Below are 121,896 nucleotides of genomic sequence, written 5' to 3'. Positions count from 1 at the left end.
TGTGTCCGTCATTCAGTTTTGTCACATATTGGATCTGTCTAGGATACCTCCCTGTTTTTTCGTTTCTGCCAGCGCCAGTTACCTAGCAGTTATAATGTTGAAATTGCATGGTGAAACTAAATGTTGCGGTTCCTGTTGGTAGCGCAAAGAGCTGATTACGTAGTTATTTCCCCTCGCAAGTCTACGCCCGCCACAAAGACCAATCTTGCCATGTGAAGAAATAGCACACGAGTTGCACTAAAAGTTGTTTTTAACCACGACTAGTGTGCTATTTCTTCACGTCAGAAATCCTGTTATTCCATTCACACCGTCCACCCCCAATAGTGCAATCAGACTACTACTCCTGTGCCACATATACTTGCTCCCCACAGTCAAAGACTGAACATGATGAAAATTCAAAAGGCAGTAAGGTTCCTTCACACACTGAAAGTAAAATTATGCTCTACTATACTTTCAATAGAACAACTTTAAGTATTTATCAAAAATTGTGAAAAAAAATATGATATAAAATAAAAATATTGGCACTGGATATTGTCATTTTGGCATTCAAATTTTATTAAACATACTCTGTCATTTTCCTTTGAGACCAGATTTCCCTGCATTTATTTAGATGAATCAGCTGTAAACACAGCACTGGAACAAGAAATCCATATGGACCCACCAATGATGATACTAGACTCCATTACACTTATGAAGGCGGTTCAAAAAGACACACAATATTGTCAATCTCCAATTCCTGAGCATTATAAATGCTAACTTGCTTGCAAGCATCCATACACTATATGGTAACCTAGTTTGTCAGGCGCAGTCCAGAGCATTGTTGCTGCTAATTGTTTTAGAAACTATGTAGAGATCACTCAAAGCAAAGCACCCACTTTTCCCCATTGACACACGCATATAATTCAGGAGACGATCAGCCTGAACTGGAGGACAGACAATCCTCTCCTTATCAAAAACAATTTAACAACCTTTCTGAAAGTCATAGCATGACTACCTCATTCTGTGTTTATATCTAAAAACAAAGATGATGAGACTTACCAAACAAAAGCGCTGGCAGGTCGATAGACACACAAACAAACACAAACATACACACAAAATTCAAGCTTTCGCAACAAACGGTTGCTTCATCTGGAAGGAGGGAAGGAGAGGGAAAGACGAAAGGATGTGGGTTTTAAGGGAGAGTGTAAGGAGTCATTCCAATCCCGGGAGCGGAAAGACTTACCTTAGGGGGAAAAAACGACGGGTATACACTTGCACACACACACACACACACACACACACACACACACACGCACACACACATATATATCCATCCGCACATACACAGACACAAGCAGACATTTGTAGAGGCCTTTACAAATGTCTGCTTGTGTCTGTGTATGTGCAGATGGATATGTGTGTGTGTGTGTGTGTGTGTGTGTGTGTGTGTGTGTGTGTGTGTGTGTGCGTGCGCGCGCGAGTGTATACCTGTCCTTTCTTCCCCCTAAGGTAAGTCTTTCCGCTCCCGGGATTGGAATGACTCCTTACACTCTCCCTTAAAACCCACATCCTTTCGTCTTTCCCTCTCCTTCCCTCTTTCCAGATGAAGCAACCGTTTGTTGCGAAAGCTTGAATTTTGTGCGTATGTTTGTGTGTCTATCGACCTGCCAGCGCTTTTGTTTGGTAAGTCTCATCATCTTTTTTTTAGATATGTTTTTCCCGCGTGGAATGTTTCCCTCTATTGTATTCATTCTGTGTTTATTTATAGTTGCAACAATAACAGTCTGCTTGAGATCCATGTAGCAAGTATAAATAATATCACCAAATGGCAAGAGGAAAATACACTGAGGTGAGAAAATCTGTAAGATACTTTCTAATATTCTGTCAGACCTCCCCCTGCCTAGTGTAGTGCAGCAACTTGACATGACTTAGAGTCAACAAGTCGTTGCAAGTCCCCTGTAGAAATAATCAGCCATGCTGCCTCTACAGCCATTCACAGCTGCAAAAATGTTGCTGGTGCAGAATTTCGTGCACAAACTGATCTCTCAATTATGTCCCGTAAAATGTTCGCTGGAAATCATATGGGGTGATCTGGGTGACCAAATTAATCATTTGAATTGTCAACAGGCTCTTCAAACCAATTGCGAACAATTGTGGCCTGATGACAGTGCATTGTCATCCATAAAAATTCCATCTTTTTTGGGAACATGATGTCCATGAACGGCTGTAAATAGTCTCCAAGTAGCTGAACATAAACATTCCCAGTCAATGTTTGGTCCAGTTGGACCAGAGGACCCAGTCCATTTCATGTAAACACAGCCCATTCCATTATGGAGCCACCACCAGCTTGCACAGTGCCTTATTGACAAATTGGCTCCATGGCTTCATGGGGTCTTCACTACACTCAACCCATACCATCAGCTCTTATCACCTATCAGGACTCATCTGATCAGGCCACAGTTTTCCAGTCATCTAGGGTCCGACCGATGTAGTCATGAGACCAGGAGAGGCGGTGCAGGCAATGTTGTGCTGTTAGCAAAGGCACTCATGTCACTGTTGTCATAGCATTTTAATATCAAATTTCACTGCACTGTCCTGATGGATATGTTTGTCATATGCCCCACATTGATTTCTGCAGTTATTTCAAGCAGTGTTGCTTGTCTGTTAGCACCGACAGCTCTACATAAACACCACTGCTCTCAGTTGTTAAGTGAAGCCTGTCAGCCACTGCATTGTCTGTAGGGAGAGGTAATGCCTGGAATTTGGTATCCTCGGCACACTCTTGTTACTGTGGATCTCAGCATATTAAATTCCACAACAATTTCTGAAATGGAATTACCCCATGCATATAGCTCAAACAAGCATTCCACATTCTAAGTCTGTTTATTCCAGTCATGTGGCCATAATCACATCAGAAACATTTTCACATGAATCACCTGAATACAAACGACACCTCCACCAATGCACTGGCCTTTTGTATCTTCTGCATGTGATACCACCACCATCTGCATATGTGCATGGCGCTATCTCATGTCTTTTGTCACCTCAGTGTGCCCTGACCAGTTATCAAAACAGTGTGCACAGAAAACTGTCAGTATGGCTGGAAACCTGAAAATGTGCAGTCTAACAAGATTGTTGACAGGCTGGAATTTTCATGCTCTATGGGTAAAAAGCTACAAAACATGCACAACCTGACTCACCAAAGCATTTTCACCTTTGTTCTTGGAATGAGTCTCACATGAAATGTATTTCAGTTGGGTTACTATCATGAAGGAACACTTTCGTGCAACACTGAAAAGCTCACAACTATGGAAGGACTGACAGAATGCATTTATCTTAGCATTTAGTCTTATATTATCAAATTAGAAGTCACTTGGAGCTGTTTTAGTTTGGAAGGCTACCTATGTAGCTACACAAAATAACAAACAATGATGATCTGATAGCTAATAATAATATAAGTACAACCACACTTTTATGCTAACAGCCTAAATGAGACTGTAAGTCCAGAATAACAGTGAGGTTTGTATTAAATGGAGTTAAAACTTAATGTAAACTGCATCATTTGTGTAATACTAAGGTTGTGTGACAAATGGGAGCAACAGTAACACTAAAACAGAAAGAAACAGCATGAAGTGGTACCTGCGAAGAAATATTATCAACAATTAGAATAGGATTTCTATGTAAATATAAGGAAAACAAAGAGTGATGGAAATAGCATCTTTATTATTTTCCCCAACAACTATCATGTTTCATGTCAACAATTCCTCTTGTTTCTGAGTTACTGATACAAAGAGATTTTCTTGCCACGTCTTTGCCATTCTGTTTTACTTTTTGAAAACAAATTTAAAAGATGTTTCATACAATTTACATTGCTGTTGTACAATGGATCATTTATCTGAAAATCTAAGTAAGAATTCTTGTCAGTCAATAAGATACATATGTCAGCCTCTCACTGAGCATTAGCTATCATCCACATGTATGATCACTCTGTACTATCACAATCTTCACTGACATCTGTATCAAAAACAACATGTTTTTAACTGAAGGTAATAACACATTTCCATTACATGCATGTGTATTTCAGTCATCTAGGGCGCCAACACAGAAAGGCATGACCAGGAGTAAAATATTCCACCTCAGAGAAGCAGCTTCAAATGTAATTACCAAAGTTATCCACTTCTGCGCTTATTTTTCACGGCTAACACTACGTTTGAAGGTCATGGAACGAAGTTCTTGGCCTGCCCTACTTCTGCTTGCAGAAATTGGGCGTAAAGACGGCGAAGGAGATGGGCTTGTTGAAGGTGAATCCTGTTCCAGGCTACTACCAGTAACTGCACTTTTTTCACGTTCTTTACGCTGCATACTGAATCTTCCCATACCTGGTCTGTAGATTTCAATACTTGGTCGATCCTGCAAGGAAAACCAATTTTGCACATGATTTCATTTGTTCTCATTTGGACAAGAAATTTATTAAAACTTTTATTCTACACTGGAATAAGCTATGCCCAAAATGCACTTCTAAGCAGAAAGAACAACCAAGGTATTGAAACTAGCCTGTCAGGATGTTTATTATTTGTGGTTTTCATCTCTTACCCTTAGGAATGTGGCATTACAACTCCATTTAAATTCTATACAAAAGAAAAAAATGCTGAAACTGTAGTCCTTTGTTACAAAACACAACACAGATGACAGAGAATGGCCTCTCCATCCAAACAGAAAAAAATTCACAAGTACACACAGCCCCAACCTGCAGTTCTTTCCACTATGTTTCATCACTCTATGAATCCTTCCATTATTTTCATCGTCCCCTGCCCTCCTCCAAAATCATTCCTACCCTTTCAAATCTAGACCACCATTGAGTCCGGAGAATTAAACACAAGCAATCACTGACTTTGTAATTATGTGACAATCAACACTTCACTTCATCTTAAAAGTATCACAATCATTATTTACACTTTATAGTAAAATTAGCACACAGAGGTCTTGAATGACAGTGTGTGTATAAAAAGTAGAATCCTTATCTCAAAAGACAGACCAAATGACACAAAGAAACAGGTTTCACGCATGATATTTTATTTGCTGTTAAGCTGACACATTGTCTGATTTACTATGAGCTGAGTCAAATGAAAATGTAAATATATTCCTTTTTTAATTTTTATTGTTCACACATGGCGCAAAACTATATCCCTCTTCGACATAGTCTCACCCATCCCCTCTGAAAGTTCATCAGCATTTACAAAGAGCCTAAATTGTTGTATAAGAGAAATCTTTTGGGATCTTCATAATCACACATGCTCCACGTGGCATACCTTTCCAATAGAGTGGCACTTCTTCCAACCCAGAGCTTCTCTGACTGGATCAAACATATCAAAATAAATCTGGGAAAGATGTGGTGTTGAGTATAGTTGATGCTGAAGACACTCAAAATTCTAGTCTGCTATTGTTGCTAAATGGCCCGTGCAATGTCAGGTTGCAACACAACACCTGCAGACCACAATCTACTTTGTTTCAATCTGACTGCAGACCAAAGATGATTTTTAATGTCAGCAGTTGCAAAGTTTTACCAATTTAAGGCTACTGGCACCATTTTTTATTTTTTACTGCTACACTTACAATTTTTATTTGACCCTCCTTCATGGGGAAAAAAAGTTATTTATCATTCCGTGTTCAGAAATCTAGGAACAGAATTTTTTCAACATACCTTAACACTGAGTATTTCCACTTTGAACTTTTACATGTGTAAACTTAACCTGTGAGCCTGTGCATACACACTGGCTCTTCATATTCCTCATATGAATGTTAACAGCATATATAATAATTGCCATTGCATTATACACTTTACTTACCTTATTTCTAATTCTTCTCTCAGCACGAGGATCTCTCTTACTTTCTGATTCTGTAATATTTCCAGATGCGTTCCCCGAAGTTGTGGAAGAGACTGAACTATCATTACTTTTTACATCTCTGGATTTGTTCACAGACTGGTCATCTCTCAGTTCACAGTTGTCACAAGCAGACATTTCATTTTCATTTATATTTTGCACACTGTCTGCTTCCTGGTCTTGATTTTCTCCATTCTCTTGATCTAGTGTCTGTTCTTTTTCTTCCTTGCAGCTGACTGCTTCCTCATCTGTGTTAATGTTGTGGCTGTCTGTATCATTTTCTCCACAGTCAGGAAGGATCATCCCATTTTCTGGGTTGGTACTTCCTTTTTGTCCATTATTGTCATCAAATTGGTAGGTTTTTCTGTCTTCAGCTCTGCTAACATTCTTGGAAACAGCCTCCTCAGTTAATAAATTGTCCGGTTTATCAGTTTTTTCATGCACTACAGTATCTATGCGCTTGCTGTTTGAATCAATACAAACATTAGTAAAATCTAGTGAATTACTTCTTTTCAGTGGCTGACCAGCTTTCGTTCTTATATCAACAATTATTTTTTCATTGGGCTTAACTTGAGATGACTGGTTACTGCCATGTCCACCCACAGAACTGCTTCTCTTCACAGATTTCTTGTTATCCTGCTGACTAGCCGTTCCTTCAACAATGTCTAATTGTGCACTATTATCTTCCACACCAGACACTGCTTCCTGTTCAGTTTCTTCATGACACTGTTCCTTATTTTCTTTGTCCTCTGAGGCACCATCAGTAGGCTCTCCAGGGTCATCGACTAGTTTCTTAGCACTGATGTCTTTTTCTTGAACTTTGCTGTCTATAGATTTTTTCCTTGTCTCTGATTCACTATGTGAATTAGATGACCTCCTGTGTTCATTGCCATAGCCACTCCTCTTATGTTCTGTATCTTTTCCGTATGTGTATCTGTCATGTCTTCTTCCTTCATTTTCTCGATAACTTCTCCTGTTTTCTGACTCTTTAATATTTTTATCATCTTTGCTACTGTGTCTTTCATTACCACCCTTTCTATCTATATCTCTCATTTCCTTATAAGATTTTCTGGGATGTGTGTCCTTTGAAGAAACAGATTTATCGAGTTCTTGACTGGCATGAGCATCCCCAGATTTTGTATTCTGGTTCCTCTCATTTACAACCTTCTTCCGTTGGTCATCTAATAATTTTCTATGTATTCTCCCTTCAGCAAGTTTTTGTCGTTCATCTCTGTAGCTTTTTGGCCCACTTTCCCGGCTCTTCACATCACGTGTCCTGTGAAAATTGATTTACTTTTAGTGACAGGAAGAAAGACATATGAAAGAAAGGGCTGTGTACAAGTGCAAAATTATCACAAACATTAACTGGGGGCCATGTACATGTGCAAAATTATCACAAACATTAACGTATCATAAGTCTTGTTTTTCTTATTGATGTGAAAACACTCCACTTAACATCTTCCGTGCCAGTTTTTGTTGGCTTTTATAATATGCAGTTAATGAGTGCACTACAGCTGCCCATTTTCTGCTAATTAATAATGGTATAAAACTTGGGCTGGCTTGTTAAATAAATACAGAAAAGCCCTTCCCTTACTTAGCAATTTTTGCAGGAAAAGGTGAGACTTGATGGCTTCAAATTTTCAAATCAAAATATATTCGTGTTATAACTTACAGAGATATTTGCAGCAGCCAAAGACCCGAAGGAAATTAAACTATGAAGAGTACACTAGGGACTCCATCTACAAAATAAAAGCCATTCAAAATCTTATAAGAATCCACCACACCAGCTTAATCCAAGAAAGTGTCTCTTTGGAGCAAAAGAAATCAAAATACTTGGGCACCTTGTTCAAATGACCCAGAAAAGATGAGAGCTATAACGGAATTTCCAATTCCTTAAAGTATTAGAGATGTGAGAAGCTTCCTTGGATTGTGTCCTTATTACCGTTGGTTTATCAAAGACTTTCGTATCAAAGCCAGGCCATTCCAAGAGTTGTTAAAAGCTGATGCCAAATTTATCTGGGATGGTGCTCAACAAGATTCTTTCAATGTCCTGAGAAAAGCTCTGATGACTGACCCTGCACTTGGTCTGTATGATGAGAGAGCACCTACAGAGCTACACACAGATGCCAGTTGGTATGGGATCGGCGCTGTTTTTGTGCAGATTTTGGATGGAAAAGAGTAGGTTATAGCCTATGCTTCTAGAACACTTACAAAATCCGAGAGAAACTACTCAACTACAGAAAGAGAATGTCTTGCTGTTATCTGGGCCATGTGCAAATTTCGACAGTATCTCTATGGAATGCCATTCACAGTTCTTACAGACCATCATTCACTTTGTTGGTTGACAGGTCTTAAGGATCCAATAGGACGACTCACCAAGTGGGCGCTACGTCTTCATGAGTATGACATTACTATAGTGTACACAGGTGGAAGAAAACACCACGATGCCAACTGTCTCTCAAGAAATCCTGTGCAAGATCATCAAGACTTTGATGAAGATAGTGACTGTCTCGCTGCACTCCAGGATCTCTCTGCTGAGCAGAAGAAGGGTGCCAAGATATCTCAAATTATGCTTGCCTTAAATCAGTCAGAGGATGGGAAAGGACAATTTAAGGTAGTTTATGGATTACTTTGCAAGAAAAACTTTGATCCGCTTGGAAAGAGGTGGTTACCGGTGATTCCAAAACACATGCGCTTAGATGTTGTACAGAAATTCCATGACACACCTGAGGCCAGATGTTTAGGATTTATTAAGGCATATGATAGGATCCACAAGAGATTTTTCTGGCCAGATTTATTTAGGAGTGTCCGTTACTATGTGTCGCACTGTCGAGAGTGCCAGACAAGAAAGGCAGTTCCTCAGAAACCACCTGGCCAACTCATACCAATTCCACGAGCCGAAATGCCTTTCCAGCGTCTTGACATTGACCTCCTCAGAGGATTTCCAATGTCTGCTAGTGGCAATAGATGGATTATTGTTTGGATTGATTATCTGACGCATTACGCCATTACAGAAGCCGTGAAAACATCCAAAGCATTTGAGGTAGCCAAATTCATTGTGGAAGGCATTGTATTAAAACACGGTGCCCCAAGGTCATCAATTATGGACTGAGGAATAGTTTTTCAATTGAATCTTCTGACAGAGATAAACCATCAGTGGAACATTGCTCATCACATGACGACTGCCTACCAACCACAAACTAACAGGCTTATTGAACACCTTAATAAGACCTTGGCCAACATGCTATCAATGTTCGTCAATGTTGAGCAGAGCAACTAGAATGAGGTGCTACCTTTTGTGACACTTGCCTACGACACCGCCAAACAAGACACCACAGGATTTACACCATTTTTCCTGGTGCATGGGCGTGAGGCAACGATGATGGACACTGTGTTTCCGTTACGTCCTGATGACGTGGATGACGACTACATTGGCCAGGTGTTAACCAGAGTTGATGAAGCTCGGCAGTTAGCTCGACTCTGCACACTGCAGGCTCAAGAAAACAATCGCCACTGCCCTGTTGTCTACCAGCCTGGTGACCTCGTCTGGACCTTCACTCCTGTTCGGAAGGTTGGTCTCTCTGAGAAGCTCCTCAGGCGCTACTTTGTACCTTATAAGGTTGTAAGACAGTTGTCCGATGTTACGTATGAAGTTGAAGATTTCGACCCTGACGCAAGACGATGGATCAGAGATACGATCCACGTCCTTCAAATGAAGCCCTATAAGGATCCTGCAACCCAGGGTAAATTTGAAGCTCCAGCAACAGGCAACAAGCGGAAAGGTAACAAAGAATGTAGCAGCAAGGGAAGTTCTAAGAAGATCACCGCCAGGGCGAACATCAGTCATCGAGAGTCGGAGTATGCAGAACTGATGACTCGTTCCCAGACTAGGAGGATGTAACACCGAGATGCTGTTCTCTTAAGGAGGGAGCAATGTCACAGAAGAAGCTGAGTAGCAGCGTGGTGTAGTGGATATGATACTAAACTGTTCCATCGAGTTCAAAACTCACCTGGACTGTACAATTTTAATTTCTATATTCGGTTCGAGCACATTCTAGAAGTATCCACAAACGGCAAGAATCATTGTATTGGAATGTTCTATAGCTGTATATATACTCTATTTGTTCTGACCGGAGGCAGTTTGCTCTGCGCTCTTGTATGTGCAAGTGCTGAATAAGCCTGCGCTAGGTGAAGTTAGTGTTAGTCATTCATCCACTTACACCTTCCTCTACGTGACAATATGATATGCAGTGTATTTTCAAATATGTGTAATTGCTGTGCAAAATTCAAACTTTATTCTCAGTGATAAACTATATTTGATTTAAGACATATTCTTGATAACTTTCAAGTGTTTTGAACACTGTGCACAATACATTTCACAGTAAATCAACAGCTGCAAGCTGAACCTGTGTGTTCTGCAAAATTTTTTCAGCCATATCTAGTTCTGAAAATGGCCCTAACGGCAGTGTAAGTTCACCTGTAGTTAGTACAATACTTCCATCTTTCTTTTATGACTGCACTGTGAACATAGCTTTACAAAGTATAATCATGAGGCGCAATAAAGTGTTGTGTGCACATTACAACTGTAATGTGTTCCATTTTGTTGTGCCCTTCAGTAGCAGTATAGTGAGATGCATGTACTTAGACAGCTGCAAGCCAAGGGATGGCCTTATGAAGGGACCTGGTCTAAAACCGGTGGTCATTTACGTAAATAAAAGTGTGATTGTAGACTAATGATTTTTCCTGACTGTGTTGGTTGCTGATCCAATCAACAGTGTTTGGGAAATATGTTACTAGTAATTACCACTGTAAATGGAAATGAAGTTGGCTTAGTATTAACTATATATTATGGAATGTACAGGTATAACTGGTTATTATTTGGGGTAAAAGCATGCCTCTCATATTCCAAAGACATTTGGAACAGCTCATCCAAAGAATAACACAATGTGTAAACTGCCTAGATGACATCACAGGAGCAGCATGTTACAAATTTAGAAGTTTCTTTCAATAGATTCCAGTCCAACTGCATTCACAGTCAACTGCAAAATACACTTTCTTTGTTTATTGTTAAATATTTAAGCCATAATCTCAGCAAAGTGCATCTTAAGCCAGTGGCTAAGTACATCACAGAAGAAAATAGTCTGTGAGACCATAAAAATGTAAAATAATACAATCCATCTTCAGTAAAGTGACATACAATGGAAATTTTATTCCTTAGGACACCCAAACAGAGCAACCATTGATCTGGTTGTCCAAAAAAGATATTGCCTTTTACTGGTCCACAAACTGCTAGAAGGTCTTCTTATAATTAAGAAAGTGTGTTACATTTGCTTCTGCCTAGCAACCTTCATGCCATTTAAAATGCTTACATCATGAAAAGGTGCACTGCAACATGGTACCTGCACACTGTTGATGCACTGAATGCTGATGCCATTTAACAATTGGTGGTGTATGCCTCTAAAACATTATCAATGTTGCAATAAAAATTTTCCCAAACAGAAATGGAGGCACAAGGCCTTAATTATGGGCAAAAAAGTTTCATTTATACCACTAAGGGACCAAGTCCCACCTGATTATAGCCCATAAACTATTGATCTCTCTGCTCAGCCTTCAGTCAAACAAGCAGAGAGATCAGCGCAGCACCTATGGATGTAGGTCTTGTTTCTTTGTAATTAGCATGATACTCATTACATGCCCAACTCTCAACATTTCGAGGCAGATGCACTCTCCCACTTGCCGAGGGCACCCGACTACAATTTTGACATAACTGAGGCACTGTGTTACCAAATAGAAGACAACATGCAATTGACGTGAATTTCTCATAATCACTAATGAAGGAGCTCAATTCATGAGGCAAGATATAACAATCTGAAGGGTGAGATTCTGTTCTATGGAAGTGAATCAAACAATTGGCAAAGGAAATAGATCCAGTGCATTGAATAATTTTTTTCTGTGTGACACCTATTAAATATCAGCACTGGAGTACTACTGTGGAATACAGATGAAGCTTATTGCAAGGATTGTTCAGGCCCAAACAGCAAGCCCACATGAAGCTGCTCCTGTTTAGCCTTTATACGTATGGCCTAAACCACACCACCATTGAGAGTGGGTAAATTTATATTATAATGGACAGCTCAAGAGGGCAATTTGATTCTGGGTGGTTGATGCTACCTCAAATTCACTGTATGACAATGCTTACAACACAAGTACTGACACAGGCCTTATCAAATATCTTTCTTACAGAAGGAACTCCTGAAATAACAGTGTGACAGTTGTCTGCAATTAGAATCATCTGAGTTTCAGTAATTTTGGGGGTGTAACAGTATCCAACACCTGACCACTGCTCTGTTCCATCAAATGTCCAATTCATGGGTGGTGCAACAGTGTGATCTGATGAAAAACATGATGTTGTCAGTGTAATCCAGCATAGCTGACAAGATTCCTCAGATATTTTAGGTCCAGATATGGCAACGTCGGCAGCCCAGTCATATGGGCCCAGACATTAGATGCACCCAGGCCAGAGCCCACAGATGAGGCATCATCATTACACAGGGTTGCACGTTTAGCACAACACCAGGGTGCCATTATCAGCAACAAATGTTACAAGTCAAAACTTGTCAGAGCCAGGATCTGCCAACACAATCAGCTCCAGCCACGATACTAAGAAGAGCAGAAACTTCAGCAAGCTCACCCAAAGCTGAATTGCTACATACATGTACCACTGCATGCCAACTCCCACTTAGCCCCCCTCCAACCACCTTTCCGGCAGCTATAGGCTCAGGTCCACACACTCATATCAGCCTATTCATTACTATAACCAGTGTACGTGGCACAGGTCAGAGTGACATCTAGTTGTTGCCAGCTGTTGTCCACCTGGCACGTCACACTGAATGTTCAATATTTTAGAGGAGATACAGGCTTAGACATAAAACATGGCTGCTGGCCAGCCATCACAGAGACTAATTCTAAATCATTCACATAAAGTGCCAATAAAACAGGCTGCACTTCAGAATTCTAAGTTCTTTGTACAATCTGGCAACACTGTAGGTTACCAAAGTGTCTGGAGGAAGTGTAGCCTTCCACTTGAGGTATTACAGTGCTGTATCTGCTTTCAGTCTAGTAGAAAATGTTTGCAATGTACACAAAATCGTGAGTTCTAGCCCATGACTTCCTTCATTATTTAAACTGCATTGTAGCTGTCTGCTAAAGGTAGCAATCTCACAGAACCTCAAAGATAATTTGCTTCACTTTTTAACCTACCATCAATAGCAAAACTTTCTGCAAAAGAACTCGTGGCTGTGTCAAGATCAGGACAATTTAAACTCGAGAGTTTCCGCACTCTACAGTGGCCAGCAGCCACTGCCACCCACAACCAACCACTTAACAATGGTTGACATCCTAACAGGTGAACATGGTGTGGAGTATCTTGAGCACATTTCTGCTTTCCCACTGGTATGCATAAAATTGTTTCTTATTTTAGTTTGATTTTCCACATGAAATAACTTTGATAAATAAAGTGATCAGTGTGCAGTACACACCACATGTTGGTTGCTATGAGAGTTTTTATCAAGTGTCATTTTCTTATTTGAAGTTATATTATATGTCTTGCTATTAAAAATTGGATTCTGTACACTTGAGTCTTATGAAAGTCGTTTAAGTGTTATAAAATAGTGTCACAAGTGGAAAAAGATGTAACATTTGCAACATATTCACTTTGAGTTTAATGGAGAGATACAGGCAGTGAGGCACCTCGAAACATTTGTATTGTGTGTGGGGAGAGTGCTACTGGACAAAACACATCAGAAAAGGGTCTTCTTGTTTCAAGAAAGATCATTCTGGCAAGAATGATTTTCCACAACCAAGAAGTCTTAATAATTAAGATATGTGATGAGCTGTGACATTTGCATTCAATAGGCTCAGTGCAGAGACTGGTGTAGATGTAACACTCGCTTAATTCAAAGCAACAAAAATCAAAGCATTGAGTGTTACTGTATTTTTGCTTGAATGTTATCTGTTTGCTCACTGAACATCCCTAAGCCATATTATAAATGGTGACGAGTTTTGATGGTTTTATGTTAATGTCCTAAGAAGAAACTAAAACCCATCTCCTCATTTACATAGTATTTGAAGAGAAAGTATTTTGCACATTTTGGCACAAAAAATGGTGTTGTGCACAACAAATTCCTTCCCAGGGGTGTTTCATTGCAGCTGGCATTTTGCCAAAAACTGAGACACCTTTTAGTTGCATTATAAGAAAAACAACCAACAAAACTGCATCAAGTATTGGTACTACAAAAGAGGAGTTAGTTTTGTAAATCATTGCTCTCGCACACTGTTTCATTTGAGCTTGTGCCCTCAAATGTTTAATGTTCCTACTCCTCACAAAAATTCCTTTCTGGTTGAAAATGCAATCTAAACCTAGCTTGAAGACACCTTTAACTCCGAACGAGTAGGTTTCTGCAAGTGTGGAATTGGTTAACTACAGGAGCACTGTCAGACTGTTTTACATAATGTGAGAGAATATAAAATGCTGTTGAAATATGCAATGTACTAATACAAATGGCTTACAACTTAGCATCATAACCTTACAACAAAGGCTTATTTTAATAAAATAAAGTATCAGTAACATGAGCATGCCTAAATAAACATGGATTAGTAAGATATTATGCACTTTGGACTTTGGAACGGTCTGTGTTTAAGTGCTGCCTGTGTCATAGTCAAGTAGTATGGAAATTTGACTATTGGAGTAGATGCATAAAGAAGCTCTATTAAGGAATTAGTCAGTACCACAATTTCATAAATAAAATTGTGCATTCACAAGTTGGCAGAAACAGAAACAGGAATTATCAAGTTTGCAGTATCGTAAGTTTTGTGCCCTTACTCTCTGGGGTACTGGAAGTAGTGGAAGGACTTATGATTGAGAGGTTTTTTAATATTTCCTTACTGATTTTCAATTTCGCTACTTGTAGCTCGGTTACAGGGCAAAACTTGAATTATGGCATGTAAAGAAAACTTTTATTAAACTAGCATGTGCCATATCATTACGAAGTTTCATATTCATGAACTGTAGAACAAGTATTGATCTATCTAACCTAAAGTAGCTAAGAAACTGACCTCCATCACATAATGCTACAGTTTTGACTTTATGAGCTGGAAGTGCTCTGTTGTGTCATATTATGAGACAGCCTGAAAGCTTAAGTAAGTATGTGAATCAGCCCCGCAATTTACAAAAGGTTGCTCATGCCTGGTATAGAGCACAATTACTAATAATAACCAGATGCACTGTCTACAGACAAACATCATAAATAACTATCACAATAATTTATGATTTTCACTCTTAAGTGTCCTGAAAACTGAAAAGCTGATTCAATTTTTGGAGAGTCTCCAGTGGTTATACCGCAAACATTATGAGCAGCAACATGTCTTTTGATTGTTACAGATTTAGAAAATATTTTCTTAAGAATACTGTCACTATCCCCAAAACAGAGGAAAACAAATGAAAAGACAACAACACAGCAGTGATAGTAAAACATGAACAAACACAGGGACTTTACAAGCTATGAATAATATGACCTAAAAAGCAGGCTAAGAAAGCTGTGGTTGGTTGGTTTGGGGGATTAAAGGGACCAGACTGCTATGGTCATCGGTCCCGAAAGAAAGCTGTGGAGAAAATTAATGTAGTAAATGTGTGCAATTCAAGTTTAATTCCACATTCTGCTAACACGAAAGGAGGAACAGTCATCAGAACATGGAACAAAGAATGCAAGATGCTGACAATAATGCCTACAATAAATTAACCTTAAGCAAAATTATCATTCAGTTTATAAATACTGAAAGAATGAAAAGTATCATCTACTCATAATGATTGCAATATAACCACTGCTCATGCTCTGTCAACGAAAGAGGAAAGCATCTATTGTATATTGAAGAGCTTTTCAGCTTGCAGTGTTCAGATACAGAGAGGACCCGAAATAACAAAAAGTTTACCAACCTGAGCAAGGGAATAATTCGTTATGCAGTGCTTCACATCAGTGCAGACTTTATTAATTTAATCCCTGATGGTTTCATACGTACAACACCTATGGGCTGTCACGATGTTCATATCAGAATTATCAAGGTGTAATGCAATGGTACACAAGGGCAGATACCTTTAGTATGTGCCGATACTATCCACACATGCTTCTGCATGATGTCCAACTATCACTATGTTGGAATATAGCCCGGACTCGGTTTTTGCCTGTGTAAGAATTTCTCAACTGTGGGTGAATAGCATTAACACCCCGGCAACAAACCCAGATACATTATATGCCAATAACCACAGCAAACTGCCCTAAGCTTGCATCTTCCTGCCAACGAGCCAATTTCCCCCCCCCCCCCCCCCCCCCCCACAGCAGACTGTCCGTTGTGGAGACAATGAAGTGTTGCAGTGCTGAAGATCGCTGTGAATGGAGACATCTAGTTGAAGATGTGATTGTACAAAAAATGAATGAAAAAATGAGGTAACAACACAAAGCAATGAGTAAACCAACTAATGATGATGCGAATGATGGGCAGTCATGAATTGAGTGAGTACTATATTCCCAAAGTCGTATTATTCAGATTGATGCCGATTACAAGACACATTGTTTTCAAGTTGATCTTGAGGTGTGTTTTGCAAACAATGGTGCCCAATTTAAACTACAAAGTCTGCAATTTTTAACTTGTCATATAACATATAATATTATATATAAAAACAAAGATGAGGTGACTTACCGAACAAAAGCGCTGTCAGGTCGATAGACACACAAAGAAACACAAACATACACACAAAATTCAAGCTTTCGCAACAAACTGTTGCCTCATCAGGAAAGAGGGAAGGAGAGGGGAAGACGAAAGGAAGTGGGTTTTAAGGGAGAGGGTAAGGAGTCATTCCAATCCCGGGAGCGGAAAGACTTACCTTAGGGGTAAGTCTTTCCGCTCCCGGGATTGGAATGACTCCTTACCCTCTCCCTTAAAACCCACTTCCTTTCGTCTTCCCCTCTCCTTCCCTCTTTCCTGATGAGGCAACAGTTTGTTGCGAAAGCTTGAATTTTGTGTGTATGTTTGTGTTTCTTTGTGTGTCTATCGACCTGCCAGCGCTTTTGTTCGGTAAGTCACCTCATCTTTGTTTTTATATATAATTTTTCCCACGTGGAATGTTTCCTTCCATTATATTGATATCATTAACATATAATATTATTTATAAAAGGAGGTGCATAAAGAACCATTATACTGCAAAAATGATACTACAATAGGCCTGATAAAGTATGAAGCAAGCTATATTGAGTATTACTATTTACAGTAGTTACTTATTTCATGAAAAATTGCAGTTATGATCTATAAGTATGTTTTTGAGTGAACTGCATTACATATATGTATTACAGCTACATGTGAGAAATTATGCCAGTGTAAAGGTGTTATGGAACTTTTATTTGCAATTTCTGTAAAAGGAACAAACAAGAGTATGCACAATTGCAGAGGTGATATGTAGGCCTTTAACTTTTCATTTTTCAGCCTTTAGAATCTGTAGAATGTCTTGTTCCAGTCAAATGTGTACTTCCCAGAAAGTCAGATGACAGCGATAATGGGTTAAGTAAATTTGCCACAAGCTATACACAACTTACAGTTGTAGCCAAAATTTATCTTTGCTCCCCCGGACTGAAGCTTACATTTAATTAGTCTTAACAACATTACACATATTGCATTAACAGTATCAAAATAGTCATTAAAGACAATGGGGAAGAAATTATTAACACTGATGGTTAATATAACTGCCAATGACATTTCATTGCACTCACTAACTGTAAAATACGAAAACCAATGACATCATTAGAATATGAATATTTCAAGGCACATGTCACCAAAAGAACTTAAACATTCTCTCATTGTTATAGTAAATTACGTAAAAGATGGGAGAAATCATAATTTGCTCAAAAAATAATTTTTTTGCAGTCAAAGAATTAAGTTTTCTAACTCTATGCCATTTGCTGTGCAAGAATTGTTCAGATTACTTCATCAAAACCACAAGTAAATATCTAGTGAACATAGTAAGATAATTCAGCTCCAGTCCTGAAAGTTCATCAACTACGTATTCTTTCCTTAGTCATCATTTTGTGATGCTGCCAAGCCATGTCAAATACAAGTAAAACAGAGAAAAGAGCATTCTATTTATTCAAATAATAAGTGGTCAGTATATTTTAAAAGAGTGGAACCAGGAGTGCAGAAAACTGATTGATTAACTAGATATAACATAAAGAACGTGTATAGTTACTGCCATTTCAGCTACACAGCAACCCATAATATTTGTTATGCAATTATCTGCAGAATTAATGTAATTATAACAATGAACTCTGTCGTCATTTTTGTTTCATTAGTAGCTCATGAACTGAAGGCTATGTTTGTTAAGTCATTTCTCCAAGCACATCCAATGTTACCTGAATGACACCTTTCCAGGATGTTGGATTGGAAGACGAGGAGCAGTAGATAAACTTCATTATTGGTGGCCTCCCAGGTCTCCAAACCTCACACATTATTACTTTTATATGTTTGGTTATGTAAAAGACTATGTCCCCCCCCCCCCCCCCCCCCTCCTTCCCTGTGCCTGACACTCTTGAGAGTCTGTGACATCGCACCGTTGAAGCCATGAATTCAATAACGAAAGACCAGCTGCTTCTTGTGTGGCAGGAAATGAGCCACTGTTTTCATATTTGGCATGTAACACATGTTGCTCACATTGAATGCATAAAATTTTGAACTTTTCTCTTTACAGGAATGTTATAATTATGTTACTATCTTTTGTAGTTTGGAAGCAACAAATGTTTGAAATCTGTTCCATTTTTTTAAATAGCCCTGTATAGCCACTGGAGACTGTCCAAAAATGCAATAGTGTCTGGTGAATAAGCTTCCCAGTTTACAGGATGCATATGAGAGAAAAATAAAAATAACTGTAGTAATTATCAATTTACAATGTTTAATTTACAGCTGGAGCATCTGAGTATTATTAGCCAGCACACTGCAAACACTAAACCTAGTTATGGAAATGGAAATAAAACTCGCTGATATATACTTTTCGTTTTCTGGTCCTCGGTGGCCACATCTTTCAAATGCAAACTATAGTCACTGATGACGTTCAAGCAAAAATACAGTAATAGTGACTCTTTGACTTATGTTGCTTTGTATGAGGGTGGTTTGAAAAGTTCTCAGAATCACCATGAGACGTCAACGCTTGAGCAAAGAGTTGTTCACGTGATATTCATTGGACTGTTGCCTGTAAATATGTGCCACCTCAGTGCTCTTGGAAGAGAGGTGTGGCGGTGATGTTGCTGTTGTTCCTGCGTAGTGATTTACAAAGATGGGAGGGGGATGGAAATCGAGATTCGAGCAGTGATTAAGTACTTTGTAACAAAAGGTATGAAAGCAAAAGACATTCATGCCAATTTCCAGAATACACAGGGGGATCATGCTCCTTCATATTAAACTGTTGCCACGTGGACAAATGAATTTAAATTTGATCGCGAGAGCTTAGATGATAATCCGCACAGTGGTCAGCCACGATGAGTCACTACTCCCGATATCATTCCAAAAGCCCACAAAATGGTCATGGAGGATTGCCGAATGCAAGTGCGCGAAATTGCTCGTGTTTACCAGAAGTCATCTGAAACGGTATATCACATTTTAACTGAAGAATTAGAAATGAACAGATTACCTGCAAGATGGGTGTGCCCACACACATGTGCTGTCGCCATGGCAAAATTACATGAACTAAGGTATGAATTGTTTCCACACCCACCTTATTCACCTGATATGGCATTGTCAGACTTCAATCTCTTCACAGAACTGAAAATTTTTCTTGGTGGACAAAGATTCACTTCAAACGAAGAACTGATAGCCAGAGTTGACACCTATTTTGCAGGCCTAGAAGAAACTCATTTTCAAGATGGAATCGAGGCACTGGAACATCATTGAGCCAAGTGCATTAATCTCCAAGGGGACTACATTGAAAAATAAAAAAAAAGTTTCAGTGATGTAAGTGCTATTTTTCTATTCCGTTCCGAGAACTTTTCAAACCACCCTTGTATTAGAGCTTACAGTACTCCCACACCCAACACTTCCACCTAGCCTATTGAATGGAAATGTCACCATTCATGATATATTTCAATTATAGAAACATTCTGAAGGTTGAAAATCATTCAAATCAGAACGTTCTTCTTGAAACAACGAAATCCTACTCAGACGTGGTTTGTCTGACAGCACTCTCCCCCACACACACTACAAATGTTTTGAGCTGCTTCCACTGCCTGCACCTCTTCACTGAACCCAAAGCAAACAATATGTCATAAATGTTAGACCTTTTCCCCCTTGAGACTATTTTGTAATACTTAAACAACTTTCAAAATCCTGAAGCATGAAAAATCCAATACTTAATTGTTTAATGCATACTAAACTTCAAATAAGAAAATGACACTTCAAAAATACAGTTGTAGCAATCTATGCATAACAGACTGATACCTTTAGCAGACAGCCAAAATGTGTTAAAAAATGAGGGAATGAGTGGAATAAAACTTTGTGTTTTACATTGTGTCACAGTACAATCACAAAGCTGGTGGACTGGCCACCAGGATTGACATCTTTCACTCTAATGCCCAGTCCCAATACTGAGATATCACTCAATCCTTACTGGATGATCACAGTGTCATTCTGCCCCTTTGTTTGCCAGTCCAGGCCAATGTCAGGACTAGGGCTTATTTGGCCCAATGTAGTCATTAAATGTAGAGTTGTTTTCTGCCCCAACTGAAGGTAATATAAATACGAGTGGTAAACGTTTGTGTTAAGGCAGTGGGAGCCAAATGCTTACTAGTACAGGTTGTGTTAAGCCAGTGATATGTTCCACAGCTGGAGCCAGATGCTCACTAGGAAGATTAAACATAACTGTGCAATGACAGGCACACAGTTCACTTGCTTGTACAAGACTGTTTGTCACACGACATATTAACCTGCAGTTTAAAATCCTGCTGTGTTGTTTGAATTTGCTTTGTATGGTTATATGAAGCTCGAGGTAACTTGGACCCATGACTTTGTATTTGATCATGCTTACAATTTCGCAAATTGCTTATTCCTTCTATTCATTGTCATCTGGGGCTCACCCCTAATCATAGTTTCACTGCTCATTCTGGACTATACTTTTGTGTATCCATTAACACTGCTTTTAACCCATACTTATGTAGAGCTGGTCATGTTTCCCAAGGTAAATCTGAAGAAGTGGAGAAAATATCTGGTTAAGAAAGAAAGTGAAGAAGGACCAGGTTGAAAAAGGACACAGGACAAAATAGGGAGACAGAAAATACAACTCTAACATCAAATGTCGGGAAAGAAAAAAAGCTTAATAATGAAGAACATCTTGAAAGTGAAAAAGGCTGTGCATGAAAAAACAAATACTAAAAAATAAGTAGAATACCACAGAGTGGCCAGGGAGAGATTAAGAATGGAACAGAGACACAGTAGGACTGAAGGAGTGAGTGGAGGAGTATGGAGTTGAGAGACAGCAGGGAGTGAGACTAGCAATTGTTTTATCTTTGTGCATTGCAGGTGAGTAAACCACAATTCTATGAAGTGCCAGAAGTGTGCCCCAAGCCTACACAACAATAACTTGAATTTTAAGATCATTTAAGAACATTAATGCTATAGCACTTTAACTCAAGAGTATCTTGATTTTCAAATGCAGGGCTCCTTAAACAATTAAAATTTGAAATAAAATACAAGCATATAATGAATTACTGATGGCATAGCAAATCAACAGCAACTCAAATCTCTCTCCAAAACTAACATGAAGTACTGAATCCATGAAACAATTTTATCATAACAGCAATAACATTTCTTAATGAACAATCTATTCTTCCTCCGTAACTTTAACTCTGATATGTATTTACATGCTATTATCTATTCTTCAGTTTCTTTAAAATATTCATTTCTAGCTATTTCCATGTTAACTTCTGTAACAGTTTCCTCCTCCTTTGATTATGATGATAATATAAAGCACTCTTATTTGCAATAATTGTTACCTGTTGTCTGGTACAGGCCTCTCTTTCTTTTTCTCTTCTCGCTGTTTTAATTTATCATCTTCTCTTCTCTTGCTGCTCGGTGGTCCCTGAGGCAATGGCGACCATTCTTTCTCCTTCACATCCTTCCCACTTTTATTGTCTTCATTATCTTCAGTTTCATGACTGCGTAACACCTGCTTGTAAAATCATTGCCAATAACATAAACAGTACGTGATGTCAAAGATAACTGTATTTAATACAATAAAGTGTTTCTTAAGAGAAATCACAATGGGATGTCCTTACTGCAAACTGACGTCATAGTACTACGAAGTTGATGTTTAACACTCATAATATACCTCCTTTTGTGCTAATGTGATATGCAGGAGCAATCATTGCATGGCTAATCTCTGGTAGCAGAAATATCCTTTTTTTTTTAAACTTTACAACTATAATCAACCAATCCAAATGGTTCTGACAAATGTGCAACAAATTTAATTTTAATGTAAACTTTCAATGCAGTTTTCTTCTTTGACACCTAAATATTAAACTATGACTTCATCAAAAATAATAAATGAAAGTAAATGGTGCAGATGTATTTGTCGAGCAATAGATTGTTACTGCCCAATCCTTTAACTTGCTCTGAGTACCATGAGTATGGTCAACCACCTGAGACCGAGTTGCCCTTGTGACCAGTGTATCTCCCTGCGCTGAATATTTCTGGAGCACTACATAAGGCAAATGATGGTACCCCTTTGGAAAATGGCAGCAAGGGATGGGAAAGGACACCAGGTGCATTCAGTATGTATGCCTGGGGGCCTCATTCAAAATGTTGAAGAGGCTATTCCGACAGCCATTGAGGGAACAGGGTACAACCAGCTGTAGTTTGTGGCACACACTGGAACAACTATGCCTGTCACCTGGGCTCTCAGGTCACCCTTCGATAATTTCAGTGACTGGCAGAGAACATTGAGAAGACCAGCCATATGCATGGAGTTTCCATGAAACTCATAATTTGCAGCATTGTCCCCAGAGCTGACTGTGGCCCTTTGGTTCTGATTCAAGTGGAAGGAACCAGAGATTTCAAAGGTTCTGTGACAAGTTAGACGGCAATTTCTTGGATGTGCGCCAAAGGGTTGTCAGCTATGTGGTCCCCCCTAAATGGCTCTGTTGTGCACTAAACATCAGATGCTGCTACTCAGGTAACTGACTATGTCTCGGGTGCACACAAGGGATTTTTAGATTATGCAACTATCCATCCAATCCAGATAATAATAACTGTACCAAACCCAGAAGTATCAACAAAAGAAATGCCTCCCACAGGTGTGAGCATTAAAATCCTAATGATTAACTGTCAAAGTATTTGCAACGAAGTGCCTGAGTTTGAAGTGCTCCTGAGAAGCAGTGAAGCTCACATAATACTGGCTACAGAAAGCTGGTTGAAACCTGAAATTGATAGCAGCGAGATTTTTGTGGAAAATTTGGGTGTTTATCAAAAGGATAGGCAACTGGGAAATGGAGGCAGTGTGTATGTGTCACAGTAGGGAAACTAAAATCTGCCGAGATAGAAATTGCTGCTGCATGTGAGACTGTTTGGGGAAGACTCAGTATCATGGATGGGCATGAAGAGATAACTGGATCCTTCTACCACTCACCAGACTCACTTCATGGTGTAACCAAAAACTTCAGAGAAAATCTCAGTTCACTTGGAGATAAGTTCCCCAATCATACTACAGTCTCCAATGAAGGTTTTACGTTTCTAACAATTAATTGGGAAAATTATAGTTTTGTTAGTGGTGTGCTTGATAAGACATCAAGTGAAACATTACTAAATGCCATCTCTGGAAACTACCTAGAACAGATAGTTCAGAACCCCACTCATGATGGAAATATATTGGATCTAATGGCAACAAATATACCTCAACTCTTTGAGGTTGTCCACATCAAAACTGGTATTAGTGACTATGATGCTGTTGTGGCAACAATAATTACCAAAGTACAAAGGATAACTAAAACAAGCAGAAAGATATATATGTTCAGCAAGTTAGATGAAAAATCGGTAATGTCATATCTCAGTGAGAAACTTGGAACTTTCACCACAGGGCAGGAACTTTCAGAGGAACTATGGCACAAGTTTAAAAGAATAACTGACCATGTGCTGGATAGATACGTATCCAGTAGAACAGTTCATAATTTGAGGGGACCCTTTGAGGTATACAGTCACTGTAAACAAACTTCCAAAGAAACGGGAACTATTGCATAATAGGTGTACAACAAAGCAAAGGGCTATAATAGAGAGATGCTGAATAAAACAGGTTTTACTGTCAAGAGAACAATATATGATGACCTCAATGACTACCACAGCAGGATATTGTCAAATGAGCTTCCACAAAACCCAAAGAAATTCTGGCTGTATGTAAAGGCTGTTAGTGGCACCTAAGTTAGTGTCCAGTTGCTAGCAAATCAGACAGGAACTGAAACTGAGGGTAGCAAAGCAAAAGCTGAAATGTTTAACTCCATTTTCAAATGTTCCTTTACAAAGGAAAATTCAGGACCATTTCCCTCAATTTAATCCCTGTACCACTGAAAAGATGAGTGCAATAAGTATCAGTGTCAGTGGTGTTGAGAAACAGCTGAAATTGTTAAAATTGAACAAAGCTCCAGGGCCCAATGAAATCCCTATGAGATTCTATATTTAATTTGCGACTGAGTTAGCCCCTCTTCTAACTATAATCTGTAATATATCCCTCTAAATAAAGCCACACCCACTTCTTGGGAAAAATCACAGGTCACACCTGCCCACAAGAAGGGTAGTAAAAGTGATCCTTAAAACTACAATCCAATATCCTCAAGATTGATTTGTTGTAGAAACTTGGAACAAATTCTGTGCTCAAACATAATGAGGTATCCTGAACAGAATGACCTCCTCAATGCCAAGCAGCATGGATTCTGTAAATATTGGTCATGTTAAACTCAACTTGCACTTTTATCACATGATGTAGTGAAAGCTTTGAACCAAGGCAATCAGGTAGATGCAACCAATCTCAATTTTTGAAAACCATCTGACTCAGTACCCCACCTACATTTATTGTCAAAAGTATGATCGTATAGTGTATAAAGTGAAATTTGTGACTGGACTGAAGACTTTTTGGTTGGGAGGGCGCAGCATGTTACCTTGGATGGAAAATCACTGTCCGATGTAGAAGTAACTTCAGCTGTGCTCCAGGAAAGTGTGTTGGGACCCTTATTGCTCATGTTGTATATTAATGACCTTGCAGACAATATTAATAGTAATTCAGACTTTTTGCATATGATGCAGTTACCTATAATGAAGCACAGTCTGAAAGAAGTTGCATAAATATTCAGTCAGATCTTGATAATATTTCAAAGTGGTGCACAGATTGGCAACTTGTTTTAAGTGTTCAGAAATGTAAAATTGTGCACTTCACAAAATGAAAAAGAATAGTATCCTCTAACTGTAAATCAATGAGTCACTGTTGGAATTGGCCAACTCATACAAGTACCTGGGTGTAATGCTCTGTATGGATATGAAATGGAATTATCACACAGACTCAGTTGTGAGGTAAAGCAGGTGGTAGACTTCTGTTTATTGGTAGAATACTTGGGAAGTGCAGGCAGTTTACAAAGGAGATTGCTTACAAATCACTCGTGTGACCAGTTCAAGAATATTGTTCAAGAGCCTGTACCAAATACGACTATCAGGAAATATTGAACATATACAGAGAAAGGCTGCAAAAATGGTCAAAGGTTTGTCTGATCCATGGGAAAGTGTCACAGAGATGCTGAAAAACCTGAACTGTCTAACTCCTGAAGATAGACGTAAACTATCCCGATAAGTCTGTTGACAAAGTTTCACAAACTGGCTTTACATGACAACTCTAAGAGTATACTAAAATCTGCTATGTGTTGCTCACATAGGGATTGTGGGGATAAGATTAGAATAATTACTGCATGCGCAGAGGAATTCAAACAATCATTCTTCCTGCATACATGAATAGAAGTGGTGGTGTTTATATGATTTCCCTGTCTATAAAGAGGCGATGTTAAGCTCCCTTAGGTTGCCTTTGTTTAATCTAAAACATCATATTAAATCATGTATGGATAAATGAAGTATTCCAATCATTTGCGAGATACAGTGGCATTTATAGTGGATCACATTAATAATTTTTCCAATTTATTTCTGCAGAATGAGTATCACACAAACTGAACAATAGCTTCATATACAATGTGTTATTTATAGTATAGAAAATGGATTACTTACTCATTGGAGGAGGACAATTTACATGGCGCACATATTATGGGTAGGCAAACAGTGCAGCTACAATAAATTAAATTCTGGATATGCAGCTATACAAACTGCAAGTCTTCCACCAATATTTTGTTCACAAAGTAAGGACTGCATTTCATACATTGTCCAAATTAAAGCCACTATCACAATTTTTAAATGTTCCACAAATTGAATCTCAAGCACTTCCTTGACCGGTGAGTCCCAAAATGACAATGTGGAAGCTAAAATCAACATGTTACTGTAGATGAAAGAGTAACCCACATCTATACAATGCTCTACCAGTGCTGACTAGTTCGTTTGTACAATACAGGTGATTAATGGATCTCTCATGTTGATTGGCCAAAGTGACACAAATTTGTAAAGGAATCTGCATCTGTTTTTTGATGCAACAAAATATCTTTACATCTTGTTGTTGTTGTTGTTGTTGTTGTTGGTGGTGGTGGTGGTGGTTTTAAGCCTGAAGACTGATTTGATACAGCTCTCCATCCTAGTATTTCATATGCCAGTCTCTACATCCCTGCATAATTACATCAGTAACATGCATTTGAACCTGCTTACTAAATTTCAGCGTTGGTCTCCCTCCCTTAATATTTACCTCCCACACTACCTATCATCATCACATTGAAGATTCCTTGGTGCCTGAGGATTTATTTATTTATTCCATGTGATCTGATGGTACACAGTGTGTTACAGATGTCGGAAAGTATCAGTTAATTATTGTTAACATATATTAACATAAAGTATCCTAATGTATTATATTGCAAAGATTGGTTAAGTTTACTTCACTCCATTCCTTAGTGTTTTCAGTTTAACGTAAATAGCAAGATTACTGTTCTAGGTATTCATTTATAGAGTAAAAACAGTGACACAACAAATATGACTTCAGGGCGTTGCTAAATTTTATGTTGTCTTTGATGGACTTAATACTAGTGGGAAGATTATTGAACAGTTGGAGGGCCACATTGAAAGCTCCCTTTTTACAGAGTTGAGTGTTTGTATGTAAAACATGCAGAGGAGGAGGAGGAGGAGATTAGTGTTTAACGTCCCGTCGACAACGAGGTCATTAGAGACGGAGCGCAAGCTCTGGGTGAGGGAAGGATGGGGAAGGAAATCGGCCGTGCCCTTTCAAAGGAACCATCCCGGCATTTGCCTGAAGCGATTGAGGGAAATCACGGAAAACCTAAATCAGGATGGCCGGAGACGGGATTGAACCGTCGTCCTCCCGAATGCGAGTCCAGTGTGCTAACCACTGCGCCACCTCGCTCGGTAAAACATGCAGATTTGAGTTTTTCCTGGTGTTATGTTTATGTGCCCTATCAATGATTGCTTCTTTTAATCAGGCTGTGCCATAATTTTTTTTTTTTTTACCCAACCAAATTTGAAACTTCTTCATTATTTATTCGATTTGCCATCTATCCTCAAGCATTATTCTATAGCACCAAATTTCAAACTCTTCTATTTTCTCCTTGTCCAAACTGTTTATTGTCCATGTTTCGCTTCCCTACAAGGCTACAATCCAGACAAATACTTCCTAATATTTAAATTTATATTCAATGTCAACAGATTTCTCTTTTTCAAAAATTCTTTTCTTGCTACTGCCAGTCTGTATTTTACATCCTCTCTACTCTGGGCATCATCAGTTATTTTGTTGCCCAAATAGCAAAAATCATCTATGAGGTGCTATCCAAAATTTTCACGACTGGTGCTGCCATCTGTTGAAAATCTTACCTTAGGACTTCTAGTCACCATCACCCACGAAGTAGTTCCAATCCGCTTGTACACACCGGTCCCAGCACTTCTGCCACTGGTCATACATTTTCTGGAAGTCCTGTTCTTTGAGGGTGTTTATCACTGCCAGCAATGCTTCTTGAATCCTCTCTAGAGTGTCGAACTGATGACATTTCAATTTGAGTTTCAGTTTTGGGAATAGCACGAAGTCGCAAGGTGCCAAATCTGGTGAGTACGGTGGGTGGGGTACAACCGCCATGTTGTTTTTTGCCAAAAGGTCCTGGTGAGCAAGGACGTGTGACAGGGCACGTTGTCGTGATGCAGCAGCCAGTTCCCTTGACGCCAAAGTTCGGGCCATCATCGCCACACGTTTTCACGGAGCCGTCACAGTAGTACACGGAATTCACTGTTTGATTGGGTGGGACGAATTTTTTGTGCACAATTGCCTTGGTATAAAAGAAAACGATGATCATGCTCTTCACTTTCCTTTTCATCTGACTCGCTTTTTTGGGTCTTGGAGAGCCCGGGATCTTCCACTGGGACGATTGGTGCTTTGTGCCCCAAACACTTGTTGAATCATTGCAAGGATCTCTGCAGCACTTTTCCCGAGATTTGAACAGAATTTTATTCGCCCATTCTGTTCTGTTCGAGGATCCATCACAAAATCGCCACGCATCAAACACAGAGTATTACGGAAATCACTGTGGACACGCAATACGTCCTCCCAGCTGAGTGCCACTCTACACACTGACTCATCAGATATGCAGCTCTTGCCACCTAGCGGTGCACAAATCTACTACTCCTACTTTCCAGATGGCAGCACCAGTCCCAAAAATTTTGGATTCCATCTCGTATTATTTTTAGTATCATTTCCTAATCTGATGTCCTCAGCATCACCTGATCTACATTACGTTACCTCTGTTTTACTTTTGTTCACATTCATCTTACAAGACACTGTACTTTTCGTTTCACTTATCTTCCAGGATTTTTGCTACAGCAACAATGTCATTGACAAAAACCTCGAAGCTATTATTTCTTCTCCCAGAATTTCAATTCCCACTCCAAATCTCTTCTTGGTTGGCTACACAGCTTTATCAATGTACATGGTGAATAACATCGGGGATGGGCTACTTCTCTGTCCCCTTCCCTTTCATGTTCTTTCACTCTTGTAACTGCAATCTCTGTGTTTTATCCTTGATACCTACAGAATTGTGAAGATTGTAGTCAACATTCCCAAAAGCTTTATCTAAATCTACAAATGCAATAAATGTACCTCTGCCTTTCTTTAACCTATTTTCTAACATTAATCATAAAGTCAGAAATGCATATTATGTCCTACATTTCCTGGAACCCAAACTGATCTTCTTTGATGTCAGGCTCTACCAGTTTTTTCATTCTTTCCTAACTAATTCATTTTAGTATTTTGCAACTATGGCTGGCTCCTCCCAAAGGATCTCAATAATGTTGAGGGAATGTTGTTTATTCCAACTTAGGTTTTTCAGAATTCTGTCATTACTTTTCACATTATTATATCTCCCATCTCATCTTCCTTTACTTCCAGTTTCCTTATGAAAATGTCTTTCAGTCCATTTTCCTTGTTTAGCTCTTCTGTTTATTCCTTCCATCATTAATTTATATGCTTAGTCCTGCTTTTCATCTGAGCTAATGATATTCATACAGTCACTTCTCTAATTTTTCTATGGATGGCATCAATTTTTTCCGTATTCAAACATGTTTCTACAGCCTTGAATTTGTCCTCTAGGTGTTCCTCCTTAGCTGATTTTCACTTTCTGTCAGTCTCATTTTTTGATGTCTGTACTCCCTTTTGCCAACTTTCCCCAGATAAATTTCATATCTTGTGTGCTGTTGATGAGGATGAGTTAGAGGATTTAATCTGGGTCAAATATCTGCTCGTTTTGTCCTCTATTGCCTTCATTATTTGATCTCTAAAAGCTACTCATTTGTTTTGCACTGTATCCCTTCTTGCAGTCACAGTCAATCGTTGTCTAACACTCCCTTTGAAACTCTCAACAACTTCTGTTTCTTTCAACTTATCCAGGTCTGTTTCTTTCAACTTATCCAGGTCTCATCTCCTTAATTTCACCTTTCCACTGCTTCTCAGTTTCAATCTGCAGTTCATAATCTCCTGCAACTACTGAAATGGCTGCTGCCCTCTTCAGGAACCACAGATCCACAGGTTGGTCTGACCTCTCCACAGATAATCCTCCATTGTTGTTGTTGTTACAACTATAGTACAGCTACTTGTATCGTACAGGCACACAAGTTACCACACCTCGGTAAAGTCTAAGGTTCTTGAGGGCCCTACCTTTTTATTGGCCCGAATATTGACAAAGGTATAACTTCTTTGTTTGATTATGTGTTCATGTCATTTTACTGTCAATTTAAAGGTGAGTTTTAAGAATGGACTGATAGAAATACCACAACAAGCCCTCTGTCCGATCTGGTGAGTAATTCACTTATGGGAACTCTGAGGACAAGGCATTGAACTTTGCAAGACTCCAACCAACAACATTCTGTAGGTACAGGAATAATATATTTGTGGTATGGCCTCACATAAAAGATGCATTTCATCAGTTTTTGAGGCATCTGAATTTCATTAATGGCAGTATTTAATTCATCCTGGAAACGGAGAAGGATGATTGGTTCCTGTCTGTGGATGTTCTCATTCGTAAGCTGAAAACACAGCAAGACATGCTGTACACCCCCCCCCCCCCCCCTACACACACACACACACACACACACACACACACACATATATATATATATATATATATATATATATATATATATATATATATATATATATATATATATATATATATATATATGTAATGGAAGGAAACATTATATATATATATATATATATATATACAAATCTCTAATTACATGTCTGCAGTTTCCATGGCCCTTCACAAACTGCTGGGATCCTTAAAACTTTGGTGCATAGGGCACATGCGAGTTTCAGACAATGGCACTCTGCAGCTTTGAGTTCTTACTCCTAAAGAGCATTTCTGAAATGAATGGATATTTCCAACAACAGATTCACTAAACATTTCACGTGAAACCAAAAATATGTGAAACTGAGAACACTGAAACACTATTAAAAAGATGAGGGTGAATCAAGTTAATTGCATTTCTGCCTTAAATGGGTGCACTTTCCTCAAACACAGGTTGTATCATAGCAAACACTGTGCAAGTGTTCTTCCACCGTCCTATGAAGACTGCATCTATAATTGGTTCTGTGAAGGAGATCTTGTTGCATCAAACAGGAGGTATTACCAGATTCCTTGTGAGAGAATACAGACTGACCAAACACAACCAACTATTGGTGTGAGACGCCCTGAACACCATTGGTAGACCTGCTTGCTCAACCAGACAAGCCAGTAGCTGCGAACTTTGTGCAGACATGGTAATTTCCACCACATCAATTTGGTACTCAGTGTCTAAGGAAGCCACACAGATACAATTTTCAAAACATTTAATAAATTGCAATAGACATTTTCATTTGGCCATGGCTTAAGGTCTGGCCCCTGCTATAATTAAAACAGAAAGAAGTTGCTATGGTGTTGCCATCAATGAAGATAAATCGACAAAGGATTCAACTATCTGAGCGCTTTACCCATCTGCTGCAGTGGAGGGTTTACACATCTGCAAGGTGTACATCTATGCCACTGACTAGAATTTGTGTTGTAGACTTGGCTGCATAGTACTCCATGGTATTGCATATAAAACCAGTTATGGTACTGTTTTGTCAATCTCTCAGCTCACTTTAAGGATGACCGGAAGATATTTAGTCGAACTATCAACTGAAGGGTTGGAATCCGTGGGGCTACAGGCCTTAAATTCAATGGATTATTCAGTACTCTATAAAAATGTACAAATACACAGTATAATAACAACACAAGTGTTTAGAGGTTAATCAACACATCTCAAATTATTTCTTGGCCACCAGGTACTGCAGTTCAACTTCCTTTGATGATCTGATGCTTATTTTTAGTTTTTTGTATGTAACATGTAACACAGATGTCTAAGAATCCAAAATATTGAACATCTCCCATTTGATAATGTTAGTATAGTAATAGGTCTACAGACTGCCTTCAAGACCGAGATGTCTGTGTGCATAAATTTTCTTTAGAAGTGTACATATGTATTCTGAGCAAAATATAGGTTGCCTCTTACACAGAAGGTTACAGCAACCAGCCACTTTTTACAGTGCCATTTATTTATTTAAACAGTGCTGTTACTGATTTTGAACCAATAGGGTCATCTTCAGACATCTAATACACATTTTACATTAGATTTTGTGTTTTGTTTCCCCACCAGATGAAACTTCCTTGGGATGGTGATGCCCTACAACCAAAACGAGATGTGTGACAATGTCTTTTTCATTGCAGTTGTGCCTCATGATGATTTTAAGTGTTGTAAACAAATTATTATTATTATTATTAAATGGAAGTTGTTTTGGTTACTTACAATGAAGAATCTGTGCCATTACATTCCAATGCAGGTTGCTTATCATCTTGCAGCATCAAAAACTGTATAATACACAAAAAAGTGCATTATACAGTTTTCGATGCTGCAAGATAATAAATAACCTGCACTGGAACGTAATGGCATGGAGTCTTCATTGTAAGTAACGAAAACATCTTCCATTTAATAATAATAATTTTTTACAACACTTAAAATTGTCATGAGGCACAATTACAATTAAAAAGATGTCTCACATCTTGTTTTGGTTGTAGGGCATCACCACCCCAAGGAAGTTTTGTCAGGTGGGGAAATAAAACACGAAATCTAATGTAAAACGTGAACTAGCTGTCTGAAGATGAACCTATAGGTTCAAAACCAGTAACAAGTTGTTTAAATAAATAAATAGATAGATAACATTGTAAAAAGTGGCTGGTTGCTGTAACCTTCTGTGTTAAGAGTCAACCTATATTTTGTACACAGCCATCGACTCAAAATGTCTGTTTTTTACAAAATAGCATTTTGAGCAAACACTCAGAATATATTTTGACTGGGCAACCTTAAGAGGATAATAATCAAAATGCTCATATACTTTTTGTATGTGTGGGAATAACTTTTGTACAACAGAATCAATACTTATAATATTTGTTTAGCTGACTCATTATACACAATGCCACACATTTTATGAACACCACATATAAAATTGATATTACAACATATGAAATGCCTGGAATGTTTTTTGGTCAGGGTAAAACTTTTCAGCTGCAGGGAAGTTATAAAGTCAAAAAGTTTAAGTGTTCTAATGCTTTTATATCACTGTATGTATATTTCATCCTTCTTTGTTTATAAAATGGGCCAAGTTAAAAACTTATTTTGATGTTAATTTTCTTTTTGTTTTACAAAAAAATTGTCAGTGCTTCTTGTCGGTGAAATGAAATATGGTCACAACGCAGAGCAAACACATAGTAGCAAATTGTAAGTTATTCATGCATATGTGGTTTCTTGGTACACTGCTGAGAGAACTGTATTTGTGCCCAGTAACATACCTCTCACGGAGTTTTCATTTACAATAACATTTCTAAAGAACTTAGTAAACCATAGGTACTTAAAATCATCAAAGCCCTTTCCTTTCCAACAACCAGCTACTCTAGGGAACAAATTTCTAAAAGTTATCTTACCAAAGAATGATGAAAATCGCTATTGATATTTCTTTGCCCTGCGAAAGCATAAGCATGAGCATTGAGGACACACAGAAGGACAACATGGGAAAGAAATGTGATATCATTTCGTGATCAGTCAATCTAACCTCCATAGCATGTCAAAGCAGCCACCTACCTCAATACTAAAGTTGCAATCTACAAAAACATTACAGTCTATTGGTCTTTTTATCAATATTCCTGTCAGTCTTTTCCATTCTAACAATTTCTGTGAAGTAAAAGACAACACTATAATTCTCTTTTGTCAAACCACTTTATGGAATGCATCATATTAGTTGACATCAGTTCTCTTGTAGTTTTGGCATACTGCATCTATTCTCATGAACAGTGCCACCTGTGATTGTGAAGCTAGTGGGCCACAGCTGAGTTTGAATACTACTTGTCAATAAAGAGCATGTCCAGTTCAAAATAGGTCTAAATGTTGCAATTATTTCATAACTTTTTCCCAAATTGTAGAACTGCATTTCCATTGTTGTGACTGCATATACAATGAAATCTGAGAAATTAAGTCTTAAGGCCAAATATCATAAACATAAACCCCTTTTTAATTTGCGTGGAATAAATGAATGAAATCTAGCTGACCTTTGAACAATATACTTTCATCACTGCAGAGTTTTGATGTGTTGAAAACTACTGCAGATAGCGCTTCAATCTTTATCAGTGATATTCCAAATTTTGAATAAACTATTTTCTCTGGTACTGGCGAAATTATCACTGAAGTGAAACCTTATCAGACTTTATATAAGGTCTTGGGACAAAATTTTGTTGAAAAGTGGAATGTTTGAAAGTATCTCTGCTGATAACCACTAATTATCAATTTTCCCACACAAGCCATGGAAGGGAATTGTCTGAAATAAATTCCAGCAGATCATTTGTCAGAAAGATCGTTACTAAAAAGAAGCCGCATGAATCATTCTCTAGTTAACACATGCATTCTAACAGTAACCATCACACACATGCATAAATAGGTGTAAATAAGTTATTTTTCTCAATTACGCCTGATGGTATAAAATTCTCTTTTCAACATTATTTCAATACCACTTCTAGGCTCTTGAGATTCTGAATAACAATTAGCTAAATCTCTCGTAGACAGGGCATATTGGTGTGTGGTATACTGATGTAAATGACTCAGAATTGCTACTCTGAGATTCTGTAGAACTGTCATTAAGTTCATCTTATTGTATCCTACAGAGACTTTCCAGGAGTTTATCCTCTGCACAACAATAGCAAAGTTTCATTTCTTATGTAAATATGTAACTCACTTTAACTATACAGAGACCACAAGATCAAATGTTAGTATACTCTCCAATTAAGCAGCCCAAACTTTGAACATTTACTGGGGCCAGATGGACGGGGGCGACAAAGACAAGGGAGGAAGGTTGACAGATATTTGAAGATGCTTGTTAATGTGTTCACAGTACACAGGTACCAGTACAGCGGCATGTCTTAAGATACCCAAAGTGCCACACTGCTCAGAGTCAAATGATACGGCACACCTAAACACATATATACCACCAAAAATACCTACAGCACATGTGAAATGGTGTATGTGCCTCATGTGACACACCATAACATTCAAAGGGTTAATAATTTGCTCTTTATTCATAAAAATTACAACGAAGAAGCTATTAAGAACACATTATCCTGACATATTCCATTCAAAAACAATCACTGAAAACATTGCAAGGAATTACTCATGACAGAGTTACCAATTATTTAGTCATCATTTGCATTTTGTCCAAGTATATGGTACCCACCTATAGACAATCTGTAACTTATTTCAATAAGTGCTTTTAATAAGGCATATGTTTTTTCCCCACCAGCTGCTACGTTTAGCAGCTTTCCGAGTTGAAATTCAGTTCGGATTGTAAAATTCGGTGTCCATTTACACGTGGAACAGTAGCAAAACTGAATTATATGTGAAAGCTCCTTCCCATCACTGTCTTCACTCACATTTTATATGCTCAGTACAGTACACATCAATACCTATCTTTCATAATTTTCGATAACAACATATTATTTATTACAAGGTGAGGCAGAGAAAGTACAGGTTTTTCAAATGGGTAGAGCACTGGAAGAAAAAGGGGGCAATAGTCATTCCTGTCCAACAACCACCGCTGTAGACACTGATGTTTTAGCTCAGTACCTATGGCACTGTGACCCATAGAATACTGTGCATTTAAAGCATAGCAGTTTTTCCCTGCAAAAATGTGAATCTGTGATGACCGTCTTCAGACAATACTTCAATGCTACCCAGTAAGAGCGACAGTAGACAGCAACATGCTACTACAATTGGCAGATTTGCTCCAAAGTACAAAAATGAGACAGAGTGGAAACTACACTGCCTTACATAAAGGAATGGAAATCCAAGCAAGTAGAACCAGTGAGACTTCCAACTGTAGCGTTACGAATGGCAACATTCTGTGGCTTTATACATGTCAGGTTGGTCCCTAAAGTACGTAGAAATGCACTTACAATGAATTGCACTTCCATGCGTAGTTGAAGGCCACTGAATTACAGAAAGAATTTTACTCACCACTTTAAATGGAATAATACTGTACCAATAATTAGCGACAAAGCAAATTTTCACATGACTTGTGTGGTGTCACCGCCAGACACCACACTTGCTAGGTGGTAGCTTAAATCGGCCACGGTCCACTAGTACATGTCGGACCCGCGTGTCGCCACTGTGTGATCGCAGACCGAGCGCCACCACAAGGCAGGTCTCGAGATACGGAATAGCACTCGCCCCAGTTGTACGACGACTTTGCTAGCGACTACACTGACGAAGCCTTTCTCTCATTTGCCGAGAGACAGTTAGAATAGCCTTCAGCTAAGTCCATGGCTACGACCTAGCAAGGCGCCATTAGCCTTACATAGTTTGATAGTTATCGTATGAAATGTCTCAACAAGAAGAACGATGTATACAACAAGGATAAATAAAAGATAAGTATTCGAGGAGCTGCATACTTTTCTTATGAGAATTCACTACTTATCATGTTCCAGAATTCACGCCCGTCTGCGTTAGATAGCGCGCATTTAGGCCGCCTCTATCTACAAGGTGTTGGCACATTTACCAACACATCATTGGCGACGAGACAATGGAAAGGGTCTTGTTCTTTCTAATTGCTTACATTTACTTGTGTCATGGCTTTGCCACAATCTCCGGATGTACTGTCCGAATTTTATCGTTTGCAGAATCAGCAGACGCAGGTGTTATTGGATGCCCTGGGACAGCTCGTCCAGGGTCAATGTGCCATTCAAACCGATGCGGCAGCCGCCGCTTCACCGCTCCCGCAGCCACAACTTGCAGTTGCACCGCAGTTTCGCAATTTTGATGCGACGCATGAGTCCTGGACGGAATGGTCACGCCAGTTTGGATTTCATCTCGCCGCCTACAGAATTCAAGGTAGCGAGCGGCAGCCTCATTTATTGGCGTGTGTAGGGGTGCAAACGTACCATGTGATAGTGAAATTGTTTCCCCGACGCGACGTAGCAACTCTGTCCTACGAAGAAATTTTGTCGGCATTGGACGCCTATTTCAAGGAAACAGTAAATGTAGTTGCAAAACGGTATACTTTCTTTCGTACAAAACATACGGCCGGTCAAACTAATAGGGAGTGGGTTGCAACTTTGCAAGGCCTTACTAGGGATTGTGCGTTTGAATGTGACTGTGGCCTTCCTTATTCAGATACTATGGTGCGTGATGCAATTGCACAGAATGTTTCTGATGTTCGCATACGGGAACAGATTTTGAAACTAGTTAATCCCTCCCTTCAGCAAGTGATAGACATATCAGATAGGCAAGACACACTTGACTGTGCTCAGGAATCTTTTGCAACTTCGCCAGCCGTGTGTCACATTAACCGGCCTGCCGGGTGTGCTGCGCAGCCCGGTAAACTGCCCTCACGCACGTCCACACAGCTGCCGCCACGCTCTACACCAGGTGTGCCGCGCCAGCATACAACTGCAGTGAAATCATGCCCGCGGTGTGCAACTAGATATTCGCGTGAAAATTGCCCATCACGCCACGCTATTTGCTTTTTCTGTAATAAGAAAGGACATGTTCAAAGTGTTTGCCAGAAAAAGCTCAGATCAGACAATCACAATCATTCCAGGCCCTTTGCTTCGCGCCGGAATCAAACCAAGGACACTCAGGCTAGTGGACCTTCGCCCATGGACATTCATGTAGTTACTTCCACCCCGTCCAGTGCCACTTTCTCTAACAGTGACTGTGTTCACAAAAAGTGTGCGTCGACGTCGCCGGAAATCACGTCCATTAGCAAGTGCTTCTGTACCTGTATCAGTTCAAATTGCACGAGACAGTCGCTCTTGTCGTCAGCAGGACAATAAACTTTTTGTAGATTTGGACTTTAATGGCAAGGTCATACCATTCCAGCTCGATACCGGAGCTGCAGTTTCATTACTCAATCACGACACGTACAAACAACTGGGCAAACCTCCGTTGCGTGCCGCAACTGTTAAGCTCACTACTTATTCAGGACAGAAAATTCCTGTGTTAGGACAGTGCAGCCTTCTTGCAACATACAAGGGACAAACAAAACTTGTGTCATTTTACATTCTTCGTTCTTCTACTGCAGTGAACTTGTTTGGTTTAGATTTATTTCAGTTGTTTAACATGTCTATTGTAAATCAGGTCCTATCAGTGAATCAGACTGTGCCTTCAGACAGTGTTTCTCGTTTGTGTGAAGAATTTGCAGACATTTTTGCACCGGGCCTTGGTTGCGCTAAGAACTATGAAGCACATTTGGAACTGAAAGTAAACGCGCAACCGAAATTTTTCCGAGCACGCAATGTTCCCCACGCATTGCGTGATGAGGTCGCAAGAACATTAAACGATTTAGAATCACAAGGTGTAATTGACCGTGTGCAAGCTTCTCTCTGGGCCTCACCCTTAGTCATTTTGCCAAAACCTTCCGGAAAACTGAGACTTTGTGTGGACTTCAAGGCAACAGTGAATCCACAACTCGTGATTGCAACTTTTCCCTTACCCCGCCCGGAAGATCTTTTTGATAAACTGTGCCCGGGTAAATACTTTTCCAAGTTGGACCTAGCAGATGCGTACTTGCAAATCCCAGTGGACGCCGAATCCCAGCGCGTCTTGGTGGTTAACACGCATCTTGGTTTGTACCGCTTCAAAAGACTGCCATTCGGGTGTGCATCCGCCCCTGCATTGTTTCAGCAATATTTACAAACTATTTGTGCGTCTGTCCCTACTGCTGCGAACTATCTGGACGATATTGTGATCTCCGGAAAGACGGCAGACGAGTATTTAGCACACCTACGAACATTATTTCAGGTATTGCGCCAACATGGTCTTCGCTTGCGGAAGAACAAATGTGTGTTTTTTGCTCGTGACTTACCATACCTGGGCCATGTCATCAATGCCCAAGGCATACATCCGAGTCCAGAGCACCTCCGTGCCATACAAGATTTGCCTTCGCCACAGAATATGAAACAGCTACAGAGTGTGTTGGGTAAAATTAACTATCATCATCGCTTTCTGCGCAATGCCTCTTCCATTTCAGCTCCGCTTCATAGCTTACGCCGTAAGGGTGTTCCGTTCGTCTGGACGACGGAATGCGAACGCGCCTTTCGCCAGTTGAAATCGGCGTTGCTTTCTAATACTTGCCTTACGCCATTCGATCCCCAGAAACCCCTTTTGTTGATGGTAGATGCATCGGATTTCGGGATCGGTGCTGTGCTTGCGCACAAAGTTGGCTCGCATGATTGCCCTATTGCCTTTGCGTCCAAATTGCTCTCGTCTGCGCAGAGAAATTATTCACAGATAGAGAAAGAAGCTTTGGCTCTCGTGTTTGGTGTTACTAAGTTCCATGATTTCTTGTATGGTCGTCACTTTACAATCATCACAGACCACAAACCTTTGACATCGCATACGTCAACATGGGGTCTTCCCCACGGCGGGCGGAAGCCTTATAACACGACCGTTCGCTGATTTGCGAGGGAGGAATGTGGTGTCACCGCCAGACACCACACTTGCTAGGTGGTAGCTTAAATCGGCCGCGGTCCACTAGTACATGTCGGACCCGCGTGTCGCCACTGTGTGATCGCAGACTGAGCGCCACCACAAGGCAGGTCTCGAGATACGGAATAGCACTCGCCCCAGTTGTACGACGACTTTGCTAGCGACTACACTGACGAAGCCTTTCTCTCATTTGCCGAGAGACAGTTAGAATAGCCTTCAGCTAAGTCCATGGCTACGACCTAGCAAGGCGCCATTAGCCTTACATAGTTTGATAGTTATCGTATGAAATGTCTCAACAAGAAGAACGATGTATACAACAAGGATAAATAAAAGATAAGTATTCGAGGAGCTGCATACTTTTCTTATGAGAATTCACTACTTATCCTGTTCCAGAATTCACGCCCGTCTGCGTTAGATAGCGTGCATTTAGGCCGCCTCTATCTACAAGGTGTTGGCACATTTACCAACACATCAACTTGTGCAGAGAATAAACAGAATTGTAACCCACAACAGCTGCACCAATGATGTCTTCATAGCCTCAAGATGACAATATGATGCAGCAGGTCACAAATGAGGATAATCCCGCAGTATGATTTGAAGAGGTGGCTGTTCTCTTAACAGTTTCATCCACATGCTATAGCAAAAGATAAGTAACTTTGGTCCAATTTGATGATAAGGTATAGACTTTGTGTAAACATGTTTTTTTCTTTTCTCTCCCCCCCCCCCCCCCCCCCAAATGGAACAGTGCAGCAATATACACAAAGATCACAGAGGACGGAGGAACAGTACTCTTTCTCCCAAACGATAAGCAACAGATGTGCATGGTTCCCACACGTACCAGATTAAGTTCATTATTTATACTCAAGAGGTCATCTGAAAGTTAGGATGTATGCAGCACAAGCAAAACCACAAACAGTAGGAGACTAAAAAAATGTTATTATTCACGACCTGATGGAAGAGCCAGTGCAAATGTTAAGAGTGATCAATAGATAATTTTACACAATAGTTATGAATTTGTGTCTCTAATGACTGATGATATCTTAATTTTATCTTTTATAAATAACTCTCAGTGTTCCTGTTCAAGCTATATGAACATATCTTACTTTCTGTGTATGTATGTATGTATTTTTTTTTCTTTTTCTTTTTTTTAAAAAAATGAATCAAGTGCACATGTTTCAAAACAGCACGTTTCTTCTACCCCACACTGTGTAAATCTGTTTTAGTTACAAGGAAATACTCACTTTCAAAACTGACTCTCCATCTTTCCGTCGTTTTTTTTCTTCATCCTTAATTCTCTTACGTTCCATTTCCTTCCTGCGCCTTTCTTCTCGTTTCTCATCACGTAACTTCTGCTGCTCTGCTCGCCTCTGTTTAATGTATTCCAGTAGAGGAGTTGTTGTTATTTTAGGTGCTGGCTCTGTTAAGTTTTACTGAAGTTTTACTTCAATACATTAGTTGTACAAAAACCTAATTTTTTGCCCATGCAATATACAAGAACAATGAACATCTACCATATTCTGAAACATATCTGACATCATAAAGCACATAAAGGTCACCATAATGGTCATGAAGACAATTATCATCTATTATTGCCCATAAGATGTACCACAAACAGAATTACATTTATCATCATAAAGACTGAGAAAGAAACAATGAGATGCAAACAACGTAACATTACTAACAACTTACTTTTGCTTCAACTGGATAACTGAACAGATACATCAGCCATACAAAAAGAAAATACATTACTATAGATGAGTCAGCATAAGCTGACCCCTGACAATTGCAGTGGACTGGATGCAGCAGCTTCTTCTGATAACGTAACATGATTTTGTAAATATCTCTATGGCAAGGCATCAGTGTTGTCACAGCTCTGTAAATGGCTAGTGTTTATGTCGGCAATCATTAGCACTTTGCAGATGAAAGCTGGCAACAGTGTTGCAAGCTGTCAGGACTCTTCTTATGCTGTCTTGACTATAGATCAAAGGGCCATTTGAGCCTATCAATACAAGACTTCTGCTTTTACACATGAAATAACGACGACAATATTTATTTTGCTTCTATACTTTTTGTGTGTGTGTATATATATATATATATATATAAAAAGATGTAATGGGTCAAAGCAGATGTATGGTATAAGTAGGTTCAATATTTTCAGACCAAATAAGGGCTGATTCACACTTAAACATTAACATTAATACAGTAGCCATGTGCTGAGTAAAAGGTATAGTACTCTACTGCGAATTGCCTTTTTGAGCATTTTTGAGAACTTGAGTAACAATTATATTGCAATTTAGTTATTGATTTCATATGTTTCTTCTTTACAAAGTAGAGGTCTCATCACTGACTATTTCAAGGTATATAGTAAAAGATCTGATAAAAAGGATGTGTAACCCAAGTAACTAAGTCCCAAGCTAATGCAGAGTGTACAAATTTTCACTATGCTACATGGTATTCTGACTGAAACCACATGAATCCTTATGTCTCAGTGAGCTAATAACTATCTCAGTTCCCTTGCTGTTTCTATACGGTACCTCCATTTTCAGCTGTTGCTACAAAATTGTGTTCTTGTAAGAACTCTACTAAACTCATATTACTAAGAACACAGTGAAAGTATTTTCTCACTGGATACTGTGTAAGCTGAGATGATAAATAAAAGTTAAGCTGTTATGTCTGTGTTTTGTGAAGCAGTTTTGGCAATGCTTGCCTAGAGGTATGCTGGGGCTGCAAGAAGATCTGTCAACATCTGATTTTTAAAAATCCATTAGGGAATAGCACACACATTTCATCATCATGAACTGGCTGTAACCCTTCATGTCCCAGTAATAAAATAATATCAGGGCATGAAATATATTTAAAAAGTGATAGCAGGGAACTAGTGGCAGCTTCTGTAGACTGTAAAACACAGTCACTTTGGTGGCAACAATTTAAGCTGAACTTTGACGTTAAAATCAACCATAACTCAACTTGAACTATGTATTTCAAGAAATGATGGAGAACAACGAACAAGCTGTGAACAACATTAAATAATTCATATAACTTATGGGAATGCAGCCAGATTATGCCTTCGATAACCATCAATATTTTGATAGGTGCACATCCAGTCATATCAGACGACACAAATGCAGCAAGGAATGGGTGCACACCTATCAAAATATCAGCAGTTGTCGAAGATGTCACCTGGCTGCATTCCCTTAAGTTAACATTATTTCACAATATGTACAAGATTTCAATTCTGACACAAAAAACACATCACATATTGCTTGCTTCTCATAAATTATCTCAAACTATCTTCTCATTAAGCCAACATCGATGTAGTGTCAAACTACAGCTAGTAAAGGAATAGTGTCCTGCCCAGTTCTTAAGCTCTCCTTAACATTGTCTGAGGAGAAGGATTCATTTTGATGTGATAATGCCAATGAAAATAAAGTCTTGGATGAACAGACAGTAAATGTATTTATACACTTTTGGGACAGAATATCCTCAGTATACACACATTGCTGTGCTTTATTCTATCAGCAATAAGGCAGAAAAGTAATTAAATTCTCTTCAAATAAGAGGTTTACTTACTGTCTGGAGGTACAACCACATCAATAGTCTGCTTTGATGAGTTGGCTTCCTTTTTCTCTCTTAGTGTTTCCAAAAATGCAATATATTCAGGATCATCTTTTAATGTACCTGCTTTAAGATCTCTCTTTTTCCCCTGACGTTTTTTGGGTATCCTTTGAAACTGTGCAAACTCAACAACTGCTGGATATTCATTCCCTGAAATAAAGATGATTATATCAAATCAAAATTACTCTTGCACAGTTTTCTTTGGAAATGTTGATTTTTTTTTTTGTTGACACAATGGAATGAAAGGAAAAAGGAACTCCACAATCAAGCCTCAACAACATCGAAACATCAAACAATTGCAGTATCATTCTCTGCCCTAACATGACACAGAGCATAGGTGTAGAGCGGCATGGGCCTAGCTCAACCCTAGCCATGTCAAAAGGCTTGGATGGACCCTGCACTAATCCTCTTACCAAGGAAGAATCCACATCAGGACCAAGAAATGAAGCCAGATCCTCCAGATGGTAGTCAGACACACTGACCAATGAGCCACGCAGATTAATGATGACATAAATGTTGGTAAAAGTAATTGGTGCTCTTTTCTGGGATATAACAATTGCTTTGATAAACAAGAGTATATCCTTCTAGGAAAATCTTAATTTAGTTTGTGTATCAAAAACTAATATTCTGGTTGATCACAACTCTCCAAATAACCATGAGGTGCATGAGTGTCCATTTTCTCAAGAAACTAATGTATATTAAAAGAATGAGTGTCATGAATAACACATTTTTATCAATGTAACTTGAGGCTACTGGCTATACCTAGGTTGGAAATTTTATTCCAAGCTATTGGAATTGGATTTTTCAATAATTCATCAGCACCATTCATTCACTCAATGACATCTGCTTGCTGTCGAAATAAATGTGTGACGAAGAGTCGGATTATCACACAGTAGACAAAATGTCTGCATAATCACTGAGGAACTCGTTACAACAGAAAACTGAAAGATTTCAAGTTAGTTTCTGTAATGAAACTGATCTTGCCTTTATACAACTTATAAGGAATACGAAAGTGATTCACAAACATGATTATTCGACGGCTAATTATGAGAATTGTCCAGGACCCCATGTAAGAGAGGCACAGTAGGAAAAGTGTTGGGAAAATCAAGACCAAAATGAGAGGAATATAAGGATGGCTATGATTTAATAATTCACACATGCCAATATCATTAGAGACTAAGCACATACTGAGATTTGAAAAGTATGGGAAAGGAAATCACCTATGTCCTTTACAAAAGAACCACTCCGGCACTAGGCTTAAACTATTCAAGGCATCCACTGAGATCAAAGGTTGAAATCTGAGAACCTTTGATATTTAAAGCAATGAAAAGAGAAACGAAGGACTTGTTGAAACTATACACAAAGATGAGGTAAGTACTGACACTGACATAAGTCGAAAGAATAACAACAATACGAAAGGACAGATGCTACTCACCTCATAGAGGGGGCACTGAGTGGCTGACAGGTGCGCAATGAAAAAGACTGCTAGATATTATTCAGTTATCAGTCTAAATCCATCAGAAGTACACAACAAAACACATACACATTCATGCAAGTACAAGACACACACATATGACCACTGTCACCTCTGGGTACTAGGTTTTGACTGCAAGTGCATCTGAGGTGAGCAGCAATCTTTGCTGGGATGGGTTGTGGGGATTCAAAGAGGTTTGGGCCAGGGAGGGGTGCAGGACAGGTGTGGAGAAAGATGCCTGTGCTTTTTGCAGAAGCATGCAGGGAAGTGGTGGGGGCAGGATAGTGGGTATGGGGATAGGGCAGTGGGGCGGGGCAAGGGGGAGAGATAGAGAAGGGGAAAGAATTACGCAGGCACTGGCAGGACATACATTGTGTGTCAGAGTCGGAGCAAGTAAGGGGATAGGAAGGTGGAGTGTGGGGACTACTGAAAGTCAAGGACAAGGGGTAACAGGAATGAAGGGTATGTTGCAGGGAGATTTCCCACCTATGCAGTTCAGAAAAGCTGAAGTTGCTGGAAAGATTGCAAAGGTTTTGAAACAGTCGAAGTCGAGCTAATCATGTTGGGCAGCATGCTTAGCAACAGGCTGGTCCAGCTGCCTCTTGGCTATGGGTTGGAAGAGGCAAATCATGCTGACAGACAGAGTGTTGGTTGTCATGCACATGTGGAATGCAGTACAGTGGTTGCAGCTAAGCTGACTGATCACATGGCTGCTCTCACAGGTAGCTCTGACCTTGATGCAGTAAGAGCTGCCTGTGACAGTGGATTAGGTGGTAGTAGGAGGACGTACAGGACAGGTCTTGCATCTGAGTCTACTGCAGGGATAAGAGCCATGGGGTAACAGGTTGGGAGCAAGAATGGAATAGAAATGAAGACAGATGAGTAGGTTATGCGGGCAGTGGAATGCAGTTGAGGGAGGGGTGGCAAGGATATTTCTCATTTCAAGGCACAAAAGAGGAAGTCAAAAAAGTTACTGAGTTGTTCCAATCCTGGGTGGTACTGAATCAAAGGAGCAGTGCTCCTATGTGGCCCAACATAGGGTATGTGGGAATGATAGGTGACCAGGGAGACGAGGTATGGCAAATCTGTTTCTGGACTTGGTATGGAGGATGAATTTAAGGAGTGAAAGACATGTACATTAATTCTCAGATTACAATAAGATGGTACCTGTGTGAACCAAGTACATTGTGTAAATTAAGTTCTCATATGGCAATTTATAAGGCACCGGTATTCATAGGAAGAAACAAAATTTTTGTCACAAAGAAACGGTTCTGCAACATGCCAAGCAGTGATATAGAAATTGAGAAGTGTGAACTTTTATTTGAGACTGACATAGATATGGAATGCAAAGTTAATACTGTTGGGTCGAGCTGCTCACCCAGTAGGCCTCAATAGTTATGGGAAAAACTGGATGTAAACAATACACTCATCTGGTTGATGGAAAACAAACGACTTATATGGTTGTAGTTTTATGCATCAGATGAATTATTCATTCACTCTTTTAAGTGAAACTAGTCTGTGGGGGCAACTGAATGAAAACAACTGATTCAGTCAGTTGGACTACTTTCCAGTCTTTTGAGTGAAACTAGTCTGTGAGAGCAACTCGATGGAAACAATAGAATCAGTCAGTTGTAGTTTTATGTGTAAGTTGGATTATTATTCATTTTTTCTTTTTTGAAAAGTCTGTGGGAGTAAGCGAATGAAAACATTCGACACCATTGTAGCTTTGTGTATTAACTGAATTTTTCATTCTTTCCTTATGAGTGAAAACAGTTAGTAGGTTTCCTCTCAGTTGAACCACATATCCATTCTTTCAACTGAAAGCACTCTTTAGTGTTATATCTGACTGACCTAGCTATTCATTCTTCTGAGTGAAGCCTGCCTGCAATAGTTTCATTAGCTGAACTCAAGCAGTGCTACATTATGCCACCAGAGGGTAGCCCTACCCCAGGGGTAAGCGCAGACATCTCTCAGGGGGTATGGTGAAGTTACTTCATCTCCTCCCCCCCACCCCCCTACAATGTTACAGTATGAGTGCTCTTGTACCCGGTGCCATTAATGTTTAGCTAATTAAGCTGACATATCTCTGGGGTAGGCCTGCCATCATTTAAATTGCTGACTCCAGACAAAAACTTCAAAAACCCCAGCCATCTGAGTCAAATAGGATTATTTTCCCAGACACATACAGCCTGTAAATTGTAAGTTGGCCAATGGCCCATGGAAAGTGGGGCATGAGAGGGGTAATGTTCCCTCGCTTGTGTTTCAGTGCTGAAAATGTCAGTGGGTGCTCAGCTCCTACTGATCAGCAGACATAAATTACACACAAAGGTAACAAGGATTTGTGAAAGTGCATTGTAGAGACATTCATGTTCAAACATAGTACTCAATTGCTATAAGGAATATGAATGTAAATTAAGCGAGTTTTAATACAGCTCAACGAGTAGAAGGAAATGAGCTTTAAAATATTCAGTTGTCTGGTGGGCAGGGCAGTGTCATGGTGCATGTGATTGCCGATATTCGGCAGCTTCTCACTGTCTCACTAAAAAAGTATGGAAAATACATGGTGATTAAAAATGATCTTTGCAACTATAATCACATTTATTTCAGAAATGGGGAGAGGTAGAAATGAGCAGTTTGCAACACAATGTTTATACACACCTAAGGTTCTAGTATCCTCTTAACAGAGTTCACTGTGTTAAGGCAATTATATTTTCAAACAAATTGGGGCACATTAACATACTTGCATATTGCAAAAAAGTCTTGTTGTTGTTGTTGTTGTTGTGGTCTTCAGTCCTGAGACTGGTTTGATGCAGCTCTCCATGCTATTCTATCCTGTGCAAGCTTCTTCATCTCCCAGTACTTAGTGCAACCTACGTCCTTCTGAATCTGCTTAGTGTATTCATCTCTTGGTCTCCCTCTACGATTTTTACCCTCCACTCTGCCCTCCAATACTAAATTGGTGATCCCTTGATGCCTCAGAACATGTCCTACCAACCGATCCCTTCTTCTACTCAAGTTCTGCCACAAACTCCTCTTATCCCCAATTCAATTCAATACCTCCTCGTTAGTTATGTGATCCACCCATCTAATCTTCAGCATCCTTCTGTAGCACCACATTTCGAAAGCTTCTATTCTCTTCTTGTCCAAACTATTTATCACCCATGTTTCACTTCCATACATGGCTACACTCCACACAAATACTTTCAGAAACGGCTTCCTGACACTTAAATCTATACTCGATGTTAACAAATTTCTCAGAAACGCTTTCCTTGCCATTGCCAGTCTACATTTTATATCCTCGCTACTTCGACCATCATCAGTTATTTTGCTCCCCAAATAGCAAAACTCCTTTACTACTTTAAGTGTCTCATTTCCTAATCTAATTCCCTCAGCATCACCCGACTTAATTCGACTACATTCCATTATCCTCGTTTTGCTTTTGTTGATGTTCATCTTATATACCCTCCTTTCAAGACACTGTCCATTCCATTCAACTGCTCTTCTAAGTCCTTTGCTGTCTCTGACAGAATTACGATGTCATCGGCGAACCTCAAAGTTTTTATTTCTTCTCCATGGATTTTAATACCTACTCCGAATTTTTCTTTTGTTTCCTTTACTGCTTGCTCAATATACAGATTGAATAACATCGGGGACAGGCTACAACCCTGTCTCACTCCCTTCCCAACCGCTGCTTCCCTTTCATGTCCCTCGACTCTTATAACTGCCATCTGGTTTCTGTACAAATTGTAAATAGCCTTTCGCTCCCTGTATTTTACCCCTGCCACCTTTAGAGTTTGAAAGAGAGTATTCCAGTGAACATTGTCAAAAGCTTTCTCTAAGTCTACAAATGCTAGAAACGTAGGTTTGCCTTTTCTTAATCTTTCTTCTAAGATAAGTCGTAAGGTCAGTATTGCCTCACGTGTTCCAATATTTCTACGGAATCCAAACTGATCTTCCCCGAGGTTGGCTTCTACTAGTTTTTCCATTCGTCTGTAAAGAATTCGCGTTAGTATTTTGCAGCTGTGACTTATTAAACTGATAGTTCGGTAATTTTCACATCTGTCAACACCTGCTTTCTTTGGGATTGGAATTATTATATTCTTTTTGAAGTCTGAGAGTATTTCGCCTGTCTCATACATCTTGCTCACCAGATGGTAGAGTTTTGTCAGGACTGGCTCTCCCAAGGCCATCAGTAGTTCTAATGGAATGTTGTCTACTCCCGTGGCCTTGTTTCGACTCAGGTCTTTCAGTGCTCTGTCAAACTCTTCACGCAGTATTGTATCTCCCATTTCGTCTTCATCTACATTCTCTTCCATTTCCATAATATTGTCCTCAAGTACGTCACCCTTGTGTAGACCCTCTATATACTCCTTCCACCTTTCTGCTTTCCCTTCTTTGCTTAGAACTGGGTTTCCGTCTGAGCTCTTGATATTCATACAAGTGGTTCTCTTTCCTCCAAAGGTCTCTTTACTTTTCCTGTAGGCAGTATCTATCTTACCCCTAGTGACATAAGCCTCTACATCCTTACATTTGTCCTCTAGCCATGCCTGCTTAGCCATTTTGCACTTCCTGTTGATCTCATTTTTGAGATGTTTGTATTCCTTTTTGCCTGTTTCATTTACTGCATTTTTATATTTTCTCCTTTCATCAATTAAATTCAATATTTCTTCTGTTACCCAAGGATTTCTACCAGCCCTTGTCTTTTTACCTACTTGATCCTTTGCTGCCTTCACTACTTCATCCCTCAGAGCTACCCATTCTTCTTCTACTGTATTTCTTTCCCCATTTGTGACAATTGTTCCCTTATGCTCTCCCTGAAACTCTGTACAACTTCTGGTTTAATCAGTTTGTCCTGATCCCATCTCCTTAAATTCCCACCTTTTTGCAGTTTCTTCAGTTTTAATCTACAGCTCATAACCAATAGGTTGTGGTCAGAGTCCATATCTGCCCCTGGAAATGTCTTACAATTTAAAACCTGGTTCCTAAATCTCTGTCTTACCATTATATAATCTATCTGATACCTTCTAGTATTTCCAGGATTCTTCCATGTGTACAACCTTCTTTTATGATTCTTGAACCAAGTGTTAGCTATGATTAAGTTATGCTCTGTGCAAAATTCTACCAGACGGCTTCCTCTTTCATTTCTTTCCCCCAATCCATATTCAAAAAAAGTCTTAATGAAATGTAATTAATGCAAACTATCACCTTACTTTGTTGCAAAAAACATATTAATTTATATTTTATTAGTATCTTGTAAGATGAAGAAGTGTAAGCAGATATGCAGTACTTATCAGTGCTGTAAATTTTCTTCAACAGCATACGTAAACATCCAATGCAAGTTTCGTCATAATTCAATCTATACTCATTAAATCTCCAGAATGAGATTTTCACTCTGCAGCAGAGTGTGCACCGATATGAAACTTCCTGGCAGATTAAAACTGTGTGCCGGACCGAGACTCGAACTCGGGACCTTTGCCTTTCGCGGGCAAGTGTTCTACCAACTGAGCTACCCAACCACGACTCACGACCCGTCCTCACAGCGTCAGTTCTGCCAGTACCTCATCTCCTACCTTCCAAACTTCACAGAAGCTCTTCTGCGAACCTTGCAGAACTAGCACTCCCAGAAGAAAGGATACTGCGGAGACATGGCTTAGCCACAGCCTGCAAGGTTCGTAGAAGAGCTTCTGTGAAGTTTGGAAGGTAGGGGACGACGTACTGGCAGAATTGAAGCTGTGAGGAAGGGTCGTGAGTCGTGCTTGGGTAGCTCAGTTGGCAGAACACTTGACCATGAAAGGCAAAGGTCCCGAGTTCAAGTCTAGGTCCAGCACACAGTTTTAATCTGCCAGGAAGTCTCATTAAATCTGCTTTAGTAGTTTCTATAATAAACTTTGTTTTGTCACTGCTCCATACATTACTTATTTGGGAAAATACCCTTTCACTAGCAGCATACTGATACAGGTGATATGAACATCTAATTTGGGTGAATTGTTTCACTATTATTAAATCCAGAATGAGTATCTGTCCTGAATTACTTTTGAAAATATTCAGGACAGAGCTAGAAAAATCATGACTGTCACAAAAAAGGAGGGACGGGGGAGGGAGACGGATGGTTACCTTAAATTTATGCACCATCTGTAGCACAGGATATCTAAGCAATATTTCAGTTCCATTTCTGGCGTAATGCATCCTCGTTAACCTGTATTATTGCTGCTCTGATGTGAACTCACAGTTCCTGCAGGCTCTCCCCTCCCCCACCCCTTAAAAAAAACTGTACTGAGGTTCTGCAGGACATGGGTGTCAGATGTGGTCTGTACAACCATTTCATACATTGTGCCAAATGCTGGATGGTGGCCAGTCAATAACTAACATGGGAGGGAGGGGGGGGGAGGGGGGGGGGGGAAGGGGGGCAGCACGGTGTCTGTGAAAGTTATGCCACAATCTGCACCTTTCTACCCATTTCCTTTTCAGAAATATACATGATCAAAATTGTAAAGATCATTTTGGAAAAACCTTCAGATGTATAGGAGAATCCAGTGTGCTTGCCTCTGGATTTTTGATAGACTGAAACAAAAAAACCACCTACAGACTAGTTCTCGTTTAGTGAATTTTAACTAAGCTTTATTGCACTCTGTTTATTACCAATCAATTGAATTTCCCCAAACATGAAACAAGGTCCACACAGTTGGATAAAAACTCTCTCCAGTATGCTTCTGGATGCCCTTAAAGCTAAGACCAATCCCGGGAAACCCAATATTGTAAAATTAAACAATGTAAAATCCAGAACGGAATGTTACAATATTACATAAAGGATGATTGCTACTCACTACATAGCAGAGGTGCTGAGTTGCAGATAGGCACAAAAAAAGACTGTACACAGTAAGCTTTCAGCCAACAAGGCATTTGTCAAAAAAGACAAAAAACACACACACACAAAACCACAGTCTCTGGTAGCTGAAGCCAGACTACGAACAGCAGTGCATGATGGGAGAGGCAACCGGATGGGGGTAAAGCAGAGTCTAGGCTGGGGAGGTGGAGGGATAGCAGCGTAAAGGCGGATGACGGTAAAGAGCTGCTGGGGGAGCATGCAGGGACGAGGTGGAGAAAAGGTAGGACAGTTAGGTACAATAGGGAGGTTAGACAGAGGGCAGGGGAGAGAGGGTGGGCGGTTGGAAGGGAGCAGAAAAGGAGAAAGTAAAAAGACTGGGTGCGTCGGTGGAATAGAGGGCTAGCATTGGAACGAGAACAGGGAAGGACCTAGATGGGTAAGGACAATGACTAACAAAGGTTGAGGTCAGGAGGGTTACAGGAACATAGGATATAGTGCAGGGAGAGTTCCCACATGCATAATTCAGAAAAACCGGTGTTGGTGGGAAGGATCTAGATGGTACAGCCTGTGAAGCAATCACTGAAACGAAGAACATCGTTTTGGGCAGCTTGTCCAGCAACAGGGTGGTCCAGTTGTCTATTGGCCAGTTTGTCGGTGGCCATTAATGCGGATAGGCAGCTTGTTGGTTGTCATGCCCATGTAGAATGCAGCACAATGGTTGCAACTTAGCTTGTAGATCACATGACTGGTTTCACAGGTAGCCTTGCCTTTGATGAGATAGGTGATGTTTGTGACCGGACTGGAGTAGGTGGTGGTGGAAGGATGTATGCGGCAGGTCTTGCATCTACGTCTATTACAAGGATATGAGGCATGAGGTATGGGGCTCGGAGCAGGGGTTTTGTAGGGATGGAAAAGGATATTGTGTAGGTTTGGTGGACAGCAGAACACCACTATGGGGGTGCCGGGAAGGATACTGTGTAGGACACTTCTCATTTCAGGGCATGACTTGAGGTACTTGAATCCCTGGCGGAGAATGTAATTCAGTACCTCCATCCTGGGAGGTACTGAGTCATGAGGAGAATGCTCCTTTATGGCCGCACAGTGGGACTTTAGGAGGTGGTAAGTAACTGGAAAAATAGGGCAAGGGAGGTCTGTTTTTGTACAATGTTGGGGGACTGGGAGTAATTACAATCTGCAAAGACCTCAGTGGGACCTCAGTGTATTTTGAGAGGAATCACTCGTCACTGCAGATGCGACGCCACAGGTGGCCAGGCTGCATGGAAGGGACTTCTTGATATGGAATGGGTGGCACCAGTCAAAGTGGAGGTATCATTGGTGGTTGGTAGGTTTGATATGGACAGAGGTGCTGATGTAGCCATCTTATAGGTGTTCAACATTGAGAAAGGGGCTTGTCGGACTGAATGGGACCAAGATTATTATTATTATTTGAGGTGAGGGGTGCTAAGTGTCATGGTATCAGAGCCCTGACCAAAAGTCAGCATGCCAATCTCATGGGTGGGGATGAAGGTTGTTCCCATATGCGAAGCAGGTTATAATGTATTAAAGTCTACCTCCCTTCCCCACCAATTTAGAGATGAGGCCTGATAGTTCACAAAATTTCACCACTCTTATTACACTGGAATCAGTACCTGCGAGGATGGTGGGCAGATCTCCATCAGTATTGAGGGCTGCCCTAATATCAGTATATAGGACACATGTTACCAAAATATGTTTAACTGAAGGTGATACACCACAAACTTCACAGAGTGGTGGATCCTCCTGCCAGAGGAGGAAGCCATGTGTTAAACGGCTATGTCCGATGCGTAACCTGGTAAGCAGAACCTCCTTTCAGCAGCGAGTCTGACATGCCTTTGTAGTCAATTTGAGTGACCGCAGTTTGTTTTCTATCAGCTGCAACCCTTCAGTCTCCCACTGATGCATGATACGTCTGTCAGAAAATGGTATGATGGCATGCAACAGGATGGGACACTGATGGACAGCAGCATCTTGACATACTTCCTTGGTGGGTTTGTCGGCAATGTCATTTCCCTGTAGCCTTATGTTGCCAGGTACCCAGCAAAAGATCACCTCCCTGCAAAGGTGTTGGAGCCGCTGTAAGGAGTCATGGATGAGCTGAATCAGCTGGTCTACTGGATACACTTGGTGAAGTGCTTGCAGTGCACTAAGTGAGTCAGGACAGACAAGAAACCTCATATGGTGATGTCTGCGAACCATCTCCAGTACCATCAGAATGCCATGTAATTCTGCATCATAATTTGTGAATTGTTCAGGAAGATGCACTTTAAAAGCTCTATCACGAAAAATAGCAAAACAAAAGAGGACATTTTCTTGCTGGGATCCACCTGTATAAACAAGAATAAAACTGTGGAACGTACTTAAAATAGACGAAAACAAAGTCGAAGAAAGCATAATCTGGAGTACAAGTTTTCTTGTAGTGTGTCAAGCTTAAAATCACTTTGGGCCTCTGAAGACATCAAGGCAGCAATGGATTCCATCCCTGGCTGTGTATTTAGATGCCTAATAGATCCAGATCCTTGAGACGGTCTGTAGCACATATGCCAAATGGCTTGGTCGCATGGGGCCGATTCCTGAACAGCCATTCAAAGGTGGGTTGGACCACTCCTTTAAACGTCAATGACTGAGGTAATGCTGAGATTTTCAGTGCCTGTCGAGCCAAAAGGATACAGTGCTGAATCCAGAGTGGTGGTTCACTAGCCTCTCACATAGACTCAGAACAGGGCTGGTTTGAAAGGCTCCAATCGATATCCGAATGCCCTTATGGTTGTCAGCATCTAACATCTTGATGCAGGAAGTATGGGCTGATACACAGACCATGCTGCCATAACCTAAACATGATAAGAAAAATGCCCTATAAAACTGCACGAGGCAGGACCTGTCAGCGCCCTATGTTTTTCTGCTAAGGTATTTCAAAATATTCAATGACTGGAAGCCCTTTGTTCACAGGTCTTTCAGATGTGGGAGCCAAATTAATTTTGGGTCAAATAATAATCCCAAAAAGCACACAGTTTCTTGAAAACGTAAAAATATTGTCCCCCACTGTGATCATTAGCTGGTTGAAACTTCGACAAGCACGGTTAAGATTTACATGGATTCTCCCTGGGCGAGAACTGAAAACCAGTTGTCCTGGCCCAGGCTTCCAGCCTCCTAAAGGTTAGCTGTAGCTGCCTCATCATCATTATAAGATCAGAGGAAAAGTAGAAGATTGCAATGTCATCCATAAACAAAGAGCATTTAACAGGGCTCCTGACTGTGGAGGAAATGCCATTGATAATGATGGCACAGCCATTGATAATGATGGCACACAATGTGACAATGAGGACACTGCCTTGGGGGACCCCATTCTCTTGAACATAGCAGCCAATGCAATATCAAAAACGCCAGTTCTTGTGAAAGGATTGGATAAGAAATGACAGGTGTCCACATAGACCCCATTCATGAAGTTGGTGAGGGATGTTGTACCTCCAACTAGTGTAATTTGCTTTTTCAAGGTCAAAAAACACACAAACCAAATGGTTTTGGTGTGAAAAGGACTCCAGTATCGCTGTCTCCAGGAGAATTAAGTTGTCAAGGGTGGAATGGTAGTGCCTGAAACTACACTGGGAACAGCTCAGGTGACCTCGGGATTTGAGCAGCCAGACGAGGTGGTGGTTGAGCATGCACTGTTAAAGGCACTACAGCCCTTGCCTGGTTTCCAGAATGGAATTAATATTGCCTCCTTCCAAATTGTGGGGTACTGTCCATCAATCCAGATCTAATTGAACCAAGAGAGGAGCTGTCCTTTCACTTCAGGGCACAGATGACGAAGCACGCCACAATGGATCTCATCAAGTCCTGGGGCACTCTCTCTGGCTGCAGACAAAGCTGATTCCAGTTTCCACATGGGGAATGGAAGGTTGTATACTTCCTCATTATGCGAGAAGAAATTGAGCTTCCTAATCTCTGCAGTTCTACAGAACACCTGAAAAGCAGGAGCTTGTATGAATGACATAGTGAAAGAAGTGTTCAGCTAAAACCTGAGCCATGTCTTCTGGCGTGTCTCCCATTACTTGACAAGGCAGCAAGGGGATGCATACTGCCCTTGCCTGAAAACCATCTTATTGAGCTCCAAATTTGCACCAGAGAACCCCTCTTCCATTCTTTGATCACTCACCACACATGCGCTCTCGCAGTTCTGAAGACATGAAGGTTTTCTGTAGTTGGACGGCGTTTGGAGTTCCGCAAAGCTCTTTGTCTGGCCCTGATTGCCAATCAACAGTCGTCATTCCACCAATGTACACGCCATCGTCTGAAGTGGTTACTAGACTGGGAGATGGACTCAGTGACACCCCACTGGACCTAACAAGTGATATGGGCCACCGTCTCCTGTGCACAATCCTTTTGCTCAAAAATAGCCCGTTGATTGCACAGCAAACAATTCGCCCTTTGTATCACCCATCTGTGTGGTCTCCTGACAGCCACTGTCCCAGTTGGCAGACGGATCCACACTGGGAAGTGGTCACTAGATTGTAAATTTGTAACTACTTCCAACTGAACTGATTCCGCAATAGCTGGGGAACAAAACCACAGGTTAATGGCTGAAAAGAGACCCTGTAGCTCTGGAAAAGTGTGTTATCTGATTCAAGTTCAGAAGACAGATATTCTCAGAATTGACAAGTCACTCGATCATCCGACCCCTGGAGCAAGGGGTAGTCGAGTCCCACAGCACATTGTATGCACTGAAGTCACCCACAAGGAGGAATGGGTGTGGGAGTGCCTGGAAGAGTTCTGTCAGTGTGTCTGCATCCAAAGCATCATTAGGTGAAAGATACAAAGAACACACTGTGATATTAAAGGGTGCTAGAACTTTCACAGCAATTGCTTGTACGGTTATGTTAAGAGGGACATGAGAGGAGCGGCATTTGTAATTAGCTGCTGTAAGGGTGATAACCCTGTAATGCAGGTGTGTCGGTGACTAAGACGTGTTTCTTGTAAGCAGATGCAAAATGGTTTCTCCTGGACCAGGAGCTGTAATTCTTCCAAATGTAAGCGATATCCATTTAAATCCCACTGTAACACAGAAGTCCCTGTGGAAGCCAATATTTAGTGAAGATTGTTCTTGGCTTTCTGTCTTGGAGTTGGTAATTTACCAGGGAGGTCAGGGGGAACGTTAGCTGGTTCTCGGCTCTCTGGTTCCTCCAATTGGAAGTCCATATCCACAAGAGCATGGTCCCCATCACAGAGAGAGAGAGAGAGAGAGAGAGAGAGAGAGAGAGAGAGAGAGAGAGAGAGAGAGAGAGATCGCCGATCCAAAGGTTTAACTACTAGTTTCTTGGCCTTGGAACTATTTTTCAAAGGTCGTTTTTCTTTACTTGTGGGAGGTGGTGGTTGCTTGGGTTGTGGGGACAGCTTAGTTGGCTTCTGCTGTTGGGCAATGGTACGTGGCTTAGGTGGTAAGCCCATTGCCAATGGCTTCTGAATGACTTCTGTTTCAAGTGGATTGTTTCCCCAACAAGTACACCGATAAGTACACATGCTTGTACTTGAATCTTGGTATGAGTTAGTGTGGAGGCATCACACTTGGCGACTGGCATCTTAAGGGCTGATGGAAAAGAAGTAGCAAAAACTGGAGGTTGCATAACTATATAAGCTTTTTTAGCTTCACCATTGTGTATGTGTCTCTTGACTTTCAACTCCTGAATTTTCTTTTTCTCATTGTAAACCACACACTTTCTGCTCCAAACTGGGTGATCCCTGGAGCAGTTTACACATTTTGGAGGAAGTATACAAGAATTGCCTGATTTGTGAGCTGAGTCTCCACAATTGCCACACGTAGCCCTCCCATTACATCCCATGGTGGTATGGATAAATTTCGACATTTGAAGCATCACATTGGGTTAGGAACAAAAGGGTGACCCTTAAGACGGATATAGCCTGCAAGGATATGTTCAGGTAATTCCAGAGTATTAAACATTAGAATAAATGTCGCCGATTTTTCCAATTTGCCATTGACTCCCCTCATATAGTTCTGCGCTTCCGTAATGTCTATATTTTACCAGCCTTCAAGTACCTCCGTGGGGTCCACCTCCATTATTCAGAGCAGGTAACCACACCCGTATTAAAGTTAAGGGTGTTATGCAACTCAGCTTCATCCCAGAAGCTTAGATATTTGGTTTCACTTAGCAGTTTCAACTAGAAGTGTTGCATTACAAAATCATTTGACACTTTTTAGAGATCTAGAAATAACTTCCAATGCCTTGTGAATATAGAAATGCGAGACCTTCTCAAAGATTCCCCTCTTCTCTTGATTACAATGAAAGTGTTATGGCACACTAATGCCCTGTTACTATCATTCTGAGGCTTCTTTTTTGGAAGACTGACCAACTGAGCTCTCTTTGACAAGTGGGTGTACGTACTACCTGAGCGTACACCTGTCCTGTCAGGAGTAGTAGTTTGATGAGACCGCTCCATAGGTATCCCACAAGACGCTAGGGAAACAAAAGTCGACAAAGTCAGAGCCTCACATGTCTGAGAAAGGCTTATACAACCTGGGGGTGGCTAGAGACCGTTTTACCTCAAAAGCCGTTCACCTCAACAGCATGTAGCACACCTTGAGTTTGCGGTTTTTTTATCAGAGAGGTGTGTACCTTTCTTGTGGTCCAGGCAGTGAAGCCAATGTCCTTGTTCTCCGAAACACACAACATTCCACTCCTGCACCACACGGTGGTTACTGAAGCATGCTCAGAGCTCACAGTGACAGGGCTGGTGGTGCTTACTGGTCCCCAGCTCAGGAATCCCGGGGTTGCCAAGACCCGTACTCAGCAAACAAATGCTGATCCCCTGAGGGGTAGTAGGACTAGGTGAAGTGAATGGGGGGAGAAGGTGTTGAGGTTCTGGAGGAATGTGGATAATGTGTCCTCACCCTCAATCCAGAGCACAAAGATATCATCAATGTAACTGAACCAGGTGAGGGTTTAGGATTCTGGGTATTTAGGAAGGATTCCTTTAGATGGCTGCTGAATAGGTTGGAGTACGATGGTGCCATGAGGGTGATCGTAGCCATATCCCAGATTTATCTATAGGTAATACCTTCAAAGGAGAAGTGATTGTGGATGAGGATATAGTTGATCGTGGTGACTAGGAAGGAGGTTGTTGGTTTGGAATCTGTTAGGTGTTGGGAAAGGCAGTGTTCAACAGCGGCAAGGCCATGGGCATTAGAGATGTTAGTGCAATAGTGACAAGCTGGACACCGTGTGGCAAAGGAACAGGTATTGTGGAGAGTCGGAGGAGGAATTGGCTGACATCTTTTATACAGGAGGGTAGGTTGCAGGTAATAGGCTGAGGATGATGTTCTATCAGAGAAGAGACACAGTGGGGACACAGTAACCAGCCACAATGGGGCATCTTGGGCAGTTAGGTTTATGGGCTTTAGGAAGCATGTTGAAGGTAGGAGTGCAGGGAGTCATAGAGGTGAGGAGAAAGATGGACTCCAGGGAGAGGTTCTGGCATGGGCCTAAGGATTTGAGGAGAGATTGGTTGGTTGGATTAAAAGAAGGGGAAGGGACCAAACTACGAGGTCATCAGTCCCTTGTTCCAAATAAAACAATGACACAAGTGTGAGAATAAAGCAAACGAGACTGACAACACAAAACAGAATGACAGGAAAAAGCACAAGAACGAGGAAGGGCGACAAACATGTAAATGGACAAAAGGGGGACAAAACCACAGAAATGCAAGAAACGGGATGAAGAGAGTAAAACAACAAAGCAGATGACCATGGCTGGCTGACCATGAGAATAAAAAGGAGAAGCCAGCCACCCTGCAACATATTAAAACTTCCACCCTAAAAGCACTAGGGTGGAGAACACAGAGGCACAAAGGACATGCACTAAAACTAAGATCAAATTATAAAACCCGCTCTCATGAATAAAACGTACAACGAAATCAGCCAATGAGGCATTGTCAGATAAAATTAGCGGCAAAGAGTCCGGTAAACCAAGATTCCATCGCTGGGCAGTCAATGTGGGACAGTGCACTAGAAGATGGGCCACTGTCAATCGGGCACCGCACCGACACTGAGGTGGGTCTCACGATGCAGGAGGTAACCGTGGCTCACCCAAGCATGGCCAATGCAGAGCTGGCATATGACAACTGATCCCCTGCGAGAGGCCTGCATGGAAGACTTCCACACATTCCTAGCCTCCTTAATGACACGCAGTTTGTTGTGCGTACTGTTATGCCATTTCATCTCCCAAAGTAGAAAAACCCTGCAGCTTAAGTCAGAACGTAGGTCAGGTTCAGAGATGCCCATCTCCAGAAGTGGTTTCCGTGTAGCCTGTCGGCAAGTTCATTGCCTGGGATTTTGACGTGACCTGGGGTCCAGACAAACAACACTGAACGACCGGACCTTTCCAGGGCATAGATGGATTCCTGGATGGTCGCTACCAAAGGATGACGAGGGCAGCACTGGTCGATAGCTTGTAGGTGCTCAAGCAGCCAGTGCACAGAAGAAATGACTCCCCAGTGCATGAACAGGTGTGCTCAAGAGCACGAGATATAGCCACCAGCTCTGCAGTGAAAACACTGCAGCCATCGGGCAATGAATGCTGTTCAATATGTCCTCCATGGATATAAACAAAGCCAATGTGACCTTCAGCCATCGAGCCATCGGTGTAAGCCACTTTGTGGCCTCGGTACGTGTCAAGAATCAAGAGTAAGTGGTAGTGGGGAGCCGCGGGGTTAATTGAGTCCTTAGGGCCATGTGAAAGGTCCAGACGAAGCTGCAGCGTAGGTGTGCACCATGGAGGCGTACATGAATGGACCTCAAGTATAGGTGATAATGGCAATTACTCCAGTTCGGAAAGGAGGGATCGGACACAAACTGCAATTAGAAGCCCTGTCCTGGGCCACTGATGTGGGAGATGAACCGTTGTGGGTGGGAAAAGGAGACGGTTATTCACACGCGCAGGAGAACTACAAATGTGTGCAATGTAACGGGCCAGCAGTTGTACACGCCTAACCTGCAATGGAGTGACTCTGGCCTCCACGAGGACGCTCGTAACCGGACTCATTCTAAAAGCTACTGTCGCTATGCGAATGCCACAGTGGTGCACTAAGTCGAGTAAACGCAACGGTGAGGGAGCCGCCGAACCATAAACCAGACTCCCATAGTCAAGGTGGCATTGAACAAGGGCTCTGTAAAGCTGCAGCAGCGTAGAGCAATCTGCACCCCAGTTGGTGTTGCTCAGGCATCGGAGGGCATTGGGGTGCTGCCAGCACTTCCTCTTAAGCTGACGAAGGTGAGGAAGCCAAGTCAATCGGGAATCGAAAACCAGTCCTAAGAATCGATATGTCTCCACTACAGTGAGTGGATTGTCATTAAGGTAAAGGTCTGGATCTGGATGAACAGTACGATGCCGACAGAGGTGCATAACACATGACTTTGTGGCCGAAAACTGGAAACCATGGGCTAGAGCCCATGACTGCGCCTTGTGGATGGCTCCCTGTAGGTGCTGCTCTGCAACACCAGTACTGGTGGAGCAGTATGAAATGCAGAAGTTGTCTGCATACAGAGAAGGTGAGACGGACGGCCCTGCAGCTGCTGCTAGACCACTAATGGCTACTAAAAATAGAGATACTCAATACAGAGCCCTGTAGGACCCCATTCTCCTGGATATGGGGGTACCTATGGGAGGCACCATCTTGGACACGGAAAGTATGAAGCGACAGGAAATTTTGGATAAAAATCGGGAGTTGGCCTCGGAGACCCCACTTGTATAATGTGGCAAGGATATGATGTTGCCAGGTGGTGTCATATGCTTCTCGTAAATCAAAAGAGACGGCAACCAGGTGTTGACATCTGGAAAAGGCTGTTTGGATGGCAGACTCAAGGGACAGAAGATTATCAGTGGTAGAGTGGCCCTGGCGGAAGCCACCCTGACATTGAGCCAGTAGGCCACGTGACTCAAGCACCCAACCCAAGCGTCGATACACCATATGTTCCAGCAACTTATAAGGAATGTTGGTGAGGCTGATGGGCCGATAGCTATCCACATCAAGCGGGTTTTTACCAAGTTTGAACACCAGAATGATGGTGCTCTCCTGCCTTTAAAATGGAAAGATGCCATCGCACCAGATGCGGTTGAAGATGACGAGATGTCGCTTGTAATCAGATGAGAGATGTTTGATCATCTGACTGTGGATCCGATATGGCCTAGGAGCTGTGTTGGGGCAATGTCCAAGGGCACTGAGGAGCTCCCACTCTGTAAATGAAGTACTATAGGATTCACTGTGGCATGTAGTGAACGAGAGGACTTTCCCTTCCAGACGCTGTTTGAGAGTGCGAAAGGCTGGGTGGGTAATTCTCCGACGCAGGGGCTAGAGCAAAGTGCTCGGCAATAGCGTTTGCGTCAGTTGATAATACACCATTTATGTTAACACCAGGAACACTTGTTGGGTTCTGGTACCCGAAAACACGTTTGATCTTTGTGCAGACTTGGGAAGGTGACATATGGCACCCAATGGTTGAGACATATCTTCTCCAACACTCCTGCTTCTGTTGTATGATAAGTTGGCGAACACACGCACGGAGCCGTTTAAAGGCTATGAGGTGCTCCAGGGAAGGGTGCCACTTATGCCACTGTAGAGCTCGCTGACACCCCCTTGAATGCTACAGTGACTTACGACAACCACCAAGGTACTGCCTTTCGCTGGGGCCACCCTTAAGAGCAAGGGATTGTGATTTCTGCCACAGAAACGATAGTTGTAGCCACCTGCTCAACCATTACATCGATGTTACCGTGTGGGAGAGATTCAATGGTGACAGCAGAGGTGGAAGTTTCCCAGTCCGCCTTGTTTAAAGCCCATCTGGGCATGCGGCTGTCAGCCTGATGCCAGGGCTGTGACAGGAAGGTGGGGAAGTGGTCACTACCACACAGGTCATCATGGGCTCTCCAATGGATATATGGGAGAAGTCCTGGGCTGCAAACTGATAAATCAATGGCTGAGTAACTACCATGAGCCACACTGAAATGTGTGGTAGCCCCAGTATTTAAGAGGCAGAAGTTGAATTGTGACAGTAAATTTTCGACATTTCTGCCTTGGCCAGTAAGCACGGTGCCACCCCACAAGGGGTTATGGGCGTTAAAGTCTCCCAAAAGTAGGAAAGGTTTAGGGAGTTGGTCAATCAGTGCAGTTAATACATTCAGGAATACTGCACCATCTGGAGGAAGATATACATTGCAGACAGTTATTTCCTGGGTCATCCTTATTCCGACAGCCACAGCTTCAAGAGGGGTTTGAAGGGGCACAGTTTCACTACAGACTGAATTTAAGACATAAACGCAAACTCCACCTGACACTCGATTATAGTCACTACGGTTCCTGTAGTATGCCTTATAGCCACGGAGGGCAGGGGTACGCATTGTCGGGAACCAGGTTTCCCAGAGGGCAATGCAGAAAGTAGGTGTAAATCTTAACAGCTGCCGTAGCTCAGACAGGCGGTGAAAAAAAGCGCCACAATTCCACTGAAGGATGACATCATCGTGAGAATGGGAAGGCATGGAACATTCAGTGGGGCAGTTTACGCCAGTCGCCTGAGCAGTCTATATCCATTGTGTCTAAGGGTCCAGCAAGATCTAGGTCCTCAGCGGATGCCAGAAGCTCTACCTCGTTCACAGACGCAGAGCTTGTAGGTAGTGTTGGTGTGGGTGCCACTGCAACTCTCTTGGTCTTGGGAACCTTTTTTTGGATTTTTCTCGCTGCTCCTTGGGTTTCCCGGGCTGGGAGGATTTCACTGATTCAGTCTCCGGGACTGAGGGTGAGTGTGAAGTCCTACAACCAGCTGCTTTTGGGCTCTTCAGCCACTGGCAGGTGTCTTCTTTCCCACTAGCAGAAACCTGAGAAGGGAATGCCCCAGGGTGACAGGCATCTACTCTTTGGCATACGTGGGGAGTTAACGGTACAGGCATCAGCAGAGCGATCCCTGTGTTGTCAGGGGGCTATAACCAACAGGGTACATGGCGGCCCCACCACAATGGACTGGCTACTGTGCTGGATATCAGGTGCAAACTAGTCCTTGGTCATCATCGGCGCAGAAAGCGACACTGCATAGTGCAAGGTGGAAAACGCACCCAGGAAGGTGTCCTCGCCCAAGAGATGGAGAATGAGCGGGACTGCAATGCAAAGATGAGAAAGTGGGCTACAGATCTCACGGCACAATGGACATGATGCACCATGTAAGGGGTCCTTCCCCAATTGGCGCGCTTGTGGGAAAAATTTTGAAGAATGGAGGTCAAACCCTACAAGGGACTATCACATAAATGCCGAAATGTGTGAGACTCCTTTTAGTTGCCTCTTACGACAGGCAGGAATACCTCAAGCCTATTCTTACCCCTGGACCTGCAGGGAGGAGGGGGGGGGGGGGGATTTGAGGAGAGACTGGAGGTCCTGCTGGATTTCTGGAATGGGGTCACTGTGGCACAGTTTGTAGGTGGATGAATCTGAAGTTGGTGGAGTCCTTGATTGATACATTGATTGATTGACTGATGACTGATTGATTAATTGAGAGGGTTTATGAGACCAAATGGTGAGGGCACAGTCCCACAATTCTGAATTTACTCACAGAAGAAAGAGAGTCCGCTAAAAGTGGACGGATCCAATCAGGTAGTCAAATTATAAAATAATTAAGTTAAAACACACACAATAAAAGGCATAAAAGCTGAGACTGAACCTAAAAACTTGAAAAAAGGGGCTGTCCTTCCATGGAGGAGTAGTTGTGGGATCCCAGACCGAGAAGACATGAAGAGAGATTGTAACCAAAATCACCCTTCCTCTGCTCCAGGAGTAAAACAAAATCTTATATCTCAGAATAAAAACCACTTCCACAGAGGAAATCGAAGATAAGTTCAACCATCCATCAATTGTCTGCTCATATTAAAATTAAGGAATTGGGAAGACTATACTTAGCACTAAAGGCTAAAAGCAGGGGACATTCCACCAATACGAGGGATACTGCCAGTCTGGCTCCACAAACACACTATGGGGTTGATTTGTTACACAGGAGGAAACAATGGGAAAGTCTGGTATGACCAATGCGTAGACGGCATAAAACAGTGGACTCCTTGTGAGAGGAGCAGAAGGAAGAACACCTAACTGCAGTAAACTCCTTGATTGTGCAGAGTTTATTACTATGAGCCGTAGTGCACCAGATGTCATTCCACTCCCTTGGACAAAGAGAGATTTGACATAGATCTGTATATCCACAGCCAGAATCATGAAAGGGAATAGGGATTAAGTATCTGTTGCTGTAGCCAGGTGGTCAGCCTGTTCATTCCCTGGGATGCCCACATGACTGGGACCCAGAGAAAGACAAATGAGCAGCCAGCAAGGCCAAGGGCAGAGAGAAGGTCACAGATAGCAGAGACCATTGATTGATAGCCTGGAGGCTGCTCACTGAGTGTGAAAAATTAAAACAGTGTGGAGGGAGGCCTGAAAAACAAAATGGAGGGCTCTATGAATGGCTAGAAGCTCTGCTGTGAACACACTACATGATTCCAGCAATAAATGGTGTTCTAAGCCAGTAGGAGACATGAAAGCATATCCCACATTATCAATTGTCCAGGAACCAGCAGGGTAGAAGATGGTAGCACCCTGGAACTCAGCAAGGATGGCACATAGAAAACGCTACAAATCATAGGGACGATGGAGACTTTAGGACCTGGAAAAGGTCGGTCCTAATCCATGATGTAGACACCATCCAAGGTGGTGTATGCAAGGAAATACACGGGATGCATTCCTGTGAGTGGAGATGGATATCCCAATGAGAGGATGTGAGACGCATGCCCACCAATGGGCGGTTGAGAGAGGGAGACATCCCTCGTTTGTGAAGAGGACAGGGTACATGGAATGGCCAGGGAATTGGCAAATGGCGACTGCATAAGATAACCCAGGAGTTGGCTCCGTCATATTTGTAGAGGGGGAATCTCCACTTCTGTGAGGAGACTGTCAATGGGACTAGTGGGAGAGGCACCAATAGCCAGATGCACCCCACAACAGTGAACAGGGTCAAGTAGTTGCAAAGTGGAACGAGCTGCTGAGCCATAAACCTGACTACCATACTCTAGTCTGAACAAGACCAGAGTATGGTAAAGATGGAGAAGAGTGGTACGGTCTGCATCCGAAGATGTGTGGGCCCGGAAGGGGAGAGCATTAAGCTTCCGCTGTGCATGTAGTCTTCAAGTGGCAAATATGGGCAGCCCTGTTAACTTTTTATCAAGAATAAGGCCCAAGAAATGGGACTGTGCTACAAAATCGAGGAGCAGGTCACCTAAATAAAGTTCTAGATCGGGGTGTACTGTGAGCCGACGACAAAAATGTATAAACTGCATTTTAGAGGGAGAAAACTGGAAGCCATGGGAGATGGCCCATGCAGAGGCCCATCGGATGGCACCTTGGAGCCGGCACTCAACAGATGCTACTGAGTGGGAGCTGCACCAGATGCAAAATCTTCCGGGCTAACCACAGGCCCAACAGAGGTGACAAGCCCGCTGATGGCTATGAGGAAGAGTGTGACACTTAGCACAGGACCCTGTGGGATACTGTTCTCCTGAATCCGAGGTGCAGTGAGTGAAGTGCCAAATTGAACCCGGAAGAGCCGGTGCGATAAAAACCCTTGGATAAAAATTGGAAGGGGGGCACAGACGACCCAGTCATGGTGGGTAACTAAAATTTGATAACACCAAGCCATGTTAAATGCCGAATGCAGGTCAAAGAAGACCATGAAAAGGTGCCGGCGGTGAGTAAAAGCCTGTTGGATGGTTATTTCCAATCTGAGTAAATGGTCAGTTGGAGGTCATCCTGCCCGAAGTCACAATGATATGGGGACAAAAGGCCCCAAGATTGGAGTACCCAACATAAACTGAAGCTAACCATTCTCTTGAGCAGTTTACGAAGTACATTCGTCAGGCTAATCAGGTGGTGGCTGTCGAGAGATGTTGGGTTCTTCCAAGGCTTAAAGATGGGAGTAACTACACTGTCTTGCCATTGTGACAGGAAACCAACTGTGAACCAAATGCGGTTCAAGACCTTGAGGAGATGTTGCCTCTGGGGAATGTCTAAGTGTTGGATCATCTGGTTGTTAATGGAATCTGGGTGTGGGGCCATGTCTTGTAAGAGCCTGCAAGAATTCCCATTCAACGAAGGGTTCATTATAGGGCTCAGTGGGGTGCGGCTGGAAACAGAGGAGTGTCTGTCCAATTTGGCATTTCTGCCAGAGAAAGGTAGGAAGAGGACGCTGATACTACTGCATAGTGTGTTGCTAGGTGTTCTGCAAGGACCAATGGATCAGTGGACAGAGAGCCTTGGAGGTTAAGATCCTGGACAGTTGACTTTCACAGGTGGCCCAGAAGGCTACAGAGCTTTGACCAAACCTGTGATTAAAAGGCAAATGTTCCCACGGAAAAAAAAACATAGTGCTCCCAGCATTCCTTTTTACTCTGCATAATAAGGTAACGAGCCTTAGCATGGAGACGCTTAAAGGCAAGGAGGCTGGTCTGTTAAGGGCATCTCTTAAATCGTTACAGTGCCCGTCACTGGGCTTGGACAGCAACTGCTACATACTTGGTCCACTACGGTACTGGTCGATGACGAGAGACACCTGTGGATAGGGGGACAGCAGTGCCAACGGGATGAAGAAAGTGGCAGAGATGCCTTGCACGATGACATCAATGAAATTCGAGAGGGAGGTGTCGAAGTGCACAGCAGATGTATATAAAGGCCAACTGGCCTGCAGAATGCACAATGTGGGGGCCTGTCTGCCTGATGGCAGCAGGGGAATGATAGAATCACCAGAAAGTGGTCACTGTCACAAAAGTCATCATGGGATGACCAAGGTAAGGAAGCAACAAGAGCAGGGGAGGAGATCGTGAGATCAATAGCAGTAAAGGTGCCATGAGCAGCACTGAAATGAGTAAGGGAAACATCATTGAGGAGAGACAAATCGAGGTCTGAAATAAGTTGGTCAATCAGGAGACCCCTACCCATTGAAGTGGCACTCCTGCACAGTGGGAGAAGGGCAGTGAAGTCCAAAAGGAGGAGAAATGGGAGTGGGAGTCGCTGAATTAAGGTAAATAGTTTAACGTGAGGAACCTGCCTACCTGGAGGGAGGTAGACATTGCAAATGGTGATTGCCAGAGTTGTTTGCACTCTAACTGCTATTGCTTCCAAGATGGTACATAGTTGGATCCAGTCCCTAATGACATCAGAGCGAACCAAAGTGCACACCCCGCCAGTTGCTACCTCGGGGCCAGCATGGTTCTGACGGAATGCCCAATAACCACAAATGCTGGAGAGTGGTCATCACAGAAGAGCATTTCTTGAAGAGCAAGACAGAACACAGAATAGGAGGAGACAAGATGTTGTATTTCTGGTAGTTGGTGATAGTATCCGTCGCAATTCCACAGGATGATCGTATGGCAAGAGTCCAAATTAGACATAAAGAAGCAGAGAAAAAGTCATGTCACTCAGTCAGTAGTAGTCATCAACAAGGATGGGGTGACATCCACAAATAAGATGTCAGACTCAGGTTGCGATGGGGAAGATGGCACCTCCAGGGACACCGGGGAGGGGCAGGCATTGCCTTAGAACTTATGTTTCTTCTTCTTATCTTTCAGAGGTAGAAGGGGACAGAGCATGGAGGGAGTACAGGCATCTGCAAGATCCAGAACCGAAAGAGAACAGACAATCTTGGGACGCACAGATTGGGTCTCTCGTGGCCGAGAGGTGGTAGGAGGCTGCTTGCTTGAGAGAGGAGCCCGAATGCCAGCCCGTGACGAAGAAGGGGGGCACTTCTTCGGCTGGGGAGGGGGAGTGGCTCCCAGATGAGAGGTTGTGGAAACTGCAGGGGAGGGGATGGGCAGAGGGGTAAAGGGCTAGGGTAAGGAAGAGGTACAAGGGGGCAAAAGTTGACAATAGTGACTCTGGATGGAGTCTCTCATATTTTTGGCGAGCCTCAGCATAAGACAGGCGAGCCAGGAACTTGTATTCTTGGATCTTCTTTTTTCTCTTGTAAGCCGGACAATCCGGCGAGCGAGGGGAGTGTCCGTCCTGACAACTGACACACACAGGCGGCAGAACACAAGGGCTTCCCTCATGGAGTGGGTGTCCACAGTCACAACACAGAGGGCCCACCATACAGCAGGAAGACATATGCCCAAAATGCAAACACCGAAAACACCACATGGGTGGTGGGACATGCGGCTTACGTCACATATGTAGCACATAACCTTGATTTCCTCTGGGAGGGTATCCCCCTCGAAAGCTAGAGCGAAGGTGCCGGTATTCGGGGGTTCGGGGGGGGGGGGGAGGGGGGGGGTGGCACGTTTGCAGGATGAGGCCCCTATGAAAAATCGCTCCCTGAATGATATTCAGAGACTGGTGAGGAAACAGACACCAGGAAATTGCTAAGATTATCACAGGCATGAAGAACTGCAGACTGGGTGGCAGAAGCAACTTTGATCAACAGGGGGGTCCTACCGCATCTTACTCAGAGACTCCACTTCACCAAACTTTTCCTTGATATTCTCCACAAAAAACAATGGCTTTTTGGCAGTGGCTTTGTCCCTATCAGTCGTAGTACAGACAAGGTAGCAGGGAAAGTGTTTCATCCCAAGATGGTCAGCCTGGTCCTCCTTCCAAGGTGTAGCCAGGGAAGGGAAGGCTGCTGGGTCATACGAAACAGCATTCAAGGATCCTACACCATTTGAAGAGACGGCCATTTGAGAACGGCCAGATCATTGTAGCTTGATATGCTTCATGTGCCAAGCATCTTCCCAGATACCACCCAATCTGATCTGGGGCTCTCCCCATGGGTGCCATCCAGCCACAGCAAGGGACGTCTGGCACGGCAGCTGTTTCCGGGAGTTCCAATGCTCCAAGAAGACAAGCAACCACTCCTTAGCATACATGGGAGGGAACAGTTCAGATATCAGTAGTGTGATCCCTGTGTTGCCAGGGGACTCAGCCAGATGGGTACATAACAGCCCCACCACTTGGACTGGCTCCTCATGCTGGTGATCCGGCAGCGTGGAAGGGGGTTACAGTGGGGAATGGAGAGGAAAAGGAAGGGGGGAGAGGAATCCACACCGTAGATGCTAGGGAGGGAGTGCTTCCCCAAATGGCTCAAACTAAAAACAGAAAGTTTAGAAGTGGAGATCAAACCTCAAGCAGAGACCTAAACACCAAAAAGGATGAAAGAACAGACAGAAGGAACATAACTGCAAGCAATACAGGGAACCAGGTGGATAGCCAGGTTGATATAAATCAGAACACCGAGAGAGGGGAAGGAGGAAGCAACAGGGAAGGAGGGAGGGCAGGGTGAAGGAAATGCAGCCAGGGAAGGAAAAATTGTCTCCAATAGCTCGGGGACCCATGTGCACCGCATTCAATTCACAAAAGAACCGTGAGCCCCCTGGCAAAGGGGGTGGGGCTGCAGTCCTCCTGCCACATAATCTTTTTGTGGTTCAAGACAACAGTGGTGGAGCCTCTGTCAGCAGGTAGGATAGTAAGTTTGGGATCAGTTTTTAGATGAAGGATTGCAGTTTTTTTTTCTGTGGATCTAATGTTAGTTTGCATGTTGAGGGATTTGGGGAATGACGGTGATGCAAGGTTCTAGGTTAAGAAATTCTGGAAAGTTGACAGGGGTGTGATTTGGGGGCAGTGGGGGTAGGTCACGGCTGGATAGAGAACTGAACTGAGACAGGCAGGCTTCAATATTGATCTTTGGTTGAATCTGACTGGTAGGGTTGGTGGCGAAAAAGTGTTTCCACTGTATGGACCTGGGGAAGGAGAGAAAATCTTTAAGAAGTCCTGCATGTTGAATTTGGTAATGGGACAAAAGGTGAGGCCCTTGGAAAGGACTGATATTTCTACAGGGATGAGGCGTTTGGAGGAAATGTTTGTGACTGTGTTCCAGGTCTGCTTAGGTTCTGGATTCTTAGTGGTGTTGGGTGGGAGAATTGGAGGGTGTGTTAAAGGTAATAGGTCTGCCAGACAGTGTTTGTCAGTTGTGAGGGGATGTGGGGGAGGTTTGGAGGTGGTTGTAGAAACAGTGGAATGTGGCAGTCCAAGGCGGGAGTAGGAAGTGAGCAGAGTGGAGAGTTTTGTAAGGTGGCTTCAGTTGCCAGAGACCGTGGTCGTGTGCATGTGTGTTCATTTGCATGAGTGTGTGTTTCGTCTGCTTTGAAAAAGGCATTGTTGGCTGAAAGCTTATTCTGTTGTGTGACAGTCTTTTTGTTGTGCAACCTGCGACTCAGCATCTTAGCTGTATGGTGAGTAGCAACTATCATTTTCACAATATTGTAAAATTCCATCCTGGATTTTCCACTGCCTGATTTTGCCTGACAGCTTTTCTTCCATCCTAAACCAGTGCCGTTTTCCTCTGTTAGTATTTTCTAATGAACTAGTATAACCAATGTTTGTCCTTCTTTCTCTTCGTTCCTGTGTTTCTCTTGTCTGCACATACAACCTACAAGCCACACTGTAACAACCGTCTCAGCCGTGGACAACAGATGGCTACAAGACCAAGCAGATTGATGATGCAGCATCTTATATCCCACATTACTTTCGCTGATATCATTAATCCTTTACCTTGAAATTGATCTCCCTCCCTGTGTCACTCTTCCATATTTTCAAACACCTTTCCTGTGCCACACGATGCCCTATCACATCCTACCAACACCACCCCAACCTGTCCCCTTCACCTCTGTATTCCAGTTTGCACCTACTAATTTCACCTTTAATCCAGTCACATATGCTGTCCCCTTCTTCACAGTTATCCACCCACAGACCTGCAACACACAGTATCTTTTTTTAATTATATTTTTTCTTTAATCTCTTTGTGACTTCACACCTTTTTCTATTGATGTACTCTGTCAGATTTGTTCTTGTTTCCTCTCTTTCCATCCTTTTCGTGATTTTTCTCACACATTTGGGTGTTTTTTGAGAATTTTTTCAGACGTAATTTTACCGTTATTTACATATTTTTTCGCGTTTTTTCCATCACCATGGATCCTTGCTCCTTCTATCTGCATCAATACAGAAACATTTCTTTATCCGTAGCCAGAACACAGTCCCACATATTGTTCCTGCGTTGTTGCTTGGTTCATGGAATCTCCCCCCCCCCCCCCCCCCTCAAAATGGCCTTACCATAAAATTACCCATCTCCTTCCTTCCACAATGACCTCCATCTGTTCAGATTCCATAAAAACTTAGCCCTCACCAACACAGTCCTGCAAAACCACATCAATCAAGCCCAAACCTCCTTGCAATACTTTCTCTCCACCCGCAACATTATTGTGCTATGAAATCCCAACGACTTTGATCTAATTACACACATTGAAACTCTTGCCCTCCAGGAACTAGAGCAGCATGCACAACATCACCTCAAAGAAACTCTCCATCCTGCTCACTTCCTGCTCCCACCTTGGACTACCACTGTCTACCGCCTCTACAATAACCTCCAAACCTCCCCCACATAGCTGACAAACACTGTCTCGCAGACGTACTACATTTATTCCACCATCCAACACTCCCACCACCAATCAGAATCAAGAACCCAAACAGACCAAAAACACAGTCATCAACATTTCCTCCAAAAGCCTTATCCCTGTAGAAATATCAGTCCTTTCCAAAGGCCTCACCTTTTGCCCCACTCCCAAATTCAACCATACAGGACTTATTAAAGACCTTTTCTACTTCTCACAGTCGCTACAGTGGAAACACTTTTTCGCCATCAGCCCTACCAATCACATTCAAGACCAATTCTGAGCCCTGCCTGACTAATTTCAGTCCTCCATTCAACCATGACCCATCCCCACTGCCTCCAAAGCACCCCCTGTTAAATTTCCAGAATTTCTAACCTTGAACATAGCTTCACCATCATTCCCCAAATTCTTCAACAAGCAAACTAACCTTAGATCGGCAGGAAGAACTGCAATTCACCACCTAAAAACTGATACCAACCTCATAATCCTACATGCTGACAAAGGCTCCACCACTGTTGTCTTGATCCACAAGGATTATCTGGCAGAAGGACTTCACCAGCTGTCAAATTCATTCGCCAAAAAGTGCACCACAGTGATCCTGTTCCAGAAATTCAGCAGGATCTGCAGTCTCTCCTCAAATCCTTAGGCCCATCCAATAATCTCTTCCAGGAGTCCATCTTGCTCCTCACCCCTACCACTACCCTGCACTTCTACCTTCAACAGGCTTCCTAAAGTCCACAAACTCAACCACCCAGGACAACCTACTGTGCCCGGCTACTGTGCCCCCACTGAGAGACACTCTGCTCTTGTATACCAACACCTTCAGCCTATTACCCGCAACCTATCCTCCACCGACTCCCCTCAGTACCTGCTCCTTTGTCATACGGTGCCCAGCTCGTCACTAATGATGCCATCTCCCTTTACACAAACGTCCCTAATGCCCTGGCCTTACCGCTATTGAACAATACCTTTCCCAACACCCAACAGATTCCAAACAAACAACCTCTTTCCTAGTCGCCATTATCAACTATATCCTCACCCATAATTACTTCTCCTTTGAAGGTGTAACCTACAAACAATTCTGGAGTACAGGTATGGGCACCCGCATGTCACTATCCTATGCCAGTTTATTCATGGGTCATCTAGAGGAAACCTTCCTAAACACCCAGAATCCTAAACCCACCTGGTTCAGATTAACTAGTGACATCTTTGTTATCTGGATTGAGGGTGAGGTCACCCTATCCACATTTCTCCAGAACCTCAACACCTTCTCCCCCATTCGCTTCACCTGGTCCCACACAACCCAACAAGCCACCTTCCTCAATGTTGACCTCCACAGCAAACATGGCTACATCAGTACCTCTGTCCATATCAAACCTACCAACCACCAACAATATGTCCACCTTGACAGCTGCTACCCATTCCATAACAAGAAGTTCCTGCCATACAGCCTAGACACCTGTGGCCGTCACATCTGCAGTGACAAGCGGCCCCTCTCAAAACTCACTGTAACACTGTAATTACCTCCCCCTCACAACCTTGTACAAAAACAGATCTTCCATGCTTTATCTTTCCAGTAACAACCACCTCCCAAAGTACCACAGCCTGGTCACAGAGGAGTATTACCTTCATGACTCAGACCACACAGGACTGGATGTACTGAAATATAAGTGGCGTTCAAAAAGAAATGGGCCAGAGGCGTAATAACAGGAACCAGTACCTGTATGTTACAAGTATTGACCCTAGCTGTTGAGACACTTGCCCCACTGTGACACAAGACGGTGAATGGCTGTTTCATAAAATTCCCAGGGCTGCAATGTTAAACATTTCCACAGGTATAGCTGGACGTCATTGTCCGTGGTGAATCTTTTGTCCCTCAGAGCCATTTTAATGGGACCAAAAACGGCGTAATCACAAAGAGAAAGGTACGGACTGTATGGAGAGTGGCTGAGAACCTCCTATTTAAATTTCTGCAGGAGTGTTGTGCATGTGTTGGCTGTATAAAGCTTTGCATTGTCGTGGAGCAGAATGGCCCCACAGGTGAGATTGCCTGGTCATTTCGATTTGATTGCTTGGCAAAGGGTGGTCAAGGTTTGCAAGTAACACTGGTCCCATGCTGCAGGAAGTGAATCAGAAAGGGGTCATCTCGGTCAAAGAAGAACATCAGAGTAACCTTTCCTACAATCGTGTGGATGGCCTTGGATCTTTTTTGGTAGTTTTGACCCTGGATGTTTCCACTGGAGACTTTGTTTTGATTCTAGTTGGAAGTGATGACACTATGACTCATCTCCAGCCACCACTCATGCCAAGAATGCATTCCCTTCCCGAGCATAGTGCTGCAGATGAGCAAGACAGTGGGCCATTCAACATGCTTTCTGGTGTGGTTGAAGACTGTGGGGCACCCACTGGGCACACACTTCGCGCATGGACAGTTATTCCTTCATGATGGTGTGAACACCTCCGATGCTCAATCCGACCACAGCAGTTATGGCTTTCAATGTCATTCGGTGGTCCTAGGTAATGAGTGCATCCACCAGCTAGATGATGTCATCGGTAATGCAGTGTGGTGCTCCAGACAGTGCATCATCAGCTAACGACACCCGTCCTTCCCTGAAGCACTTGTGCCATGACTTGACCCTTGCAAGGGACATGCAGTGTTCACCGTACACTTGCGACATTCGACATTCCTTTTGCTGTCAGGAAACGAACAACACCTCTTTGCTCTTCTGTTGACGTCTCCATGTCACTGCAATGCGACTGGCAGTGTTGGATGATTTATGCATGCTGCTGCTAGCTCTGTATAGTCACGTGGTGTCCACGCGTGCCGTCTAGCAATGGGCTGTGAACTTCCACACTCTTGTCGGAACCACACCTCATTACACATGCCACGATATTACCCTCCTGTCACCGGTTTGCGCATTCCAGACTCCGGCTCTTTATTTTTGAACGCCCCTTATATATTCTCTGCCAGGGTTTCAACTACCTCCTATTGTGCACTGAAATGAGAAATGTCCTACTCACTATCCTTCCTACCACCCTCTGAATCTATACATTATCCTCATCCATCCCAACTAAACCCCTGCTCCTAATCCCTTGCCTCATGGTTCATATCCCTGTAATTAACCTAGATGCAAGATGTGTCCCATACATTGTCCCACCGCCATATACTTCAGTCTGGTCACATACGTTACCTATCCCATCAAAGGCAGCACTACCTGTAAAACCAGTCATGTGATCTACAAGCTAAGCTGCAATCAATGTGCTGCATTCTCCATGGGCATGACAACCAACAAGCTGTCTGTCTGCATGAGTGGCCACCGAGAAACTATTGTCAAAAAACAACTGGGCCACCCTGTTGCTAAGCATGCTGCCCAACAGGACTTTCTTGATTTCAATGACTGATTCACAGTCTTTGCCATCTGGATCCTTCCCACCAACGCCAGCTTTTCCGAACTGCGCATGTAGGAACTCTCCCTGAAGTATATCCTATGTTCCTGGAACCCTCTTGGCTTCAACCTTTGTTAGCCATTGTCCTTACCCATCTAGATTCTTCCCTGTTCCTGTTTCAATGCTACACAGCTCTCTATTCCACCAACGCATGCAGTCTTTTAAATTGTCTCCTTTTCTGCCCCCCCCCCTCCACTCCCCCCGACCCTCTCTCCCTGCCCTCCGTCTAACCTCCCAACTGCACCTAGCTGCCCTATCCTCTCTACACCTCGCCCTGTGTGCTACTGCAGTAGCACTTTACCATCTCCCGCACTTCCCTGCTATCCCTCACCCTCTCTGCTCCAGCCCCTGCCTTACCCTCACCCAGTTGCCTCTCCCATCACGCTCTGCTATTTGTAGACTGGCTTCAGCTGCCAGAGATTGTGGTCGTGTTTGTGTGAATTGCGTCTGCGTCTGTGTGTGTGTGTGTGTGTGTGTGTGTGTGTGTGTGTGTGTGTGTGTGTGTCGGGGGGAGGGGGTTTGACAAAGGCCTTATTGGCCAAAACCTTACTGTGTGACAGTTATTTCGTTGTGACTATCTTCGACTCAGCATCTCCGTTATATGACGAATAGCAACTATTCTTTTCATAATGTTGCAAAATTATAACTTTTCCCTTTAGCTGAAATATATGTGTGCTCAAAGTAACATTGAATAAGTTTGTTAGAACATGGGTACAAGATGTAATTCAACTTATTAATTTTACGGCATTATTTTAAAAGTGCGACTGCTCACTGTATGCCAGAGTTGGAAGGCAAGAGCCATTTCAGTTCGATTCCCCATTACATCAAATTGCTTTCACCAGCTAACCTGAGCATGGTTTTTATGCAGTTTTTCCACATTCGTCTAGGTGAATGCTGAGTGAGGTACCCATTTAAGCCTCATTACATGACACAAAAACACTTACAACATGAAAAACTTATCTACTTATGAACGTTATTACATAGATACATTTAAACACATATAAGACTACCTTTAGTGGTACCCTTGCCTAGCGTCGTAAAGATTATTGTGTTTCGATTGTTATTAGAACTGCAAAGTTTGGAATTTATAAATGTATTTTATTCATTTGTACCACTTCATGGGAACAAAAAATACTGCATGTGATTCTGATGTACCAAAAGCCTGATGAAAATAAAGAAGCCTTAAATATTACATAAACATACGTACTTACGAATGACAGTCATATACAGGGCTATTACAAATGATTGAAGCGATTTCATAAATTCACTGTAGCTCCATTCACTGACATATGGTCACAACACACTACAGATACGTAAAAAAACTCGTAAAGTTTTGTTCGGCTGAAGCCGCACTTCAGGTTTCTGCCGCCAGAGCGCTCGAGAGCGCAGTGAGACAAAATGGCGACAGGAGCCGAGAAAGCGTATGTCGTGCTTGAAATGCACTCACATCAGTCAGTCACAACAGTGCAACGACACTTCAGGATGAAGTTCAAAAAAGATCCACCAACTGCTAACTCCATTCGGCGATGGTATGCGCAGTTTAAAGCTTCTGGATGCCTCTGTAAGGGGAAATCAACGGGTCAGCCTGCAGTGAGCGAAGAAACGGTTGAACGCGTGCGGGCAAGTTTCACGCGTAGCCCACGGAAGTCGGTGAATAAAGCAAGCAGGGAGCTAAACGTACCACAGGATGGTGCTCCACCGCACTTCCATCGTGATGTTCGGCATTTCTTAAACAGGAGATTGGAAAACCGATGGATCGGTCGTGGTGGAGATCATGATCAGCAATTCATGTCATGGCCTCCACGCTCTCCCAACTTAACCCCATGCAATTTCTTTCTGTGGGGTTATGTGAAAGATTCAGTGTTTAAACCTCCTCTACCAAGAAACGTGCCAGAACTGCGAGCTCGCATCAACGATGCTTTCGAACTCATTGATGGGGACATGCTGCGCCGAGTGTGGGAGGAACTTCATTATCGGCTTGATGTCTGCCGAATCACTAAAGGGGCACATATCGAACATTTGTGAATGCCTAAAAAAACTTTTTGAGTTTTTGTATGTGTGTGCAAAGCATTGTGAAAATATCTCAAATAATAAAGTTATTGTAGAGCTGTGAAATCGCTTCAATCATTTGTAATAACCCTGTATATAAATGGAAGAAATCTTACAAATAAGTAAGATGTGATCCTGAAGATAAATTCATGCAATATACTATATCTGCAAAGACAATTCATACTATGAAACAATATCAATCAAAGAAATTCAAAGGATTTTAATGAATTACGGCAAATACTTTATGCGAAAAAATATTTCTTACAAGTGGCAGTATATGATTAAAATGCAACTGATCAAAAAAAAAATGTACCATATGCGGTTTATGTCCATGTCATCTCAGCATTTACTGAAAAAGAGCGATGAGTGGGAAGACAGAAAGAGAGCTTCAATAAATTTAAATTAAAAATAAATAATCACATAAAAAACCTTTTAACATACCACATTTTTAAAATGGATAAAATATATTAAATAATTTCTCCTGCTCTCATACAGATTCCTAATGCCATGCAGATAGTCCTAAAAATTTGTGCTCTTGAATTTTTAATAGGTATAACAATACTTGTAAAATTTAAAATGAAAGACACATGCAATAGGTAATCAATGCATGAATAGTTCATCTAAGTCACTAACAGTTTTACTGCAGTTCAAATGACATGAACTGTTCAGTGATTTTTCTGAATGACAGTTATTCTCCATACTCCTTACTATTATCTACTCCATGCATCTCACGTTTTCTGCTTTAGTTTTACAATTGTTGCCATAGCTATTAAAAACCCACAAGCACAAATTTTCAACACTATTTTCACAGCATTAGCAATTTGTTTGGGGTGGGAGAGATTATTTAATACTTTTTAGTCCAATATAAAAATGTGTTATATTCCGATCTTTAGTCTAGTGTGGGTGAAATTTATCAACTAACTTCAAAAATTTTTATGAGGTTAGAACAGACATATCTGGTAATTTTCAATTTATTTCAGTTTCTTTTTAACCGATTAAACCAAAATATTACTTCCTGCAACATATGTCTCATTAGAGAGAATTGAGCTCACACAGAAGCTTAGCAGCAATCATTCTTAACAGTGAAACATTTGTGACTGGAACAGGAAAACAAGGAAATGGCAGTGGTACGCCAAATACTATCTGCCACACATAAGAAAATAGAGTGAGTTAATATCGTTTTGTCCTCCAGTTCTGAGGTAAATTTCAAAGTTTCAATTCTTTAGCTTACCGAGAAGTTTATTCATAATCAGTTGCAAAATTTGTACTGCACAGACAGACAGACCAAAATATAAATTACCTTCCACCACACACTACACTTGAAAGCTAGCCAGTATTGCAGTGTAATCCAGATCTGAGTTGTGTTGAAAATTTCAAGTGTCTAGCTTATTGGGAAGTAGTTTAAAACCAACTGCAAAATTTGTACCAAACAAACAGACAAGAAGCCGATGATAACAACGTGTTAAAAAGTGATTGTTCATTTATATATACATAAATTTACAGTGCAGCAATGGATATTAAACTTTTAAAACAAACCAAAATTGATATTTAATGTCACAAGTATGAAAGTTCGTATTTAAGTAAGTAAATGCATACTTTTGGAAATACTTTATTTTTTTCGTTTATATATCCTTGAAATAAGATTCTTTATTTGCTTGAAAAAGATTTGTCAATCCTAGTCTTGGTTCATGTATAACCCAAAAGGCTGAAAAAGTGTGTAAATAAAATCACTCAAATAAGGAGACTTACTGAAAACATATAGCCACATCCAACAGACTCGTATCAATCAGTTGTCCTGCGCCGAATGAAACCACTCAAACCAGGTGAGTGAGTGAAAACATTCATATACCTGACATGGCCGCATAGACTATTTTCATTTGGTTGTTTCATTTGACTCATTAAACTAAATGAATGAAAAGACAAGCAACTGACCAATCAATTGTCGGTTGTCCCATCACCAATGTGTCATTCTGGTATGGGTCACCATAAACAACTTGATGCTGGTTGCAGCCCAGTTGCACTCGATGTGTTGCTATTTAACATTCGTTTTGTATTCAGTGGTGTATTCTGCTGCACTCAACAGAATTGCATAAGCACCTGCCACTTTTGCTGCATGCTCTCACCCCCCCCCCCCCCCCCAAATGCTTTTACAAATTTCAAGAGTGACGTGTTTTCTTCTGGGAATCTTGAAATGTGACCCACCCTGACTACTACTCTCCCCATGACACAGACAACAGCTTCCTGCTTTCAGCTCTCTTCAAGGTAGCAAATAATGCAGAACAAAAAAATGCCATAAAACAATGGAGAAATGGTTAAAGATGTTATACCTAGGATTAAAACACAAATAAAATGCCAAAGAAGCTAAAATAACAGCATAGGGAAATGTGACTGGCTGACAATATACTATAACCAAGGGTGAGCCAGTCTGTAAAATACCTTGAAGGCACTGAAACAAAGTGAAACAAGAAATGCGAGAAAAGAGATAAAATACCACCATAGGGAAATATGACTCACTGACCACTTACAAAAAACAAGGGTGAGCCAGTCACCCTGTGTTAATACGTTGTGGAACATCTTCCTAAAATTTCTGGAAACAAGTGTGACACATCACAAAATCTTAAAACTTTAGTCACATTTGTTTGAGTGTCACATAAAACAGATGGCAGATTTGTTGGTAAATCTGCCACCACCTTCTGGTCTAAAAATAAAATGGTCTAGTAATATTTGGTGTCCTGTGATCTGTACGCCACAAGCACCACACACTGGAGGGCCCTGTGGCTGGGGAAAAAGATATGCATTGTCGGGCTGTGGCCTATGCAAAAACAAGTAAGGAAGACATCATCCCACCTGCTTCACTCAATGAAGGTACGCCACAGCTGCATTGTGGACTATACTAGATGCAGCTTATTTTCTGTCAGTTCCATGCAGCTGGCCGGAGCGGCCAAGCGGTTCTAGGCACTACAGTCTGGAACTGCGCGACCGCTACGGTCGCACATTCGAATCCTGCTTCAGGCATGGATGTGTGTGATGTCCTTAGGTTAGTTAGGTTTAAGTAGTTCTAAGTTCTAGAGGACTGATGACCTCACAAGTTAAGTCCCATAGTGCTCAGAGCCACTTGAGCCAAGTTCCAGGCACTCTTTTTCCCACAGATGCATGACTCTGTACAACAGTGAGATGACAGCTTGTAGGGGGAAATGCAGACTGAGCTAAGTGCGGATCACAACTTGCTTCTTTGATTGCTACATCTGCCCTTTTGTTCTCCGCAATACCCATGTGCCCTAGCATCCAGCAGAAAGACACCCCCTTTCCTAGCCTTTGTTAACTGGAGAAGGGTACCGTGGATACCCTGGACTACTTTATTGGCTGAATGCAAGCATTGCAGAGACTGAAGGACACCCAGGGAGTCAGAACAGACAAGGAATTTGGCACGCACACACACGCGCACACACACACACACACACACACACAGACACACACACACACACTCACAAACAACATGTATTTTGCTCCAACATCCTCAAGATCGTGGATAATTCGACAGCGAAGCAGTGAAATCTGGTGGCAACCAAAGGGCATGATTGAGGGGGGGATGGTACAGAGCAACCAGTGGAATCCCTGTGCTCTGTGTATGGACACACCCACGAATACAGCTACACGGCTGTAGGAAATTATCATTCTAAAAGCATAAGCAGGAGAATAATCTCCCAAGTACTGCACTAAAACTAAAATTATTCTGGGCTCCTGCAACAGTTAATACCTCATATTTGAGCAAGAACATGCTCCACAGCACACATTTTGTGTGGACCCCAAACAGCCTTGTTACTCATGGACAACTGTTAAAGGGAAAGACCATAGTCGGATGAGCAATACCATTTGCCAACCTACAGGCACCTGGGTCTTAAATGTAGTGCTTTCCAGTTGCCTTTGAACCGATTAACCAAATGTTCTGATTTGAAACTTGCTGACAATCTTTGCTGAAACGAGACACAAACTCGGAAATTTTCCGTTTAACAAAGAAATACTCAACCAGTAGAGCACTTCCCTGTAACAAGCAAAGGTGCTGGACTCAAGTCTTGGTCCGGCAAACATTTTCAATCTATCACAAAACTTTAAAAAAATTGTGTTGTGATTACACTTGCTCTAAAACTTTATTCATACTCCTTTTACAGAACTACATTTTCCAGCCCCATCACAGGTAAACCTGCCACACACAAGTGAGAGCTACAAATGAGGTGACATGTTTCATATACAAAATTACATGAAACAAGTGCAGCACATTCTGCAATACAATAATTTCAACATTTGATATTGCTGCTCCACATGGGTGACTGATTCCGCAGTATGTTTTCATCTAAGTTTTTACGATCCACTAGCTGACATGTTTTTCTTCTGTCCTCTTCAATCTCCCATCTTTTTCTCATTTACACATTTGTTTTGCCACGCTTTGACCTATTTACCCTTCCTTCCATATCAGTCGCTTTGTGTAGCTTCATTTCAACCAATTGTTTGTTTCTTTTATCACCATCACTGCATTTCTTAGTCTGATCTACTCTCGCAGTCTGTATGTCAGATATAAATACCTCACAGAATACACACTATTCCATTTCAAAGGTCTTGGGCAAGATTTAACACCTGAGGCCGTAAAAACAAAGCATGATCTCTCTGGACATCGAAGGAAATTATTCTCAAGTACTGATAAAATGAAGCTGAAGCAAGTAATAATATGCCAAGTTTGTATAATGTGTTACTGTGCCCAAAACGAACCTTACACGCTGCAAAAGACACTTATTTCAATTCAGCCCATTAACACCCCAAAGAGTCCATAAGTACTTTCCTCATCACCAAACAGACGTTGATAAGGCGATAAATTCGTTACTAAAACGTGAAACTTCAGAAAGAGATTCAGCCACCATCCTCCTTTGACGCAGATCAGTGTCGCCGCAAACAAGATATCAGCGACGTCCATTATCACATTTTAACTCAGTAATATATGTAAGGCCTGTTTAACCTCGAGATAAATGTGAACTCGCTGGCTGATAAAAATTGCAGAAAGTATAAAGGTTGGCGTTTGTAAATACAGTTCCGAAAGGTATCACATAACAGTGGTAATACATACCTTTGTTATCCATAAACACATAATTGTCGAACTGCTCATGGAAGGTAAGCAGATCTGCCATGTTTACGAAATTTATGTACACCCTCGAAAATGCATTGCTGCCCAGACTCATGTCTGCAGGAACAAAGTAAATGAAATCATGCTCTGGTAGAGGCGAAACAAGGTCAACAAACACGTCGAGCGTCATCGTTGGTGGAAGCCTCCGAACAACAACCTGTAAGAGTGTCATATAGACATGGGTTCTTCAACTTAACAGCAGTGATGGTTCCAGTAAATAGCACAAACTACTACAATTTAAGTAACTCAGTCTTGCCTTCGTCGGCGGACGAACACGATCTTTCTTCTCTTTCTGTTTATCAAAATCAGATGACTCGTTCTTTGTGTTCTCTCCATTCTTTGATACAGTTTTGTTGATAATGACAGGCTTTTCCTGGAAAACCACACGTTTACTCTTATTCGTTTCTTCATTAACTGCATCCTTCGATTTGGTTTTCAACACAGATGGTAATGGATTTGGTTTAGAATCCTCCGTATCCTTCGCCTCACCAACTTTCTCTGAAGACATTTGTAACGAATCTCATTTACTAAACGTAAGCAACAACCTCTTAACCTAATCTCGTTTCATGACACTCTCAATCATAACAAATACACGACAAGCAACACAAAACTAAGATGTACATATCAGTCCAAAGATCCTACTGATTATAAGGCAACGAAATCGATACACAGTATTCACATCTAATAGCGCAAATCTTAAAATGTTTACAGTAATTTACAAAATTCTTACACTGTACTGTACATAGCTCCAGAAAAAAAAACACTTAGATGTTCTTTGCTAGTTAAACAGATCAGAGTTCCCAACTTTTCGCCTTGCGGAGAAGAAAATATAGTTGAAATGCCGTAAAATGCCAATGGCATACTTCACTAACGCGAGCGAACACTTCAGCAAGGAATATCACGAACGGCATTTAATGCATTGGGTAACAATAATCTGCAAGGGAATGATAAGAAGCAGATGTGTTCCCAGTATACAGATTGGTTCCAACGAACTATTATTTATTTGTTTATTTTTGATCCAACATCAATGAATGAAGTATCATACTCAACAAAATTTTGACTGGTTAAGAAGCGTTCCGGACATCGATTTCATATCTTACCAAAAGCATAAGATATGTGATTAAACTGCAAACACATTATGAATTACATTCGAGATACATACATATCAAATGAGGCAATAAAAGACTGCAAATGCCCGTTTTGTTTTTCCTCAATCATTCCGAGAATTATGAAGAAATACAACTTGTTTATCCCTTGCTACGAAAGAGAATCGAAGAAAATATACACAAAAACCTTAATGACAATTTGTACATCCATAGTAAGAGCCATGCTTCAAATCTGCAAACATAACTTTGATTCGGTTTTTCTAAAAAAGAAAGTGTTTTGCAGAACAGACAGGTTCAAGGACTGGTTTAAATCATGTATTAAAGTACTCGTATGTTTTAAAAATGAAATAGGAACCTTTTCTGCTCACAAAAACTAACAGCAGTCTAGAATTTCTTAGTTATTTGAAAAAAAAATAAAGTTTCTCTTGAAACACATCATAAAAGAGGCAAAAATAAACGAAAATGACAAATATTATGTAATCATCAAAATGAAATTAAGTCTACGCGGAAATCTACACAGGGCTCACAAAAATAATGTATTTGGTTATCACAGGCTGGAAAAAATGTTACTGATCCTAGGACTGTTGTAAACAATTTCAGTTCTAATCATAAAGCAGTTGCTGATAAATCGTAGAAGGAAAAAGTTTGGAAATCCACCTAATACAACATTGAAAGAATTTTCATGTACTGAAATAAGTAATCTATTCCTGTTTCTCGACCCAGTAGGCCAAACTGAACTCCTAAATACCATTAATGTACAGAAGAGTAAATAATCAACTGTTATTACTGATGTTCCAGATTCAATCATAAAAATATCAAGGCACATACCCCTACTTTATTTGACATCTTCAGTCCATTTTTATCAAATGGCATCTTACTGAAGCAACTAAAAACATCAGAAGTAACACCTCTAAATAAGAAAGTGACCAGCATTGTATGTGTAACTGCAGACATGTGACACTACTGATAGGGCACTAAAATTATTGAAAAAGTCTTCCTTTCACAAATGATTACATTGATCAACAAAATAATATTATTTCTGGGTGTCGAACTGAAATGGGCACTTTCAATATGATAAACTATGTCTTAAATGCAGTAGGGGATAGCAGAAAATGTCAGCATTATTCTTAGATCGAACAAAATCTTTTGGTGTGATTGATCATTCTGTGCCCCTGAGATTGCTTGAACGATATGGTGTAAGAGGTGTGCCAAATGAGTAGACTAAATCATATTTGTAAAATCGCTCTCCGGTAACTGAAGCAGAGTATATGGATAGAATGAACTCCAGGTAAATTTTTCAGAACCATATGGACTAAGTCGTGGTGTTCCACAGTGTTCAATTCAGATCCATTCCTATTTCTAATATACACTAATTATTTACCATTACATGTTAGGGATTCAGAACCAGTACTGTTTGCAGATGACATCAGTCTATTGATTGAAGGAAATAATGAAGTAGAGCTTCCTGCAGTTTTAAAAGGTATTATGAAAGAATTGTCTGAATGATTCTGCAGAAATAGGTTAATAGTAATTCCCCAGAAAACATACTCATGCAATTCCACAGAGAACAAAATAAAAATGCAGTACAACCAAAAATATGTGTGCATAATCACTGTTACTGAAACTAAATTTCTTGTGGTTTTTATACAAGAAAATCTTACATGGAGCTCTCATATCACACTCCTAAACTCAAAACAACCAAAAATGAGCTATGAAGTAATAATTATTTGCAAAAGCACTAATACAGAAACAGCAAGAGCCACAAACATTGTTGAAGAGCATTCATTACTGAAGTACTGTATCATTTTTCTGGGCGAATGTACACCAGACCAAAATAGTTTTCACAATACAAAAGGCACTTATAAGAATAATAACACAAACAAGCAGCAGAAAACCTTGCAAATCTTTCTTTAAAGATCTAAATGTCTTACCTTCTCTGTTGTTGTATATTGGAAGTAGTTATGCATGCCAAAAAAAGTGTGCAGAGAAAAGAAAACTGTCCATGATTACAGCACTGTCAGACAGTGACATACATGTTACTCATTGCAACACCACATTACGCCAAAAAGATGTATATAAAGCAGGAACATAACTACGCAATAGATTACCAAGACAATAAAATCTCTTTCTGAATTGCAATACTTTAAAATGTCTATGACATCTGATCCAATCCAAAACTGCTTTTATTCAGTTCCACAGTATATTATGGATGAAAACATGTAATTCATGCTTTTAGTTGCAGAAACGATGTAAATCTGCATGAATGGTCAAATGTGTAATTGTACAGTATATGGATTCAATTTGCTATAAAAATTTAAGTGACATATTTTTGATGGTTGTAAAACCAACAGCTAAAAAAATTTTCTGTCCAATATCTCATGCACAATGTATGTACTGAAAAAGAAACAAATATATAGACAGGTGAATAAATAAATAAAGTTCCATAATCAGATCCTGGATAGCGCTCTATCAAATAATTTTAGGAAGTTTATATCATGTCAATGAACTGATCAAGTCCTTGCATGGAATCTCTCACAGAGAAATATAGTGTCGAAACTGGAGACAACGACAGAGACCTGAAATATTAAACTTATTATTTAATTATAAAAAATGAATGATATTGAATTAAGCACTCCACAAGTTGGTTTTGTAACACTGTTCCAGATTTAATTTCAAGAAGAGAAATAGCACAACAGAAGCAAATTAACAAAGTGTCAGAATTATAGTAGTACCAGAAACAACAACAATTATAATCGGTATCTTATGGCTACAGTGTAAAAGAAATGATTCTTGTTTTCATCAGTTTTATTTCCCTGTTTGTAAGCTAGTGCAACAGTTTGGATGCCAAATCTTGGGATTAAATTTTGTCCATTACCACAGAAATTGTTTTAGAAAATGTATGGTGTATTGCAGATCTCTGAGGCAGAGAAAAACCATCAATCTGAAGTCTTGTTTTTGGGAACTAGCAGCCAGCTCCCTAACACTCTTACCAGTACTGTCAGTAATAATTAAGCTTATAGGAACTAATGGCTGATCATAAGAATTCAAGAGATTTTGAGATATAAATTAAATACTTTGGAAAGTAAAACAATAGAAAACTACATTTAATAAAACACTTTTAATATATACAGTTTGTCAAAAGATGATGATGAAAAAGGTGCAGCAGACAGATGTGGTTGAGTAGCACATTGAGTGGAATTGTTATACTAATGCTAGGAAGCAAACACGAACTGTTAGGGAACATGAGAAGCCAGCAATGAGGGGTACTGGGTAGGAAAATTCCTGACAATCAGTGGAGCTATGTTGGTTTCAGTAAGCTAGAAAAGAGCAACCATCATAGGGAATATATGTATAAGTGTACAAAGCCACCAACAGAGGATGGTGGAGGCAGCACTTGAAAGTTTTCTTCAAATAATATTCTCTGGTGAAGTAGCTATGACTAGGTGTCATGTATTTTAGGAGCAACAGATGTATAAGGACTTGTAATTAATCTTTTACCACGAAAATTTATATTTCCAAACAGAATATAGATACAACATATTTGGTTGCCATTGAGGAGCTCAACAGTGAAACATGTATACATTGTCTGTAGGACTTCCACCGCTGTAGGCAGCAAACTAATTAATTATCAAATTAACAAAGACAGATGCACCTTGAATAACAAAGCAACACACATAGTTTGTGATATACATAAGTTATAAGATACTTAAGATGAAATAATATGTGGCTGCTTATGTATATTAATGGCAAATAAACCACATTTCATCTTTAATATGGGAATTAAGTGAGTTTCTAATTGAAACAGCAGATTATAAGATGTGAAAAAATTACAAATGATGCACAAAGTTGTGTAGGGCATAGATTAGCCAAAATTTTTATGTAATCAGATTTTACAGATTTCCTAATTTGTTTAGAATATTTATCATTCGGTTTTTCAAGGAACTGTAGAATGAAAACCAACTTTAGGGTAGCATTTTAGGAGTGTCACAGGGTTGTTATTTCGTACAAAATATGTAAAAGATTTAAAGAGTAATGTTGAAATCTCTATGAGGGTTTTCACAGACGATCCTGTTTCCTATACGAAGTGTGTACCATGCAGGTAAACCTGCAGATGGTCGACATTTGGTGCAAAGACCAGTAGTTGAGCCAGAACGTCAATAAATGTAACGTATTATGCATAAACAGGCGAAGACTTCCGCTGCTGTCCAATTAAATTATTGACCGTAAATCACTGGGAACAGTGATGACCATGAAACCTCTGGGGCCTCCACCTGAAGCAGGCTGATATGGAATAACCACATAAAACTAGTTGTAGGTAAAATAGGTGTCTGCCTAACACACGTTGGAGGAATCTTATCTTAGGGTAATGAAAATCATTCACATACAAGTGTCCTACGATACACTTGTACTGATTGTCAGTTTGGGCCTCTTACCACTTATTACATGCTCTCTTGTGTCTTTTAAAATGGCCACAACGAGGAAATCATAGAAATTAGAATCCACACATTGGTTTGTAGACAGAATGTTCATTCCAAACATCATTTACATATGGAACAGGGACACAGGGATACAGTTAGTGATACAAAAAGTAGTCTCCACCACATGTCACAAAGCACTTACAGAGTACTGATGTGGATGCAGATACCATTACTACATGGTATTTGGCTGTGCATGGCTTAGAGTAATGCAGTTTTTCTGCTACACACCTAAGTCTGAAGCATATCTAGCAGCATATTTAGCAGCAATGACAATGGTCTTTCCAGATGGTAATGCCACTATTTGCTGACTACTTGATGCAATGTGGGCTCCAGAACGATCAATACACACAAATGTTCCAATGTTGGCTGCAATAACATCTCTTGTGGTCGATTTACCGCAAGTATTTTCAGAATTTCATTAAATATGAATACAGTTGTTGTAATAAGTGCTATGACAATTGTGCATAGGAGTTGACAGTGAAGGTGTGAGGAAAAATATTGGAAACATTTAATGTGGAATGAGAGATGACCAAAGGGAATGTTTATCTTTCTACATAAACAAATTAAAGAAAATTCAAACAACCTTTGTAGAACTATAAAAAGAAATATAACATGCTTTTGACTATGGCCATAGGTCAGATCTGAAAAAGAAATTGCCAATTAACAGTATAAAGAAAAAACTGTCAATAACATGAAAATATATTTTTATTTTTCATTAGAATTTTTCGCAGTTGGGATTTATCTGGAAAATGTACGACTGAACAGAACTTTTACACCTCAAAAGTGATTTGAGTTCATATAATTTATTTCTCAAAAATATTAATAACTGAACATACAGAATCTAATTGGATGCCACACTGCATTTGGTACAATATGATACACTATTTCCTTAGAAATAAAATCTCGTGGAGGTGGATGATGGCATGAAACAAGTGCCATGGAGGGAACTAGGTGAAGAAGAAGCTGCAGATACTGCATTAGATTGCAAATACTGCACACATTTCTTTTGGAAGTCAACTATGTTTTGGAGCTTTGGTTTCTTTAGTAACAGCAGATGTGAAACAAGGAACAGCTCATACTCACTGGACAGATGAGAAGAGCTACAGTTCCTTTCGACACATGTATTATTTCTTTCTCAAAGTAATCGTGTCTCCTGCTCTCTTATTTCAGCCTTGAAATATACTTTCAGAAATGACGTTGTAGCTGTAGTATCGTTTCTTCAATCTGAAAACTTCTGTTTTATTCATACACCTCGAGAAGTTAAATGATCATTTCTATGTGAATAACACTTCACAAGATTATATTTGCTAATAAACCAACTGAATCAGTTAGTCTGTGGTCCCAGCCAGAGTCAGACGATTATAATATAGTACTGGAAGAGATGGAAACCTTTTTGAAGACACAAGTGCACTCCCTTCAAAGGCTATGGTCTTCAGCCTGTGGTGAGTAGAACGGCAGGAAGACTTCTGCCTCCTGGAGCGATGAAACGCTAAAGCCAGCCACTTCATTTGTGTCTATGTGGTTTGTAGTATGCAGTGTGCAGTAAGCAATGGCAGTATCTACTTGGACATGATGATGTGTATGGCTCTGAACTGGGCTGTGATTGGGTTATTTTTCCCTTTTGTTTCACTTTGGCCATCAATGTAGTTGTGTATGACTCTTTGAATTTGTGTGCAATTTACTTGCTGTTGTTTATTATTATGTGTCTCTTGTCAAGCCTTTGTCAGATTGTCTCTGTTTAGTTTTGTAGGTCATTTGCCTTAATAAAGTCTAGCATGCAAGCTTGAAAAGTGGGCACATTAAGTTAGAACTTTTTATGTACGTCATGTTAGTCAACACAGAACAGGTTAAGTCAAAATTATTCGAATGGTAGGTTTTTTCATTGTTTCGGCAGCTGAAGGAGCAGCAGAAACCATAGTGAAAAGTCAAACTGACTTTGCAAACAAGATCCAAAACCGAATCTGATACTGACCCAACTACAATTTCACCAGGTAAACTGACTTGTCGTTCTTCCAGGATTTCGACTGTATGACAAAAAAATGAATGTGTAATACCACATTTGTCGACTGCACCAACTTCATACCACCTTGCAGGTAACCAATCCCAATTTTCTTTTTGTTATAGAGAGAACTGGAACTTGCTCTTTAAACTTTTCCATCAGATTACCCAATTAAATTGTTCTTAAATGACGTTAGTAGCTCCCTAACAAACCATTTCTGACGGAAGTCCCATGTCTTATTGGAACGTTTTCACTTTCACCAGCACCAGAAAGCAAGTTCAGGATTGTGCGTTGCTTGTGAATTTGGTTTGCATAGCCTTAGTAGATTTTATTTACGAAAACCCTAAAAGTAAACAAGCACATGGATTGGATACAGTCATCTGTGAAGTATTAGCAACATTCACTCTGGACACTGGAGTCTACAGAGCAGCCTTGAAATTCGCTGATCAGTCATTATATAAGCTTGATCCGTTCATGTGTGTCCCACTTGGTGGTGTCTACATCTCAATAGCTGATTCCTGGTGCCTTATCTTTCAATTTTAGCTCATTTCTCGGAATCTTTTGCGAACAGTTTTACTGTTAATAAGCACTGCATTGCTGCACCAGTCCTTTCAAAAACTTTATCATTCCGTTCAAAAACGCTTTCTTTCTATTTTAAAAAAATCACGCTTGCTTCTATGGCTGAAACAGAATGAACCTTAGGTCTTAAACGTTTCACTGTATATATATGTATATATAATCAGTCTTATGGGTAGTGTTCTGATTCACGTAATGTTTGAAAATCTCTGAGAAATACCCTGACACAAGGGGTTCATTGATCAGGGAAACATCTCTGGTATTCTGTCGCAGCTGCATGGGCACTGCCATTACAGTACACATATACAAACAACATGTATACGTGTTCTGCATGGGTGAACATATGCAGCATGGATGGATCAGTCGTCTGCTCCACTGTTATTCTGTCCTTCACAGAGCCTACACAACATTTCAGAAAGTAATACTCACACTCGTCTTCGTAATCATTCATGGATGTGTATAGTCTTCAACCTGTTCCAGTTTCATAACGATCGAAAACCAGTCACATGTTCTTAGGAATTTTTTGGTTTATTTTCACATGTAGAATCACTCACAAATTATGTGACATTACTCCTGAATCACCATATACACTCCTGGAAATGGAAAAAAGAACACATTGACACCGGTGTGTCAGACCCACCATACTTGCTCCGGACACTGCGAGAGGGCTGTACAAGCAATGATCACACGCACGGCACAGCGGACACACCAGGAACTGCGGTGTTGGCCGTCGAATGGCGCTAGCTGCGCAGCATTTGTGCACCGCCGCCGTCAGTGTCAGCCAGTTTGCCGTGGCATACGGAGCTCCATCGCAGTCTTTAACACTGGTAGCATGCCGCGACAGCGTGGACGTGAACCGTATGTGCAGTTGACGGACTTTGAGCGAGGGCGTATAGTGGGCATGCGGGAGGCCGGGTGGACGTACCGCCGAATTGCTCAACACGTGGGGCGTGAGGTCTCCACAGTACATCGATGTTGTCGCCAGTGGTCGGCGGAAGGTGCACGTGCCCGTCGACCTGGAACCGGACCGCAGCGACGCACGGATGCACGCCAAGACCGTAGGATCCTACGCAGTGCCGTAGGGGACCGCACCGCCACTTCCCAGCAAATTGGGGACACTGTTGCTCCTGGGGTATCGGCGAGTACCATTCGCAACCGTCTCCATGAAGTTGGGCTACGGTCCCGCACACCGTTAGGCCGTCTTCCGCTCACGCCCCAACATCGTGCAGCCCGCCTCCAGTGGTGTCGCGACAGGCGTGAATGGAGGGACGAATGGAGACGTGTCGTCTTCAGCGATGAGAGTCGCTTCTGCCTTAGTGCCAATGATGGTCGTATGCGTGTTTAGCGCCGTGCAGGTGAGCGCCACAATCAGGACTGCATACGACCGAGGCACACAGGGCCAACACCCGGCATCATGGTGTGGGGAGCGATCTCCTACACTGGCCGTACACCACTGATGATCGTCGAGGGGACACTGAATAGTGCACGGTACATCCAAACCGTCATCGAACCCATCGTTCTACCATTCCTAGACCGGCAAGGGAACTTGCTGTTCCAACAGGACAATGCACGTCCGCATGTATGCCGTGCCACCCAACGTGCTCTAGAAGGTGTAAGTCAACTACCCTGGCCAGCAAGATCTCCGGATCTGTCCCCCATTGAGCATGTTTGGGACTGGATGAAGCGTCGTCTCACGCGGTCTGCACGTCCAGCACGAACGCTGGTCCAACTGAGGCGCCAGGTGGAAATGGCATGGCAAGCCGTTCCACAGGACTACATCCAGCATCTCTACGATCGTCTCCATGGGAGAATAGCAGCCTGCATTGCTGCGAAAGGTGGATATACACTGTACTAGTGCCGACATTGTGCATGCTCTGTTGCCTGTGTCTATGTGCCTGTGGTTCTGTCAGTGTGATCATGTGATGTATCTGACCCCAGGAATGTGCCAATAAAGTTTCCCCTTCCTGGGACAATGAATTCACGGTGTTCTTATTTCAATTTCCAGGAGTGTATATATATATCAAAAAAGTTCACCTTGTTTCCGAGAGTTCCGGAACCTGTACAGAAAACTGGAATGGAGATCAACATAAACATCATTTCCGACCTTTTTATTGCTCATGAACACCACATATTGCATGTTGTACCACCATACAGCGAGACCTTCAGAGGTGGTGTTCCAGATTGTTGTACACACCGGTACCTCTAATACTCAGTAGCACATCCTCTTGCATTGATGCATGCCTGTATTCGTTGTGGCATACTATCCACAAGTTCATCAAGGCACTGTTGGTCCAGATTGTCCTACTCCACAGCGGCGATTTGGCGTAGATCCCTCAGAATAGTTGGTGGGTCACGTCGTCCATAAGCAGCCCTTTTCAATCTATCCCAGACGTGTTCGATAGCATTTATATCTGGAGAACATGCTGGCCACTCTAGTCGAGCGATGTCGTTATTCTGAAGGAAGTCATTCACAAGATGTCCACGATGGAGGCGAAAATTGTCGTCTGTGAGCAGCAGGAAACGTTGCTGCACTCGCTGGACAAGGTGTCTAAGGCGTTCAGCCTGACTGGTTTTGCCTTGAAACAGGTCTCCGACGATTGTCTGATTGAAGGCATATGCGACACTCATCGGTGAAGAGAACGTGATGCCAATCTTCAGTGGGCCATATGGCATGTTGTTGGGCCCATCTGTACCGCGATCCACGGTGTCGTGGTTGCAAAGATGGACCTCGCCATGGGCGTCGGGAGTGAAGTTGCGCATCATGCAGCCTATTGCGCACAGTTTGAGTCGTAATACGACGTCCTGTGGCTGCACGAAAAGCATAGTTCAAAATGGTAGTATTGCTGTCACGGTTCCTCAGAGCCATAATCCATGGACGGTATTGACTGTCTAGGCATGGTTGAACTACAGACAACGCGAGCCGTGTACCTACTATCCTTGTGGAATGACTGAAGCTGGACCCCCTCCGTCTAGTAGGCGCTGCTCACGCATGACTGTTCACATCTTTGGGCTGGTTTATTTACGTCTCTGAACAGTCAAATGGACTGTGTCTGTGATATAATATTGAAAGTCAACGTCTATCTTCAGAAGTTCTGGAAACAGAGGTGATGCAAAACTTTTTTTGATCTGTGTATATGTATCACTCAGGGTGTCTTGAAAGGTACAGTATAAATTTCCTTTGCTACTGCCTCAAAACTAATTAAGATACACACGCCAGTTTCAAGATGAGAGTCTTAGGTGACATGTACAATATCCAGCCTGTATTCGAGCTCTATCGACGGTTAGTGTGACAAATCTGTATCAACTGTGGCTATGGCAGCAATGATTTGGTTCTTCAAATCACTGATGTGCCTTACAGGGGTTTGGTAGAATCTGCCTGTGCCATAACCTGACAGAAATAAGTACATCAATATAATGTCAGGCGACCTAGGACGAAAGGGAATTGGGTCACCTCTGCCAATCCACCGACCTGGAAACACATGGTCTGGTTTCAATGTGTACAACAGTTGCAGTCGGTATGGACACACTTGTAAACATTTCTGAAGGAGCGAGTGCAGGGCCATGCTAGGGCTTTGCAGCTCCTGTGACACTCTTCTGAACAGAATTCTGCTGTGAATGTTGAAAAGCCAGCTATATCCGTCCTGTATCGTCTTTACTTGTTTCAGGTTATCCAGTGTGATGTTTTACACTGACAGTTCCTGTCAGCACAAAATTCCTGTACACAGGTGTATCAACGTCTGTAAAGGTGGTTGCTTCCTATACCATAGTTGGAAGTTCCTTTTTAACCTGTGTGTCCAATCTCGTCTGAATAAACAATTCTACACACTGAACCTTTTCTTAAACCATTGTCTTTATGTTTCAGTTGGGACAACATAGAACACGTGCAAGCAAAACTCTGTGAGTTTGTCTGTCACATAAGACAAACATGGCGCAAATATCTTAATTAATTTGGGTGCTATAGCACACTGAAGCTGTAGGGTACATTTTATGTGTGTGTGTGTGTGTGTGTGTGTGTGTGTGTGTGTGTGTAAAGCCTATGTCTCGCATATTAGAAGTTATGAGTTTGTTTCATATCTGATGGGTACACTTATGTATTAGATAGAGGAGTGTTTTCTGGTTTGTGTTTTCGCATGTTCATGTGTTGTCTGCTTACAGGTTAATGTGAGATTGATGAGTAATGCTATGAAAGCACTAAGTTCTATAAGGTTTAGACAGTTGTAGGAATTTTGTTAGACAAATGATCAGAAACATGTTTATATGTTGTCTTCCATTTTGGTCGAAGATTATTCTTTTTACCTATCTGTCTAGGACTGCCACAGAGGTATTGATGTGAGAAATGCCTTGTGATAGTCTTACTCATTCTCTAACAGATCAGAAATTGTTGCGATCATTAACAATCTTAGATATAGTATATCATGATGTATTAGTTAAAAGGGCTGATATGGACCACCTGATGGGAATAATTTAGTGCATAAAGGTACAAATTTAGTATAGTTACTGTGATTTCCATTTGCCAGTGGAACTTATTATTGGTTAATAATAGAGACTGTAAGGTGTAATACGTTTCTCAAAGTGATGAAGAGCACTGCTTGAAGCTAACAAGCTTACCATTAGATTAGATAGTGTTAGCGTTGTATGAAGCCTTCAATGCAGACCAATAGTAAGTGGAGAAAACTGCTCAAATTAGAACGTTTTTATAAAACGATTTGCATTTACCTATGCACCGACGAACGTCATGTCGGCACATGGCGAAAGTGTGCTAATATCTGTAGAATTGTGAGTTTGTTTTGAACGCAGTCTAGTGACACAATACTGAACATTATAGCACTAGCAAAGGAAAATGAAATTTTCACTCTCAGGGGCCATAGACAGTAGCTTAGTGTGGCGATCTTGAGTCTTAAGGCTTTTTAGTTAAACTGACACGGGAGCTGATAATGTATCAAGGCAATGTGGTGACAGGTAATCAAGGCTGTGACGTCACGCTGTGTATAAACAGTGACAGTGGATGATAGAACTTGAAGTAACTGGGGCAATAACTTATCATCACATTAGTTGTGGCTTAAGTGGCGTAAACCTCTGCATGTCAACACATAAGATAAGCTCAAAGTGGCGGCAAGATCCTTTGTGGACGCTCTGTACAGCTTATTAGACCTCTAATAGTGGAGAAATGCTTTGTAATTGATTTGTTGAGTTTTGAATAATGTGCCTCTCTCCTTAGGAAAGCATTTGATAAATGTTACGCATTTATATTTGCACCTAGACCACGCAAGACTCACATTTATTCCAGGTTGGGCTGCTAATGATGTATTTATATCTGTTACTATAGGTTATCTATCCTGAGCTGACTGCAATCTAATTAAAAAGAATTACAGCAGATGCGTTTCGTTTTTATTTATAAAGCATCTTCCGTGGCTATTGATGTTTCTTCGCACATTCTGCTGTTTCCATCCTTGCTAGCAGCGGTTGGTGTCGAAAGGCTTAATTTCACATCTGCACTTGGCGGTTTTTGGCATTATGCAGTATGTCCTATGCTGCACTATTTACAATTCACTTTCTTAAACTGTTTCTCATTCTGCACTCATTTCTTCATACTCTACTTTATACAAACATCATCTAACTTGTTTCATCTATCTGAGAGCTGAGGATCAGTTGGAGATTATGAAAGAAAGAAGACTCGGATCACAGAAAAATGAGCCAGAAGTCAAGATCATATATTTGTGAGAAACCACCGATCTCAGAGACTGTAATATGTCAGAGCGGCCAAGAGGTGTGGTTTGGGAGAGAAGGGTGACTCACGCCGAAGCATGCAGAGAAACACCGGCAAATGTGTCACTGACTATATTGCATCGAAGGTACACAGTGGGGGTTCCACTGGCCATAGTGCCGCCCAGCGTGCATGCATGAGCCAGCGCCAATGCCAATCTGTAGCATCGGCGTCTGGTGGCCCAGCCTTGCAGATGTAGCTCTCCTGCTGACACCACAGTGAAGTGGCCGCTGCGTGCATTAGCTGCACCAGTAGCGCAGAACACAGCTGACTGCTCCCTCAAGCTCGACTCGTGGACCCCATGTAGAACGCCAATGGGAAACTACCGATCGCCATCCTTGTAGTGAGCCTTAGCACCTCTGACCATCTGTCCAGGGCAGCTCGTTCAGTGACCACAGACAGCTCTGCAACCGAAAAACCGCAAGTTCGCGGCCCTGGCCCGCTCCTGCGGCCGGCAGCTTGCAGTCCGCCGGACGATCTCATCCAGAGAGTGGAGGCCAGCAGCCGTTCTCATGCTGGTGCAACTCCAAGGGCGACAAGCCCCGCCACATCTATGATACATCCGTGCAACAAGGGTTGAAAGTAGTTTCAGTGGGCCGGTTGGCCTCTGATGTCTATCACCAAAAGATAGTCGTGGTTGGCCTGCAACATAAACAATCGTCTTCTTTCTGGATCTAGATGCGGACAGAATGTCTACACATCTGCCTGGTTTGAGGATCTGGGCTCGCTTCTTTATACGTTTTTTCCCTACGCCTCTGACGTAGATATTCTGGAGGGGATAAGTGGAGTACTATTTAATAATCACAACGTCAGCTTCCCTCAGCCCACTTCGGTTCGTACACAGAGGTCACTAGGCGCTGTTGTAACTGCAGCTCATGTGTTTTTCACAGCATGTAGCTGCCCTGTGCTACCCTGATTACTTCATATTTGTATATACACTACTGGCCTTTAAAATTGCTACACAACGAAGATGACGTGCTACAGACACGAAATTTAACCGACAGGAAGAAGATGCTGTGATATGCAAATGATTAGCTTTTCAGAGCATTCACACACGGTTGGCGCCCGTGGCGTCACCTACAACGTGCTGACATGAGGAAAGTTTCCAACCGATTTCTCATACACAAACAGCAGTTGACCGGCGTTGCCTGGTGAAACGTTGTTGTGATGCCTCGTGTAAGGAGGAGAAATGCGTACCATCACGTTTCCGACTTTGGTAAAGGTCGGTTGTAGCCCGTCGCGATTGCGGTTTATCGTATCGCGACATTGCTGCTCGCGTTGGTCCAGATCCAATGACTGTTAGCAGAATATGGAATCGGTGGGTTCAGGAGGTTAATACGGAACGCCGTGCTGGATCCCAACCGCCTCGTATCACTAGCAGTCGAGATGATAGGCATCTTATCCGCATGGCTGTAATGGATCGTGCAGCCACGTCTCGACCCCTGAGTCAACAGATGGGGACGTTTGCAAGACAACAACCATCTGCACGAACAGTTCGACGACGTTTGCAGCAGCATGGACTATCAGCTCAGAGACCATGGCTGCGGTTACCCTTGACGCTGCATCACAGACAGGAACGCCTGCGATGGTGTACTCAACGACGAACCTGGGTGCACGAATGGCAAAACTTCATTTTTTCGGATGAATCCAGGTTCTGTTTACAGCATCATGATGGTCGCATCCGTGTTTGGTGACATCGCGGTGAACGCACATTGGAAGCGTGTATTCGTCATCGCCATACTGGCGTATCACCCGGCGTGATGGTATGGGGTGCCATTGGTTACACGTCTCGGTCACCTCTTGTTCGCAATGACGGCACTTTGAATAGTGGACGTTACATTTCAGATGTGTTACGACTCATGGCTCTACCCTTCATTCGATCCCCGCGAAAACCTACATTTCAGCAGGATAATGCACGACCGCGTGTTGCAGGTCCTATACGGGGCCTTTCTGGATCCAGAAAATGTTTGACTGCTGGCCTGGCCAGCACATTCTCCAGATCTCTCACCAACTGAAAACGTCTGGTCAATGGTGGCCGAGTAACTGGCTCGTCACAATACGCGTCACTCCTTTTAATGAACTGTGGTATCGTGTTGAAGCTGCATGGGCAGCTGTACCTGTACACGCCATCCAAGCTCTGTTTGCCCAGGCGTATCAAGGCCGTTATTACGGCCAGAGGTGGTTGTTCTGGGTACTGATTTCTAAGCATCTATGCACCCAAATAGCGTGAAAATGTAATTACATGTCAGTTCTAGTATAATATATTTGTCCAATGAATACCAGTTTACCATCTGCATTTCTTCTTGGTGTAGCAATTTTAATGGCCAGTAGTGTAGTGCCAGTTTTTGCCTTCGTGTATGTGAGTGGTGTTGTACACCTGCTTTGCAGAATCATTTGCAAAATACCGACATTGCCTGTGCCTGCCATCTGATGTGCTGATTGGACCCTACGTTCCAGCCACAGCTCCGCAAAATTTACAAAAATTTCCCAAATCTATGCCTGTTGTGGTGCAGCAACACATATACACAGGGCGTAAAAAAAAATATTCAGTATTTCAAGGGATGGTAGTATTACGCATGAAAACAAGGCAAAAAGTCTTCTGACTGTGGGTTCTACAAAGTATACATTCTGACATATGACATATGAGCACATGTTCATGGGAGGTGCTCTGGCGATGTCATCAATGGCAATGCATTACTTGTCCTGCTACATACAACTACCCAATAAATAACGTTAATTACAGTCCCTGGCATTGAATACTGCGAGGTAGGAAGGCATCACAAACATGCTGTTGCTGATATGAGCACCATAGATGCATTGGTGGTCCATTATCATACCAGGGTCAACAGTGAACTGGGATATTGCCATGCATTATTGACATAAACATTAGTTGGCTCAGTGGTGTGCAGTGAGTTGTTCCGTTTACATTGAATGATTGTACTGTGGTCTTGTTACATCTGTCTACGTTCGTGTACATTTCTCCTATCTCCAGGGGCATACTGTGGTGTTTGGCCTACTTACAGGTCAGGTTTAAAGTACATGTTATTGTGATGTTTTCTCTCTTGCAGATACTCTGACGCAAACTGGCAATGGAGGCCTTTTATTTCACAAGGGAAATGGCAGACATGATTTACTGCTATGGTTTAGCAGCTGGTGTTGACCCTAAATAACGAAAATTGTGAGATCATCCACATGAGTGCTAAAAGGAACTCGTTAAACTTCGGTTACACGATAAATCAGTCTAATCTAAAAGCCATGAATTCAACTAAATACCTAGGTATTACAATTACGAACAACTTAAATTGGAAGGAACACATAGGAAATGTTGTGGGGAAGGCTAACCAAAGACTGCGTTTTATTGGCAGGACATTTAGAAAATGTAACAGACCTACTAACGAGACTGCCTACACTACTCTTGTCCGTCCTCTTTTAGAATACTGCTGCGCGGTGTGGGATCCTTACCAGATAGGACTGACGGAGTACATCGAAAAAATTCAAAGAAAGGCAGCACGTTTTGTATTATCGTGAAATATGGGAGAGAGTGTCACAAATTGATACAGGGTTTGGGCTGGAAATCATTAAGAGAAAGGCGTTTTTCGTGGCGACGGAATCTTCTCACGAAATTCCAATCACCAACATTCTCCTCCGAATGCGAAAGTATTTTGTTGACACCGACCTACATAGGGAGGAACGATCACCACAATAAAATAAGGGAAATCAGAGCTCGTACTGAAAGATATAGGTGTTCATTCTTTCGACGCGCAATACGAGATTGAAATAATAGAGAATTGTGAAGGTGGTTCGATGAACCCTATGCCAGGCACTTAAACGTGATTTGCAGAGTATCCATGTAGATGTAGGTGTAGATGAGAGCCTCTAAACTTTACACTGAACGATTTACGACACGCAGGGTAGTATCTGTTACACTCTTCATCTGATTGTTCCAGCGTCTTGAGGAAACGGATTCCATATCAGCCAACAAAGTAGACAGTGGAACGCCTTGTTCAGTTCACACACCTGATATGGAGGAACATATTCTAGATGATGTGGACAGCAATCCTGGAACCAGTATGCGGCGAACTGCAGCAGGTAATGGTGTTAGTCATTTTTTGATCTGGGCAGTACTTCATGAGCAATTGCTGCATCAGTACCACGTTCAGTGCGTCCAGCTCCTTAGAGCACAAGACGATCCTGTCAGAGTGCAGTTCTGCCAATGGTTCTTGCAGCACAGTGGTGCAGATCCACAATTTGCTCCACGATTTTGTCTTCTGCTGAGGGAGGGCTTACACGAGATGGCATTGTAAATTTCCAAAATCAGCATGTGTGGTCCGATGAAAATCCCCATGCAGTTCAAGAAACAAGGCAGCAGAATCGATTCTCAGTCAATGTACGGGTAGGCGTTTTTGGCGACAGATTCCTAGGGCCATACGTGCTACCACAGAGATTAACCGGTGATCACAATCGCCGCTTTCTGAAGAACGTGCTTCCTATCTTGCTGAAGGACGTGTAATGTCTGGACAGACTACGGATGTGAATCTTGCATGGTGACGCACCAGCACATTTTCTCTGCATTGTTCGTTGGTACCTGAGGAGAACACCTGAAAACTGGTGGATTGGCCTGGGTGGTCCCATACCGTGGCCTGTTCGTTCTCCGGGCCTAAAGCCACTAGACTTCTGGTTAAGGGGACAGATGAAGCAGCTGGTCTATGCCACTCCAATACACGATGCGCAGACACTATACAGCTTTATCTTCTGTGCATTTCAGCACATTCAGAACCAACCAGTGTATTTTCTCTAATGTTTCAGCGAATATTTGCAATTTTCTTTTTACAATATGTGGCTCGTATCAGCCCAAACAAATACTGCTCATGCCCACTCTTCTGTGACATCTGCTGCCAAAGGAAAACGATTTTTTTTTTCTGTTACAAACCACATGATTATTAAAACGAAATATAACGAACCCATTCGACAGAGCGATTACAAATTAGTCCAGTATGATTTTGGTTTATATATTAAAAAACTAGAAACCCGCCTCGATTGCGAGAAATGCACCTAGTGTTAACCTAGGTTTCGGCGTAGATAACTACACCTTCTTCAGAACAATAAAACCCACAAGTGCCTAAGAAGACCTTTGTCAATGATTAAAAGAACACCATAGCTATACATTTATAAACGAAAAAAAGGGAAACACAAACAGTACATATGTAGAAAGTCTAAACCACTACTTAACTTAATGGTGTAACCTCCGCCTCACACCGGCCTATGTTCGATGGGCCATGAACCGCCATAAACTGCAGCTGCAAATGGTCGCTCACTTACAAGCCTGACCCGCTATCTATGCACGTGCGCAAGACAAGGGAAGTTACTGGAATGCGCATGCACATACGAATACGTGAAAGTTTATACGTGGGTCGTGGCTAAATAGCCCTTATATTCCCAACCGTGGATCAACGTATATCAAAAAATAGAATGGATAGAATAAGTGACGAGCTAAATAGGAGATGAAGCCTAAAAATAACCGCACACGGTTGCTTATGCTAGGAAAGAAACATATATGAAACTACCTATGACAACAGGAGGAACTCTTAAAAACTATTCCTAATGCCAAATAGTTAGCCTGGGGGGGGGGGGGGGGGGGAATGGGGGTGGCTGGGGGGATGTAACCTAAAGACGTCGTGGTAATAAAGATATAGGTATAAAACGTGAGGTGTTCAACGGGCTAAAATCACCTTCATCGTAAAAGGAAATGAGGAAAAAAGAAAAAAGATGAACAGCTTGACCAACCGCGCTCGCCAATCAGCGCAAGCATGTGAAAATCCCCAGATCATCAGATTAAAGGTGCGAAACCTTCAAAAAAATTTCTGTTTCTTAATAGGAGTTGGTCGTTAAGGATATTGTCTTTATCATGTTGCAGATGCTTAAAGATCTGCATTTCTTCCAAAACATCCAGTTTTAAGCCCTTAACCTCGGCATGAAGTAACTCGATATTAACTGGAGGGCTCGGCGCATGAGCCGTTTGCACAAGGTGTTCCGCATAAGTAGAGCCCTTAGTACAGTCACCGCTTCTAGTAGGAATATGCTCTTTATACCTGAGACCCAGAGCTCGTCCCGTTTGCCCGATGTAAAATTTTGGACAATCCCCGCATGTAATTTTATATACTCCTGATTGGGAAAGTTTATCGCTCTTATTGTGCAAGGAGTGGATTAAATTCCTATGTAAACTATTATTAGTAGAATAGGCGACTCTGAAATTATGGGCCCTGAGTAAACGCCCCAATTTGTAACTTATATTGCCTATGTAAGGGATAGATATCGTTGCCACTTGTTTGTCATCTAACCCATCCCCTAGGGTGGAAGACGTAATATTATTTTTATTTATTTTCTTGTTATACATCTGTCTTACCAACTGAGGCCTATAGCCATTATTTATAGCAATATTCTCAAGTGTGACCAGTTCAGTTTCTACCGCATCTGGTGCAAGAGGGATAGCTGTAACTCTGTGAATATTAGAATGAAAAAAAGCCATCTTATGGGCGTACGGATGGGCCGAGTCTGCAGGTATAATATTGTCGGAAAACGTATTTTTCCGAAAAATATCAAATTTAATGCGGTTGTCAACCACAGTTAAAGTGAGGTCCAAAAAATTTAATGACTTAGTATCGGATTCTCGCTCAATTGTAAGACTGATATTATGGTGAAGCTCGTTAAAAATCGAAAAAATATGGTCTACATCACTTTGAGAACCATCAATGATTAATAGAATGTCGTCAACATATCTTTTGTAAAATTTTATTCTCCTAAGAATCTCTCCGTCACTGGCAAAAAAATCAGACTCTAAGTAGTTCATAAAAATTTCTGATAAAATCCCAGCTGGGGGGCTCCCCATAGACAAACCTGCTGGTTGTAAGTAAAATCTCCCATTAAATGTAAAGTAGTTGTGTTTTAAAACGATCCGTAGCAGCATCATCAACTCATTGACCTCTTTATCCAAAAGTTTTTTATGGTGGCGCAAATTGCACTCTAGTTTTTGCGTGTGTGGTCGACCGGTACATCAGTATATAAACTTGTTACGTCAAACGATACTAATTTAGAATCTTCAGAACAAGATACCACGCGTAAACTGGTAGCTAAATGAATGGAATTTTTAACGGAATAGTTTTTACTAAAAACGAAATTTTCTTTAATCTTAGTATGCAAGTATTTCGCCAGCTTATGATAGGCACTTCCCGTACTGTCAACGATAGGGCGAATTGAGTGATTTAACTTATGAACTTTAAACTGACTTCTCAATTTAGGGGGCTTGGGATTCATGTTTACCAGCCCCTTCTTTCGGAACTCTCCTATCAAATTTTTAGTATTTTGGATCCCAGCTCTAATTTCTTTTTGGAGAGTAATAGTGGGGTCTTTGTTAAGCATAACTATCCCGTTGTCATTGAAAAAAGCTTCGGTCTTGTGGATAACTACGGAGTTTCCCTTATCGGCTTTAGTGACAATAGCATCATTTTGTATTAGTTTGTGGTTAATACTCTTTAAAACCTTATTTGTGTTATCCTCTTTATGTGCACTGTGTGCGATCTTACTCATAATTTTGTAGGCCTCATACGCCAATCGGGTTTGTTTCTGGGACCGATTTTCAAGTCAACTATTCTGTCTTCTAGAACTTTTGGATTTGCGGTGTTAGGCTCGAAATTAAATTTTAATCCTTTAGAGAGGAGAGACTCCTCTTGGGGCGAAAACCTAGGTTAACACTAGGTGCTTTTCTCGCAATCTAGGCGGATTTCTAGTTTTTTTATATATTAACCAACGATTGCTGACGCGCTGTGATGTTGAAGGTTCTAGATTTTGGTTTATCGGTATGTATTAACATGGGCAGTAAAACACGAGGAATAACCAGTACTCCAGCAGCAGCCAAGTTCCGCTGCTGCATGGCGGTAGCAGTCGGTGCTTGGCGTGGCGACACATGAGGCGGGACAGGTTGAACAAGAAAGACGTTTCTGCTGTGGGTATTGACTGCATTAGAGACAGGTCGAGAGTAACCTACATAGCCACAGTAGTAGTGGAGATGCATATGCCTACTACGAAAATATCTACTGAATTTTACGAAGGTTTAAGAGTAAATAAACATAGCACAGAGAAGACATAACACCTTTTATTTAGCTTAACTACCACACATGCTGAGTGGTAAGAGTATACATTTGCAGTGCAATTCCCTACCAACAAAACAGTCAATGAATTATGTAATTGCTACCAAAGCAATTTTCTGCAACTGTTTTGCATTTCATAATCAATATTGAGCTTATTTTGTTACTTTATTATTGATTCTTCATTGTGGACAGATGATCAATTAACAGTCATGTAACATAAAAAAGAAGCCTAAAGTCTACTCAGAGTAAAGTAGCCAACAGACGCTTAGAGTAAAATAAACTAAAAAAAGGGAATCAGAAAAAGAGAAAACCAAAATTAAGCACCGTTTCATTGTGTCGTTCCCTTACGTTAGGTGTTCAGACAAACCGCAGTTTTGTTCTCGACACTGTTCCAGCCTAGAATGGATGCTAGCATTAGCACACGCTACATCATATGACCTATCAAATGCAGAGAAGACCTTTCTGATGCGACTTTTCATCTCGTCTCACTTCTCACATTGCCTAGCGTACACAATGTCCTTTTTGACCACCAGAAATAAAAATCAAGGACAGACAGATCAGGCGACTTATCTTGCTATTCAGTATCTACAGCATAACTCTGTCTATGTTTTATTGGGAAAAAGACCCGAGCTGCTTGGCACACAGATGCAGTGCACTGGCTATGTGTACCATCCTGTTGCACCCACGTCGCTTGACTCGTGCTTAAATCATTATCGTCAGGCAGAGCAGGCAGTTCGTTCCGAAGGAGAATCGCGTCTATTCTTCCACTCAATCTACCTAAAAACTAATGGGAACCAACAACTCGCTTACCGATAAAAGCACCCCACCAATTGACATCATCTGCCACACCCAACCAATGGATGTTCATGGAGTCCATTGGTGTTTGGCAGTACAATCTGTCATACGTGTGCTCCAATACGTTAACCCATCTGTGAGTAGAGTCTCTCTAAAAACTCAGTAGATTGGCTTAATTCCCAGTCCCATATTATTATCCTATCGGTCTTATCCCCTAATATAGCCTCTAGAGCATGTGTTGCCGGAATGGATGCATATCTGAGCCTTTCAAAATGCGATGCACCGTGCTGCGTGAGTTTTTTAAGTCCCTGGCGAACGTCCTTGTACTACTGTGTGGATCTGCGTGTACCTTATCAAACGCAATGGCATTGATTCGATTTTGCATGGGAGTGTTTCGCTGGCGTTTCGCCAGGCGCAAATCCCCTGTGTCTCGAGCTTGTTGTGTGAGGGCTGTCCAACAAAGAATTTTTTTTTTTTTTTTTGACAACATACCTTTACTCATCCTCATAATTTTGTTGGGCCTTCTCAAAGTAGTCTCCCATGTGCGATGCACTTGTACCAGCGTTTCTGCCAGTCTTCAAATACATGCTGGACACCATTTTTTGAGAGGTCCTTCAAAAATGCCTCCGTAGTCTTCACCACATGATTGTTAATGCCTCCCACGAAAGTAAATAAATCAGAGCTGTGTTTCCTCTCTTCTGCTACGGTGGTGCTTGGTTCTGTGTTGTGAATTTCTTTGCTCCCAAGAGTTTCTTTTGTTTTCCATGTTTTTACTCTTTGAAGTTTTTGTTGTTGCTGTGAGTCATCTTTCAGGTATCAAAGGAAGACGACCACTATTCCTAAAAGTGTTGTGTTCTTGTTATAAAATTATATCCTAAGCTCATCCACAACAGGTCATGGGCCCAGGTTTGAACGCTTCAGGCTCTGAGAATTATAGTACTGGTTCGTGAGGCTATTTTTCCGTTTACTAGGATATTCGTGAGACTGCAAAATTTTTGGAACGGCACACACAGCGCTTCAGTTGAGTGATGATATTAGTCGTACAAAGATTCGCGAACTGTCAAGTGAAGATCAGTGGGAGACATGGAAACTTTGTTTATAGGAACATTCTCTTTATTCGATTATAGATGGTAGACGTCAGTGTCCGTCATTAGCGGGAGGAGAAGAACCATCCGATGCATATCGGCGCTGGCAACGGGACAATGCTCGGGCAGCTCGTATCATTGGAACGGCGCTTGATGATTGACCTGTTATTTATGTAAAAAAGAAGACTAACGCAAAAGAAATTTGGGATACCCTTATGTCAGTATATGAACAATCTTCATTGCAGCGACTGTATACGTTGTTCGATTGTTTCTTTGAAACGTCAAAAGATGACGTCAGTCTATAACAAAACACATGTCGCTACTTGCGAAAACCTTCCATGAGTTGTGCAGTGAACTGAACAAAATTAATTCAAATGCAACTTTGCCCCTTTCACTGCTCCACCATCGTATTTTCAAAACATTAGGACTGGAATATCAATTTTACAGGTCGACCTAGTATTGTGTTCCTGAACCTGAGCAGACGACACAGCTTCTAATTGAGAATTTGCTTTCGATTGAGAATTCGCTAGCTACACAGGCAGCTGGTGTTTTCTACGCAAAATCGAATGAGCAACATCAAAAACAGAAAAAAACTGCAACAGGCGGGAGTAAGTCAAAGAAGAAAGAAAGTCGGACGTGTCTGTATTGCAAGAAAGCTGGAAATATTATCGCGAACTGCCGAAAGCACATGGCCGCAGAAGAAGCAAAAGCGACAGCTAACAACAATAATAATTCGAGTTCCAGTTTAAAGGTGACCAACAAGCCAAACACATTTCTAGCCACTAGCTTGTTGTCTCACGTTAATTTTGATAGTGCAGATTCTTGAACTTGGGACTACTTGCACGACACATCATATTTCGCCAAATAAACGGCATTTCGCTACATTCAAAAAGTTTCCGATTCTACAATGTGTGCAGACAGCTGGCAAAGAAGTTATTTTTGCACGTGGGACTGGCAGTGTTCATACTGAAATAATCATAAACAAAAGGTGGACACTTGCTTTGCTTGAAAATGTCTGGTATGTACTTGATGTCAGACATCAACCTTTCTCTGTCCGTCATGCTACACAACGTGGATATAATGATAACAAAGGTGTTATCATTCGGCGACTTAGTGAAATAGTCGCAACAGGAAGACTAGTTGGTTCAGTATACATTATGAACATGCGAGTTTGACCTCCAGATTAACAAGTAATGATTAACTTAGCAACTTCAGAAGAATAACTACAATGTTGGCATGAGAGGCTCGGTCATCAAAACTGTTCAAATGTGTGTGAATTCCTATGGGACCAAACTGTTGAGGTCATCGGTCCCCAGACTTACACACTACTTGAACTAACTTATGCTATGAACAACTCACCTCCCCCCCCCCCTCCCGTGTGATAATGAATAATTAGACAGTGCATATAGCAATAATCTTGACAACAACGTTACTTACTGTTCGGCTGTGGGGTCATTAATGTACCTGGCATGCTATACTCGTCCAGATTTAGCTTATGTTGTTTCAAAAGTTGCTCGATAAGTGACCAATCCCAATTCTTCTGATTGGAACGCAGTAAAACGTATTTTCAGATAACTTCGTGATACTTCAGACTTAGGTCTCTTCTACTCTTCGCCTGGAGGTAATCTTTGTGCCTATGCTGATGCTGACTTTGTTGGCAACACTAAAACAAGATGATCAATAAATGGTTTTGTTTCAATGATTGGTGATACGGCTGTATCCTGAACATCTCAACTGCCGAAATCAGTTTCACTATCAACCACTGAAGCTGAGTTCGTTTACTGCAAGTGAAGGAGCTAAGGAGTTAGTATGGCTCAACAGGCTGCTGTTGGAGATGGTGGAAAAAGAAACAAGCCCGTATTGAAACTTCCTGGCAGATTAAAACTGTGTGCCCGACCGAGACTCGAACTCGGGACCTTTGCCTTTCGCGGGCAAGTGCTCTACCATCTGAGCTACCGAAGCACGACTCACGACCGGTACTCACAACTTTACTTCTGCCAGTACCTCGTCTCCTACCTTCCAAACTTTACAGAAGCTCTCCTGCGAACCTTGCAGAACTAGCACTCCTGAAAGAAAGGATATTGAGGAGACATGGCTTAGGCACAGTCGCTCCACAGGCCTTCTCTAATATTGTATAGGCCTCAACTGAAGATCTGTTGAGACGAAAGCAGAATTTCAAGGCCTCATATTGTTCCTCGCGTGTTACCTCCATTGCAGCGGCAGGCGATACTGAACATGTCTGACCTGGCCTGCCTCTGACAGGAGTCTCAACAATGAAACTACTACGGCGTGTTTGTTGCACATGAAGCTAACAGAATATAATAAGATTAAATTTTACTGCGAGAAATTATCACAAAAAATTATGATCATTCTTTATCGAATAACCCTCAGTCTGAAACGTGTCTGCATAAGGATGCCTTCCTTTCATTCTGGTTTCAGCGAACATCCAAGCTGTATCCCTGGCAACTTCATTACACATGCCTAAACAAATAAAATTCGTAGTATGGGATCGAGTCACAAAGATCAACTACACCAACAACAGGATGCTAGTACAGGTATGCCTTAGCAGCATTTACCCATTATCAGAATCATGTCTGTTACTTGTCTGCAGTATTCTGTAACGTGGCATGAAGAAGACTGAGATGCCTCTATTCCCAGCTCCACTGTCTTATAGCATTTGTCATATCGGGAAATATTTGTTTGGCGCATCTTCCTTGCACGATTGCCTCGTTTTGTTTGTCGCCGTAACACACAGTGTCTGCTACCGTCATGCAATAGTGTTACTCAGCCTCTGCTAGAGTACTGATTCTTCATGTTCTGTTTCTCTTAAAACATATCGATGAACCGAATATTCCACTAGACTAATTTTGGACTGATCTATCGAATGGGCTCCTTAAATTCCACTTTAAAAATCATGCTGTTTGTAACGGGAAACAATTCACGTTTTCCACTGACACTAGGGGTCGCTGGAAATTGGTGTGAGCAGCACTTGTCTGGGCTGACTGCAGCTACACATAGAAATAACTAAATTGCAAATATCTGTCGAAACTCCGGAGAAAATACGCCTGACGACTCCTATGAGGGGCACCCTGTATGTACGAGGTGTGTGAGAAAAGTAATGATACTGAAAACACTGGGAGAGATGTGTACACGCTGTGTTGTTCTACTTGTGTACCGGTATGTTCATTCCTTCCAGATGCTCAGTCCAAGTTTCAGTTCCGTGCAGCCATCACATGATTTTTGAGAGCACCATCTGTGAAGCTGTATTTTAGTTGTGTGTTACGAAAATGAAACAACAGAATTTAGAGCAACGTTATGCTATCAGCTTATGTGTTAAACTTCGGAAATCCGCGAGTGTGACCTTTGAAAAGTCGAAACAGGTCTGTGGGAAACATTTCTTATCAAGAGCACAATTTTTTCGCCGACACAAATCATTTTTGGAAGACCTGGAACACTTTGAAGATGAACCTCGCTCAGGGAGTCCTTCAACTTCAAAAACAGATGAAAATGTCGAACGTGTGCGTGCTCTTATGAGAACGGACCGACGTTGAACAACAAGGATGATGAGTGACTTGTTAAACTTGAATACTTTCCTCGTACATTAGATTTTGACTAAAAATTTACACATGTGAAAGGTTTGTGTCAAAATGGTGCTGAAACACCTCACACCTAAGCAGAAAGACAGTGTGCGTTGATCTTATTGAGAGGTTTGACAATAACTATGAAAGGTTCACTCAAGCGATCAGAGCGTATGAATCATGGATTTTTTTAGTACGACTCTGAGAAAAAGCGGCAAAATGAGGAGTGGCACATTGAGACATCTCCTCGACTAAGAAAAGCTCTAATGAGCGAATCAAAGATCAAAACATTGCTGATTTCATTTAATAAAAGTAGGTATAATGTGCATAAGGAATCTGTTCCTCCAAGACAGACTGTCAACCAAGAGTTTTACAAAAATGTCCATGAAAGGCTCAGGAAAGGGGTAAACCGAGTGAGACTGGACATTTCAGACAATGGATGTTTCACCATGACAACGCCTCGTGTCACATAGCCAGTCCTACCACGGAATGTTTGACCTCAGAAGGCAATCTTGTTGCTCCTCAGCAACCCTATTCACTTGATCTGAATCCTTTTGACTTTTTTCTTTTACCGAAATTGAAAAATGTCTTAAAAGAGCGTCATTTTGGAAATGTGACTGACACGTTAAGGTCCTAAGAGTTGAAGCTTTTTAGCGCTGCTACCAATACTGAGAACAACGACTCCATCAGTGTATAGCTGCTGTTGACTCTAGCTTTGTAAAAAGGAGGGCAATGGAACACTTTGAGAATAAAATACATCTTTGCCCTACACATCATAGACGACAATAACTCTAAAATATTACTTATGGATATGAATCTTACTACGTTGGAGGCACAAAATAAAACTGAGATACTACATTGCCCCACATGTAGGTGGAAATTGTTCAAATCAGAATTATTTTTGTCTGTGTACAATTCTTAGCTTTATTAGTTAGTATTATTTTGCATGGGACAGATATTGAACTTGTACGTTGACCTTAGAAAGATTTTCAGTTAAAACTTATATGTTCTGTACATAATGTATTTGCAGCCTAAGGCCAACTGTTAAGTTTTTTTTTAAGTTCTCCACCAGTGACAGTTATTATTCAGATATTTGATTGGACATCATGTGCTTTTAATACATAATTTTACAATATACCAAGAAAATACATCAATATAGGTAAGAAAAGAATAATACAGTGGTCGTACATTGCATCAAGATTTTTGGTGGGTGTGGGGGTTGAGCAGATAAGGTGGTGACACTGCTGGTGTAGGAGGCCAATCTTAGAGTTTGTGTGGATGGCTATCATACACCTTTAGGCTCCGTGAAACCACACTGCCTGGCTCATTTTTCACCAGTGATTTTACAGCACAGTTTGTCTTCTCCAGCATGGTGGTGGATTTGCTGACCCACACACTCAAGTGCGACAAGGAATGCAGGCTAAGCAGGCTTGTCAGCTGTGCCCACTGTGCAGGTCAGGACCCAGCAGCGGGGTTGTGCCAGTACAAGAGTATGTAGGCACATGGCAACCACAGCTCCCTGGCAGCTAGTACGTCCCTTCCTAGTACCCACAAAGAGGGACATGCACTTAAGTGGGTGCCTACAGTATGCAATGGAAGGCAGGTGTCATGAAGGTGGAGTCACAGGGCCTGAATAAGCAACACAGCTTACATCCAGGGCGGCTGTATTCAAGTGTCTCACTGAACGGACTGTAGGTAGTGGTTTGCAATCCTTCAGTGTGGTCCTTTAACAGGAGAAGGTCTGGTCCACCCACATCTTCTTGAATCACAGTGGTGACCAAACAGCAATGGCAGCTTGCAGTGGCTACATCCTACTATAGCTGGCTTAATGAGCTCTTAAAGGCAAAGTCTTCTCTTGGCAAGAGACAGCACATCAAGAGTCACCAGTAAAGTTACCCTGCAACCAGTGACTCTGTCATTCTGTCAGAATCACAGTTGCAGACAGGATGAGCAAACACTGAGACTGAGGCTTCACAAACGATCATATTTAAGCTGGACAACGCGGCTGTGATGGGGTTATTTGCTCCCATTATCTGGAGGTGTAAGCAGACATGTCCCTATTTTCATGTCTCATTACTGTCATTTCCCTTTGCCTTCGATCTTTCTGTCATTGCTCGAATGTTGTGAAGTGATTGGGCTTTGGAGGTTACATGTTATGGCTCCAAGTGAAAAGCTCTAAGAATTTATGTGTGCATCCAAAAACTGAGTTTACTATGCAGCTATAGACATCCAAAAACAAATGTTTACATCGAAAATATAGCACTACTGCAGTGCCGTACATTTACATTACATGGTAGTTTCAGTTTTCCTTAGTTTTGTTAAAGAAGTTTGTTATACATGAATGAGAATGTTTCTCCATGCTTGTCACTGTACACATTCTTACAAAAATGTTTTTGTGTAGCATACAGTCTGCTTGGAAACAGTTTTTTTTTCGAAAAAAGACGTAAGACAATAAAAACAATAATTAAATACATAAGAAGATACATATTATACACAATGGCCCTGGATACTTGGTTTTTAGTGACATTCAGTTATATTTGTTTCAGATACTATGGATACTAGTTTTTGAGTACTGCAAAACTTTGCTTTTTTAACAATATTACAAATCTATTTTAATCGATACCAGGAATTAATGCACTTGATTTGCTGATGAATGGATAACTTCTTTGTCCTGTCATTCTCCATGGTTTGGAAATCATCCAGAAAAATCTACAGAAGAGTGGCATCTAACATCATTGTTTCATCTGATTACATTGTTTGTGTTACAGTTTTGATATCAGGCAGGTAGGATATCTTGACAACAGCAACAAGGATTGCCAGTGTTATTGCCAGTAGGAAAGTCAGTCTGTTTCTATGTGACATAGCTGATTGTGGCACACATGTAACAAATTGTACAACAAATACTTGTTTAAATCATAAGAGACAATACACTGATCTCAGTGATTACCATAGGAACACATCAGTGGTTTTCTATTGTAGTTTATATCTAAAGAATCGCAAGAAGTGGCAGGTCAAACAAAACAATAAATACAATCTACATGACTAATCCAAAGGTTTAGTTTATACACTAACGGATATGGAGGTTGGCGACATCTCCATAGGGTGTGTAAAGATTACCAAATAGATTTTTTTGTACATTAACTTTTAATCGTTAACAGATTGACTGCTGCCAGAAACACAGGCAGTCCATCGTATTTCCAGGTCACATGGTTATTCCTTATGGAGATGTGAATTGACAGCTCACTTCTCACAGTCATTTTTCTGCTTAACTTCGACAGCAGTTGGGTACATATGGTGTGACCAGTGTGTCGAAACAGGAAACATGCACAATATCTCTGGACACATTGTTGGACCTTAACCATCTCTGTGGCACAGTGGAAACGTGAGCAGGTGGAACTATGAGTACAAGTTTTTTGGCAAATGACTCATACGCCCATATGACATAGGATGCGCTGAGCACTTTTAAAGTAAACATCACAGCCAGCGACATATGTTTGTTGGCAGAAACGGCCTATCCGTAACGAAAAGCATAGTAAATTCCATGTTAACCTGTCTACACTTCGTCATAGTAAACCAGAAATGAATCGATAAGTGAGACAAAACCGAACTAACTAAAACTTACAACCACACCTATTGGCACATAGAATATTCATTTGTCATTTTTTCTGTTTTACGTTGTTCCTTAGTTGCTTCAAAATTCGTGGAGGTATGTTCTGCCTGTACAATTAATTGAAGACAGTTTATTTATTGCCATACATGTTTCGCTTCTTTTATTTGTGAAACATCTTCAGTGGTCTGAAATAAATGTCTCTTTTTTATACACATAATAAACGTATCATGTGGTATTTCCATGTTGCTATGTTACATTTTTTGGTGCTTTTCTCTTGTTTTTTTTTTTAGATTAGAATTAACTCTTGTAGCACAAAATTCGTGATCTGAAATTATCGCTCGTTGTAACTATTTCAGCGGTGCTAGCCCATGCGTGTGGTCCTGAAAATATGTTCATTAGTCTCCATGCTCCAGTTGGTCAAATTCCGGTGTTCTTTCGCCCACATTTGATTCAACAAATAGTGTACATCACTTACACTTTGCATTTTGTGTTCAACATGTGTGTGTTTCCGGTGTGTTGTGTTGCCAACCATCGCAGTGTGTTTACCTCTCGTCTTTTGTTTGTGTTGTGTGTGCGGTTTGAAATTTTCATTTGTTGTGTGTGTGTGTGTACTCAATGACCAAATCCATATAAGCAATAACTCTCTGATAATGTTAGCTACTACAACAATAACAAACAGAAATCCAAAATGTAGGCAGAAGAAATAATTAATGAATCTTCCTCTCCCTCCTTTTCTCTTTCTCTCTCCCTGTCCCCCCCCCCCCCCCGCTCTCTCTCTCTCACACACACACTCAACACAAATATCCATTAAAAAATCACATTCTCTAGAAAGGATGACACATTTACACACAAAAAATACACATGCACACACACACATAACAACAACAAATGAAAATATCAAACCACACACACAGCACAGACAAAAGGCGAAAGATAAACACACAGCGACAATTGGCAACACTACACACCGAAAACACACACATGTTGAACACAAAATGCAAAGTGCACATGATGCACACGATGTGCTGAATCAAATGTGGGTGAAAGAACGCCGGAACTAAGCCAACTGGAGCACGGAGACTAATAAACACATCTCTAGGATTCCACGCATGGGCTAACGGCGCTGGAAATCGTAAGTAACACTGAACCATAGTTTCACTTGACAAAAAGTTGATTCCTAAAAAAACATTACAAAATGTAACAGCAACATACTGGAAGAACCACATAGTATGTTTATTATTGTATAAAAAGAAACATGTATTACAGGCCACTGAAGACGCTCCACAAATAAAAGAAGTGAATCGCATATAGCAATAAACAAACTGCCTTCAATTAGTTACAAAGACAGTACATACCTCCTCGAATATTCATTTGTCCTTAAGAAGACCCACAGTAAGTTTGTGCTAGTAAGGTATTTGCTGCTGTCGGTGGATATGTATTTGACTACACCCTACTGAACAAAACGTGTTATTGGTCGCTTTGGAGAACATAGTCTGTGAAGAATACCATGGCCAGTAGATGTGCAGATGGCAGGGCACACATGGGGAGAGCAGTGGTGGTGGGTGCTTCAAACACGCACTGTAGGGGACACGCCAAGTACTGGAGAGAAAGTGACAGCCTAAACTGAAGCCTACACTCAGACTCATTGTAAATATTCAGTGAGGCCCCTCCATGCTCACACTTGTATGGTGAACATTCAAAAAGATACGTCACCTCTGCTTTGGTTCGTATCCAGGAAAGAATTCCGCCGAAAATGTAACGATTTATTTTCGTCTGGCTTGTCAGTCACTTGTAATTTTCAGAGAAGTGTCACAAGTGGCGAATTTTGAGTAAAACCTACAAATTTCTCTTGTGCCATGTTAAAATTTGCTTCTTTCGTGAAAACACAGTGGAGTTTACACTGTCTCACCTCACTAATGTGTTATGTATGCAATTGCGAGAGAATTCTGAAACAGTGGTTTAGAAGTTTATTAAGTGAGGAACTGAGGAAAAGTAACGTCAGTATCTTATGAAGAAGCACATCCTTGATTCAAAATAAGTGTTTGGAGGAACAAGGGCACTAGCACAATTGTTAGTGCAGGTTGCCTATCTTAGGGACAAACATACATTCAGGGACAAATTTATTGTTCTCTTTTGATTGACAAGTCCTTAACCCATTTCCCCCCCTCCCCCGCCTACCTCAACCCCTCAGAAAACCTCCAACCCCTCCCCCTCCCCCTCACTGATAAGGTACACTTTCAGGCCTGAGTTATTCGAATCGCTCCTTCTCACTCTTGTCAATTTCATTGACTACTTAATTAAATTGATCAATTAATTAACCCCCACTCTGATAAACCTCCAACACTCCCCTCCCCTCTCCTCCTCCCCTACCTGGAAATTTATGGAATTGGCTGCTCTGAGCTGGAAAGGAAGGATGTCACGATAGGAAATTTAATTACATAGCAAAGGGTATATTGTTTATTTTAAAAAATTCGGTTGGCAGGGATTAGATCTCTCTTGCTCATCATTCTCTGCTGTTTAGGAAGATGCAGGTCTTGTAAAATACATCGAAAAGAAATAATTAAATCGATCGCTTTTTTTATTCCAATCACGCAAGGAATACCATTGTGAAACATCCATCACATGTAATCGAAGCAAAGTACTTTGCAGCAATGTTTTTGAATGTGCATTTAGATATATATTCAATTGGGTTTAGTAACTCCTGCAGCAGCTCGTGCTCAAAGACAAGGGTATTTCCGACAAAAGCAGGCGAAGTGTCGCAGGAGTGTTTTCATAAGTGTGTCGTGGTCTTTTCTTTTAGAGTCCGTGTTGTAGTGTGGCAATGGTGGTATTGCTCGGAATAAAACGTGTGGTTGTTTAAATATTCTTGCATCATCTGCAAAGCTCTCTCTTTGTGCAGTGGTACATTTAATTTCTGTGACACCTGTATGTGACAATATTCTGCAACACCAGGTGTAATAACTCCCAAAGCAAGTAGTGAAATGCAACACAAGAAACTGCGCCAGGAAAGCGGGGGCAGCTTAGAGTCCATGGCGGAATCGATTCTCAGACAGGCATTTGCCTTGAAGGAGATCTCGCGTGCGTCGGTATCCCAGCAGGGGTTTACCAGGTACATGCTTCCTTGTTTCAGAAGGCTCGGTCCCACCGCGACCAATGTCGCGTGCAACTTCTGCAGGGGGATACTGCAGGCAGTGATGAATACAGCCACTTTCCCCCAGGAGGACATATAGCTTGACGGGGAGGGGAGGGGGGAGGAGAGGACAAAGTTATAGGCTTAAAATTTAAGTGATAGCGTTCTAAAGACGTAGCAGTGCTATTAATATTTAAAATTTTTCATGAATAGCTAATATATAATTAAATAATATGTAGGTTAAGCACTAAGCTGTTAGGCTAAGCCTAAGTTAATTATATTAAATAATAAAATAATTTTATTGGATGCAAAAAACTCACATTTACATCAAACTACTACATCGAGGCTTTTTTACAGCATATCTCTTGATGACGTCTTCAATAAAACTTTCTGTTGGCTCGTCGTCCCCTTCAGTTGAAATCTTCACACAAGCTTGGAGCGTTTCCTGACCCAGCCTATTCCTTAATTTTGTCACCACCCTGTTCATTGTACTAAATAACCTTTCCACACTGCAAGTCGAAACGGGAATGCACAGTACACATTCAGCGAGTGTCCATAGTGCTTCGTAGCCGATGTCAGCTCTCAGAATGAAAGAAGCAACATCAGAAGACGTATCGTCTAATTTATTACTAACAACGTACCTAAAAGAATGCAAGTCTGCAATAACAGCGTCGACGTTTGTAAGTCCCGAAATCAAGCACAGTTCTTTACAATCATTATCAGCAAACTGTAGAAATTTTTAAAATTTTCGTAATATGCACTTAATTCTAACACTTTTATTTCTTTCTCTGCAAAACGTTGCTCAATTTCATCAATCATACTGTTAACAAATTTCCTTGCGCTTTTCATAGCTTGAATCTGCTCCTCTACATTCGTGAATAGCGCACCTTTAACTTCTGTTGCGTCCTCCTGCAGTTTTTTAATTTTATTAATAGTTTCATTTTCTGCACTATGTCCATCACAGTCACAAAGACAATCGATGCGTCTTAAATGTTCCAGAGTTCCAGAAACAAGTAGAGGGATTTGTGAAATTTTAAGTGATTGTCTCTGCAAAACTTTACATAAGTTTAATACTGCATTCAATGTATCGTCTAAAATCACTAAACCTACAATGAAAATTGAATTCATAATTTCTAACAAGATTCCTCCAGCTAAACTTGTTAAATCGGCGCCGTCCGTGTGTATATGTTCACATGCCATTACAATGGACTTGTAGGATAGCAAAATAGAATGAACTGTGCGATTGGTACTTAACCATCGGATGTCAACAGCTTCGGGTATTTTTAAAACAGGTTGCTCTAAAGCACACTGAATTTCATGTAAAACATTTTATCGTTTGGAAGAACCATGAAAAAGTTTGTAAATGTCTTTAACAACATGTAATGTGCGTTTTATAATGGGCTGTTTATTCCTAGAGTTGGTGGCAGCAACTGACAAAACATGTGCTCTACGGTGAATGTATGGCAGATTATGGCCCTTCCTCTCCGACAACCGAGCGCGGACTCCTGAGATAGAACCACTAAAATTATCAGCATCGTCGAAAGAACAAGATAATAATCTTTCGTAAGAAAATTTTCTTTTCTTTAGTTCAGTATCAATTGCTGTAAATAAGGATTCAGCTAAAGTGCTTTCCAACTCAACGAGGCATAAAAATCTTTCCTCCACTTCAAACGATGGAGACAGTGCAACATATCGAAATACTAATGACAGTTCAATTTGGTTGGAAACATTCGTAGATTCGTCTGCCATTAATGAGAAATATTTGTCATGGAGAAGTGTTTCATCTTGAAAGTCTAAAGACTCTCCTAAACAAGTCAACAATTCTGACGCAGTATAGTTACTAAGATTTGTGGACCCTTCGCTCTGAAATTTTAACCACTTTTCAAGATTAATGTCGCTTTTCAATACTACCTTACAAATTAGAGGTTCATATTTTGTTGTGTGGGGTATTTCGTCCTTACTAAGGAAACACAGACTTCGAATTAACGATGACAATGCTTGGCACTTTAAAGCTTTTTCATTTTCATTTCGTTTAAATATCTGTTTATGAATTGGAGCGTTTAATCCCCGTAATCTACAATTTTCAAGTGTAACGGCTGTTGCATGTTTTTCTGAATTGGCGTGCTTTTCTAGTTTTCCTGTGCTTCCGGCAGGTTTTCTAAATTTAGTGAAAGGTACAGAAATGAACACTCCTCCTGTTTTCTGTAGAGCTTCGATATCGATTTTTAAATGCACTTCACACAATTTGCAGAAAGCCCCACCCCGCTCGTGATCAAAGTACAACCAATTGTACTAACATTCCCAGTTTTGCTGATACTTAATCTCACGTTCAATACTTTGTTTAGAATTGCAATTTACGGATGGGCCAGAAATAGCACATTTATCGTTTGAAAACTGTGGAAGGGAAACTGAAGACTTGGTAGACCTACACAATTCATCGTCACAATCACTAGCACTTCTTTCAGTAGACTCACACTCGCCTTTGTCTTTTGCAGTTCACTGTCCTTTATTAGAAAAGAAAGAAATTAAAGTTTGTTGTTTCGACATTGTATTTCGGCACTAACACTTCTTTTTATGTTATAAACTGACGAAGGCTGCATGTAGTACACTACATAATCACATGACACTTCCATAGTAACCTGTCGACTGACTTTTACAACCTTACAACAGCTTCAACAATGCATTGACTTTTTATATAACAATGAAAGCTTAGATTATACTCGTAGAGCAGCGTTGCCAAACGTACCACTCACGGTGGAATGTACCGCTTCTTTAGGCAAAAATTGAGTATCCCCATTGACACTGCGAAAATCATTGTCAAGTGTACACAAATATTTGGTTTGAGCTTTTGACTCATCGCTTAGGAAAAATCTATATGGCTATTAAATCTTGGAAATATTCTCAGTAATGCAATAAAAAAATCTTTTATAATGTCAGATGCTACTTCCAATTCTGTAGCAATGCCCGGGAACGTGTTTTGCGACATCAGGTTTATTCTAAGGGCAAATAAAGTATAGATACGAGTGGCGGATAGGAATAAAGTTCGCGAGGATGGGCTGCGTAGCTAAGCGATTAGCTTACACGTTAGGCCGATTGGAGGTGCAGTAGGGAAGACATGAGAGAGGAAAGGCTGACTTATTCCACAATCGGCGTTGCCAACATACCTTACAACGCTTAGCTTTACCGCACACTTGTTATACAGCAACTGCTAATTTGTTGGTGTTGGTAATAATAATAATAAAAAAGAACAATCGACGCCAAGTGTTCCCATCCGAACCGATAAGTACGAAACCAAAGTATAGGCATACAGCCGCGACCTACTGTGTTACACATTCATTTTGCTTGTAAAAACTGCGGGCCTATGGGGTATCGTCTCAGTTGTGCGACTGGATTCGTGATTTCCTGTCAGGAAGGTCGCAGTTCGTAGTAATAGATGGCAAATCATCGAGTAAAACTGAAGTGATATCAGGTGTTCCCCAGGGAAGCGTTCTGGGACCTCTGCTGTTCCTGGTCTATATAAATGACCTGGGTGACAATCTGAGCAGTTCTCTTAGGTTGTTCGCAGATGATGCTGTAATTTACCGTCTAGTAAGTTCATCCAAAGACCAGTATTAGTTGCAAAGCGATTTAGAAAAGATTGCTGTATGGTGTGGCAGGTGGCAGTTGACGCTAAATAACGAAAAGTGTGAGGTGATCCACATGAGTTCCAAAAGAAATCCGTTGGAATTCGATTACTCGATAAATAGTACAATTCTCAAGGCTGTCAATTCAACTAAGTACCTGGGTGTTAAAATTACGAACAACTTCTGTTGGAAAGACCACATAGATAATATTGTGGGGAAGGCGAGCCAAAGGTTGCGTTTCATTGGCAGAACACTTAGAAGATGCAACAAGTCCACTAAAGAGACAGCTTACACTACACTCGTTCGTCCTCTGTTAGAATATTGCTGCGCGGTGTGGGATCCTTACCAGGTGGGATTGACGGAGGACATCGAAAGGGTGCAAAAAAAGGGCAGCTCGTTTTGTATTATCACGTAATAGGGGAGAGAGTGTGGCAGATATGATACGCGAGTTGGGATGGAAGTCATTAAAGCAAAGATGTTTTTCGTCGCGGCGAGATCTATTTACGAAATTTCAGTCACCAACTTTCTCTTCCGAATGCGAAAATATTTTGTTGAGCCCAATCTACATAGGTAGGAATGATCATCAAAATAAAATAAGAGAGATCAGAGCTCGAACAGAAAGGTTTAGGTGTTCGTTTTTCCCGCGCGCAGTTCGGGAGTGGAATGGTAGAGAGATAGTATGATTGTGGTTCGATGAACCCTCTGCCAAGCACTTAAATGTGAATTGGAGAGTAGTCATGTAGATGTAGATGTAGAACTGCATGTCATCACGACTTCTCCATAGTTGACTCCAAACTTCGTTAGCAACAGCAGCTGGTGTAGTTGAAATTTTGTCACAACGGTACAAGTTAACAGACCAGGTGATAATTTTTATGCTTCACCACAACTATAGATATGAATTTCTCGGGGGGGGGGGGGGGAGGGGGAATTTCCAATTTTCGGGGGGGGGGGGGGACTTTCCATCCTGGGCCACTCCCTGAATTCGTCACTGACTGCAGAGGAATAAACAGAGAAAGAGCACATGTTTCAACAGCAATTTCTAGGGTGCTTGTGTTCGGGGATTACCGTGACATCCAGTGTGTCAGGGGCGTGGCCTGAGCAAACACCTCTGGCGTGTGACGTGGCCACTGACAGAGACATTGCTTCCAGGGGCCGCTGGTGCACCCCGACTCCAGGCAGTCTGTGCAGGTGGCGCGACAGGATG

General features: G+C 41.5%; 1 protein-coding gene across 2 annotated transcripts; it reads right to left on the bottom strand.

The window, feature by feature from the left end:
* Positions 1 to 3,682: 3,682 nt before the first annotated feature.
* On the bottom strand, positions 3,683 to 83,420 carry LOC126470452 (histone-lysine N-methyltransferase, H3 lysine-79 specific). 2 transcript variants are annotated; one of them, XM_050098301.1, is made up of 7 exons: positions 83,061 to 83,420; positions 82,748 to 82,961; positions 43,233 to 43,427; positions 40,904 to 41,079; positions 21,938 to 22,113; positions 5,826 to 7,137; positions 3,683 to 4,389 (listed from the first exon to the last, which is right to left on the bottom strand). In XM_050098301.1, exons 1-7 carry the CDS (start codon positions 83,310 to 83,312, stop codon positions 4,165 to 4,167), a joined length of 2,550 nt encoding a protein of 849 aa, XP_049954258.1. In that variant the 5' UTR covers positions 83,313 to 83,420; the 3' UTR covers positions 3,683 to 4,164. The 2 variants fall into 2 exon arrangements, with proteins under 2 accessions (XP_049954258.1, XP_049954267.1); XM_050098310.1 differs by having other exon boundaries at positions 21,938 to 22,110.
* Between the last annotated feature and the right edge of the window lie 38,476 nt (positions 83,421 to 121,896).

The sequence above is a fragment of the Schistocerca serialis genome, chromosome 1 (genome assembly GCF_023864345.2).
Source record: "Schistocerca serialis cubense isolate TAMUIC-IGC-003099 chromosome 1, iqSchSeri2.2, whole genome shotgun sequence".
NCBI classification, from domain to species: Eukaryota; Metazoa; Arthropoda; class Insecta; order Orthoptera; family Acrididae; genus Schistocerca; species Schistocerca serialis.
This window is presented reverse-complemented; position numbering and strand designations above follow the sequence as displayed.

What these genes read in the sequence shown, in the direction of transcription:
- LOC126470452 (XM_050098301.1), bottom strand. Translation starts at nt 83,312, where the DNA reads ATGTCTTCAGAGAAAGTTGGTGAGGCGAAGGATACGGAGGATTCTAAA. An exon ending in GTGTTCGTCCGCCGACGAAG is followed by an intron (nt 82,962 to 83,060) that starts GCAAGACTGAGT and finishes ACACTCTTACAG; the next exon opens with GTTGTTGTTCGGAGGCTTCC. An exon ending in TGTGGTTGTACCTCCAGACA is followed by an intron (nt 41,080 to 43,232) that starts GTAAGTAAACCT and finishes AAAACTTAACAG; the next exon opens with AGCCAGCACCTAAAATAACA.